Here is a 142,182-nt window from a genome sequence, read left to right as displayed (position 1 = left end):
ATAGTAGTCTATGTGCCACAAATAATTTGGTCAAGAGTTGCCATATATATGACGACGTAAACAATGCCTCCGTCATTAAATATATGAAACTCTGAGGTAATGACACAACAAAATGTGAAAAAAGTTCAAGGGGGGGTAGACTTTCTATAGGCACTGTACCTATCCTTTTTAACTAAATTTTATTCATAATAAAATTGTTAGTATTCTTATCTGTTTCACCTGACTAGTAGCCATAAACAAAAAATATCTTTATTAGATCTTTCATATAAGGAGACAACTGTGACAAAACAACAAGAACTAAACATGTTGTTGGTAGTTTGGTCTTCTGGGCCTGATGCAGATGGTGATGCCAAAGGTTTATTTCATACCATAATAATTTTAAGATATCACAAAATAGTTTCCTGTTCATTTAGAGATATCTCTAAATCATTTTAAGATATCTCAAAATAACTTCCTGTGATATCTCTAATGACGAGGCAATTCTTCTTTCAAGGTATATTCAAATGATTTAAGAGATATCTTTAACATATTTTAATATTAAGATATCTCTAATACAAGTTTGGCATACCATCTGCAAAATCACGTGGTTTCCATAGTATTTAACCACTAGCACCGCAAAGTTGCTTTTTAAGCTTTTTTGCAATTTTTATAGATATCTCCCGCGTATGTGACAAGCTTGTGCATGTCCCAAATATTGGAATTAGAATTTTGTCACAAGATGAGCGGAGTTTTCGTCAGACCAGAAAACACTATAAACAAAGAAGAATGTAGTTTTAGCAATTTTTGAGCAGCATTTTTAAATAACAGCAACAGAAAAAACTGTGGTAACAAACAAACATGGGACACAGCACATTCGCCAAAATAAATAGACAAACAACACGGACTAAACAAAACACGTGAGCTTCTTTTACTTTACGTTATTATTAATGCTATTCTCTTTATCTCCGTCTCCAATCCCGTTCTCCACTAACCGAACACACCACCACCCGCGAATGTGAAAACTTATGCATGCGTTTATGCAGCTTATCGGACCCCACTTGGTAACTAAATTTACCAATTTTTTTTTTCGTTCACATAAAGTCGGAAAAAAAACAACATATGAATCCAAATTAACAGGTGAATAACATGTTTTTATACTAAAGTAATACAAAAATGACTACAAAAGATTTAGAAGTGAGTAGTTTTTCGAGATTTACAATTATACTGTAAATCACTTTCACGAGTCAGCCCCCAAATGTAGTCTCCCATCATATTCTCGTTATACTGTCTTTGGTAGCGACGTTCAAAGTCCAGTATATCCTGGTGGAAGCACTCGCCTTGCTCCTCCGAGTATGCTCCCATGTTCTCCTTGAATTTATCAAGATGAGCATCAAGGATATGGACTTTGAGGGACATCCTACAGCCCATTGTGCCGTAGTTCTTCACCAGAGTCTCAACCAGCTCCACATAGTTTTCGGCCTTGTGATTGCCCAGGAAGCACCGAACCACTGCAACAAAGCTGTTCCAAGCTGCTTTCTCCTTACTATTGAGCTTCTTGGGGAATTCATTGCACTCCAGGACATTCTTTATCTGTGGTCTGACGAAGACACTGGCTTTGACCTTTTCCTCAGACAGCTTAGGGAAGAAGTCTTGAAGGTACTTGAAGGCTGCCGACTCCTTATCTAGAGCTCTGACAAATTGTTTCATAAGGCCCAATTTGATGTGCAGTGGTGGCATCAGCACCTTCCGGGGGTCATTACTTATAAATGGCTTATTATTTCCCCACAAACTTGCTCTTTTCGTGACCAGACAGTGTATTATTTTAAAATGACCTATTTTCCAGTTCCAGATAGATTCCCAGATAGATTCAGTGGCTCCCACTTGACGTTGTTCCTCCCCACAGAGAACTCGGTCCGCTGTGGCCAGTCCCGCCTGTGGTAGTGCACCTTGGTGTCCCTGCTGTCCCAAAGGCAAAGATAGCAGGGAAACTTGGTAAAACCGTCTTGGAGACCCATCAGGAATGCCACCATTTTGAAGTCTCCTATGACCTCCCAGCCGTACCATCAAACTTCAAGGCGTCCAGCAAGGTCTTGATGCTGTTGTAATCCTCTTTGAGGTGCACCGAGTGAGCCAGGGGAAGAGACTGGTACTTGTTACCATTATGGAGCAGCACGGCTTTGAGGCTCCTGGATGAGCTGTCAATGAAGAGGCGCCACTCATTCTGGTTACAGGCGATTCCGATTGCCTCAAACAGACTGGTCACGTTGTGGCAGAAGCAGAGCCCATCTTGATGGGTGAAGAAGCTGGAAAAGGTTGGTGACGCTTCCTCTGATCTGTGACTTGCACACTTTCAACCAACAAGTTCCACTGCTTGAGCCTAGAAGTCAAAAGCTCGGCATTGGACTTGGTAAGACCAAGATCTCTAATCAAGTCGTTGAGGTCTTTTTGGTTGGGGTAGTATGGGTTTCTCTCCTCAGCTCCACCTCTGAAATTGTCATCTGGATCTACAATGTCTTCCTCACTCTCTGACTTGCTACTCTCTTCTAAAGACGGCTGCTCTCTCTCCGGAGGAGTGGGTACGGGGAACTCATGGCAGCGTGGCACCGGGGCGATGGATGAAGGAAGGTCCGGATACGTGATAGCAGGTGCATTCTTGCCAGTCTGACGTTTGGAAAGGTCCACCATGCAGAAGTAGCAGTTGCTTGAGTGGTCAGTGGGTTCCCGCCAAATTCTTGGAATAGCGAACTTCATGGCTCTCTTTTCCCCTCTGTACCATCCTACAAAAATACATTTATTTCACCCATGACTAATGTGTAAAAGATTCTCGCAACATTTTTCATATATGATATATTTTTTCAATAACATTGAAAATTGTAAAACATTTTAAAATTAAAAACTTTTACAATTTAAAAAATTTTAACGAATTTTATAACATAAAATTCCGAGCAACAATTGTTCATCTTACCTTCCAGAATTTTTTTGCAGTGCTCGCAGGTGAAATGAGGTGCCCAGGCTTTGTCTTGATCCCCGACAGGCGTGCCAAAATATGCCTTGTAGGCCTCACACATCTTAGCAGATGCTTCCATAGAGTACTTTTTTGCTCTTGTCTTGATAAATTGGCCGCAGACATAGCAAAATGCATCTGCCGCATGCTTGCAGCCTCTTGATGCCATCTCAGAAAAATGCAGATATGTATCCACTTAGGCAGCTGGAACTAAACTGAACTGGTGGGCTTAAGGCCCCTGTATTTATACTACTATTTATATTACTGGAAAGTTCTAGAACGTTCTAGAAGTTACTCCAAGTTTACTCCGCACTGAATCTATATGGAATGTTCTGGAAAATAGGTACATTTCAAAATATCACTGTCCTGGTCACAAAAGCAAAGTTTGTGGGGAATAATAGCCATTAGACCCCCGGAAGGTGCTGATGCCACCACTGCACATCAAATTGGGCCTTATGAAACAATTTGTCAGCGCTCTAGGTAAGGAGTCGGCAGCCTTCAAGTAACTTCAAGACTTCTTCCCTAAGCTGTCTGAGGAAAAGGTCAAAGCCAGTGTCTTCGTCAGACCACAGATAAAGAATGTCCTGGAGTGCAACGAATTGCCCAAGAAGCTCACTAGTAAGGAGAAAGCGGCTTGGAACAGCTTTGTCGCAGTTGTTCAGGGCTTCCTGGGCAATCACAAGGCCGAAAACTATGTGGAGCTGGTTGAGACTCTGGTGAAGAACTACGGCACAATGGGCTGTAGGATGTCCCTCAAAGTCCATATCCTTGATGCTCATCTTGATAAATTCAAAGAGAACATGGGAGCATACTCGGAGGAGCAAGGCGAGCGCTTCCACCAGGATATACTGGACTTTGAACGTCGCTACCAAGGACAGTATAACGATAACATGATGGGAGACTACACTTGGGGGCTGACTCGTGAAAGTGATTTACAGTATAATCGTAAATCTCGAAAAACTACTCACTTCTAAATCTTTTGTAGTCATTTTTGTATTACTTTAGTATAAAAACATGTTAATTTGGATTCATATGTTGTTTTTTTCCGACTTTATGTGAACGAAAAGACACAACTGTGGCAGAGCAAAGCTCTGCCCTTTAAATTGGCAGGGATGGGGTTAACTTCCCCTGCCTGCCTGGGTTTATTATGTTCAGGTGGCTGGGGTTGATTAGTTGATTAGGTTGATTAACGATCAATCAGCGCCCAGCCACCTGATATAAGAGGAGGCCTCTGCTTCTCATTTGGGGAGAGGGAGCTGAGGAAGCAGGTTGGTTTTTTTTTTGGTTGTTTGGAAAACTTGAATCCAGTGAAGGCATTGCCCAGCCTGGAAACTGTTATTTTGTAAATTTTGCTTTTTGTCTTTCTTTGTGTTTAAATTGTTTTGTTTTGGCCCTTGTGCCTTTTCATTTTGTGTTTATTTATAATAAAATAGTTATTTTTTTTGAACTGCAGTCTGTCTCTGGGCCTCTATCCACTCGCCAGCCTGCCACATTTGGTGTCAGAAGAGGGATAGCGCCACCTAGAGGCTCAGAGCAGTATTTTTGTTTTGTTTTGTGGAATTTTTGGGATAATTTTTTTTTTTTTTTTTTTTTTTTTTTAAAATGGGAAAGAGCAGACAGCGACAAAAGCAGGAAAAGCAGCAGCAGCTGAAGAAATGTAAGCTGCTGCAGCCACCGATGGAGGACCCGGCCAGCCTCTTCCCTTGGTGTTCCTGGTGCGGGAAGGAGGACCATCTTGGCGGTCCTGCCCAGATGTGCCACCGGCAAACTGGTGTGGCCGGTGTGAGGAGGACGGCCACAACTGGGCAGGATGCCCATACAACCAGGCCCAGGAAGAGGTGCAGTATTCACCCCGGGCATCAGGGGCCACCCCACTACCTCCAGCACGACCACCTTCACCACCGTCCCAGGAGATCTGGGACTGGTTGATGCACCCTGAGGCAGACCTCGTCCACGATCTCCCCATAGTTATCAACACGCTGTGGCGTCGGGATGGGGAGAGGTGGGAACAGTGGGAGGAACAACACCACCCAATGTCCTTCCCAGAGGTTGCTCTCATGGTGGTTAATTACCTGGCGGTAGACATGGGAGATGCCCTGGTCACTCCAATAGAGAGGGGTGAGGCGGTAGACATGGGAGATGCTCCCTGTTCCCGCTCCCAGAGCCAGAGAGGGAGGAGGAGCTGCCGTCGTCCCCAGAGCCAGAGAGGGGTGAGGAGCCGCCGTCGCTCCCAGAGCCAGAGAGGGAGTGAGGAGCTGCCGTCGCTCCCAGAGCCAGAGAGGGGTGAGGAGCTGCCGTCGCCCCCAGAGCCAGAGAGGGGTGAGCCGTTTTCCCGAGAGCCAGAGAGGGGTGAGACGCTTTCCCGAGAGCCAGAGAGGGGTGAGGAGCTGCCGTCGCTCCCAGAGCCAGAGAGGGGTGAGGAGCTGCCGTCGCTCCCAGAGCCAGAGAGGGGTGTTGTGAGACTGCACGTCGTCCCCAGAGCCTGGGTGAGTACTGCGTCGTCCCCAGAGCGTAGCAGAGAGGGGTTGAGGGCTGCCGTGCCCCTCATCCCGAGAGGGAGAGCCAAGGCAGTAGGTCGCTCTCAGAGCCCAGAGAGGGGTGAGGACCGCCGGCCGCTCTCAGAGCCATAGAGAGGGAGGTTCTGCCGCCTCCGCTACCCTGAGCCAGAGAGCCGGGAGCCGCCGTAGGCTCCGCCGCTCTCCGCCACCAGAGGAGCCGGGCCGCCGGCCGATGCTACATCTCCTCCGCCACGAGGGGCCGGCGCCGCCGCGGCGAAGGCGCAGCCGTCGCCGTCACCGCCTCCGCCACCAGAGCGCAGAGCAGGGCCGCTGTCGCCGCCTCCGCCACCAGAGGGAGCCGGGCCGCCGCCGTCGCCGCCTCCGCCACCAGAGTTGCTCGCCTGGCCACAGAGGGAGCCGGCCTGCCACCGAGGGAGGTCTCTCCCTCGCTCCGCCACCAGAGGGAGCCGGATCGCCGCTCCTCCGCCCTAGAGCGGAGCCGGCCGGACTGCCGTCTTCCGCCACCAGAGGGAATCCTGATCTGGCCGTCCGCCTCCGCCACCAGAGGGAGCGGGCCGCCGGGCCGCCGCCTCCGCCACCAGAGGGAGCCGGGCCGCCGCCTCCGCCACCAGAGGGAGCCCGGCCGCCGCCTTCCCCGCCACCAGAGGGAGCCGGGCCGCCGCCGCCTCCGCCACCAGAGGGAGCCGGGCCGCCGCCTCCGCCACCAGAGGGAGCCGGGCCGCCGCCGCCTCCGCCACCAGAGGGAGCCGGGCCGCCGCCGCCTCCGCCACCAGAGGGAGCCGGGCCGCCGCCTCCGCCTCCGCCAGAGGGAGCCGGGCCGCCGTCCTCCGCCAGCCAGAGGGAGCCGGGCCGCCGCCGTCGCCACCAGAGAGGGAGCCGGGCCGCCGCGCTCCCTTGAGTCGCCGCCGCAACCAGAGGGAGCAGGCCGCCGGCCGCCCCGCCGCCACCAGAGGGAGCCGGCCGCCGCCTGCCCCGGCCAGCCCCCACCAGAGGGAGCCGGCGTCCGCCCGCCGCCTACCACAGAGGGCCGGGCGGTCCGCCGCCGCCTCCCCTCCACCAGAGGCGAGCCCGGGCTCCCGCCTCCGGCCTGCCGCCCACCAGATGAGCCGGGCGGCCGCCGCCGCCTCCGCGCCACCAGAGGGAGGCCGGCGGCCGCCCCGCCCCGCCCTCCGCCAAACCAGAGGGAGCCGTTGGCTCGGCCTGCCGCGCCGGCGGACGCCGGCCGCCTCCGCCACCAGAGGGAGCCGGGCCCCCGTCCCCTCCTCGCCACCAGAGGGAGCCGGGCTGCCGCCTCCGCCTGTCGCCACCAGAGGGAGCCGGGCGAGCCGCCGCCGCCTCCGCCACCAGAGGGAGCCGGGCCGCCGCCGCCGCCTCCGCCACCAGAGGGAGCCGGGCCGCCGCCGCCCCGGCGGCCTCCGCCACCAGAGTGAGCCGGGCGCCCCGCCGCCCGGCCTCCCGCCACCAGAGGGGCTGGGCGGCCGCCTCCCGCCCGCGCCCGGAGCCCGTCCGCCACCAGAGGGAGCCGGGGCGGCCCGTCGTGCCGCCGCGCGCAGCCGCCTCCCCACCAGAGGGAGGCGCCGCCGTCCCGCCTGCCGCTGCGCCGGTCCGCCACCCGGGCCAGGCCTCCGCCACCAGAGGGAGCCGGCCGCCGCCAGCCGCCCGGCCGCCTCCGCCACACGCCCGCCGCCCGCCCGCCCTTCCGCCACCATAGAGGACCGGCCGCCCCGAAATGCGCCCCGCCGACTCCGCCCCTCCGGCACCAGAGGGGGCCGGGCCGCCGCCGCCTCCGCCACCAGAGTGAGCCAGGGGCCGGGGCCGCCGCCTCCGCCACCAGAGGGAGCCGGGCCGCCGTCGCCGCCTCCGCCACCAGAGGGAGCCGGGCCGCCGTCGCCGCCTCCGCCACCAGAGGGAGCCGGGCCGCCGCCCGTCCGCCGCCTCCGCCACCAGAGGGAGCCGGGCCGCCCGCCTCCGCCACCAGAGGGAGCCGGGCCGCCGTCGCCGTGCTACCTTGGAGATTCGGGGCCCCCTCAACCAAAGAAGGCTTGGGGGCTCCGACATCAACCCCGCCCACCACCACCCACCATAACAGCCCACCCAAGGGACATAATTGGACTCTTGGGGGGAGGGGGGTGGGGAGTTGGGGGAAGGGGGGAGTTGGCCGATTGCGGCCGGTGTACGTTGTACATGGGGGGAGGTGTGTGGCAGAGCAAAGCTCTGCCCTTTTAAATTGGCAGGGATGGGGTTAACTTCCCCTACCTGCCTGGGTTTATTATGTTCAGGTGGCTGGGGTTGATTAGTTGATTAGGCTGATTAACGATCATATCAGCGCCCAGCCACCTGATATAAAGGAGGCCTCTGCTTCTCATTTGGGAGAGAGGGAGCTGAGGAAGCAGGTTGGTTTTTTTTGGTTTTTTTGAAAGTTTTGAATCCAGTGAAGGCATTGCCCAGCTTGGAAATTGTTATTTTTGTAAGTTTTGCTTTTTGTCTTTCTTTGTGTTTAAATTGTTTTGTTTTGGCCCTTGTGCCCTTTCATTTTTGTGTTTATTTATAATAAAAGTATTATTTTTTTTGAAATGCAGTCTGTCTCTGGGCCTCTATCCACTCCCCAGCCTGCCACGGTCCTCCATTACCACGCGCCAGCCTCCAGCCTGCCACATGGACATTTGTGATTTATTGGAAATAGTGATATTTTGAAATATCACTGTCCTGGTCACAAAAGCAAAGTTTGTGGGGAATAATAGCCATTTTCTATACTTTTGAGGCATAAGAAATTAGGAAATAACATTTACTACGCAGGAACCCAAAAAAAAAATTGTTACACGGTGTAACTTCGTTAAAAATACCCATACAGTGTTTCAGCTGCAGAACTGTAAAAATTAATATGTTATAAGCACTTTGCTTTTGCAACTGCCAGACCTGCAGTTTATGCGGCATATTGAAACCAATACAATAAGCTGACAATTTAGTCTGGGCTTTGTAATAAAATCAAAGTCATTGTGAAAGAATGTATTATATACTCCTGTTGAGTGCTGAAACACTAATGATAGTCATTCTACACATCATATATTATTATTATTATTATTATTATTATTATTAGCAGTTGTCACAAAATATACATATTGCATCACAATACAGTGTGATATAGCTACGCTACTTTTTTCTCATCTGCTTGTCCTCTGAATAGAGTTACCACCAAAAGTTCAAGCCGTGTTAGCCCCCCTGCACTCCACTACACTCCTCAGGCAGAACGACTGTGCCACCCTGAGTGTGTACAGATGTTAAAAAAATAAAAATAAAGAGTGCTTATTCTAAGCTTTCTGCACAGATCAGTGACCATCGTGTCTGATGCTAAATGAAAGCTAGAGACTGTTGCATTTTACAACGCAACACAGTACGGTGTGGATATACTGGATCAAATGGCACGGCTGTATTCTGTCAAAGGTGGTACTTGCTGGTGGCATGTGGCTGTTTTTTATAATGTTTTGGAATTGGCAGCCATCAACGCTTTGGTTTTGTACAAGGAGTGCACCTGTAACACAATCCATGAGGGACCTTTTTGCAGCTAGCCCTGGAGCTACGGCAAAAAAATTTGATAAAAGACACGAAAGCCGTCTGGCAAATGCCCCTCAACATCCGCCAGCACTGCGGACACTGGCACATGGAATAAAAGACAATGCCAGGTTACTAAATGCAATAAAAACAGAACTTTTGATGTCTGCGACTGTTGTGAAAAGGCAGTCTGTGGCAAATGCACTGGTACAGTTGAAAAGTGTGTTTTCTGTGTAGATTGTACTGAGAAAGCTGTAATAGAACTCTGAACAGACAGGCAGAGCCTTTGAACTCTGTTTCACTCAAAGCACTTTCATGTTGCATAAGTTATCTATATTTTTGTTTTATGCTATTTTTATAACTAGTTATTTATGTTATATAATGTTATATGTGCATACACCTGTTTACACAGACGTTTATTTCATAAAGTCTATTTTATTACAGTTAAGGATTTTTGTCATTACCTTGCGTCAGTCAGTACAGAAGGACAAACAACAAGCAACATGGCAGGCTGCGAGTGTGATGAGGGAAGAGTACAGCCTTGGGACCCTCAGGATGTGCAGGCTCCAGTTTCTGTGTGGACAGATAGAAGTGTTCAGGAATATCTGCAGTCATGCGTCAGAAATGAAAACGTTTATGCCTCAGTGTCTGATGATTTGAAGCAAATGGACATAAACCACAGGAATGGTATACTCAACTCACACACTCAGAAACACAAAATTCTACCAAATTTCTCATCCTTGCCCTTTATTATATTAATACTCTTTATAAAGAAAAAAAAATGTGCAAAATAAAACAATCCTAAACTTACTTAGAAAAATATAGTAAAAAAAAATGCAACTGAACCATACATACGACTCCGGCTCTCATTGCTCTCAAGCAACCTCTTTTTTTCAGCACCAAAAAAAGAAAAAAAAAAGAACAACAACTATCTGGGATATCTTAGGCAAATCATATTTTTAAAACCTTTTTTTCCCCCCTTTCAACAGAACTTTATTAAGTTGGTATAAATCAGTTTGTAGATTATTCCTAAATATATTTACAAAACATAGTGACACAAGATACAACTGTACCGTTGGTCTATTAATTTTTGAACACCATTTGTTTGCCCATCTTTTGGCAAACTGAGTTAATTAATAACAACTGTCTTTTGTGCGTCAGTAGCACGGCTCGGCTCTGCAGTGGAAAAACAACCCAGGCTCCCCTTAACTGCACTGTGAGGGCCCGGTACAGCCCTGGCATGGCTTGGTTGTACAGTGGAAAAGAGGCAATAGATAATGCCAACGCAGCAAGATATCAGGCAGAGCAGGTGATTTCTATGCAGACTCAAAAGAGACTAACAGGGGAAGACAGGAAACCAACGCTCAGACAGAGTCTCCAGCCCCAAGTCTTAACCACTGTACAAAAGAGCCAAACTCTTACAAGAGTTTTTACTGACCTTGTATATTTTGCTTTGCATGAATTACCTTATTTAGACCACAGGGGACAGTCTTGCATGAAACCCTAGGTATTACATTATATTAAAGAGTTAAGACAGAAACCAAGGGTTTAAGTTTCAAAGTCTGGGAGATATTAGAAAATAGAATTCATTTTGTTGTTGACATTCTCAAAACCAACTTGTTCTTAATTGAAGCTTTTTAAAGTATACAGTCTAACTAGTAACATACAAATAGTGTCATCAGCATATACATGAGCTGAACAGAAATGAAGTTATTAACAAGCAAAAAGAGCAGACCTAATCCTGAAACTTCTTTTTTAAGCTCCATAAAGTCAGAGTGAATGCATTGGTGGGTATGTGTGTTAATAATATTCGTTTAAATGACTGGTTGTACACCACTGTTTTTGAATCCACATCTATTTTGTACCTCATTGTCTGTGCTGCAGTTGCACAATGTTTTATTTTTTTTATTTTTATGACAGTCATACATATTCTTAAATAACACTGCATAGAAGGTTAAAGAGATTAACCAACTCATAAAATAGACTGTTTTCATGGATACGTTATTCAAAAAGACCTATGAAACACAGCTGCGTCCCCTTAAACTGCAGAAAGACATTCAAGTTAAACAGTATATTAGCCATAAAAAGTGAGCTCACTACTGTAGCTCATGAACTGAAAGGTCTAGTCTGTGAATTAGGTGAAATAAATGGCCTGTCTGCAATCTTGGACTATTGGAAATAAACCCAGACAGAGCTAAAACATTTTCATCATATGCTCCATTTGCACTTTTTGTGAAGATTTTTTTTTTTTTTGTAAACATCTCTTTTTAAAACATTAAAACTACTGGACAATACAAGATGGAGGAAGTTACCATGTAACAAACAAAAGTCCTTTAAATAATTCATTGTAAGAAAAACAGAATTTATAAAAAGTGGTGGAAATAACCGTGTTGGTCATTCTTCACCATTTGTGGTACAACACCGATACAACACAAAATTCCAGGCAGTAACCTCTCTTGTTCTATGGAATATGTTTAAACTGAATGTGTTTTATACTGTCTTTCACCAGCAGATGGTGGTCAAGGTTGTATTCCAAGGATGCTGGTTTTGCTATGGCCACCCGAAACTACACTATTGTGCAGGAAAGTTCTGGAAATGACACGTTGACATGTTCTCATTCAAGTTTTTGACATTTAACTGATGCTGTTACACTTTGTATAACTATAGATTCAAATGCAGTTAAATACAGTACTTACCTAATATTTGTTTCAACCAGCACCAACCAGAATAAAGTTGATCCTTAAATAAAATAATCAAGTCATATATTATCTACAATACTTTGGTTAATGCAGCCAATTACCAGTTTAAAGTATTTGCTTTGAATTTATGCTACACACTCTGTAGAAAGACCCATGTTTTGAATAGTTTCTTTATGCTTAACATACAGCCAGAACAGGATTACCAATAACTCACAAGTTGAACTATAACAAACTGAATTAATATTTGAAACCCCAGTTTTATGGTTTTGGTTGAATTATGTTGTGCTGTTGTATACTCATAAAGTATAAATTCAGAATATCCTTTACAGTATTTTTCTATTCTCCACTAAAAACAAATTCTCAATTGCATGATTTCAATAAAATATATCTGGCCATGTAAAGTGGCATTTTAGTTTTAGTTACAGTATTACACAACTGTACTCAAAGATCCAAATCAAATATATTATCATCACTAACCCCTCCCTTTGTGATCATACTATGGATCTCATGAATTAGTCTGATCTAGTACGTTAATCAGTTTTTCCCCAGTGGCCCCCTGTGGTTGCCTGATCCACCCCTAATGTGTAAAAGATTGATTGGGACCATACCAAAAAGGCTGGCTTAGACACCGAATTTCTTGACATGACTCCAAACCCATCTGTATCTACTATTGAATTAAAAAATATCTAAATTTGTATAGATACCATAACCGTTATTACGTTCTTTAAAGATCACAATGATGATTATTTTTTTTATAGACTACACAAAATCATGTCTTTGCCATGGCCATATCTAAAATAGAATTCATATATTGCGATAACATGTATTGTTCCTATATTTGAACGACTGATATTGTACAGCTTTCTTAAACTGAGTTTTTACAAACCTGATAGATTGTGTAGCCTGCCTTATTTGGCCACCAAAAAAAAAAGTACAAAAAAACACAGGAACAAAAACTAAAAATCAGATATAGCGTTACACAAATAATAAAAACCTTTCCATGAGAAAGGGTTTGTACTGTCATTGCATTATCTTATATATATACAAGTTTTCCTACAAAACCACAGCTTCAGCAAATCTGATCCTTATAGTCTATGAACAGAGCTAAAATTCCAGTTATTTAGATTAATGATATAAAAAGTATCCAGTCAAAATGCTTAGTACAGTACATTTTTCAAATATTGGTAATAAATCTACAATAGGCTATCCTACTCACCTACACTTCCCACTACGTATTATTCTTAATAATAATAATAATAATAAAGATTCCACAGTGACAGTGCAAGGCTCTCGCCAGTAGAATGTGAGTAGTCTGTGAGTGTTCAATGGGTTTAAGGTTAATTCTTGATACAAAATAACAGTTATTATTATCCAATGTAAATACACAGAATGAGGCAAAATGACAATATTAACAATACACAGCTTTCCAAGAAATTAACTTAAAGTGAACTAAAACAATCGGCTATTCAGAGAAAAAAAGAGAAGGAAAGGCATATTACCAAAATGTGTTTAAATGAAATTGTTTTAAGTCCTTAAAACAATCCAAAATTCTGATGGCCCTACTATTTTTACATGTTAAAGAGTTAAGATAAATTTTACAATCATTAAGGAAATGAGAAAATTCAGGCTTTGAATTAGACCACTTACATTTATGTATAAAATATTTCCCTAGTAAAATAACAACATTAACTAAAAAGACAATAGAATGGTCAATTTCAAAATATTATATATTTTAAAGAGAAGCAAATTAATATTTTATAAAAATCAGAGCCAATGTGTAATTGTTTTCCCAAATGAAATAGAGGTTTCACAGTTAAAAAAAAATGCAAGGGGCCACCTGAGTGGTGCATCCACTAAAGGTGCTCTGTGCAGATGTGCCCTATAGCCTGGAGATCACAAGTTCAAATCCAGGCTACACTACCAACTGTGACCAGGAGTTCCTAGGGGGTGGCACACAATTGGTCTAGCGCTGCCCAGGGAGAGGGAGGGCAGGCTAGGTCAGCAAGGGTGTCCTCAGCTCACACTGCACCAGTGACCCCTGTGGTCTGGCTGGGCACTTGCAAGCTTACCTATAAGCTGCCCAGAGCTGCACTGTCCTCCGTCACTGTAAATCTGGGTGTCTGCATGGTGAGTCTGCAGTGTGTAAAGATGCTGGCACCTGATGGCACATGCATTGAAGGGCAGCGTGGGTTCATCTTCACCCCTTTCAAGTCAGCACAGGGGTGGTAGCGGTGAGCTGAGCCTAAAAATAATTGGACACAACTAAATTGGGGAGAAAAAAATAAAAATAAAAAATGGTGAAGACTAAATTTATATATAAAAAAAAGAAAAATATTTTCAGGGAGAGAGCTACAAAAGGTGCATGTCATGTCCAAATCAGGATACATTTTATTTAAATAATACTTAACTGGTAGGCAGACCACCTTATGAGTTACAGTGAAGTGGGTTTCTTTCATTTTTGGCAAAAGAACATAATCATTAGTTACAGACCATACTTTTTTCCAATTGATACTACATTTTAGAATTGAATTCCAGAATAAACAAGCTCCAGATTTGTAAAATGTTTTCTTAAACAAATGTTTGTACACCTTAAATCCAGATCAGTGTTAGTAATGTGTAAATTATGAAGAGATGGTTTTAGATGCAAAGAGGATTTGTATAAATTAAAGATGAAGTGGAATTGCCTCATAGACTATGGCATCTTGTAGTGCAACTGGAAGAGCACATTTTTGCAAAAAATTGAAATAATTAAGAGGATCACCCTTACTATCAAAAAGGATGCAAATACATCTAATATCATTATCAATCCATGTATAAAGACTTCCTTTTATAGAGAATACATCTATTGTTCCAAAGGTATTCTGTTAGAGGAGAAATTATGACAAAAGGCCAGTTTTGCAGCTCTCAGCACCTCTACGTAGAATCCTGTAAGCTTGCCAGGTAATTTCCATTAATCAAAATCACATTTCAATAAGAATTTAAAGCCCCTATATTTATGAAAGATTATTTTAGGGATGTGAAACCACATAGAGTTCTCAGGTGATTTATTTATTTATTTATTTATTTATTTTTTAAATCCTTTTCACATGAAATAACATTAAGCAGATTTGTAAAGTTAATAGCTTTTAAACCTCCATTACAGTAGCTATGAAACAAAATGTTTTTGTTTTTTTTTGTTTGTGAACAACATTTTAGACATGCACTTTCTATAACGTGTGGAATGTGTGTAGTATGTGCTGCTCCATCACATAAATCTTGATGGTGAAGAGGAAGTATGAACTTTCTAAGGTACATGAAAACCCGGCCAGTGACTGTTAAAAAGTCATTTGTTATTCAATGACTATCTACTCATAGTTTTTATTTTATTTATTTATTTTTTTATTATTTTTTCTGGTATCAAGGATATTCCCAAAATAGTTTACAGCAAGACTAGGGGTGGAGATTGTATCGCCCATCTTTCCTCTTACTTACCAAATACCCTGGTAACCCTGAACAGATAATCATCTTCTCTTTAAAAAAATGCTAAATATTTTAATGAGGAAGGCAATAAAGATTTCCCTATGCTCCATCGTATATAATCATTCAATGCAAAAAAAGGTCAAATAAAATTAGATCAGTTTTTCTGTATGTGTAAGTTTTAATGTTTGTAATGCTGGATTCACAGTAGATGACCTAATACAAATGAAAAATAGCAAACTTGACAACCGTTAAGACAATGTGGAAAAAAGAAAGAAAGAACTGGGTCTCCTCCTACTCTGACCATTCCTCAGCCTTCTATAACAATGCACAGGGGGTCTGCCCACGGTTTCCCCGCTATTACTAAGTTTCTTTTTGTTTCTGTCTTTTAGGTTTCAGTCCCTGTTTCTCTGTCCCGGCTGTTCTCGGCTCTCGACCCGAGCTTCTGTACTTCCTGGTACGTCCTAAAACGGCAGACCTGAGGAAACAGTACAGTGTTATTTTATAAGAACATAAGAACATAAGAACATAAGAAAGTTTACAAACGAGAGGAGGCCATTCGGCCCATCTTGCTCGTTTGGTTGTTAGTAGCTTATTGATCCCAAAATCTCATCAAGCAGCTTCTTGAAGGATCCCAGGGTGTCAGCTTCAACAACATTACTGGGGAGTTGATTCCAGACCCTCACAATTCTCTGTGTAAAAAAGTGTCTCCTATTTTCTGTTCTGAATGCCCCTTTTTCTAAACTCCATTTGTGACCCCTGGTCCTTGTTTCTTTTTTCAGGCTGAAAAAGTCCCTTGCGTCCACACTGTCAATACCTTTTAGAATTTTGAATGCTTGAATTAGGTCGCCACGTAGTCTTCTTTGTTCAAGACTGAACAGATTCAATTCTTTTAGCCTGTCTGCATATGACATGCCTTTTAAGCCCGGAATAATTCTGGTCGCTCTTCTTTGCACTCTTTCTAGAGCAGCAATATCTTTTTTATAGCGAGGTGACCAGAACTGCACACAATATTCAAGATGAGGTCTTACAAGTGCATTGTACAGTTTTAACATTACTTCCCTTGATTTAAATTCAACACTTTTCACAATGTATCCGAGTATCTTGTTAGCCTTTTTTATAGCTTCCCCACATTGCCTAGATGAAGACATTTCTGAGTCAACAAAAACTCCTAGGTCTTTTTCATAGATTCCTTCTCCAATTTCAATATCTCCCATATGATATTTATAATGTACATTTTTATTTCCTGCGTGCAGTACCTTACACTTTTCTCTATTAAATGTCATTTGCCATGTATCTGCCCAGTTCTGAATCTTGTCTAGATCATTTTGAATGACCTTTGCTGCTGCAACAGTGTTTGCCACTCCTCCTACTTTTGTGTCGTCTGCAAATTTAACAAGTTTGCTTACTATACCAGAATCTAAATCATTAATGTAGATTAGGAATAGCAGAGGACCTAATACTGATCCCTGTGGTACACCGCTGGTTACCACACTCCATTCTGAGGTTTTTCCTCTAATCAGTACTTTCTGTTTTCTACATGTTAACCACTCCCTAATCCATGTACATGTGTTTCCTTGAATCCCAACTGCGTTCAGTTTGAGAATTAATCTTTTGTGCGGGACTTTGTCAAAAGCTTTCTGGAAATCTAAATAAACCATGTCATATGCTTTGCAATTATCCATTATCGATGTTGCATCCTCAAAAAAATCAAGCAAGTTAGTTAGGCACGATCTCCCTTTCCTAAAACCATGTTGACTGTCTCCCAGGACCCTGTTACCATATAGGTAATTTTCCATTTTGGATCTTATTATAGTTTCCATAAGTTTGCATATAATAGAAGTCAGGCTTACTGGTCTGTAGTTACCTGGTTCAGTTTTGTTTCCCTTTTTGTGGATCGGTATTACGTTTGCAATTTTCTAGTCTGTCGGTACAACCCCTGTGTCTAGAGACTGCTGCATGATCTTGGTTAGCGGTTTGTAAATTACTTCTTTCATTTCTTTGAGTACTACTGGGAGGATCTCATCCGGCCCAGGGGATTTGTTTATTTTAAGAGCTCCTAGTCCCTTTAACACTTCTGCCTCAGTTATGCTAAAGTTATTTAAAACTGGATAGGAACTGGATGACATGTGGGGCATGTTGTCAGTATCTTCCTTTGTAAAAACTTGTGAAAAGTAATCATTTAACATATTTGCTATTTTTTTTTCTTCCTCTACGATTTTGCCATTTGTATCTCTTAAACATTTAATCTCCTCTTTGAATGTTCTGTTGCTGTTGTAATATTGGAAAAACATTTTGGAATTGGTTTTAGCTCCCTTAGCAATGTTCATTTCTATTTCTCTCTTGGCCTTTCTAACTTCCTTTTTGACTTGCATTTGCAGTTCTGTGTACTCTTTCTGTGTACTTTCTTTTTGGTCCTTTTTTAATGCTCTGTAAAGTGCCTTTTTTCGCTGAATATTTTTTTTAATTGATCTATTAAACCATTTTGGCAATTTAGTTTTACATTTAGATTTGTCTACTTTAGGGATATAATTGTTTTGCGCCTCTAGTACTACATTTTTGAAGAACAACCATCCTTCTTCTGTGGGTGTTTTCTCTATTTTACTCCAATCTACTTCTGTTAGTCTCTGTTTCATGCCTTCATAGTTTGCTTTTCTAAAATTGTAAACCTTAGCTTTAGTCTTTACTTTTGGGGATTTAAAAAACACTTCAAATGAGACCATGTTGTGGTCTGAGTTTGCCAGTGGTTCTCTGACCTCTGTTTTAGTTATTCTATCTTCGTTATTTGAAAAGACTAAATCAAGGCATGCCTCCCCTCTAGTGGGTGCCTTCACAAATTGTGTTAGGAAGCAGTCATTTGTCATTTCCACCATTTCTATTTCGTCCTTCGCGCTACCCACCGGGTTTTCCCATTTTATTTGGGGGAAGTTGAAATCCCCCATTAGTATGGCTTCTCCTTTGCTACACACATTTCTAATGTCATTGTATAACAGATTATTTTGCTCACCGTCTGAATCTGGCGGTCTATAGCATGCTCCTATTATTATGCCCTTTGAATTTTTGTCTGTTATTCTGACCCATATTGATTCGGTTTTATTTTCTTTGTCCAGGTTTAACACCTGGGCTTCAAGACTGTTTCTTATGTATAGCGCTACCCCTCCTCCTCTTCTGTCCTGCCTGTCTTTCCTATACAGTGTATACCCACAAATATTATATTCGTCCCCATCACTCTCAGATAACCACGTTTCTGTAACACCTATCACATCATAGTTACCTGTTAGTGCAGTAGCTTCAAGTTCTAGAATTTTGTTTCTGATACTTCTAGCATTTAGATAAATACATTTAATGGTTGTCTTACCTGAGTTGTTGTTCTTGTTTTGATGCGGTCTCCCTTCTGTTTTTTTGTTGATTTCTCCCCCCTTCCTTTCTAGTTTAAATGCTTCCGAACCTGCTCGAGGATCTTTTCTCCAAGTAGACTAGTTCCCTTGTTATTTAAATGCAGTCCATCCCGTCTATACAGATAGTCCTCGTTGTAGAAAGTGGTCCAATGATCAAGATAGGTGAAGCCTTCCCGTGTGCACCACGTCTTCAACCATTGGTTTTGATTAATTATTTCCAGCTGTCCATATGGTCCTTTGCAAGGTGCGGGTAGTATACCAGAAAATACCACAGTTTTGGTTTTCTCTTTTAATTTCCTTCCTAGCTCTCTGAATTTGTTTTGCAGGGATTTTGGTCTGTCTCTTCCAATGTTGTTTGTACCGATGTGGACGACTACTACCGGGTCGTCTCCTGTTCGTTCTAGGAGCCTGTCCACGTTTTCAGTGATGTGCTTGACCGAGGCTCCCGGAAGGCAGCACACTGTTGTAGTAAGGGGGTCCAAACTGCGAACTGAACTTGCTGTGTTTCTCAATATGGAGTCCCCAACAATCATGACCTCCCTTCTTTTTGCTGTCTGGTCACCACTGTCAATGGGGTCCTGGATGTTGTTCCTTTCATTCTCTTGTTGTTGGTTCTGCTCATCACAATTCTGAAGTGACTCAAATCTGTTGGTTGTTTTGATTTCTGGTGGTTGTGTTTGACGAAGTTTCTTTTTTTCCCTGCTTCTGCCTACCTGAACCCAGCTGTTCTGACCTTCTATCTCCCTGGTGGCTTTCAGTCTGTTAGGGGTGATGCAGACTTCCATGAATTGTGGGTGTGCCAGTTCCTCAAGATCTTGTTGCTGTCTCACTTCTTCCAGCTCCATTTCTAGCATGCTTACTAGTTTATGCAAATCCTGGATCGCGCGGCACTTTACGCACACTTGGTTTAGCTCCGCTGGGTTTTCTCGGATTTCCCACATCAAGCAGGTGTCACAGATTACTGGCTTGAAGACCATGTTGAGGGGTTTTTTTTTTTTTTTGAAGTTTAGTTTCTTCTGCAGCCATCAACCTGCTTTCAAACTGCTTCGAAACTGCTCTGTACTTTTCCACGCTGTACTTCTCCCACTTGCTGTCGCTTCCACTCCTAGGGCTAGCAATCTCCCCAAGACCCACCTCTCAGCCACTCAGAGAGCGATAAAGCCACACACCCCCTTTCCTACCTCTCCGTGTCACTGCCATGACCCAAAGGTAGGTATTGGACAACTGCTGCCCTCTTCCTGCAGCACTATGAACACGCCAGCAGAGTCAGCACAGATCTCCCCCGTTACAGTATGACTGGATTTTATCTAGCTATTTTTTGCAGCTATGTGATTCTTTCTTTGTCAGGGTAATTAGTATATACTGTATATTTAGGAAAATTCAGGCAAGCACAGCTCCTTTAAACACACGCACAGCAATTTTTATTTAAATTCCATAAATGGTTCTAGTGTTAATGTGGGTGTGATAGTGTCTCCAATGAGGTTCACGGAGACCACTACATTCACCATTTACTTCCTCGGTTATGTTTTTGCTTGATGCAAGTTACTCACAATCCTGCAGTTTACAAAATAAACCAGTTCATTAGAGGAGGGGGTAAGAAAAAAAGAGCACACATTTAATTTTACTTTTGCATAGACTGACTTTAGATTTTTGATCTCATATTATAGTGAAAAATACTCAAACCAGCACGTGCATGGGAGGTTTAAAAACACTGCACTGGAGGTTGTTGTATTTGACTTGGTAAACATATTGAAAAGTTCAAATCAAGAGTTAAAAATATAAGAAATAAAAAGAAACATCTCAGTGTCCCCACAAGTTTTGTAAAATGCTTTTGGCTAGTTGTCCCATTTTTGTGCTATTTTTCATGAATATCTGTGTTTGACCATAGCTCACCCTGATGGACTGAGGTGAATCTAAAGCTACCAACAGGCTCCAGAACAGGTTTTTAAAGTTGCCCCTAAACTGAAAGAAATGAATTCATAAATTATGAATTAAGTGTTAAACCTTCATTAAATTGATATTGTTGGGTAATTACCACAAGGCAATGTGACACAATAGTCTTTTACGAAATCCCAAAAAGTAAAATGCATCTTGAATATTTTTATTTTCATTGTGTATTTTAAATCAGCACTCAGATATAAAATAAAATGCACAACAACGACTAGCGAATAAATATTAGTTCACTTCAGCACACAGCACAGCTCCAGCACAACGATTTAAAAAAAAATCTTTACAACTTCCGTTCCCCCGCTTTCTGTTTTCTGGCAGTGGCTCTATAGACAAGCTCCGTACACAAAATTATTAAACTGAGGTTAGGAAGAGTTTTCATTTAAAAAACACTAGATAATCTGTGTTTCCAAATTATGACCTTTCCCAGAGTTAGGCTTCGGAAACGGTAAACTCTCATCGAGTAATAGACTAAGGCAATCACAGTGGCACCACGTCTGTCACGTGACACCACTAACTGATGGATTTCAAGACAGCCACAGCATGCACTGTCTGCATAGATCAGGGGGATGTTTTAATTTCATTAAAAAAATTACTTTGATTTTTTCAAAGATTTTTCCAGTCAATGCCAAGATTTTTCACCTCTGGAGTCCATTGCCTCGGTGGGGCCACCTTCAACAACCGCGCCCCCCGCAAGGGCATGGTCCATGGAAGCCTTTAGCCTTCCCAATCTATTATTCTCAATTCAACATGCCTTGAAATAAACAGTGAAGTTTATTCTTAAATAATATCTAAACATACATTTTTAAATCACATAAAGAAAAAAATAAATCTTAACGTGACCACCCTGTGTGTATTAATTCAACTGTTTAGACTGGACTTCCTTAAAGGTATGCTGGACCTGTACTAGACTTCCATAGCTTTGACCCCCTATGAGGTTTGGTCCTTTCAATCCCTACTGATGTACTAAGATCCCATTCACGCTTGCTATTTAAGGCAGCCTAGGGTTATGTGAACGCTCCAAAAAAGAAAAGGTAGCCCAAGACTGGCCTACATTTAGGCCACTGTTTCGATATGGCCCAAGGTCTGCAATTGCAGGAGCTGGGCCAGCCTTTGCATATATATGAACGGAAAGCAGACTTAGGGCCGCCTTTCCGCATCAAATGACCAATTTTGTATGTAGCTCAGTAGACACTTCCATACTCCCACGCGTGTGAAAGGTAAATAGAGCCATCCCCATATTTGTGTGCAAAAATATAACAAGTGCATTCATAATTACCTTTTCTTAATGTTATTTAGTAACTAAGCGATTAATATCAAAACTGCAGGATTAAGGATCACAATAATGATCAATAATGCTGACGCCTTGGCACATTTAGCCACCATTGTTTATTTTGCACGCAAAGATATGCATAGCTACAGAAGAGTGAGTCTTTATATTAAAATGCCAGTCATTTCTTTTAGCTGCTTGCTTTTACACACACATAAAATACTGTTGTTCTCATCCACAAATATATATATATATATATATATATATATATATATATTATATATATATATATATATATATATATATAACATCACCACCACAAAATTGCTATTGTGCTCCACCATTGGAAAAAAAATATGAATAAGAAACATTTGCTTCAAATCAAGTATTTATTATTATGTATCCCAGAAGCTCTTCCATTCTGAGTGTAGGTTATTGTTCTGTAAAAGTATATATTTGTATATCTTTGTCACATTATTTCTGTATATTAATTTTATCTGACAAATAGTAATAAATAATAAACATACAAATAATTTATCATTTAGCAAGCCAAATCGACGTAGTAACAAGCATTCAACCACGTTTGGCTTTTATGTTTAGGGTATTACTTATATATTATATATATATATATATATATATATATATATATATATATATATATATATATATATATATATATATCCTTCCCAACAAGCAATTAGGCCTGCTTTTCATGTCAAATATGTGAACATGCAAAGGCGCCTTGAAACGCAAATGTAAACTTGGCTGCAGACCTAAATATGCAGTGGCCCTGGGACTGCCCAGTAGTGTAAACTGGGTCTTACCTATTCCCACTAAAATGTAAGATTTTAAGTCAAAAGGCATTTTGCTGAAAATAAGTGAACATTTTTTGTGGCTTTTGAGGAGTCACACCTTATGGAACAAAAGTCCCTTGGACAGTACCATAAAAATATACTTATTGAATTTTGATTACATGACAGAAGGGAAACTTGCACAAGTCTTAATACTGTGTGTGTTTTTAGATGAGGAACCATTTTGTTAAGGTTTTTTTTAGAAACCAGTGGCTGTTTACTTAACCCTTTTTTGTCAAACAAAGAAGCTGTATAACTTTAGTATTTTGTAAAAAGATTCAGACAGGAAAAAAGTTTTAATGAAATGTTTTAATGTGGGTAAAAAGTATGAGTTAAATAAATGGCTGGTGAAATCAGATTTCCAAGTGAATTTTATAAAAGCGCTAAATCGTTTTTTTATTTTTTACTTTAGATAAATATTCAAACAAAAACAAATCATAAACACAATAATAACACTTAAGGTCTGGCTGGGCAGTAGCCTTCACGGATTCTTTAAGTTTCAGTTCTGTTTTCGTTTTCGTTTTCAGTTTTCAGTTTGCAGTTTTCTCCTCTCGCTTTCCTGTTCACCCACCCCGAACATGGCGAGCTGCAGACTTTTTATACAGGTGACTATCTCCCAATTAGCAACAAATTAATCACTTAATTCGAGAGATGGCCACCTTCTTCACGAGTTTTAATTGTAAAACATATACAAAACAGTAAGAAAACAAAACGCACATCTATCCCGTCATATTTAAATATATAAAAACTTAAACAAAACACACAGTGGTTCGCCGTCATTTATGTATATATAAACAAATAAATAAATCATAATACAAACACAAAATAAGACAGGGGCGGAAGGGGAAAACCCATTCTAAAATAAACAAATACCTTAGCAGGGCTTTCCTACTGCCCTCCTACAGCATCTAATTCATATAAAGAAGGATGTTGTTGGTGAACACTGTGGTGCAACTAAATTGAACAACAGAATATTTTGGTGGGAACATGTTAGACAGCAGTTTATTGTTGGCCAGCCATGTTGGCAAAGTAGACCCTTGTGCCCTACTTTTCTGATGTATCAGCGGACATTTTTCACTTTATCAGTTGCTATGATAGAAATGTTTCCTTTGTTAATTGCATCACTTCTCGCATTCTTATGGCGACATTAAAATATATTAAAAAATAGTTGTTTAATTAAATATTGTTGTTCAAACTACACTACAGTGCATTATATACATGTTTTATATAAGAGGTAGAGGAACCTGAAAATTGCCCCTTCATTTAATGCACATCCAATATAAAAATGTAAGTAATTGAGAGGATAATGAAAATGAGAAGCAGGTGCAATTACAGAAAGTGAGATTATTATATGTTTTGGGCTTCTATTAGCTAAATCATTCTGTTTGGTTTGGTGTGGATGTGAGTTAACAGCTTTGCTCCCAACAAATTTCACCAATAGTGTTATCATCAAGGTCAGGTCGAATGAGTTCAGTGTGAACTTGGCTTAAAGCACCACATCAATCAAATATTGCCCCACTAACACTTTCAGAAACTGCTAGTGAATCCCTTTGAAGGTTTGCAGGTTTACAGCAATAGTACAAACAGTTCACTTTTGAAGTTTACAATAAAGGAATTTCAAAGGACCATATTTTTTTTTGGAAAAGCTTCACCAGCTCCTCTCCAGATTCAACATGATCAAGTGAAAACTAGCAAACCACCAGCTCCCTCTCCCAGAGGAGGAGGTGCTGCACAGCCTTCACTGTCCCTGAAACAAAGTCCAACTAGCTTGTGTAGAGTATTTCTGTACTACCATGTGCATGGATTGTATTGGCATTCCTATGCTTCGCAAACCTGTTTCAGCCCCATGGGCTGTTGACTTGGCATACTACAAATAGTATACTCAGCCAGTTGCTTACTTTTGCCAACGTATTTACAGCTTTGTCTCATGTTATAATCCAACCACCTGCAGTTTAGCTAAAAACATTGGCCTCTTAACCTTGTTTCCTTGGAAACAGTTACAACGAAAAAATATGTTCCCCTTTAGAAGCTACAGTTGGCTACATTTAGATGAGAACAATAAGTTGTTGTTAACCATCTTCGTGAGCTGTTTAGTAAAACCTACAACAACCCCCCCCCCCTGTATTAATTAATACAAGCTGAACAATTTGATTAGCTGGTCATATTAAGCATTGCTAAAGCAACAGTGAATGTTCATAGGAATCACATAGCATTTCTTTGGACATGATCTGCTTATAATTAAAATTACAATAACTACAGTATTAAGGAGCTTATTGGCCAAACTAACATTTTAACATTGGCCAAGCTTTGCTCACTAAACACCTTTATTGCATTTTATTTAAGACAAGATGAAAACACACTCTTTAAGGTGAATTGATGGTACTGAAGTTGTGATTCATAAAAACAAAAACACTTACAAACTAATTTAAATGTCCAGCCACAAAAGACATATAAACAATAATAATAATAATAATAAATAATAATAATAATAATTTCTAACTAAAAACATTAACACAGTCCCAGTATTATAGATAGCTGATGATTGTTTAATTCTGGAAGGTATTGCTTATCTCATTTTCAAATGCAAATCTTATATTGACTGGACTGTTCACAATAACGGTGTCACCGAAAATTGGTAGATAGTGAAAAAAGTAGATATGGCTTTTACTGTGCCTGCATGAATTTCTGAAATTAGAGGAAAGTTCACGCCAGTCTGCATTTTCTATCTGTGAACTTTATTTTTTAAACAGCTATAGCACCAATAGGACTGGTTACCTTAAAATTGTAAAACATAGCAACCTGTTTTAAACTTTTGCAACGTTGTCAGAATCTTTATTAAAGCTACATTTTAAGCTAATGTACACTACAGACATAAATCATATTTTTTAATAACACTTTTTAATATGATATACAGTTACATTGATTAATATAATAGACCCTATTTATAAAGGGTGAGAAGGTAAAGTTACATTTCTAAATGCAACTAATCCTGCATTTACCATGTGATTTTTGTTTTTAATGTGCAATTATATTTATTTTAAAATGTGTTATATTTTTATAAAAATTGAACAGGAATTTGTATGACCCCTACTCAATACAGTCAAGTTGAAACTATCTATATTAATTTTTTTAAAGTTGCAATATAGTCTATTAATAGTTTCCATTAATATATGTATTACATGTATTTTATGGCAATCAAATTAGCTTGCTATTGTGGATTTAAAACAAACATGTATGCAAAATAAATAAAATCATGTTTTATTTGCAGTGCGGCCCAGCCCTGCTGAATAATTAACTAAATCCTAATCATAGTAACAGTGAGTATAGCTATTATATTAATGTAGAAAAATGCATTGCAAACTTCATTGTGCATGTTGAAGCTGTGAGGTATGATACAGTGTATTAAACATGCTAAATGCACAGGATAACTACTGCAAATTTACTGTGGTAACTTTTATTTTAAGGGAGCCTACATAAACACATGTACTTGCTTACAGTATGATGAGAAATCAATTTCTGAAGCAAAACAGAGAAATATAAATTTTAACAAAAAGGTTATATAAAACACCCTCCTCCTTTTTTAATTTAAAAAATAAATAAATAAAAAGATAATATAAACACACACTGTCAACATCCCAGTGTAGTATCAAATTCAGTTCCCCATGAAATTCAGCACCCCTGTTGTACGCGTGTACTAAAAGATTTTTTTTGCTTGTTACAAAATGTGCCCTGCTCATTTAATCAAAGCGGTTTCCTGGCGATTTTGAATGCTTCGCTAATATGTGCAGAACTTGAAAGTCATGCTAAGCTTCTGCGAACTCCATACAATTTTAATGATTCACAAAAATAAACAACAAAAAAAAAATGCTCAAAGTTCAAATGTAATATCTATGTTTTCTAAATAAACAGCACCAACTGAACACTGCATTGCTCATTATGTGACTCTTATATTAAGAAAACAAGGGAAACTGTATTTGGTCTGTACGCACGGGATGCGTGCTACCTCTCCAGTGAAGTCAACTTTTTTGTCTTAATAAAAACTGTGTGCTGTGTAACTATGCCTCTGAAATGAAAAACATTTAATGTTGCAACAAAGCTGGAAACTATATTGATCATTTGAAAAAATGAGTAATGCAGGCATATCTCTGTCATGAATATAGGTTGTCAAAAAGCACTCAGTTTGGGATTCTTGCATGTTGGATTAAAAGTTGGTGCACTTTGAATGATTCAGATTGATTTTGAGTAAAGGTCTAGCTTCAGTTCAGGATTTTTGCTTGAAAAGGCAGAATACTGCATACATGAGACGAAGTACATGGATAAAGGTTATATTTGCATCCTCAGCCATTCGAAAAAAAAAGTGATAATACCACAGTAGTGACATCAAAAAGTGATAATTCCTCTAGAGGAACATATACTTGAACTTTGACCCATTCGACTCTTCGAGACCATCACCTTCAATTCCAACACAAAATGTCTTGTTTTCAATCACTCGACAACACCCAAGTATGAAATGTTTTCAATCACTCGACAACACCCACCGTACAGAAAATGTCATTAATGATGAAAAAATGGAGAATACTTAAAAAAAAAATTAAAAAAATTAAAAACATTTAAAGCTGGTACATTCGTATATCAGATACAGTAAACGGATAACGACACAGAATGCCTGTACAGCACTGAAAAACACTATTTAAAAAAATAAATAATACAAAAAAAAAAAAAACCTGGAACCTCATCTTCTCTAATATTAACATCACAAGGGTATCCATGTACTATAGAAAAATAATAGATGGGCCTCTTCAGCAAGTTACAGGAAAACAGTTCCATCACGGGTTTCTGTGACAGTATATCAATGACTCAACCTTTGGGCTCGTTATTTATGACGTCACAGAAACCTTGGATGAAATTATTTTCCTGTAACTCACTGAAGCCCATCTATCTATCTATCTATCTATCTATCTATCTATCTATCTATCTATCTATCTATCTATCTATCTATCTATCTATCTATCTATCTATTTTCTATCTTCCTTGCAAAAAAAAAAACACATTTTGTTAAATATTCAAATACAGCCATTTGTTAAAGAACGGGAAAATAAAATGAGCGGTGCGATCGATCTTCTGAAGATAAAAATAAATGAAACATGAATTTACTTTACGCCTAGATACACATTTTTTTCATGTTCTACCTAATTTCCTGTGACACCGGAGCCTTTGAAGGGAACAGACATCTGACTTCATGACAAACAAATGATTAAAGCCTCGTCATTCTCGGCTTAAAATACAACCTTAAAGCCTATCAGTCATGAAACAGGTGGAACCTTCCACACAAAGGCTGTTAGTATAATCATAATGAGAGAATGCCAGACCAAAATTAGACTAAGGCCAAGCAGCAGTTGCCAAGTCCCCACTCATAAAATGTGAAATTTCTGTCTCACTTCTGGGAAAGGCATAACCCATGATGATGTTAGAAAGAAATGAATGACATCCTAATAGCTAGTTTTCTGGGGACAATCCCAGAAGTAAACAGCTAACTTGCAAGATATACATTTTTACGAAACTTGTGGTTTCCGCACTGCTCACATCCTCGGCACACATGGAACTTAAGCTATGCCAATGTTTCACTACTGTATGCAATTGTCCAAAAATTCTACATGAAAAACTGTCTGTAGTAATTGTATTGCTGTGGCTTATTGGGTCCAACAGTGAAGTTTTATGTTGCATGTTCCACAATCTCAGTTTTGTCTGGTAAGGTTGTGCTTATATCTAAAATAACTTATTAACTACGGTCACTCATACATGACACTGATCTAAAGATGGTGTTCCTTAAAGAACTGTTTGTCCCTGATAAAGTTAACAAGAGTATTGTTGTTACTTCAGTCTTCTTTCCCCCTCCAGAGCTAAGTACTTCCACTTTCTCTTGTTTCAGAACAGCCCACATGCTTCTGACTGGAACAGCACCAGCTGCCCTTGTCCATCTCAACAGCCTAGTCTGAAAATTCCGGAAAGTATACGAAGAGCCAAAAGAGCGGCCTGCTGCACAGATGGTTAGCTGTATGAGAACTCCGTAGCAAAACAGGGTTTTAAAATGAAACAGACGGATGCTGTTGAACAGTTTGTTTGAAGTGCAGCCTTTAATGGAATAACTATGAAGCTTGCAGAACACATTCCAGTACTACAAATCCTCTTCTTGGCACATTTAAGCGTTAATGAAGCACTACAAAAAGGTTTGTGTAATGGGAATATATTGAATTTGCTGCCTTTTCTGGACCAGTATGAGCAAGATGTGATATAATGTCCATTGACTGGACTGGGATGTAGCTGTTCAATTCAAAAGCCATACTTGTATTACTGCTTCAATAATATGAGTCAGTGAGGATTAGACAAAATGAGTTTCATTTAGCTAAATTCTATGTTAAGATTTAAATTTATTTGATGTATTAAGCTCAAGGAAAATTGCATTTCCATCTTACTATATTTTCCGTAGTCAAGAAAAGTGTACCTTAGACAAGGCATGGCTGATATATACTAAATTGCTAAACAAAAAATAGCCTTAGCACCTTTCCCTTATTTTACCCTAATTTATGATAATAAAGCAACCTGTAATGGTAACGAAAAAAATGTTTTTATTATATCAGGGATTGGCACAATGTATAATACTATTTGTAGAGTTTAGGGCTGTTTTCAAGTTGGTTAAATTGTTCTGAAGTAAAGTTTTAATATTTCAGTTACCCTGGATTTCTGAAAATATAATTATTGTATTATGCTCAACTTTGTCTAAAGAGGTCAACCAAACAACTTCAAGATCAGATAATCCCCAATATGCACATTTGCTGCTTCAATTTCATTAAGGAAGTTCTCCAGAATGGTCCATAAGTCAGTCGCTTTTGAGACTTCCTTATAAAGCATCAGTCTTTAGTCTTGGATATGGAAACACCAGTCAACTTAAAGTTTACTATCAGCCTTTATCAAAACCTGTCTTTTTCTTTCCCATTTTAACTGATACAGGGAAATGCAACTTTTAAATATAACAGGAAGTCAGGGTTTCCATTTCTGGAATTATTCAGATATTTGAGCAACAGCTCATTTGTACAAAAGTGTGTGCTATATGAACCCTCTCAAATAACAAGCCATGACATGACATTAACACACAATAAATGAACAAAAAAATGAACATTTGCACAACAATAAGTTAATGAAATTACAAAAATTAATAGGTCAACCGTGGTTACAAAATAGAACAGGTCTAGAAATGTTTTTAATTTCAAATCAAAACAAATCCGAGAATAGGGAAAAAACTGCTGAAAAACTTTCAATTAGATTGTTTGAGCAATGTGAGTGTAATAGTTATGAATAGTTTAAATATAATTAATTAGATGTTTAGGTGTGGTTTTACATGGTTCACAAAATGATCATTGAACAATTACACATAATGTATTATAACTAATGGAAATTAATATAAGACTGTATGAAATGTACATTGACTCAGTGACCCATATTGAAAAAATGAAATTAAGTGACGGGAGTATAGAGTCTTGGACTACAGAGGCAGAAGTTCTGGCAACTGCAGACCTACTAAATAAGCCCATACATGTATACACAGACTTAAAGAATAAGGATTGTTTTAAATACGAAGGCACAATAGAAACTATTAAAAATAAGAACAGTCCAATTAATCTTTTATATAACAATAACCATTTCTCAGTTACTTTATTTAAAGACAATGAAACCGGAAGAAAATCCAAATACTGTGGCATAATTAAGAAAGATAACACCGTGTAGCAATTTTTTTTTTTTTTTTTTTTGTTCCTGGGTAGTAAGTGTTATTTCCTAATTGCTTATGCCTCAAAAGTATAGAAAATGGCTATTATTCCCCACAAACTTTGCTTTTGTGACCAGGACAGTGATATTTAATATTTTAATATAATGGGAAAACGGGCATATGTGTGTTTCCGTTCACATAAAGTCAGAACAAGTTAAACAAGAAATAATAATAGGACTAAAGAAAAAATGTAAACTTAATTTAACCAATATTGAAGAACAAGCTATGACTGATGATGATGTTATAAGTATAAGACCTGCAGATAAAGGTTCAGGAATAGTAATATAACAGATTTCATATAGTAACACAGATTACTATATGAAATCTGTAGAATATGATTTAAATAACATGGATACATATGAAGTTAAAAGCAATATGATCAATACACTGGTAGAGGTAAAGAAAATTGCAGAGAGACTATACAATAAAAGCATTATATCAAAAGAATAATAAAAAAAAATAAATACATGCAGCCACATCATTAGGGCTTCTAGTTTTAGGGTTTTACTTTTGATCACGTGATGCTCCTTTATACATATTTTTAGCCAATTTGCTTTCTTAATCAAACACTAATTACCAAAGGAAGTTGTGTCTTTTTACTCTCATATCATGATTGACTTAACAAACGACATGCATTGATCTCACCTGATTCTATTTGAACCTGCATTTAGTTCTAGTCACCGCATTCAGCTTATTAATTTCCACTGCGTTAGTTTCTAGTAGTGTGTCACTAATTTAAACAGTCATGTATTCAGTTAAGGATTAACAACTTTTCATTAAGGTTTAAAGGGAGGGAGAGAGAAAGAAAATAAAAACAAAAAACTAGACAACCTACACATAATGAAAGAACAGGCCTAGCAAACGGAAATCCTAAAATGCACAAAGAAAATCACCCTATGTGAATGCTAGTCAGCACGATTGATAATTCAACACACATAATAGCTTATATAGTGGAAAAACAACTTAGGTCACGCATTGAGAAATTACCAAGCTAGGTAAAACACAATTTTTAAGAAGATGTAAAATCATGCATGGATGTAAAATCCTTGTACCCAAGTATCCCTTGTAAAGAAACTTCAGAAGCTTGTCAAAAGGCATCAGATGATAGACTACATAAATCAATACCAACAGCAGAATTGCTGACCATGATCAACATAGTTTTAGAAAACAGTTATTTTACATTTGTTGATAAGAATAACAAACACAACGACGGTACAGCAATAGGATTTAAATGCATTTTGCCGGTACATACACGGGGAAATGGGAAGAGCAATTACTTAGAAAATCTGAAAGAGAAACACACAGTAATATTAAGATGGACCTTCGATGGACAAGAAAAGACATATAATTTTTAGATACCATGGTAAAAGTTGAAGAAGGTTCAATTGAAACTGACCTTTTCTGTAAACATATTGACATGCACCAGTATTTACACATGTCCTCTACACATCCAATACAAACTAAAAGAGCAATCCCAAAGGGTCTAGTAATAAGAATATGAAGAATATGCTCAAAAGAAAGTGACTATGTAAAACAAAGAAATATATTAAAAACAATCTTAAAAAAGAGGATACAAAGAAAGAATTATAGAGACAGTTAAGAAAAGTGAATAATTTGGAAACACTTTTTAAGGCCCCAGTTGAAGCTAATTGAGGTGATATTTTAGTTCACAGTAAACATAAAAGAATAATTGACAGAATAGGTTTTACAAATACTTGCACTAGTACATGCAGAGTGTGTAAATAAATAGACAAAAGTAAAATTATAATTAAACATAACAACAACACATATCCACTAAAAACATACATACAATACATTTAGTCTGTGGAAAATGTGATTAAATAAAATATGTTAGAGAGACTGGAACAGCTTTATATAAAATAATTCAGAACCACCTTTCATTAATTAGAAATAAGAAAAATAATGATCCAAGATTACACACTTCACCAGTCAAGGTCATGACATAAATGATGTAAATTTGTAGTATTAGAACAACTAAAATTAGACAATGCGACATACAGAAGAATAAAAGAAAGTAAATGGATAAATAGACTGAACATCATTATGCCAGCGGGATTCAACAGAAAAGAATGAAGTAATTAACTCCAATAAATATATAACATTTAAATAAATAAATAAACAAAATTCATTCAAAAGTTAGCATGCTGACTTGCTGAGGAGGCTGATCCTCAGAGCAAGCATTGAATGATAATATAAATATAAGTTTATATAAACTAATGTTAATTAAAAAACAATTGGGTGTGAACAGCCAATCAGCTAGCAGGCTTCTATTTTGCATAGATGCCTGCTGGAACGTTGAAGTGCTTAACTGCAAATTCAATTTTAAATCAATCCATCCATAAATACCGGCTTTTTTCCATAACATTAGAATCTAGATCTAATATGATAACATAAAAAGCTACTTAAACATACTTTCTGATGCTGGTCTAGAGACAATTGAAATCATGTCTCTGACAGGACATCGTAATGAAAGCTCAATTCGCAGCTACTGGACAGCAAATCAAAAGGAAAGACATGATTGCTCCACAATTCTGTCATCAGCTGGATCCAAACAACACCCTCCCTCAAAACCAACCAGTCAAACTGCCAACCCTGTTTCAATTCTTTCCGCACCAGTCAATCCACACCCTGTCAGCTTGAATGACGCCACGCCTCCAACTAGTTTCGACTCTGATTCAATACTACACAGACTATTCAACAATTGTACATGTCCAGATAAATTATACTACGAAAGAGTAAGACTCCAATAAATACATATTTTATAATAATAATAATAATAATAATAATAATAATAATAATAATAATAATAATAATAATGTTTTCTCTACGTGTATGTCATTTTTATATTCTAATTATGTTAGGGCCTATTTTCCTCAGCAGAAGGTTACCCAGCAAAATATCTGAAGTTCAAGGTAAAATATAGGGATGCATAACTCCAGTCGTGGTCATCTACCACAGGGTAGAGCCCATATCGACGGGCTCTATCGCTTAATTAATTTGAATGAATACCATTTTAAAGATAAAAGTAAAAATTATGTCACAATATATAGAACACCATTACATCCTGTAAGAATAAATCATGGATTTGAATATAAACAAATATAAACAGTAACTTAAAGTTGTTGTCATGACGTCAAAAAAACTATAAATACCTCCAATGTTTTGATTCAAAACATGCTCCCTTGAGAAAGATATGTACAATATATTGTAATGTTGGGCAGCCGTCTGGCCTTAGGGCTAATATTATATATATATATATATATATATATATATATATATATATATATATATATATATATATATATATATATATATCAAATAGATGGGCTTCAGTGAGTTACAGGAAAATAATTTCATCAAGGGTTTCTGTGGCGTCATAAAATACGATACTGAAATGTATTAAGTTAATATTAAACATCATTAAGGCCCTGCCAAAAAATAAGACATACAACAAACAGCTTTTCATTGTCTTATTTAATAAAAATACAGATTTGAAATGACAGCTATTATATGTCCTGTAAAGCCAGATTGTGTTAATGCGACAGTATGATTTATTTTGTACAATTCTAAGTAGACTAAGAAAAAAGAAAATATGCTGAGAATTTAGTTTCAATTAAAAATAATATTTTATTATCTACGCGTTTTATTTATGTGTACTGTATTATATGAAGGCTAGACTAAAAAAAAAGCGTAAATAATAACTAAATAACTAAATTATTTCAGCATATATTCTTTTATTCTCTCTCTCTCTCTCTCTCTCTCTCTCTCTCTCTCTCTCTCTCTCTCTCTCTCTCTCTCTCTCTCTCATATTTTTTTATCCCTGCCGCCACCAGTAAGTAAGGTCTGTCTTGTATTTTCGTGTCACTTGGTTCTTTGTTTACATTAAATAAATTCTGCATGCCTGAGGGGCGTTGTCAACATTACCTCTGTCTCTCTTTCCGTCTGCGGATACCCCACACCCCCAATGACAGCATGTTCACTTTACTTTCGTGTTACGTGGACAGTTTATTTTGGTACATTTTGTATTGTTCTCTAAATAAGGAATCACTTTGAGCAAAGTAGACCATTTCTGAATGTGAGTTATACATTTGCATTCAGTCCCGTTCCTTTTTTAACCTAGGACCGCAGAGGTGAAGAGCTTTTTTAAGGCAGCATATTTCTGTTGCCCTCAGCTAGAGCCTGCAATGAACTTTTCACTCCCAAGTAAAGAATTTAACTGCTGGTCAAGACAAGGACTTGTCATGCACCAACTGAAGGAAATCCTGCTGTTTGAGTATTCTTAAATGTTAGTTAGAGGTGTCTGAAAAACATTTACAGATAACCTGTACTTATGATCAATCACAAGACTCAAAAAACACCTCCAAACTATAAAAACAACAAATATAGCTTCAAAGCATTTTGGCCTCTTTGAAAAAAAAAAAAAAATATTAATATCTTCAAAGCTCTTTGAGAAGTTATTTAAGTTATTTAAATCTTTGCAGATGAAGCCAAGTTGTCGTTTGCCTCTGAAAAACATTTAAAGATAGCATAAAGAAGAATCAATTGTATGACTGAATGTCATGACTTTAAAGATATCTTGAAATAATTCTTGAAATGTATTTACAAGGATTACAAATAAATACCTTGTCATGGGCAGCTAGCATCTCACGGAATAGAACTCAGATTATTTAAATTCTTTATTTCAATTACTGCAGCCATCACTCCATGTACATGTTATCTAAAAGTAAGAGAATAGATACTGTATGTATAGAACTGAACTTCAAATGTAAAAGCATCTGTGACAGACTGTATGATGGAAGAAAACATTTTCATTTATATTGTACTATTGTACAGGGTTTCAGTTTTATGTTTTATGTTTTTACTGGTTAATTTCTAGTTTAGCCAAGACTTTGCCTTTTCCCTGTAGTTGTGTGTGAGGCAGGCCTGAATATGCACCTGGAAAATCAGATCATTGCGTATGTTACGGTAAAAGTTAGAATCTAATAAATCTTAAGTTTTTCTGTTAACTGTCAGCATTTACAAATTAAGGAGGTGAATATCTGGTAAATATATTGCTTTTACCAGTTAATCTTATGATTTACCGAAGCTTGTTAGTAAATGTCCAGAATTATGAAGAATATACTGCTTTCTTGGATATTTATTGAAGCTTAGTCGATAAAGACACTTGGTTATTCTTGTCCAAATAAATGTCTGAAGTAAAGCATTATCGGGTTTATTTCATACATTTACTGTTTTACTTGGTAACATACATATCAATTGATAGCAACCTACATCTGATGGTCAATGACTTTGACATACCTGCCACAGAAATAAAAATGGGTCTTACTCTTGGCAAAAGACAGTGATACAAGCGACAGATATACTGTACAGTGCTTGCCTGGTATTAGAAAATACTTTGTAAACTATAGGAATGAGGCAGCCTGTGCTCTGATGTTCAGAGCAGACCCCAACTGTGTTAATTATTAGAAGTTTGATCTGTTTGCCTGAAGACAACCTTTTGTAGCAATAGAAATAAAAAGCACATTCAGTGTTTAAATCTTTGACTCATGAAATTCATATCCCAAATCTCCTGCCCACTGACTTATCAAACCTCCGAGCAGAATATATGATTTCAGAACAGGAACCTGTTAAGAGACCATTACACACTTTAAGCATGTGTTGTCTTCTGTTGTGTTGATTTTTATATTATTGGTTTTTAACATGGTTTACATGTGAAGTAACTGAATTGTTGATGATTCTCCATATACCGGTACAAGTTTGCTGTTTTGGCTGTTAGTTATTTGTGATTTGTTTGTAATGTTGCCATTTTTAGATATGACCTACTGTAACTGGTTTTCAAGTGATCTTCTGTGCTTCCTGTAATTATTTGTAACCTAAAGATGTTCTAGCAATCTGAACTATGCCTACTCAGCACCCCGTCTACTTATAATTAGGGCTTGAAGTTTTCGGTTGGAACAGATAATACTGAAATAACACCCCCCCAAAAACCAGTTTAGAAAATTCAGTTTATTTATTTTAATCTGATAAACCTGGGTTTTAGTAATATATTTTAAATAATGTCAGCCATTCACTTCTCTCTTTCTAAATAAAGAAAAACAGCTTTCAGAAGATGGGCAGTGTGCAAAGACATTGCAACTGACCAATCATCAATTTTTGTGGACCTAAAACATGTCCGTGATGAAAGCACGAATTGGTCCTTGGCACCGCATTATTCAAGCTCCATATTGCACAGTCTTTGATGAATGCATAAAGATTTAAGCAGGCAGAACATTCATAAAAATATTTGCAGAGTCAATATTACATTAAGCAAAGTTAAAATAAAGCAAGACATTAGACAACAATGTATCAATGACACAACAATAATAATTGGTTAAAGCAACTTCTATAGATTTTGTTGCAAGAGATTTTCTTATTGCTTAGTGTAACAGGGAGAGATCTGTGCTGACTCTGCTGGCGTGTTCACGGGCTGCAGGAAGAGGGCGGCAGTCGCCCAACAACCGCCTGTGAGTCATGGCAGTGACACGGGGAGGTGGGAAAGTGTGTGTGTGGACTTTCCCCCTCTCTAAATGGCCGAGAGGCGGGTCTTGGGTGATTGTCAGTCCTATAAAATAACGCTCTGTTGTTTCCTCGGGTCTGCCCACTTAGACACGCTAAGAGTGCGGAAGCTTTGATTCGGGACCGGGAATCAGCCGGGAGAAAAATAAAGAATTACAGCGAGACAGAGAGAGAGAGAGAGTGGGGAATCCTTGGGCAGACCCCGGCATATTGTGAAAGAGCAGGCTAGATAGCCGATAGAGTAGGACGGTGATCCGGGTCGTGCGGGTAGCGGCGACTGGGATAACGCTGCCGAGTGCAGCACCTTTTATTTGTAGTTTTGTTACTGTTTTGTTTTCCCTTGTTCTTTTCGCCTTCTGTTTTCATTATTATTTCTTGGAGCACCTGCGAGTGCATTTGCTGTTTGTGTACCAGCTGTGGTATATCGTTGATAGGCAGCCCACGGTCAACAGTGCCCTCTACTGGAGAAAAACAAGAACTGATCTAAAATAAAACTGGGCACCTGTGTGGTGTTTTCAAGTACACCTGTCTGTCTCCTAGTCAGTGAATTACCCACACCCCTTCCACACGTGGTGTTTGAAGTGGGATTCACTGGCACTGCCCCAAGCAGTGCAGCTATAGAAGGAGCAGACGAGCCATGGATGCCACGCAGTTTGCTGCGATGATGGACCTCCTGCGCCAGACGCTCACCGCAGCAGTGCAGGGGGCGGCAAGACCCGCAGCTCCAGACCCCCAGTTGCAACGCCCCACAAAAATGACGGCCGAGGATCGACCTGACGCCTATTTAGAGGTGTTTGAGGCCATGGCGACCTCAGCCGGGTGGGATCCAGCCCAGTGGGCTAGTTACCTGCTTCCTCAGCTCACGGGGGAGGCGCAAGCAGCAGCGAGAACGCTGTCCCCGGATTGGATGATGGATTACCCCACGCTGAAAACCGTCATCCTTAATCGCGTGGGGGCCACACCGGAGGGGTATTGGAAGAAATTCCGAGAGGAGCAGTTTGCGGTAGGGGAGCACCCACGAGCCATCGTCCACCGTCTGAAGGATTACGCACTGGGTTGGTTGAACCCGGAGCTGAACACCAAAGCCAGGGTGGTGGAGATGATCGTGGTGGAGTGCTTCCTGGAATGTCTAGCCCCGGAACCTCGGCTGTGGGTCCAGCGGCAGGCACCAGGCACGCTGGACCGGGCGGTCGAGCTTGCCGAGCGGTACCAGGCAGCAGAGCCAACGCCCGCGAAACTGCCCGGGAGGAGTGCGGCTACTGGATCGTCCCCTCAACTGGCCCCGGAAAGGGCGAAGGGACTGGGGGGAAGGGGTAGTCCAGGATTTGGTCGGGGGGTGTCGGCGGGAGCTCCCGGCCCGGGTACTGGGGCAGGGTGGGGATACCCACGGGCTGCTGCAGTGTCGGACCGGGGTCTCACGCGGACACCTTATCGGCGAGCCCCTTTTATGGCTCCTGTGTTTCCCCCTCTTTTCAAAACTTCGGGGAGAGAAACCAGCCCACCGAGGTGTTGGACATGCAGGGAGGTGGGCCACCTTACCCGGGACTGCCCTGTGATGGAGTGTGACCTCAGCCGACCAGGTAGACGCGTTCAATTACCTCAGTCACTTCAGCACATGGGTTTTGTTATTCCTGTGACAGTGGATGGTACAAAAACCCAGGCTCTCCTGGACTCAGGGTGTAGTCAGTCTCTAGTACAGGAGAGCCTAATCTCACCGGGGCATAAACGTATATTGGGACGGGTGCATATTAAATGTATTCATGGGGATGTCCGCTCCTATCCCAAGATAAATGTGTGTATGACTATTGGCCAGCAGGTGACGCAGGTGCAGGTAGGTTTATGTCCTCGATTGCCGGTACCAGTAGTTCTGGGATGGGACTGTGAGCAGTTTAAGGATTGGTTGGCTGCTCTGACAGCCCCGTCTTCTTTATTGGCTAAGAAAGAGGAAGTAATTGGAGAGATTTTTCCCTTTCGCGATCCAGAATGGTTTTACCATAGATTTAAACCCCGTAAAACTAAACGGGAGCGTCGGATCGCTAAGAATGAGGGCTGGCAATGGAGGGAGTCAGGGAAGTTCCAGGTGGGGGCGGTTGGTGAAGAGTCCGGGGGGGAGGTCGCGGAGCCAGTGCAGGAAGACATGGGAGCTGATTTCTTAGCTCGCTCCCGTGACTTCCGACTCGAGCAAGGGCATGACGACGTGCTGGGCAGGCTCTTTGACCAAGCAGCGGTGGTTAATGGTCGGGTGGTCGAGCCCAGACGCGCCGCCACGTACCCCCACTTTGAAATTGATCGAGACCTACTGTATCGTGTTGATAAATTACCCCAGACCGGTGAAGTGCATCATCAGTTGTTCATTCCTCAGCCCTTTAAGGAGGATTTGTTGCAGCTGGCTCACGCTATTCCCCTGTCTGGTCATTTGGGAAGGGATAAAACTAAAGCAAGGCTTGTGTCACGGTTCTTCTGGCTGGGGCTGGATGGCGATGTTAAGCAGTTTTGTGAGCGTTGTGGGGAATGTCAGAAGGCCAGCCCTAGAGCCGTTCCACGAGCCCCTCTGGTGCCTTTGCCCCTAGTGGAAGCTCCGTTTGAGCGTATTGGGATGGACATAGTTGGGCCACTAGAAAGGAGTGCGGCAGGATACACCCACCTACTTGTCATTCTGGATTACGCTACGCGTTATCCAGAGGCAATTCCCCTCCGATCTATGTCCGCTAAATCTGTTGCCAACGAGCTTGTGAAGGTTTTCTCCCGGGTGGGGATTCCCAAAGAGATACTAACCGATCAAGGCACCAATTTTATGTCCCGGCTAATCCGCGGAACATGTAAGCTTTTGGGAATTAAGACCATTAGGACCTCGGTGTTTCATCCTCAGACCGACGGTTTGGTGGAACGCTTTAATAAGACCCTTAAGAACATGTTGCGCAGATTTATTCGTAGTGATGTGCGTTACTGGGACCAGCTGATTCCTCCCCTTCTCTTTGCGATCAGAGAGGTTCCCCAGGCTTCTACGGGGTTTTCACCATTCGAGCTGCTGTATGGGCGGAGACCCCGGGGCGTGCTCGACCTGGTCAGAGAGATGTGGGAGGAGCAGCAGGACAATTCGACCAATACCGTCCGGTATGTGTTGGACCTGCGCAAACGTCTTGAGTCTGTTGGAAAATGGGCGCATGACAATTTGCAGCAGGAGCAGCACAGACAGGAGACACAATATAACCGAGGAGCCCAGTTGCGCACATTTCAGCTGGGGGATAAGGTACTTCTTTTATTACCCAGTTCTGAGTCGAAACTCTTGGCTAAGTGGCAAGGACCCTTTGAGGTTACACGCCAGGTTGGGAAGGTGGACTATGAGATCTGCCAGCCGGAGCGATGGACAGAGAAACACATTTACCATATCAATCTCTTAAAGCCTTGGTTACAACCAGAGGCGTTGTTAGTGGCGCATGCAGATGACGTCACGGACCTGGGACCTGATCTTTCTGTGTTGGCAAGAAAAGGATCGGTACAGATTGCTGAGAATCTGACACCAACGCAGAAATGTCAGGCTCACGGTCTGGTGGCGGAGTTTCCTGACGTGTTCTCTTCAGTCCCGGGGCAGACTTGAATAGCCCATCATCACATTGATATTGAGCAGGGGGCGCTAGTTCGCCAGAGGCCGTACCGTATACCTGAGTGTAAAAGACAGGTAATAAAAGTGGAAATTGACAAAATGCTGAGACTGGGGGTAATAGAAGAGTCCCAAAGTGACTGGAACAGTCCAATCGTTTTAGTCGATAAGCCAGATGGGTCAACTCGATTTTGCATTGATTTCAGACGAATCAATGAGAAATCGAAATTTGACGCTTATCCAATGCCCCGAGTAGATGAGTTGCTGGAGCATCTAGGCACGGCTCATTTTATGACGACACTGGATTTAACGAAGGGGTACTGGCAGATACCCCTGACTCCGGAATTCAGGACCATGCCCTTTGGGTTGCACGGAGCCCCCGCCACTTTCCAGCGGATGATGGATCGCATCTTGCGGCCCCATCAGCAGTACGCCGCTGCTTACATAGATGACGTGGTTATCCACAGTGAGGATTGGCCGAGTCATCTGTGTAAGGTAGCGGCGGTGCTGCAATCCTTGCGGGAGGCGGGGCTCACTGCTAACCCAAAGAAGTGTGCCATTGGGAAGAGTGAGTCGGAGTATTTGGGGTATCGAGTAGGGGGCGGCCAGATCAGACCGCTAGTTGCTAAGGTGAAAGCCTTGGCTGACTGGTCGGTTCCTACAACCAAAACCCAGGTGCGCTCTTTCTTGGGACTAGCGGGTTATTATAGAAAGTTCATCTCGAGCTTCGCTACGCTCGCTGCTCCCTTGACAGACCTCACCCGGAAGGCTGCCCCAAATACGGTTCAGTGGACGGAGTCGTGCCAGAGGGCCTTTCTCGCCTTGAAGCGGAGGCTGTGTAGTAAGCCAGTACTATGCAGCCCGGATTTTGGTAAGAGGTTCACCCTGCAGACGGATGCGTCAGAGACAGATCTCGGGGCAGTGTTGTCGCAGGAGGTTCGGGGAAGCGAGCACCCAGTCCTGTATATCAGCAGGAAGCTCCTTCCCCGCGATAAAAATTATAGCACCATCGAGAAGGAGTGTCTCGCGGTAAAATGGGCAGTCGAGTCACTCCGGTACTACCTCCTGGGGCGACACTTCACCCTGGTTACAGATCATGCCCCCTTAGCATGGCTTCACCGGATGAAAGATAGCAACGCCAGAATCACACGGTGGTACTTCGCCTTGCAGCCCTATGCCTTCAGGGTAGTCCACCGAGCAGGAAAGCTGCATCAAAACGCAGACTTTTTCTCTCGGGAAGGCATGGGGGTGTAAGATTTTTGAATGAACCGGTGGTGTCATTCTGAGGGGAAGGATATGTAACAGGGAGAGATCTGTGCTGACTCTGCTGGCGTGTTCACGGGCTGCAGGAAGAGGGCGGCAGTCGCCCAACAACCACCTGTGAGTCATGGCAGTGACACGGGGAGGTGGGAAAGTGTGTGTGTGGACTTTCCCCCTCTCTGAATGGCCGAGAGGCAGGTCTTGGGTGATTGTCGGTCCTATAAAATAACGCTCTGTTGTTTCCTCAGGTCTGCCCACTTAGACACGTTAAGAGTGCGGAAGCTTTGATTCGGGACCGGGAATCAGCCGGGAGAAAAATAAAGAATTACAGCGAGACAGAGAGAGAGAGAGAGTGGGGAATCCTTGGGCAGACCCCGGCGTATTGTGAAAGAGCAGGCTAGATAGCCGATAGAGTAGGACGGTGATCCGGGTTGTGCGGGTAGCGGCGACTGGGATAACACTGCCGAGTGCAGCACCTTTTATTTGTAGTTTTGTTACTGTTTTGTTTTCCCTTGTTCTTTTCGCCTTCTGTTTTCATTATTATTTCTTGGAGCACCTGCGAGTGCATTTGCTGTTTGTGTACCAGCTGTGGTATTTCCATGGTGCTGTCTATCATTGTTGATAGGCAGCCCACGGTCAACAGTGCCCCCTACCGGAGAAAAAGAACTGATCTAAAATAAAACTGGGCACCTGTGTGGTGTTTTCAAGTACACCTGTCGGTCTCCTAGTCAATGAATTACCCACACCCCTTCCACACTTAGCTTGAAAACTGTAAGTTGCATGCAATTACTATCATCAACTTTCCATACACAAAACAAGATATAAACATTTAAGGTTGTGGTTCTTTAATTGCAGTACTCCATTAGTGAAATAGCTGATTCCGTATCATAAGATATTCTCTACAGCATGCAACATAGTATTACTTACATGAGACATTCTCTAAAATGGCTTCACAATGAATAGCACAAGTTACCACAATTACAATGTTAACCTTTTTATTTATACGGTAAGATACCACATATAACCATAGATTTTTACTTTACATAAAGTTATTCAAATTCTGAGATCATGTGAAGTGTAAGGGAAAAATGCAGACGAAAACAACACTTGAACATTAAAACTTCATTAACTCTTGTCAGCCCTTTTTGGGCAAAAATTATAAACAACATTGTCACGAGTTATTCAGAGCAGTCACCACTAATTGTTTTTTAAACTACTTTATTAGCAGAGGCGTTATGACATTGCAGCCAACACCCTCATTTGATAGACACTTTGAGATCCAGCATTTTTAAAGACTCACTCCATACTGTTAAGCTATTCTCTTCACTATGATTCTGATGCTGCTCGATTCAATACGCTAGTACATCATCAGAGTCATTGTGATTTATTCACTTGGTCGAAACACTTCTCTTCAATGTGATCTCAACATAATAGTTTAAAATGTTGAGATCTTGAGATAGTTTACCTAGTGATCTCAACATAACACATCTCTTAAGAGCCTATGCTATCAATTGATCACAGAGCCTACTCTATCTTTGTATGTTCTACTTGTGTGGTTTATAGTGACCAATATGTAGTACTAATGTAAATGCCAGTATAACATAGCTTGCAGGAAATCTACTAAGATTTGGTGTGCTAAGATGGCTGAACAGAACTATCAAATTCCAATGGTCAGGCAGTCAGTAGGGAGTTCATATTGAAACTCGGTTCTTGGGTAAACCTGATAAGCATTAGCTTCATACTTGTGTGTTTACACCAGTCATATAGTTCTGTTCAGATAAAGCAGTGCATCTTAAGGCAGAGAGACCAGGATCCATGGTACACCTATTCAACAGCTTTGCAGCCATTTTGAACTGTTTAAAGTAGAGGGGTCAATCACTATCTCTTGTGTCAGCCAGACTTTGAGTAAGACCCCGTTCACACTACTGCACTGGGCCAGGGCTGCTTTAGGGGCTGCCTCAGGGCCGCCAGATATTTAGGTCTGCAAACCTGTTCACATTTGCGGGTTAAGGCGCCTTTGCACATTCACATATGTGACTGTAAAGCAGGCCTAAAATGCAGCGAGTTGCTTGTTTATGGAATGATAGCCTGCACTCAGAATGGAAGAGCTACCGGGATATACAGTAATCCTTCATTTGTAGCAGATGTTTCTTATTGATATATGTTTTCAATGCAGCACAGTGGCAATTTTATGGTATATATAAAAAACAAACAACAAAAAAAACATGTATTATTGACTATTCTGACTTAATATTATGGTGTGTAACGTGATGACGGTACGAGATTACCCCCACCCACAAAACCATTATTCTCTCAAGAACAAGGAGCTATTTAGAGCTTAATTCTTCAATAACCGTTTACACTCGGAATAAATTTATACAAAAGTAAACTCTATTTAACATTCATTCCATTTACAATAAACATTCAGTTTTACATTACACGTGTTTCAACTATTCTGTTGTTTACTTGTTATTATTATCAATGTCATTATTCTCTTGGCCCTAACTATTACCAGTAAAGACTGAACATTAGCATTACCCATTCTCTTGGAAGATTACCAAACATATCACGATAACAAAACCCTTGTCCCACATGTGTAGCTTTGGCAACTTCATTAAAGGAAGCTATCTAATCTAAATACAGCAACACACCGTCATATCTGTCCCAGATGACCTTGACACCTCAAAGCCTCAGTGCTTTACGCCCATGGTACTTAGACACTCCCTGCATCAGTGCCCTTGGTGCCCTTGTTTGACGTGGTGCCCTTGACGTCTCAGAGCCTCAGTGCTTGACGCACGTGGTACTTAGACGCTCCCTGCATAGGTGCCCTTGTTGCCCGTGGTGCCCTCGATGCCTCAGAGACTTGGTACTTGACCATCCTGCATTGTTGCCCTTGGTGCCTTCGAGGCCCACAATGCCTCAGAGCCTCGGTGCCCTTGATGCTCCTTGCATCTGTGCCCTTGATGCCCCCTGTCTGTAGGCAGTGCTCCACTCCGTTGCAAGCGACACACTGACCTGGTTATGTGACTTTATGCGATCCAGACTAGGCACCCTTGCCCAGTACCCTCTATGCCTCTATGCTCTCTGCCTGTAGATGGTGCTCCACTATGCTGTAGTCTACGCGCTTCCCCGGTTGTGTGACTGCACGCAGTCCAGGTTAGACAACCTTGTCTAAACTCTCTCAAGTTTTCTGGAGTTCCCCCTACAATTTTTATTGCTTGAAGTCGGCTGGCCACTTCCCTGGAATTACAAACTCTGTTTCTGTCAACTGAGCTATAAAGTGTGGTGACTGTTCTTCCCCCATAGCTAAACTGCTGTGTGTGTGGGCCTATATTTTTCCTTATTGCCTTTGCAGTTAAAAAACAAACAAAAAAATGAACACTTTTTCTTCCTGTCTAACACGCTGCAGCTCCTTGAGCCTGTGTTCCACTCCGGTGTACGCTATGCGCTGCCCTATTGTGTGACTGCACGCGGTCCAGAACCAGGCTGTGACCAAACTGCACCCTGGTACAGCGATGTACACTACTCTTAACTGCCACATGAGCCTGTACATTCCCCCGGTGTATGCTATGCGTTACCCCTCAGAGCCTCTGTGCCTCGGTGCTTCAGTGCCTTTTGTGCTTAGATGCTCCATGCCTCAGTGCTTTAGCGCCCCAGCACTTTGGTGCACCAGTATTGTATTCTACCTCACTCAGCCCCAAATTTATAAAGGTGAAAAACCAACCGCAAAAAGCCACGTAATGTGCGTGTTCAGTACGGCTGCACTAGGCGTCAAAATAACAACCTATTTTATAAGACTAATTAGCTGAAGCAGGCGATTCTTCAAACAATTTAAATACCCCTTACCGCAATTAGCGGTGGAGAATTACACACCTCTCACAATAAATAATGGGTTTGGGTCAACCCTGCATGTGTAGGTTACACATTCCAAAAGAACATGAATGGCACACAAAGACCTCAGCCTGGTACTAGCCATGGTCATGAGGTTGCTCGGAAGCGAAAACTGAAATTTACCAATATGGAATTGGAGATTTTGTTACAAGCAGTACTTCATGACAAATGAATAAAATATGGAATGTGTGGTGGCTTCTTAATAAACAAATGTACCACTTCAGAGTTTGTAGTCTCTAGGTTGCTTATACATTACGATGCATATTCCAGTTACTGTGCTTCACATATTAGTTCAACTTCTTATTTCGTATAGAATAATTCCAGGCTTATAGACTTTTCAAACTTCAGAAATACTAAGTTCCCTTTCAATTGAATGACAACCATTAACTAATGGGAAAGAGCCTCTCTGACCATCAGTGATTGAACATATATAAAAAAGCTGCCCTATCAGGGCCCTGCTGTAAGGATGAAGTCCCTCCCACCTCCTGTTGAAGAGGGATGTCCTCACAGTAGCACATCGCCATTTTCACTCTCACTTCACTGAGACAGGTCACAGATTGCTTTGTGCTTTCTTGTCCGAATTTGGCTGATTTGTTAGTTTTACCTACAAATTTATTTACATCCAAGGTAAAATCATTCATTCAAGCGTTATTGAGAGTGCTCTTGCCTGATTCTCCCATCAGTTTACTGACTAGAGCTCTAACCCATCTTGCGAGATTGGCGAGCGGGCTCGCAGCGTCGTCCTCTACGGCAATTTAATCAGCCACAGTTACCACAAAAAAAAAGCTCAGGCCTAGAGCCCCTCTCAAGCCTCAGGCTCTCCTAGCACGGCTGCGTTTGCCCTCGGCAACCACGCCGACTGAATTGACTGCATACCCCAGCATCGACCATGGTTTTCCCGCCAAACTGGAGACAGAGAAAAACAGTGGTTACCGGTCCCGATTGACTCGGCACCAGTGTAACCATTTTCGGCACCACCTACAGCCCGGCACTGACTGTGCCTACCATTGGCACCGACCTTGGAAAAGGTAGACTCGGCACCAACTATTTGGCACCGACAGTGCTCTCCTCAATGTCGATCCTGGCACCGATTAAGTCAGCACCTGTTAACTAGCTTCGCAGCCGTCTACAGCCCAGCACCGACCGTGCTACATATCAGCACCGACCTCGGCGCCGATTGACTTGGCACCGACCACTCGGCATCAACAGTGCTCTCCTTGGTGTCGTTTCCGGCACCAACTGATTCGGCGCCGGTGAATAGGTTCGGGGTCGTCTACAGCCCTGCACCAACCGCGCTACACATCGGCACCGACCTTGCTCGCCTCGGCACCAATCCCGGCACTGACTGATTCACCACCAGTGAATCATTTAAGAGCCATCTACAGCCACTATCGGCACCGAGCGAAGCAGCTTTGCCTATGACGCCATGTTGGTAGAATTGACTGGATCCTCTGCTGGGTTCCACCTGTGCGATCAGTGTGCTCCAAAGCTGCCCAGGCAGGACGAGCACCGGTCCTGTGCCAGATGCTTAGGGCCAGAACATGTGGCCAAAGCACTGGCAGGTGAGCTGGACTGTTCTCTGTGTAGGATGTTCTCGATAAGAACTAAGCGCTGGAGAGCAGCCCTATCCCCAACCAAGTCTCTCCCCGAGTCAAGGGAGAATGAGGTCAGTGGTCCAAGGCCCTCCACAGAGGTCCTCTATTACCTCCCCTGCTACAGTGACCAGAGAGCTCTCCCCTTCCCCACCACCGGTACAGAGGCACAGACACCTCTCAGGGGAGGCGAGATGGTCACCGACAAGGTGGTACTGCTTGAGGGAACGCTTAACAGAAAACAGGCATTCGCCGCGCAGACACCACTCCCCTACCCCACGCAGGCGCAGATGATCCCCGTCAGAGTCGCCTTGGATATGCCCAAGCTTGGCTGAGCGGCACTTTGTGGAGCTGGCAGAGACTGTAAGGGCTCAGCAGACCATGCTAGAGACCCTACTAAAATCACAGGGCAGACTGCCCCCTACCACCGGGTAACCCCAGCCCCCACAGTTTCGTTCCTCATCCCCACTACCTAGACCTCCTAGCCCAAGCCAGTAGTTAGTGCACAAACATGTGCACAGAAACTTACATTCCATCAGGGCAGTTCACTTCTCAGTGTGGACAACAAGACAGCAGACCTCCTGTCCAGAAGAGCTGCAGACAGCTCGGAATGGAGACTGCATCCTCAAGTGGTGAAACAGACTTGGGAGAGGTTTCACTGGCACGAGTCAACCTTTTTGCCACAGCAGAGTCTACTCATTGCCCCTTATGGTTCTCCATGGAGAGAGATGGGAGACCCCTGGGAGTAGACGCGCTGGCTCACCCCTGGCCACAGGGGCTCTTGTATGCATTCCCTCTGCTACCATTATTACCCATTACACTAGAGAGAATCAAGGTGGAGAGAGCAAAGGTTTTGCTAGTTACACCCAGATGGCTGAGACACCCCTGGTTTGCTCTCCTCTCCGACACGTTGTCAGGTCAGCCGTGGCAGCTTCCGCTGCACAAGGACCTCCTGAGCCAAGCAGAAGGGTTATTATGGCACCCGAACCCAGTCCAGCTCCAATTCTAGGTCTGGACGTTGAACGGAGCCGTCTATTCAGACAAGGTTTTCCAGATGAACTAGTAGAAACAGTACTGTCTGCTAGGGCGCCGAGCACTAGAGCCCAGTACTCATATAAATGTTAAGTTTTCCAAGACTGGTGCCTTGCCTAAGGTCACAATCCTGTGACCTGCCCAATTGAGACGATATTAACCTTCTTACAACACTTGCTTGACGCAGGAAAATCAGCGTCCACTTTGAAGGTATACCTAGCAGGAATATCAGTGTGCCATGACAAGATTGACTTGTTGTCCCCTGGAGCACATTTCCTGTCAGTGCAATTTCTTAAAGGAGCTCGGAGGCTTCGTCCTCCCATGAAAAGTATGGTTCCCAAGTAGGATCTACAACTGGTACAGCAGACCCTTATGGGTCCCCCATTCGAGCCCATGGCGTCAGCAGAACTTCACCCTGTTCATTGAAGGTGACATTTTTAATAGTCATTACGTCTGCCAGACGAGTAAGTGAGCTTCATGCGCTGTCCATTGATGACACATGCATGGCTTTTATGGGAAATGACTCGCGGATAACATTAAGAACAAATCCATCCTTTTTGTCAAAGGTGGTATCCTCATTCCATATTAACCAATCAGTGGTTTTGAAAACTTTCAGACCTTCCCCGCACGAGTCAGAGGAGGACCATAGACAGCACATGCTATGCCCAGTTCGGGCTCTGCACTGTTATCTGGATAGGATGGCCTCCTGGAAGCAGTCAAACCAGCTGTTTGCCTGCTGTGGGTCCCGCTCTAGAGGTCAAGCCCTATTGAAGCAACATCTAGTGCACTGAATGGCAGATGCAATACGCTTGGTATATGAACAGATGGACTCCCTGTTACCAGGGGACATTACGGCCCATTCTACCAGGGGCCAGGCAACTTCGTGGGCTTTCTTTCATGGCGCCTCCTTAGATGAGTTATGCAATGCTCCTACATGGACAGGTAGTCTGACATTTGTGCGATTTTACCACCTTGATGTTGCAAACCGAGCAAGACCATCTCTGGCCTCTAGGGTGTTGCAGGCGGCATGCCCTTAGGCCTCATGTAAGCTCTGAGGCTATCGCCGTGGGGCTGTACTGTCGGTAATCTGGAGCCACTACAGCTTTGGTACAGCTTTCCCATTCGGTAATGGTTGTCATTCAATTGAAAGGGAACATTAGATTATTACTATAACCCTGGTTCCCTGAAAGAGAATGACCTTGATAGGGAAGCTTTTTTATATATGCTCATTGATTGACGGTCATCGAGGCTCTTTCCCATTCGGTAATGGTTGTCATTCTCTTTCAAGGAACCAGGGTTATGGTAATAACCTCATGTTTTATTTACTTACATCCATGGCAGTCAAACGGCTGGAAAATACTTCCATTGTACAGCAGTATGTTCAACAGCAATAACTCCATACAGCATCATACGAACAGTCTTCAGTTTAACTATGACTTATATCTTCTTAAATTCTTATACAGTTACAACTGCACCAGGGCCGAAGCATGGCAAGCCTTGTGGTATTTCGCAGGTCCCTGATGAGGACAAGTCAGCGTTGCTTGATGCATCAATATCCCCTGACCATACCTTTGGACCAGCGGTAGAGGACTTGCTGCAGCACTCTCACTGAGAACACAAGGCATCTCGGCAGGTAGTAGAAATGCTCCCTTCCTGTATTGTGGTACAGGAGAGAACGAGACACTGTTTTCCACCCGTGACTCACACAGTGACTCGGACGGTTCCGATCCCCACTGCCTCACGTGATGACCTGAGGCTCCGCCTTCAGGCTTCCGCAGCAGCTAACAGCCGGGCCTACCTGAAACAATGGGAGGACGTGCAATTCCAACACAGCAGCGATCTCGGAGGTAGTTCCAACACCACCCCAGGCAGCCCCTACAGCTGGCTCTGCATCAGTCTCTGCAGGATCCCTGAAGGCTTGTGGCTCAGGTGCACTTGCACCTCAGATGCTTGGGTGCTCGCCACCATACACACCGGTTATGTACACCATCGCATTCTCCAGTGTGTCCGGCTGGATGACTGGTTTACTACTGTGGATTTAAAGTACACGTTTTTTACCTATTCATTCCATGCACAGGAAATATCTTTGTGTGGAAGGGTGGTGGGTAATTCACTTGACACACTCACAGGTGTCCGATTTTATTTTCTTTTTGCAACAATTTATTTTAACCCGCAGAGGGCATTGCTGTCCATGGCCTGAATACTGCCAACAGTAAACAGGACCACGCATTTACCAATTCAGGTACAGAGTCCAGTGCACATGCAAGTGCTCAAAATAATAATGAGAACTAAAGGCAAAACAAAAAGGGAAAATACAACACAGTAACAAAACTACAAAATAAAGGTGCTACACTCTGCAGCGTTACCCCGAGCGTCGCTAACCGCACGGCCCGGGTCTCCAGCCTACACGGCTGTGTTCCCTCCACCTATACACACTCAGGGTCTATCCAGGGATTCCCTGATCACTAAAATCCTTCTCTTCTCTTTCGGTTATTTTTTTTCCTTCCTCTTTTTAATTAATGATCTGTTTTGTTTTATTTCTTTTATCCGACTGTACTCGGTCCGGCTGAAAAGCTTCCTCCAGCTCGCCCACTCAGTTCGTTTCCGAGGGGGCAGACCCGAGGGAACCCCAGAGCGTCATTATGTTAGTGCAGCAACCCCCCAAAGCCCGCCCCTCAGAAACTCAGAGAGGGGGAAAACCCATATACCCTCTTTCCCACCTCTCCGTGTCAATGTTGTGACTGACAGGCGGATATTGTAGGGCTGCTGCCCTCTTCCCGCAGCACTATGAATGCACCCAGAGAGTCAGTGCAGGTCTCCCTTGTTACACTCTGCTTCACTTTTTAAGGAAGTGTGTTTGAGTTTTCCGTGCTGCCATTCGGCCTCTCCTTAGCCCCCCGCACATTTTCAAAGTACGTGGATGCCATCCTAGCCCCTTGCGGCTGCAGGGCATCAGGGTATTGAATTACCTAGGCAACGGGTTGCATGTCCCCAGTCGCAGGAAGGGACAGTGGTCCATTATGGCAATAGTGACAGAGCATCTATCGAGGCTGGGTCTCACCATCAATGATGTCAAAAGCCATTTAATTCTGGTGCAATGTACAGTTTACCTGGGCCTCCGGCTGGCCTCCATTACAATGCGAGTCTATCTGTCAGATGACAGAGTGGCTGCGATTCAAAATTTCCTACCCCTGTTTCAACAGGGGGTGATAGTACTTTTGGTGTTGTGTCAGAAGTTGCTGGGTCTGATGGCCACAGCTTCACCAGCCCTCCAGCTGGAGTTATTTCATATGCGCCGGCTTCAGGTATGGCTCAAGGCTTTCCAGCTACATCCCAAATGTGACAGACACCGTCAGTGAATTGCGTATGCTGGGAAGCTCTATGCTCTGGAGGTGAGCCTCTCACATGCGTGAAGTGTAAGGATGGGGGTAATTCACAGCTGTCAGGTGGTGACGACAAACTCATCCAAATCAGTCTGGGCCGGCAGAGGAATCCGCGGGTCCTGGTCAGGCCATTGGACATCCCTGCACATAAATGCGCTGGAGTTGTGAGTGGTTCATCACTCTTGTATGTAATCCTACTAATACTGTTGCTCCCGGATTTCCTACAGAAAGTACAGAGAGAAGAGGTGACAGTTCTCCTGGATGCCCCCAGGTGGCCCAGGATAATCAGGTTTTTAAACCTTTGCCAGCTGCTGCAAGGCCAGCCCTGGGAGATTCGGCTGCACCTGGATCTCAGTCAGGCGAGAGGCATCCTCTGGCACTCAGAACTGGGCATACTCCAACTGTGGGTCTAGCACCTGAACAGGACCGTCTGTCCACCTTAAGGCTCTCAGAAGCAGTTGTCAGTACACTGCAGAATGCTAGGGCCTCCTCCATAAGGTAGTTATATGCCTACAAGTGGAGGTATTTTCAAAATTGGTGTAGGACCAGAGGTCATGACCCCATCTATTGACCTATAGCAATTATTTACAGTTTCTGCAAGATCTGCTAGAGGTTGGTAGGTATGCTGAAAGTGTATCTAGCAACTATATCTGCAGGCTGTGTCCCCACTGACTGATATACTTTCCCAAAAGTATTGATATACTTTCCCAAAAGTATTGTTGTTGGTCGTCTTCGAATTGAAAGGGATCGTTAGCTTATGGATGTAACCCTGGTTCCCTGAAAGACAAGACAACCAACAAACTTGCGAGGTCACATCGGTCGCTTTCGTTGGTTTGATGCAAAAGAGGATGTGAGCTCTGCGGAGAGACTTCTTATTCCCTCAGCAGGCGGGACTGAGGATGTCACTTCCCGGAGGGGCCTATCGGCAGCTCTGACATAAAATGCTCAGTAAATACCTGACCTGTGGCAGGCATATCCCAAAAGTATTGTTGTTGGTTGTCTTCTCTTTCAGGAAACCGTTTTTATATTTATCGCTTAGTTACTAAATAACAGGAAGAAAAGGGAAATACAACAAATGAAGCTTAATTATGACTGCACTGCAGCTCATATTATGTGAAAGAAACAACCTAGGGCCCATTTCACAAAAGTCATGCGAGATGCTTGCAATGAGGTTGCGAGGACGCAGGGGTGTTTCATAAAGCACTTCGCAAGTGCCGTCACTTGCACTCACTCTTTTGCGACCTACGATGAGTGAAATTACTATCTCGGTAATCAATTTTAAGGGTCAGTGACCGATTAGGTAAATACACAATGGCAAGGTTGCAAAGGAAAGCAATTTTTTTAAAAGAAAAAAAATGATACAATTATTGAAATGGCTGCTCAACACAAATCCATTCTAGTTGGCAAGTTTTTAGTCATAAAGAAAAAAAGTTGCAGATTACTGATGCAGTAAACACTGTTGGGGAGGAGCAAAGAACAGTAGCCGAAATAAAAAATTGATAGATCTAGCGAGCAGAATGAAATTAAAAGAAGGGAAAAGAAGGGAGATTAAATAGTTTTCAAGTTGATTGAGGAAAAACAAAATACCTCACTGTTAACAGAGACGTGGAGCTGTGTAGAACTGACTGGCTGTGGTTCTATAAATACATACATATATACATAAGGAAAGTCCTTCTTCAGCTGTGTAGAAAAAGTCAACACAGTGCAGCAAATGTTTTTAAAGAAAAAAAGTGTACTAATCTGTGTTTACCTGTATTTTTCTTTCTACACAGCTGAAAAAGGGCTTTTGGTCGAAACTTATACCGCCATCTAAGCACACTGACTACCTTGAGAATTTTAATAGTCTTTATTAGGGGGCATGCCTGATATTCAAGCTGTGTTTTGCCTAATTATTTAAATGTGTGAAGTAATAACATGGAGGTGGCTGTTGCAACAAAGCTTTGTTATTGTTGTGTTGAACTGTAGCCGAGATGGACGGAAGAAAGTGCTTTTTGTTTTCCGTGACTTGGGGATCTAGCGGGTTTCTTTTAGTTTTTATCTAGTGAGAAGGGAGGCGCTTGCCATTATTTCCCTTACTTGAGTTTGGTCCATTTTATTTATTTGTATCAAGTTTACATATTATTTAACTTATTTATTGTATACATATAATTTTGTTTGTATTATTATTATTATTATTATTTATTATTATTATTATTATTATTATTATTATTATTATTATTATTATTATTATATAAATATTATTAATTGCATAATAATTGCTGAATGGCATTGTCACCAGTTTAAAGCAAGGCAATCTGCACATTAATGCTATCATCATACTGAATAAATCAGTACTTTTTGTATATGATTGTATTTAATAAATAAATGTTTTTACAACTTAACCTTGCCTCAGTTACTGTTATTTGTCACCCACATAACTTTGGGTTAAATATCATTAAATACTGTGATAAGTGAGAGCGGTGTAGTCAGTGTCCAAACAGTTACGTTTCCCATAAATACCGTGTCTTTAGTTAAATAAACAAAAAGATCTACCCCTCTACCAGCAATGGTACTGGGGGGGAACACGGCTTGTTTGCATACCAAAACAAAAGCAACACTGCACAATAATCCCCACTCCAACTGTCCCGTGCACGAAAGTGTGGTTTTAATCCGCAGGGTGGTGCTGGTGTCGTGTGGTGAGGGTAGTACTCTGGTAATGCGGGCTGGCTCTGTACTCCTCCTCTGCAACAACAAAAAAAACAAAAAAAACAACACGTAACAAAAGAAAACGCAAAACTTCGGCTGGTGGTTACGTTCTCAGCGCAAGGCAGTGTACCGACGTAGCTGCTTCCCCTTTGTACCCATACACTCCTCCCTGCAAACAACCCGTTGCCATAGTTTGTCTAATAGAGGGCCGTCCCGCAACTGTTTGTAATGGAGTTGTTCCTGGTACTTGCAACTACGCGCCCTTCCTAATATGGCCACCTTCCGGTTTCCACCTACCATCAAGGCGGTCCATCTAGGAGGCAGCGTACCATCGTCCTTACACGGCGTCCTTTCTCGTTGGGAGGGAGATTTACAACATTGATTCTTTCCTATATATATATATATATATATATGGGGGGGGTTTATAAAATACAGACAAGTTCATATTGTCATTCGAATTTTGGAATCAGCAATGTCTCAGCCCTGCGAAAGTTTTATGAAACACAATTTTCTATTATGAGGTGCTCACGATTGAAAATTGTCACAAATCATTTTCGTGAAATGGGCCCCTGAATGTCAATCCTCTAGATTTTTTTTTTTATTTTTATTTAATTTGATTTTAGAATGAACGTTGTATGTTGTAGAAGTAATTACCATTCAATACTGATTAACTGTCGTCTTGGCTAGCAGAGCATTCAGCTTTCTAGTCACTTTTCGCGCGCATGGGAGTCTACTGAGCTACATAATCAAATTGGATACGAAAAGGCCAGCTTAAATCAGAAGTGTCTACGTTACCTTGATTAATTGGTGATAACCCATGTCTCTGCATTTGCATACTGGGTAAATTATCTTGATTAACTGATGATAGCCAGTGTCTATGCATTCACAGACATCCCCTCTGCCTGTAATATGACCTAAATATCCTCATGTTGTATACAATATGTATTAGTGAAACGTACATGCAGTTTATGATACAAACTGGAAATGTATGCATTTGAGTGGTTATTTATTATTTATTTATTTATGTTGTAATAACCGAAAATAACAGATTTCGCCAAACAATAATAAAAACTGACCCCCCCCCCCCCAAACTATAGAAAACAAATAAAACCAAAAATGTGTTTATACATGCAGTTCCCATAAATTATAATGAATTTGAATTGTATATTAAAAAATGAAATTGACTTGATTCACCAGCAGAAGAAAGGAATCCTCTGTTCTAACAAGACCTCTGTGTCCGATTCCGTTATATTTAAAACACATTTTAAAAGCACTGTATGTTATCTGTTAAGGCTGAACTAATCAAATACATAAACAGTTTTAAGTTTATCCTTCTATGCACTCAACTCAACCAGTTTTCAACAACTGAGTTGGTTTATTTCCCTAAAAGTATAATCAGCTGCTGGAACACAAACTTTCTCCCTTACTGAAGCTTTCTTTAGCTATTTATGCTCCTTCTACAGTACTACCTGCAGTAGCAAGACAACAATGTAAACAAAGGGAAAAACATGTATATTAGTGTGGCAAACTGGTTTGCAGTGCACAGGTGTAGGGGTGATGCAGTGCTCAAGACAATGACAAACAACAAAGTACTGGTGAAATGGTGGTTTATTTATAATCCAAAGTCTGATGACAACAGTAAAGAAATGGAGGGCTCAGTTCAATAAGCACAGGGTTCAGTCCCAAAATAATAAACACGGTATTAAACACACACACAAAACATAGACACGGTCATAAATCCAGACTGAGTGCTGTAGTGCTCATGGTGAAATACAGTTTACTCGTGCATAGTGTTGAAGCATTGTCTGGTCTTGGGCTGGCCTGTAGCGACAGCTCCTGATCATGTCTAATAAATAACAGTTACAATAGTACAATTAGACAATACAAACAAAGAAAACACCCACAGTTATTTTTCACTCCTTCTTCAATGGTTCTCTCTTAATCATTACAAAGGAACAGATCACCTAGCCACGTCCCCTTTTGTAGCATCAGGTACGCCCCCTTCATTAGCGAGTGCAACTGTTTCTCCTCCAATCCACGGTCGCTACATTGTTTTTCCTCTGGAGCGATGACTTGGTGTACCATAGCTCTGCCCACCTAACCCTCAGAATGATTTGTCTGACTATCCAGTCCGGGGCACTCTGAGGGAGATTTATAACCAAGATTCATTTTTTCTCTGTCACAATAAGGCAATCCCCTTAAATATGTAAAAACTACTTTTTAGGATTGAGTTCAAGGTTATGTTGTTTTGTATTAAGATTCAAAGTACGTATGGGCAAAACTTGTACGCAAATGAAAATAAGTGTTTTAACTTGCTTTAACATTGGCTATTTTTACAATAAAAACAATTAAAATATTTAAAAATAAAAATAATTATTAGAAGTGAAGTACATTTGTTTTAAAATAGTTTCCATTTCCATAGTTTAAGTCTTTTCTCTCTTAAGGAACACAATCTAAGGCTTTATTGATTGAGCTACACGGAGAGTTCGATTTGCTGCTGAGATGTCTGTGGTTTTTATCAGCAACAGTTTGGAGTTATATATGTCTCGACTTTTTACTATATTTACAATTTATATTTCTAAATGTTTTGATATTCTTCTATGTAAAATTCTTGCATTGTCTGAAGTTACAAGCAATAGGAGTTTAAGTCTGACTTGTGTTAGTTTTCAACCTATTGTTTTAAGTTGGCCTCATTAGGATCTAATTCATTAATAAGTGTTGTTTATTTACCCTACTGTCATTAAAAATATTTATACTTATATTAAAATATTATTACTCACAGTACAACAAAATTACAGCAATCCCAATCCCAAAACAACAAACATTCCTAATTTAAACAATAATCTGATTTATGTGTGCAGTAATTAGAAATAGTATTACATTTTCTTGGTGAAAAAAAATATAACAGTAGATACATTACATTGGTTGTACCAGATAAGTGTTATTTGTTTAATAAAGGCTATAGGTTATAGGTCGTTGAATTCTACAATTCAATGACCTATAACAGGAGTCATAAGTTTCAATACTTCAAGCTATTCAAGTTAAGAGTTCATGTGAAGTGTTAGGGTAAAAATGCAGACAAAAACAGCACTTGAACATTAAAACTCTTTTAAGCTCTTCTGGAGCAAAAAATATAAACAACATTGTCATGAGTTATACAGAGCAGTCACCACTAATTGTTTTTTATATGACTTTATTTGTTATGACATTGCTGCCAACACCCTCATTTGATAGACACTTTGAGATCCAGCATTCTTGAAGACGCATTCCATACTGTTAAGCTATTCTCTTCACCATGACATTGTCGCTGCTGGATTCAATAGGCTAGTACATCGTTATGTGATTTATTCAATGAGTCCAAACACTTCTCTTCAATGTGATCTCAGCATAATGGTTTAAAATGTCAAGATCCTGAGATAATTTACCTAGTGATCACAACATAACACATATCTTAAGTTGACTTGATCACAGAGCCTACTCTATCTTTGTATGTTCTACTTGTGTGGTTTACAGTAACCAATATGTAGTATTAATGTAAATGCCGTCATAAAATAGTGTGCAAGAAACCTACTGAGATTTGGGGTGATAAGATGGCTGAACAGAATTACAATGGTCAGGCAGTCAGTAGGTTCATATTGAAACTTGGACAATGTTATGGTAACGGGATACCAGAATTCATGAATATGTTCTCTCATTTTTATTCTCTTAGTAAATTATGCCTTTCTTTTCATTTACTATTTGAATTACAATAGGAGAATATTATCTTTCTTGCAATACAGTGTCAACAAAATTGATTCAGTCATATATATATATATATATATATATATATATATATATATATATATATATATATATATATATAAAAGCTCAAAGAGCCAGCTGCCCAACGTTTCGATATGTTGTACCTATCTTTATCAAGGAAATATTTATATATATATAACATGGATAAAGGCTATATTTGCATCCTGAGCCATTCAAACAAAAGGCATAACAGCACAGTAGTGACGTCAAAAAGTAATAATTCTTCTAGAGGAAAATATACTTGAACTTTGACTTCTTCAACTCCATTAATGATCAACAAGATGAGAATATGTTAACAAAAAAAAAATATGTAAGGCTGGTACATTCGTATCTCAGAGAAACTGGAGAGGAACAGGAAATTAAAACAAGGTAAAGACAATCATCCAAATAAAGCTGAACCACTAACGGATAACCACACAGAATGTCTGTACAGCACTGAAACACTATGTTTAAAAAAAACCCAACTGTACTGCTGAACCTCGATTTCTTGCTGAACCTCGCCTTCTTTAATATTCACATCACAAGGTTATCCATGTATTATAAAAAATAATAGATGGGCCTCTTCAGTGAATTACAAGAAAACAATTCCATCTCGGGTTTCTGTGACAGTTTATAAATATATATTATATATATATATATATATATATATATATATATATAGATATATATATATATATATATATTACTATATATGACTTACCTATACGTAATTGATAAACGATATTGCATTACATATGTGTTCAATAACTAGATAGTTATTTACCATGCATACTATTCCAACAACATGGGTCTTCAAAAATGACCTCTAGAGGTGTGCAGTTGTCACCCTATGTATAAAATGACTTCCATTTACTAACTCAGTTGCAGGGTGGGCGTAAAGAACAGTTGGATCCACCCAGTATTCATTTTTAAAACCTTCACTTCAAATTAAATATTCCAAACTGGTAGATGCTTTGAATTGTTCATGTAATATACATTCCATCTTAAGCTTTATTTCAGTCTCTTTATAACTTTCAATAGTTATTGCAATCATAATGTATTAAACCATGTGGTGGTAAAGTGAAGAATTTTCGAGTAAAGGTGATTGTTAAATGGATGTTTGTTTCCCCTCAGCACCTCGCATTGCCACCCCCCTTGAGACAGTTGATGTTCTGGTGGAGCAGAACGCCACTTTTATATGTGAAGTGAAGTCATACCCTCAGGCAGATATTATCTGGAATCGCAATAACTTTCCAATTCGGTAAGATTTATCTTGAAATGTTTTCTTTTTTTAACAGCATTGTGACCTTTATACTATCTTATGTAGTTAAAGGACTTGAACCAAATACATTTTAAAAAATTTAGCAACATTATCATAAGTCCTCCATTTTCTGTTGAAGATACTTTTTGTATATGCACATATTTTAAAGACAACGCTATATCATTTTTTACAAAACTGCTGCTGCTTCTTGATACTTACTGTTTTGTAGGTGTTTCATGCAAACGGTCACTTTCTAGTAAGGGTTTTCTGTAGATTATTTACAACTTGATTATTATTATAAGGAAATCTAGGTTTTTATATTATTATTGATGTATTTAAATGCATTTCTAATCTTAATAATGGTTTATTATGTAGCATGGGTTTAATGCTTAAGTTTATTGTATTCGAAAAATATTAAATATAGAACCCTATAAAGGAATGTTTAGTTTTTTTAAGCACATTTTATAATTAAACAGTTTTCAGTTCATGAAACTGTTTTAGAATTTCTCAAAAAAACATTCCTTAAAACGATACTTAAAGTTTTGTAAATGGTCCTATAGAGAAATGAAAAAGGAGCAGAGCAGATTGCGATTTTACAATAAGATGTGATGATAAAAAACTAACAAGTTACGTTTAAAACATAGCAGTAAAATTAAGAACAGAAACTAAGAAAATAATTGAAAAGGCTGAGTTTTATAATTATATTGCTATTCCCCACCACTGCTACATATTCAATTCAGCCAAGCCTCCAAGAGACACATAGTCGTTATACTCAGCTTTTTTTAAAAGCTGAAGGTTAAATAGTTGCGACTTAACCAGGAAGCCAGGTGGTAGATCCTCTGAGGCAAACCATTTCCTGCTGCGGGTGCTACCTTTTCTGTGACAGACACAGCCACGTCATTAGTGTGCAGTAAGATCCAGGGTCATGGGAGTCCAACAAAGAAAGCAGACATAAAAAGGTATATCAGAATGTTGTCATGGGAGACCTATGCATACTGTTTCGAGAGGAGACATTCTATATGTATTGGCTCTTATTAATTTAGAGAGCATTGTCTTCAATTTCCATCTGTATGAAAACCACACCTTAACTGTAACAGCCCTAAAGGAATTTTTCACAGGTTTTTTTCAGTTATATTTTTTGTTTGACAAAAAAATTGCAAATTGCTAAAACATCATGCAGTTTTTACAAGAAGCAAATTATTTCATATTTTCTGCACCCTGTGTTGTTTGTGAACATCAGCTGAAAATCTCAACTTTTACCCGGGAGTGTTCATTGGGAGAAATTTCTCTAATGAGCATAATAGAGTATCCAAAAAATGCCCCCCGTTAAACAATGTTCTTACTCTGATTGAAATGAATGGCTATTGTTGGAAAAAAAAAAAAAAAAAAAAAAGCAGTGTTGCAGGTCGGAGCATAATCTGGATACACTATGCTGCTAAGAGAAATTCTGTTCTAAAAATATTAGAACTTTATTTTCAGCCGATTGAATAACCCTGCATGTATGAATAAAAATATCATCACAATACAATTTATTTCTTGTAGACACTGCAGGGTGATCTGTAACCTTTTCATGCTCGTCCGCATTTTAAGTGTAAGTAAGTGCTGCTTTGCAGCATTTACCAAGCTTTTCAGTGCATTATCATTCTTTCATTGCACTTTATTTTGTATGCAGTCAGGGATACCCCGGCTAACTCTAGAGATCTGTGTAAGTTATGTACCAAGAAATACAGTAACAACTGCAGCAAAAGTGAATAAACAATTTTGCTTCCTTTCCATATAGATCTTTTGATACTCGATATAGTATCAAAGAAAATGGTCAAATGTTAATAATTACAAATGTGAAAGATACCGACAATGGGGAGTACTGCTGTGTCGCCAGCAACATTGGAGGGTCTGCAGAAAGCTGTGGGGCTTTACAGGTGAAAATGAGTAAGTTAATTAACGTCTTGAATACTTTGACAAGGTTTTAACACCAATGAAGCGTTACAGTCCTTCCTTGCGTTTGCTTTTGGGGGCTTTTTTGTGGTGTGGTCTAAAGAACCTATAGCCACATGTTAAATCTGACCCCAAACAATACATTACAGTTGGGTATTTCTAAACCATTTGTAAATGTTGACACTGTTTAACCTTACCAATACATTTTTACATAACCCATATTGTGTTTACATACAGTTCCTTGTGCTGGCGTGGGGGATTTTTTTTTTTTTTTTGTGGCATCGTGGAACTATCCAGTGGATTAATAAGCACTGGTATTGTTTTATTTTTTGCTATGGGTTCACTGCAACAATTTGAACCATAAATAATGACTTAAAGACATATTTGTACAAAACTATCATTATTTATATGATACCGACATTAGAAAAACAAATTCAAGGCTATTATCATAAAAGTAAAATATTGCAGTGTCATGTGTAAAATGAAACCAGGCTCCACACAGGCAGTAATTCTGGGCTCGAATTCAGCAGTTTATTAGCACAGGACAAATAAAAAACAAAGGACCACTGTCTGCCGTGGACCACGCCAAAGTAAACCCAAATAATAAAACCCTATCTCCCTGTGCTATATTCCAGTCTATCTCTCGCTCTCACTCAGACAGCCTCCGGCTCTGTCTCTCGTTGTGTCACTCACTGTTCGGTTTCGTCTTCTCCTCGCACAACTCACTCTCTAACTTGCGCACACTCAGGCATGCACTCATATTTACCTCTTTACATTAAACAGCACCCTCCATCCGCCTTCACCAAACCCAGACAGGACATTCAGACCATACACATTTAAGACTTGAACGAAGCGAGTGACATGAAAAAAAAAAACAAATTACATAACTGTGTATTTCAATATGAGTGTCCATATTGCTGGGAAGAGATAGCATCTGTAGCAAGGCGACTTTACCACTGCTCTCCACAGTGACTTTTTCGCCCTTATCCATTGTCGCTGCACAGTAGCCAATCATAATAAAGCAGCAAATGTGGAGAGAGAAAAACTTATGTCTATCACAATCGCGTTGGAGAGAATGATGGCGTGGAAAAGCTGATAGTTACAGAACAAAACTATATAATTTTGCCCCTACCTTTTTACAACATAAATAAGTTCAAGCAGTAAAACAGTTTGTGTAACCATTGAGACGGGTTGTAAACTATAACTTTTATCAGAGCTTCATTTTGTGTTTCTTACGATCTCAAACCAGACCCCCTCATCAATTTTACTCACAAAGTGGTATAATGATTGCTTCGTAATACGTCAGTTTACCTAATTAAATAGTGAAACTTTCATTTGAGTTAATGCTAGTAGCTCTGTCACTGTTGACCAATCAATACGGTACTTTTTGGCAGTAGGTGCAGAGGAAACGTTGGGTACAAAAGTCTTTTCAAATTAGAAAAAAAACACGAAAAGCATTCACATGTTTCCATAGTTTGTTTTGCCCTGACACATTTTGGACCCAAATCCCACCTATGACCAAAGCATTATAACCATGAAATGCTTGGTACACAAAAGCACGTTGTCTCATTGAAGTGTGTAGCATAATGTACGAAGTCGCCACATCATTTTATCTAAGCATCATCAAAGAAATATGGTTTATATCAGGTTGCATAAATAGTCTTAAGATTTGCTAATATGAGCTTTAATGCCAATCACAAAAATTAGCAATATCCTGCTTTCCTAATGTAACATATAGTCATATAGATTATGTCGGCATAAGCAGTCTGTCTTCAGTGCGAAGCGTTTCCTTTGCCTATACAAGAGGCAAGTCACAACCTGATGTATTTATAATGGAACAATTTTAATAGCAGCCCCATCATGGGAGCCAAATGTGAGCCCATTTTTTTCTTTGAACTGATCAAAACAAATGTATTTTTTGACAATTCAAAATTAAGTGTTATAATCCGAGTTTAGCTCTTGAAGTTTAGGAAAGATTCACTAGAATAAAGAATGTTATTTTCATTGGAATTTAATCCACTTTGATAAAGTGATTCTTATTTATATCTCGGATCATACAAGCAGTTTCAGTATGTTATTTTCTACTGTAAATATTGAATGCCTAGTAGAGCTAAGTGGCTTTGGTTGAAACATAATGTACTCTACAGTATGAGGAAGACAAAATGTACTAAAAATAAAACTTTCCTAGTGAGGTGTATGAAGTGCCAGTGCTAGGATTTACTGGGCCCTGGTGCAAGACTGTGCAACACTACCTTGCTACGGTTTATTTTTCTAATCCCAGTAGATTTCTTGGCGCATATTATGTTTAGTCATTAAAGTGGGCTCAGAGGAAAAAAAAGAAATTGACCCAGAGCTGGGGGCTGGCTGTTGCATCCCTTGCACTCCCCCTGACGCCAGCTATGTATGAACCTTAAACCATTGTTTACTCTTTTTATAACATAAAAAAAACAACATTGTAGATGCTATTTTCTGTGTGCAGAAAACATTCAGTTATATTTTTATATACAAAAATTAATAACAGATGTATAGTAAATAGCAGGTGCAGATACAGTGTATGTGTAAAGTGGTGTATGTCTAAATCTGCCTTTAGACTGCCATAATCTAATAATTGGTTTTAATTTTGTCTTATATATACACCACTGAAGTTTTAAAGGAGAAATGTGTGATTGTAAGACTGCCGAGTAGACCATATACAATGGAATGATATGGAAGTATGTAATAGAACCATGTAAATAGAGTAGGAGTTTCACACAGAACCAGACAGGCAGAATTGTATTTTTCTGCTAACAAAATATACTTTTATTCCAGAGCCTCAAATCAAACGCCATCCTACAAACGTCACATTATTAATTGGCTCAAAAGCTGTGCTGCCATGTGTCTCCGTGGGTAACCCCAAACCAGATATCTCCTGGATTAAAAATGAAGTTGTTGTTAAGGTAATGTTGAGAAATTACTGTATTTTTAATATAATATAAATATTTAAAAGGATTTGAAATGGAACTGAGTTCATACCCCACAACGGTGAATCTTGAGTAGAATTCCCAAAGTATGTGAGTTTTTATTTATAATATAGTTAAAATAAACAGCTAGGGAATTTCAATAAGTTGAAACTGCAAACTGGATTTAAAAAACTTGATTATAATAATGTAGAAACAGTCAGCATTGGTGCATGTGAGAATCTAGGACACAAAACTTAATTTGAAGACCATGGTTGCATTCTAAGGAAATGTGTTAGCAACACACTATATTCCCTGCTTGGTCCCTGACTGCAAATGGAATACCTGGTATTCTTCCTAGTCTGATATTGGTTTCCTGGTGCTGGAAACATGGCATCCATCAGAGATGAAGTACTTTGCTAAAATAAATACATACCCAGATAAAAATAGCAGCATGATTGTAGTCATCAATGAATTGGTCACTGCTAATTTTAGACTGCAACATCAAACTATTTCAAAAGGTGCCATCAAGGATACAAAGGGAGGGGGTGAGTGGGCGTTATACTGTTGTGTGATATTTGTTAAACACTTTTTATAACAACATAAGAAAAGTTATAAGGTGAATCAGTTCAGGAGTAGCATTTAACTAATCTGTTCAAGTGTGCAGTCATAAGTAAGAAAGCACAATAAGACCACAGAAAGTTAAAAACGGTCATTCAGGGTGTTTTAAATGTGTTTTCTTTAGCATAGCACAAACCAGTTCTAGAACATTATTAAGCAGTTGTTTGTATAGAAAGCACAGTAAATTCTTATGATAAACAGTTACCACACTTAAAATAATTATACATATAGTATATGGGTGTCCTACCTCTGCAATCTAAAAACTGAACCATGTGCTACTTAAATTAAAATATTGTGCTTGGGTATGAAAACATGTCCGTACATGCTCCACCTTGTATGCACATTACCATTCAGCGTAGAAGGTGTACTGTATATGATGCACTTTTAAAAGAAAAAAAAAAATCTATAAAAATGTGGTCATATAAATAAAGTTGTGTCTCACAATCTTATTTATATACAAAATAAATTTGTAGGTGGTGTTCTTCCAGAGTTTCCCTGCAGTGCACTTACTGTAATTAGAAAAGCAGACCTTGTTGGTTTTCCATTTTATTCATATTCACTGGTTTCAACTTGTCATCCTGGCACTCTGTAATCTCAGTGTGAAATGTTCCTTCTACTACTGCATTTGGAGAATGTCACCTGGGAAGCTAAACAAACATGTAAACAAAGGAATATATATATATATATATATATATATATATATATATATATATATATATATATATATATATGAACGATATATATATAGATATACATGTTTTACAAGCTTCCGAAGGGTCCACTCTCCAAATGTCATCATCTTCAGTTCAAGTAGTATATATATATTATATATATATAATATAGATAATCTTATATATATAATATATTTAGAACATATATGCCTGAACTACGGACTTAACTTTAAAGTCAAATGTTGTCTTTTACGCTGAACTTTCCTCTTTGTTCAGGAGGACACAGTTTCAAAATGTGGTCGAATGTTCAATGGCCCACATAGCCCACTAGACAGTTAGACATACTACATTGAATAATTACAGCAGCTGCTGTCACATTTCCTCTCAAAATGTTATCATAGTAAAAGCACAGTAAAGTGTATAGCACAGTGAAAACATTGTACAGCATAGGTACGCATTGTAAAACCCAAAGAGGTATGGTAAAGCAACTTTTAAAATAAGGCTGTGGTCAACCATAGTAAATACATAGTATAAGAATGGGAAAGGCATGGGAAAACTACTAAATTACTGTGCAAATTTACTGTGATAAACTTTTAAAAGGGTCAGCTCATCAAATTGATCAGAACATGTAATTACATGCACAGTTTTGTTAAACAATTACAAAATTTAGCAAAGTAAAATTCCTTTTCCAATGACTAAGCCATTGCATCTACTTGCAGGTCAATGATCGTATCTCCATTCTTGATTATGGCACTTTAAAAATCCATGATATTGAAAAAGCAGATGCTGGGCAGTACCGCTGTGTAGCAAAAAACAGCTTTGGCTTGGCGTACTCAAAACCTGTAACTGTGGAAGTACAAGGTAGGTAAAATGTACCTGAATTAAGTTTAAAAATTCATTATTCCCTTTTTTGAATAAACAAACTTTATCAGGTGCCCAGCTGAACTTCTTACAATGTCCTCCCATACTGTATGTGTCAGCAAAATCACAAAATTGAGTTGTGACAGGATGAAAATGGTACTTGTTTTCATTCAAACTCAAATTGAATAGTTAATAGATGTGCATAATCATGTGTCATGTGACTAGGAGGGTGTGTATAAAAGCAGTTAGTGTCTGCTTGCAAAAGAGAGAGGAGGCAGTGGACGGTGGATAGGAGCACACAACTACAAACAAGCTAGCTGTGTGCTCCTTTATTGTTAGTTTGATAGCGGTTTTTTTTTCCTGTGATTAAAAAGGGACTTTTATTTTCTGTTTACCTGTGTTCAAAAGGAGAAATAATGGGACCAGTTCCCACAAAATCCAATAATGCCTTGTTATTTCTGAAGAACTCTGCCTGTCCTGGTGCCAAGGTCATGTGTATTTACATCTGCATTTAGAGAATATTTAATTTTGTAGCTGTTAATATCCTATTTACCAGTATGTATGTTTTGCATAATTCTCTGTTGTTTTTTGCTAAATTCCCTATGTACCAAACTTTAACTAATATCTGTTCTCAAAAACATGGTCTCTTCTGAAAAGCTCAATTTCTGAAAGAGTTTGTTTCAGAAATCACTGAAATTTCTGACCCCTCTGCAACTGTGGCACTGTTAGTAAAAGGAAAATATCTACATTATTTTTAACAAATGTTTGTAAATTATAGTTTCAGAGGGGACAGAAATAAAGCTGCACACAAATAATTATGAATTTTCATGCATAGGGGCTGTAATATTAGAATAGTTAATAAGCATGGTAAAACAAAAAAACAACCAAGCAGAAAAGGATTGATTGACAAAAAAAATTGACTGACAAAAAGAGAATGATTGACCAAAAAAAAATGGATATTAAACAGGTAAGAAAGACAATAATAAGAACATGTGGATGATATAGATACAAAGTGCCTAAAGAAACAGGCAATATCTTATACTTTATATTAAAACCATTACATTTAGTTTTATGTCTGTGTCTGTGCTCCACTTATCACTTGTAACAGTGCTTAGTTACTGTGACCATTTAGACAGGGTTACTGTAATTATCTTATAATCTTGTTTACGTGAATGTTAACTGTTGTTTAAGTTTTAATGTTTTGCTTTAAACAGTTCCTGCCAGAATATTAAAGGTTCCTGAGACAAAGAAAGTAGCTTTTGGTTCGGAAATTACCATGCAGTGCAATGCTACTGGTGATCCAATTCCCACTATAACATGGCTGGAAAATGGAAACAGTGTAAGTATAAATATAAGCAGGATACATGGTGGTCGATTGTAGCAGTCGTACTTAATTAATCTTTTTTTTCAAACTGCCAAAACGATTTCCAGGTCTAGTCAAGGGCCCATTTTCAAGTCTCTCTTCATTCACAAAAATCTAGTTTGTTACTTATATCCATTCACACATCAAATGACAATCATTATGGTTTATAAATAGGGCTTCTGATTTTCTGTATTTTACCCCAACCTTTTCTACTCTCTTTTAAAAATTAAATTGATACCTGTTGTTAAGCCATTCGTGTGTCTCAATCACAACTAAAAAAAAAAAAAACATTAATAGTTCAATTGATTTCATTTAAGCTTTTTTAAAATCATGTCTTACTTTTTCATTTAAAAGCAGAAGAGACTCATCCTTATTTATTGAACACAGTCATCTATAATGATTGTAATAAAATGTGTCCAGCATAAAATACTTTATTTTTCATTATAGCTTTAATAAAGATTAGTAACTTACAGTGGCTCTCAAAAGTATTCACCCCCCTTGGACTTTTCCACATTTTATTGTTTTACAACATGGAATCAAAATGAAGTTAATTAGGAGTTTTTGCCACTGATCAACACAAAAAAGTCCATAATGTCAAAGTGAAAAATAAAATCTACAAATAGTTCTAAATTAATTACAAATATAAAACAGAAAATAATTGATTGCATAAGTATTCACCCCCTTTGCTATGACACACCTAAATAAGCTCTGGTGCAACCAATTGTCCTTAGAAGTCACATAATTAGTTGAATGGAGTCCACCTGTGTGCAATTAAGCTGTTTCACATGTTTTCAGGTTAAATACACCTGACCCTGGGAGGTCCCACAGTTGGTTAATACATTTCCTAACAAAAACTACATCATGAAGACAAAGGAACATTCAAAGCAAATCTGGAATAAGGTTCTTCAAAAGCACCAATCAGGGGTAGGATATAAGAACATTTCCAAGGGATTGAATATCCCCTGCAGCACAGTAAAATCCATTATTAAGACATGGAGAGAATATACTGTGCATCTGTCTAGAACAGGCCATCTTCAGAAACTAAGTATCTGGGCGAGAAGGGGGACCACCAAGAGGCCTATGGCAACTCTAAAGGAGTTACAGTCTTCCACAGCTGAGCTGGGAGACACTGTTTATACGGCAACAATAGCCCGGATGCTTCACAAAACAGGCCTTTATGGGAGAGTGGTAAAAAGAAAGCCATTGTTGAAAAAAACTCACATCAAATCTCGGCTAGAGATTGCCAGAAAGCATCTGGGAGACTCTGAGACCAAGTGGAAGAAGATTCTATGGTCTGATAAGGCCAAAATAGAGCTTTTTGGCCACAACACTAAGCGATATGTTTGACGCAAGCCTAACACCGCACATCATCCTGAGAACACCATCCCTATCATGAAGGATGGTGGTGGCAGAATCATGCTATGGGGATCCTTCTCTGCATCAGGGCCTGGAAAGCTTGTGAAGATAGAGGGCAAAATGGATGCAGCAAAGTACAGAGAAATCTTGGAGGAAAACCTGCTGAAGTCTGCAAGAGACTTGAGACTTGGGAGAAGATTCATCTTCCAGCAGGACAATGACCCCAAAAATACAGCCAAAGCCACACTGGAGTGGCTTAAAAACAAAAAGGTCAATGTCCTGGAGTGGCCCAGTCAAAGCCCAGACCTCAATCCAATTGAGAATATGTGGAAAGAGTTGAACATTTTTGTTCACCAAAGGTCCCCATCCACCTTGACGGAGCTTGAGCAATTTTGCAAAGAAGAATGGGCAAAAATTGCAGTGTCAAGATGTACAAAGCTGGTAGAGACTTATCCAAATAGACTCATGGCTGTAATTGCTGCCAAAGGTGCCTCTACCAAATATTGACTCAAGGGGGTGAATACTTATGCAATCAATTATTTTCTGTTTTGTATTTGTAATTAATTTAGAGCAATTTGTAGATTTTATCTTTCACTTTGACATTATGGACTTTTTTTGTGTTGATCAGTGGCAAAAACTCCTTATTAAATCCATTTTGATTCCATGTTGTGACACAATAAAATGTGGAAAAATCCAAGGGGAGTGAATACTTTTGAGAGCCACTGTATAAAAAATTTGTAATCTAATTTGTACGTTCTGCTTGCAAATGAAAAATTAAGGCTTGGTCAATTTAAAAGCCCATTTAGTTGTTTCACAGGAAAAAAAAAAAAAACATAAATGAAATACATTTTCCTACTTTTCTCATTTGTGATTGCAATACACGAATGGCTTCACAAGTATCAATTGGATTCTTAGAGGACAGTAAAATAGTCAGATCCTTCTGTTTTTTTTTTTTTTTTTTTTTTTTTTTTTAAACACCAGATATCCATTATTCCAGTTGTTGAGGTGAAAATATCTGTTTAACTCAAGACTGAGCTACAGTTGTGCACCATCTACCAATGTCATAAACAGCATTCTAACAATTCAAGTTCATAACCCTATGTACTCGTATATAGATCATGCATTGAAACATTGTATCCATCACTCAATAAGACTTAACATTACATTTCTGTTTTACTTATCTATTTCCAGGGTAAGCTAAGCAGTGTACATTAACACACAGCGTGCACCTGTGCTACAGGGCTTAAACAGAGCCCTCAAAAATGCATTATGTCATAATGAAGCCATATGTTGATTTAGTAACTTAGAAATTATTTCCCTAGGATCTGTAAGAGGTCCATAATGTACTCATTGTTAAAAATTCTACCTTTTGTTCGAAAAGTGTCCATTTCTATAAAATATAAACTTTCCCACAGTACCAAGTTTACAAATCTCTACAACATGAAGGGTGATCCGAATTTGCAAGCAAATACAAATTTACCATGTAGTAGCAATGATCTTTTCAACTTAGACTTCCCTAAATCTTAAATATATATTATTATTATTATTATTATTATTATTATTATTATTATTATTATTATGCTTCCAAGCTGGCTTGGGAAGCCTATTGTTATTGTAAATATATGCAAAGAAAATTGCACTCCTGCATCAACCTGAGGATGAAAATGGTGCTCTTTTGTAAAACAAGATGAACGAGAGACCTACATTTTCTTCTTAAATTTAAAACTGATTCAGCTGAAAAATTGTTTACTTGATTAACTCCAAAGTTGACAAACATCATCCCTGTATCAATACAATTGACTTTTTCAAAATTGGTGTTTGTGCGTAAACCAATACGGCCACGTGATGCATTTCTTTAAAACCCTTTCAAAATCTTCAGTCAAAAGTAAAAGTGGCTTATAGCTCCTTACAAAGTGCAGATAGGTTAATGGTTACTATGGAACACATATAGGAAACCATATGCTTTTATTCAAAAATTACCTTGATCGTGACCTTTAACCCCTCCTTAAGCTTAAATGTAAAATGAGCTTATAACTCCTTACAGTGTGTAGATAGGGTCATGGTTACTATGGTGTTTAAAGTTATGCTACAGCTTGCCAAAATTTCCAACTGGTGGTGGAAGCCGTAAAACTGCCTGGAAGTTCTAGTTATTATTGTTATTATTAATAATAATAATAATAATAATAATAATAATAATAATAATAATAATAATAATAATAATAATAACAATATATAGTTAAGAACATAAGAAAGTTTACAAACGAGAGGAGGCCATTCGGCCCATCTTGCTCGTATGGTTGTTAGTAGCTTATTGATCCCAGAATCTCATCAAGCAGCTTCTTGAAGGATCCCAGGGTGTCAGCTTCAACAACATTACTGGGGAGTTGATTCCAGACCCTCACAATTCTCTGTGTAAAAAAGTGCCTCCTATTTTCTGTTCTGAATGCCCCTTTGTCTAATCTCCATTTGTGACCCCTGGTCCTTGTTTCTTTTTTCAGGTCAAAAAAGTCCCTTGGGTCGACATTGTCAATACCTTTTAGAATTTTGAATGCTTGAATTAGGTCGCCGCGTAGTCTTCTTTGTTCAAGACTGAACAGATTCAATTCTTTTAGCCTGTCTGCATATGACATGCCTTTTAAGCCTGGAATAATTCTGGTCGCTCTTCTTTGCACTCTTTCTAGAGCAGCAATATCTTTTTTATAGTGAGGTGACCAGAACTGAACACAATATTCAAGATGAGGTCTTACTAGTGCATTGTACAGTTTTAACATTACTTCCCTTGATTTAAATTCAACACTTTTCACAATGTATCTGAGCATCTTGTTAGCCTTTTTTATAGCTTCCCCACATTGTCTAGATGAAGACATTTCTGAGTCAACAAAAACTCCTAGGTCTTTTTCATAGATTCCTTCTCCAATTTCAGTATCTCCCATATGATATTTATAATGTACATTTTTATTTCCTGGGTGCAGTACCTTACACTTTTCTCTATTAAATGTCATTTGCCATGTGTCTGCCCAGTTTTGAATCTTGTCTAGATCATTTTGAATGACCTTTGCTGTTGCAACAGTGTTTGCCACTCCTCCTACTTTTGTGTCGTCTGCAAATTTAACAAGTTTGCTTACTATACCATAATCTAAATCATTAATGTAGATTAGGAATAGCAGAGGACCTAATACTGATCCCTGTGGTACACCACTGGTTATCACACTCCATTCTGAGGTTTTTCCTCTAATCAGTACTTTCTGTTTTCTACATGTTAACCACTCCCTAATCTATGTACATGCGTTTCCTTGAATTCCAACTGCGTTCAGTTTGAGAATTAATCTTTTGTGCGGGACTTTGTCAAAAGCTTTTTGGAAATCTAAATAAACCATGGCATATGCTTTGCAATTATCCATTACTGATGTTGCATCCTCAAAAAAATCAAACAAGTTAGTTAGACACGATCTCCCTTTCCTAAAACCATGTTGACGGTCTCCCAGGACCCTATTACCATATAGGTAATTTTCCATTTTAGAAATATTTGTAAATAACTTCTTTCATTTCTTTGAGTACTATTGGGAGGATTTCTTCCGGCCCAGGGGATTTGTTTATTTTAAGAGCTCCTAGTCCCTTTAACACGTCTTCCTCGGTTATGCTAAAATTATTTAAAACTGGATAGGAACTGGATGACATGTGGGGCATGTTGTCCGTATCTTCCTTTGTAAAAACTTGTGAAAAGTAATCATTTACCATATTTGCTATTTTTTTTTCTTCATCTACGATTTTGCCATTTGTATCTCTTAAACATTTAATCTCCTCTTTGAATGTTCTTTTGCTGTTGTAATATTGGAAAAACATTTTGGAATTGGTTTTAGCCCCCTTAGCAATGTTCATTTCTATTTCTCTCTTGGCCTTTCTAACTTCTTTTTGACTTGCGTTTGCAGTTCCGTGTACTCTTTCTGTGTACTTTCTTTTTGGTCCTTTTTTAATGTTCTGTAAAGTGCCTTTTTTCGCTGAATATTTTTTTTAATTGATCTATTAAAACATTTTGGCCATTTAGTTTTACATTTAGATTTGTCTACTTTAGGGATGTAATTGTTTTGCGCCTCTAGTACTACATTTTTGAAGAACAACCATCCTTTTTCTGTGGGTGTTTTCTCTATTTTACTCCAATCTACTTCTGTTAGTCTCTGTTTCATACCTTCATAGTTTGCTTTTCTAAAATTGTAAACCTTAGCTTTAGTCTTTACTTTTGGGGTTTTAAAAAACACTTCAAATGAGACCATGTTGTGGTCTGAGTTTGCCAGTGGTTCTCTGACCTCTGTTTTAGTTATTCTGTCATTAGTTATTTGAAAAGACTAAATCAAGGCATGCCTCCCCTCTAGTCGGTGCCTTGACAAATTGTGTTAGGAAGCGGTCATTTGTCATTTCCACCATTTCTATTTCATCCTTCGTGCTACCCATCGGGTTTTCCCATTTTATATGGGGGAAGTTGAAATCCCCCATTGTATGGCTTCTCCTTTGCTACACGCATTTCTAATGTCATTGTATAACAGATTATTTTGCTCATCGTCTGAATCTGGCGGTCTATAGCACGCTCCTATTATTCTGACCCATATTGATTCGGCTTTGTTTTCTTTGTCCAGGTTTAACACCTGGGCTTCAAGACTGTTTCTTATGTATAGCGCTACCCCTCCTCCTCTTCTGTCCTGCCTGTCTTTCCTATACAGTGTATACCCACAAATGTTATATTTGTCCCCATCACTCTCAGACAACCAAGTTTCAGTAACACCTATCACATCATAGTTACTTGTTAGTGCAGTAGCTTCAAGTTCTAGAATTTTGTTTCTGATACTTCTAGCATTTAGATACATTTACATTACATTTAATGGTTGTCTTACCTGAGTTGTTGTCCTTGTCTTGATGTGGTCTCCCTTCTGTTTTTTTGTTGATTTCTCCCCCCCCTTCCTTTCTAGTTTAAATGCTTCTGAGTAGTGTATGTATAGTGTGCACTTACCACAAGGTGTATTTAATCTCTGTACATTTAAAATTTCAGTTTAGTTTAATGAGACTATAGTTTAATGTCAAAAATGTGCAATCGGAAAAGAAAAAAACAAAGCTAATAATACAGACCGGGTGATGTGTGACCCAGGATTAAAGAATATGGTTCCACTTTTTTCATAAAAGGACAACAGGAAATGGTTTATGCTGGGGATACAGCCAGCGCAAGATGTTTGCAAACACCACTAGGAACATGTTCCTGTTTTAGCAGCATCTCATGTTATTTTAAACCTTGATTGCACAATATATCTCTTATAAAAACAACATACCACAATATAGCTCTTATAAAAACAACATGCATTTAGCTGCTTTTGTGTTTACTTGTGTGTGTAAATGTAGATGCTTCTGTTCTACTTCAGTGCAGTATTTTCATTCTTTTAATATCTCTGTCCCTTGTGGTCAGCATAAGTTGTGACTGATGAACTAAGTGTTAATTGATCCCAGCTGTTGCAGTTGATGTGATGTTGGATCCATTTCGGAAGTAGCAAGCTGAAGTGACCAGAATATATTACACAAATTCCATCCCAGCAAGTCACTCAACCCCCTTGTACTCTGTGCTTCGGATGAGACGTAAAACCGAGTTGTGATGAATAGTTCACACCCAAGTCTGTAGTCGCTTTGGATAAAAGCATCTGCTAAATAACTAAATAATAATAATAAGACCTATTTAAGAAAGCATCTTTTTTAATCTATATCCTTTTAAATACTTTATGTTATACTGATTAAAGGTCGACCTACGAAGCAAGTATGTTGTGTTTAATTATATTTAAAAAAATACAGCCAGTAATTGAAAATATAGCATTGAAATACAATGACCTATGGATTCATGCAAGAATTATTACTAATACTGTACTCATATTACGCATACATGTAGTGTATGGAAAACATTGCAGGATTTATACGCTTTGATTATTTGAAATAATAGTCTACCTTTACTTTTAGATTCTAAATACATATTTCACAATAACATGAGTCACCTATTTCAGAACACATATATCAATAAAAAGTACATTTCATTTACAATACACGAAAGTTGACATTCAAACCATGGCGTTGAATACATTAATAGCGTATATAATCACATAGACAAAATTCCTTGAAATGCTAACACATGTGCAAATCTCAAAATAAGGCAAAATTCGGCATGACAACGCCACTAAAATTTGAATAATATCGAAATATACAGGCTTCCTGAAAAATATGCAAGAGATGCTGGTAGTGGTACACTAATCAATGAGACCATATAACAATTTCTGCAACCAATGACATAGAATAAACAAATTCTGTTTTATTTTTACTAATACCCTCTTTATAATTGATGTCCTGTGCATTAGTAGTAACACCATGAAGATATACTGTGGTTTGCAGTATTTAAGGTTTATATATACTCCATTAAAATGCATCAACTAAAATATATTTCATGGTATAGAATTTGTATACAGTGGTAAGTAAGCTGTAAATAAAATGCATAATGTAACAAAACAAGGAAGACTTGTATAAAATATTGCATGTTATAAAAATATACTTGCATTGCAATGGTCGGTAAGTATTTAGAAGTGAAACATATTCTCCATTTCTCCAAATTTAAGCCCTTTGCTTAGCTCATTGATGATCTTTACAAGCAGATGCTGTTTCCTAGGCAATCTGACAAAAAGTGTGTTGAATGCATCGGAGCGCAGCTATATTGGAAAATTATGGTATAATAGTTTTGTTTTCCATTTGACACATGAACCTAGCCTGGGTTCTTCTATTAAATTTATGGTGCAGATTTATTTTGTTGTGAAATATAGTACATGGACCTCCCATAAGTTTGGCAAACATCTGCAGAGCCAGACTCATTTTTTGGCAGCAAACGTTGTGGCTCCTTATGTACGTTGGTTGACTGCTTAATAATTTGTGTCTTACCCTCTGCCAGATCTATGCAGAAGTCTGTTTCACCAATTCAACATTTTGAGCCACCATGTGCTAGAAAGTATGGGTCTCTTATAAAACCTAAAGAACATTTGTTTATTCATTTATTTGTAAAAACAGTTATGCTAATCAAAAAAAAAAAAGTGTATCGACTAATTTGGAGTGTTGTTCAAAAGGCTCAACAGTAAAATGGATTTTGTGACATATTCCTGTGTGTTTATTATAGGTTTCGGACGCATCAGTAGAGGAGATTATAGTTGAAGAGGTTATTAACTCTACACTGAGAGTTGTTGTTAACAAACCTGGCCTGTATACGTGCATAGCAACAAACAGACACAGTGGAGGGGCCAGTACAGTGAAAGCCACTGCAAAAGTTACTATCTCAGGTAGGTCTAAAATGTATTTTACAGTTATTTGAATATGAAGTATCATTTGCATGGCCAATAATAATTCAAGCAAAGGCCAGTGGTTGTCAGGAGACTTAGGTTTGAATAACATTTTGGCTATTACATGTGTAAAATTGGAAAGCAAAGGTTAATGGGGGAAGTAAATGTAGGAGGATCCATTGAAACAAAAATATTTGTGAATGATATAACCTAACTTGCTAATGTAATTACTTCTAGAAAACATTACTGTAATATCATTACAATACCACAGTGGTCATAATACAGTAGAATACTGGTACTGATATGGTACCGTGGTACTGTGTGGAAATTGATTACCACAGTGTGCATTGGTTTCTTCTATTGTGATACCACTGCTAAGAGAAAATCTGAAAAATGTTACCACTTTGGTACCTATCAATTAATGGATCTCACCGTGGCTGCCCTTTGTGCTACCAAATACATTGTCATTGTAGTGTCACTGCATTACTGTTAAAAGTTATTTAGAAAAGGTTTCCATATTCAGTTGTGCAAACATTGGGGATGTCCAAATACTGTAAAAATATAAATGGGTCATTGCTCTTAGAAACAAAAGTAACATAATCTATTGTTTACCAAAACCACATAAACATGATTGACTAAAACATATGAGGTAAATTACTTTGTTTGTTCAATTTTATTCAGTATAACCATCTACATTTCAAAATCACTCATATTGCAACTGCACTAAAATTAAGCTGTTTTCTAGAGGTACAGTGTCATTTAATGTTGACCACAGAAGAAAGTCGGTAACTGTTTAATCATAATAAGGATGTGTCTTTCCTCATCTAAAGACTCACTGTGCTTAAGTAATGTAAGCCATTTCTTTGTCTGCGATGCCATAATGAAACATACACTGAGAAACATGACAAATACTGAAAATCAATGCTGAAAAGTTTTAATTTAAAGTAAAAATTTGGAACAAACAAGTTAACCACTACATGCAAGTTCTTTTTAGTATCCCCTTTGATCTATGTGTGAGTGTGCTGTTGACCTCACAGCAGGAACTCCCTCTATGAGTTAGCAGCTGTCGAGGGCAGTGATAAGGGACTTCACAAATGGTGGTTAGTCATTTCAGTGCTGACTCTATATTCAGAGTTCTTCTATGTACAACTTCTATGTTCAGAGAAATTAAATAACCCTTTTGAATCACTAAAATTCTATGCAAAGAAAAAAGCTGGGTTTAAAAAAAATATATAACAGGATGAGTGGCTACATAATAAAAAATGACAATAACAAAGACAAAATAAATAAATACATTATAAGAATACAATTTAAAATTGTAACAGTAACTACTAATATAGGGAAAGAATAATTGTTCTGTTGAAAGATATAAATTAGAGATTCAGCTTTATAATAAAACCACAAATAATTACATAACATGCATACAATGAAAAATAACATGCAAAAACGAATTTCATATTTTGACAAAAGTATCTGGGCTCCCTGACATTAGTATTTTGTGTGCCCACCATTTGCTTCCTTTATAGCTTGCAGTTTTTTTTGTATTTGAAACCAGTTCCTGGCATCTTTCCAGAGATATTTGTGTCCATTCTTCAACACATACAGCTCCGAGTTCTGGAATTGACTTTTTTGCAAGAGCAGCCTTCAAGTCAGTCCACAACATGTCGATGGGATTCAGGTCTGGGGACTGAGATGGCCAATCCATAACTGTAATCTTCCTTTTTTCAGAAATTCCTTTGTAGACGACACAGAATGCTTGGGGTCATTGTCCTGCTGGAATACAAACTTAAATCCAATAAGCCTTCTAGCAATGGGTAACAAATGAGAGTGCAAAATGTCTTGATATTTTGCATCATTCATTTATTCCCTGCAATACAAAAGTCGCCATTGCCTGAGGAAGAAAAACAAGCCTATACCATCACACAACCTCCACCATGTTTAACACTGGATGTGATTAACTTTTTTTTTAAATTCTTCTCCTCTCTTCCTCCAAACATGTTGCTTACTTGGTGAAAAAAGTTATTCTGGATTTGTCTGACCATAAAATCTGGTTGAAGAAATCAACACACTTCTTAAAGTACAGTAATCTGTCACATATTCGACTTCAATGGGACCAGAGTAAGGGTGGATATGTAAAAAGGTGGATAAGTTAAACATGTTTTAAATACTACTATACACAGCTGTAACAATTAATATATTCACACAATTATTGTTTTGAGATTCGTTTTTTGTTAGGTAGCTCCCCTAAATGCCTTGTTTGGAAAGATACAGAGTATAAATGCTTATGTAGCCATCAGCCATGTGGGTGCGTGCATTCGCTGCTGAGTGAGGGAGGAGGTCGAGATGGAGATTGTTGTTGATATGTCCCACAGGCAACAGGATTTATTTACATATCAGCACATTGAGCTGCTCACGTTACACTACCAGTAATGGTTGCGCACAGAGCATATACAACATAGTGTAAGAAAACTGGTAAGATCTACAATCTCTGAACTAATCTTCTCTGTTAAATAACATAACTGAAGCGATTGATTATGGTGGATAAAGTGTGACTGGAGGATATGCGTTGGGTTACTGTATTCAATTGAAAACTCCAATCGCTTTCTTTTGTGTACTGTATCTTGTTTTTCGCCCATGGACATTCATCTTGTTGAGGTGTTGTTGAATTGTTCGTGAATTCCTTGACCATCTTCTCTCAATTCTTGTGTCAAGACTTTTACATTAATCTGAGGATTTTGCCGGGCTGCTCAAACAATAATTCTTCCAGATTTTACAGAAATCTTTCTTGGTCTTCCACATCTGGTGCTAGTTACAGTAGTTCCTGTTCTCCTCTGTTTGTCAATAATAGCCCACACAGTGCTTTTTGGTAAACCGAGTCTTTCTGCTATTTTTCTGGTAGTTTCTCCTTTTTCGTTTAGTTGTATCACTGCCATTTTTAGATCTTTGCTGTACTCTTGTTTTATCCAATTTTTTTTTTTTTAAATCACAAATTTCTAATTTTTTTTTCAGCACTTGATGATTATATATTTATTTATTCTATAATTATCATCAGGTATTCGTTTTCAATCATGATACTTGTCAATAATTATCAATGAATGGGTTTCATACAAAATATGTAAAATTGCCCAGATACTTTTGTCAATGTGTGACATTTGTTTTTGCATGTTATTTTTCCATTGTATACATGTTATGTAATAATTTCTTGTTTTATTATAAAACTGAATCTCTTAAGAAACTTATATCTTTCAATAGAACAATTAGAAATTACAGAATTCATTTGTGGTTTTATTAATTAACTTCCCAAATAATTTTGTCTGTGACTGTGTGTGTGAGTGTCTATATATATATATATATATATATATATATATATATATATATAAAATGTGTTTATAGTTCTTGTGAAATAAGGCAAACACAATGCATGTTTTTTAGTTTTCCTTATTTTTTTTCAATTTCAAAGATCAGAAACAAATAGAATGTACAATTATATTAGTGTAACAGAGAAAGAGATATGCTTCCCAATGCTTGTCCTATCGTGGTTTGAGCAGCTGGGTTTTTAGAACTGTTTTCTTTGCTCAGAGGTTTCTATGAAGGAAGTGTTACCAACTTTTTGTTTTCTCAGACTGTAACAATCCAGCCCCCTCCCCCCATAGTGTCTCCAGGGCCTATATGCCTGTTAAAATTCACACCTGTTCCTAGACACATTCCCAGGCTGATTCCATCATATCAGCGTGGTTTGCAGCTTCTCCACGTACACACCAACCTTTCTCATTAATGGGTGGAAACTATGTAACCTTCTTTTTCTTCTTTTCTCCAATTATTCTCCTTGTTTATACTGGATCCTGCCGCTTCCCTATAGAATGGAGGTAAGCAATTAAACATTTACAATCAAGTATTTTAAAGTATAATAAAAATATGGTACCTTAGAGGTCATCAGCCAGTCTGCTACTTCTTCCTGATGCTGATACCAAGTAGCAGAAGTCAATCAAATTTGTGACTTGTAAAGGAATCACAATGAACATTTAAAGCATCTTAATGTTAAAACCTTTGTATTCATATATTTATTGGTGCTGTATGTATAAGGGTATACTTTTAGTTTTCGTAACTTGCACACAGATTACATTTTATATTTGAAGTTTGTTAATTGCAATGGATGGCCAATAGGCTTTTATGCTCATGAAACAGTGGCCAGTGATTCATGTAGTCACAGTAAGGTAGACAGTTTTCCTTAAACTGAACAGACCATAATTTTATATACAGTACATGTGTGGCAGGGCGAGAGCCCTGTCTGTGTGTGTACTGGAAATTCAGAGTGTGTGTGTGATTATTTTGTAGTGCACGGGAGAGGTGTCATAGCCATAGGCCTAAAAGACTACATGTCCCAGAAGCCTCTAGGGCTGAATGGGAATCACCTGGGTGCACTTGGGGATAATTTAATGTATTTATTGTTTGAGTGTTTGTACTTTACTGTGTGAAACTTGTATACTCTGTAACAAGTGGTTTTGTTGAAACGAATAAACCTCTTAGCGGTCCCGTGCTAGTAGCAGTGCGGGTAAAAGCTGGTTAGCTAGTGCTCCAAGTGGGAGCTAGGCTTTTGTTTTGTGTTCTGTTTGTTTTGTTTATCTGTGTGAATAAAAGTGCACCAAAGTGTGAAACGTGCAGTTCTGGTATCTGGGACTGCTGCGTGAAAGGTGCAAACCAGCGTTAGCAGAGCCACTCTGTAACTTATGGTCCATGCACTAACTATAAAATGATCACACACACACCATGAATACATCTGAAATGACTGGTTAATGAAAATTTGTAGCAGTGTCCCATGATTTGGTATGGACCACTGCATAAACTTGTGTATTATTCCTTTTGCTAAAGGAACTGATAACACAAGTTAATAAAAGGGTTTATTTTAAATCATTTTTAAAGTGTTTTAGTTGGGGATAAAGCAAAGCAGATGGAATAGTGTTTGAATCAGTGTAAATTTATGAGATGCAGTTCCCAGGTCAAATGTTGCCTCCAAGTAGGTTTGTGTGATTTATGTGAGGTGTAAGAATTCATTCCATGCAACAACAAAAAAAGAAATGGGTTAATAGCTTCATTGTCTTTGGTAATTAACAAATAGAAAATAAATACATTGTTAAAGGGGTAGATAAGTAAATAATACACAATATATACATTTCTATTAATACAAACATCCATAGTTACATATAAATAGACTTTGTATTAAAAAAAAAAATTAAGGAGATAAATACTCACTTGGTTCCTGATTTCAACCAAACAAATGTATGCGCTTTAGATTCAATACCAAATTACAGGAAGTTGGCATTTTGTTTGATTGACATTAAATACTCAATCATTTTTCATTTGGATTACTCTGGCTCTTAAAATGTATTCTTAAATGTTTAGAAAATAATACAGAACCAGCAAAAGTACAGCTAGAGGGGATTGTTTTTTATGTTTTATGATTGTTTTTTATTTCGGTTTAAAAAGGTCTTTCTGTGAAAGAAATAATGTTCTTGTTGAGAGGAAGTTCTAGAAGTGGGAGTCATATTTTGTTGAAATCGATGGATCCATAGTTATCCAATCCAGTATATTGGATTTATTTCATGGATCAACTATGGTTCCTGTGTATGCAATCAGCTCCATTGCAAGATGTGCTTGTCCCGCAATGGATGACAAATATGTATTATTTATGTTTTCAAACTAAATAAATATTAACAATGAAGCACAGTATAATATGTATTATACATAGCCAGTGACAGGATAGTACTGAGTCCCAAGATGTTACCGACTGGAATTACGACAGTTATAAACTTTAATATAGTTGTGTGGCCAAATACACTATGCATTTTGGGTGGATTATAAGCAATAGTCACACATTACATTAACCTACATACTGCAAGGGGGTGATATCAGTTCAGATTCAACAGGCATTAGCTACACAATGTACTGTAGGTAGGCACTGTTAAATATAGTTTCAGAATATTCACTTAATGTATCCTTTCAGGAATACAAAACTATTGCAAACATTTGACTGGGCATGTTGGTGCTGAAGGAACTCAAAAGCAGCAGCATTCTGTCTTGAATCACACTTCTAAAACCAGTTTGATGTGCCACACAATTGTACTTGTGTTAATACCTGTTGTTTTTATGCACCAGGTTATACAAAGGTAGTTCAGGCTACTGCAGCACCTACCGGGGCAGCGTGTGCAAAAGCTCCTTGCAGAAAGAATCTCTCATTTTCTTCAACTCCTCATATGCTGATCCTGAGGAGACCCAGGAGTTCCTTGTCCAGAGTGCCTGGGCAGAGTTGGATGCAGTCAGTTCCTTCTGTCGTCCGGCTGCCGAATCCTTGCTTTGCCATTACATATTCCAGGACTGCAACCCATCTGGACTGGGACCAGCTCCCAAACCAATCTGCAGGTATAGTGCAGAATATTTGTTGGATATTGCTTTATAAAAGTAAACTGAACCAAGCAAGCGCTTCATGAAAACAAGTATGCCAGCAGCATACATCCCCTACCACATCTGTAAATTCTAAATTAGAACTGTGAGTATGATGAAAAAGTTAATGACCATGACATGTATCAGCAGTATGTACATAATACTATAGAGTAGGTATTAGCAATCTAGATATATGTGAAAAATGTGTAATTGTATCATACAGATAGGTATGGTTGAATGGACTGACAGACTATATAATGTATATACAGTATATTCAATTACTTTTGCTAAATAATATTAATACCAAGTTTCCAGAAGTATAAAATAATCTGAAATGTACGTACGACTGCCTCCGCTGTATCCCCTTCACAGGGCATTTCATCCCCAATGGGAGATAATAAGAAAGGGAAGTATTTAGAAGGAAGGGCCTGACACCTGGATAAGGTGAGGGAATTAAGATTATTCAGAGAATTTAACCTGGGCACATGTCGACATGTTATTGGGTTTTTTTGAATACACAAAGTCAGTTGGCCCACTTATTTTATTACCCATGTAATAGGCAGCTACCCCTTTTGGCCTCTCTTACACAACATTTTGCGTATTCAAGAATTCTAGTTTTCTTGGTCTTCCAACTTCTATAGATTATATAAAGTAGTATTATTAATTAATAATTGTGCTTCTGGAGTTCTACGAATCCTGTGGAAATTGATGAAAGTGGCATGGGACATACAGCTTGTCCCAAGATCATGGCACCGAGCAGGTGGAGTCTTTATACCAAAAGAAAAGGATTCTACAAGCATCGGTCAGTTTCATCCTATTTCCCTATTAAAAATAGAAGGCAATATTTTCTTCAGCATTATTGCTCCGAGATTGGCAACCTACCTATTAAAGAACTGCTTCATTGACACGTCAGTACAAAAAGCAGACATTCAAGTTTTCCCAGGAGGCTTAGAACACATCGACGTATTCTGGCAACAAATTCAATCAGCAAAAAAGGAGAGGAAGGAGCTCCATGTGACATTCCTGGATTTGGTTAATGCATATGGTTCAGTGCCACACAAACTTCTTTGGGCAGCATTTGATCTTTTCAGTGTACCAATGACATTAACAAATTTAGTGAAAGCCTACTTTGGAGATTTGCAATTTAGTTTTTCAACTTCAGAATTCAGCACTACATGACAATGACTAAAAGTTGGAATAATGGCAAAGTGTACCATTTCTCCACTGGCTTTTACCATGTCAATGGAAGTAATTAAAAGGGCATCAAAATGGGTAGTGGGAGGACAGCGCTTGGCTTTCTTAATGCGACTACTACCAATTCAAGCATACATGGATGACATGACAACAATGACTACAACAGTAGCCTGCACTAATCGGTTATTGAGCAAATTAACCAATAACATTAAAAGGGGCACGAATGCAATTCAAGCCCACTAAATCAAAGAGCATCTCTGTATAATTAAAGGTAAAGTTGTAGATAAAATGTTCGACATTAATGGTGAGGCAATACCAAGAGTGTCCGAGAAGTCAGTGAAAAGTCTAGGGAGTTGGCACGACGGAGATCTAAAGGACACAGTTCATGTGGGAGAAGGCAACAAGCAGTGGAAGGGCTAAAGAGCATAGACAGCAGCGCTTTACCAGGCAAACTGAAACTGGTGCTTTCAATTTGGTCTACTGCCAAGACTGCTGTGGCCACTGACTGTGTATGAGGTTTCCTTGACAACAGTTGAGAAGCTGGAAGCTTTAATCAGTTCATATGTCAGGAAATGGTTGGGAGTTCCACACTGCCTCAGCAGAGTGGGACTTTATGGTAAAGGAATACCTCAGCTACCAATCTCTGCTCTAACCGAGGAGTTTAAGTGCGCCAAAGTCCGACTGGAAATTACATTAGTAGATTCATGTGACAAATGCGGAAGGGAGGCAGCACCAGTGTTAAAAACTGGAAGAAAATGGATGGCAAAGAAAGCTGTGGAAGATGCTAAGGCTGCCCTTCGATTCGGAGATATTATGGGGCAAGTTCAGCATGGAAAAGGAGGTTTTGGTCTCAGTTCAGCTCCTCCTACATGGCACAAGGTAACCCAGGCTCAACAGAGGACGCTGGTAGTCAATGAGGTGCAAAAGCAGGAGGAGAGGATCAGGTGTGTAAAGGCTGTTTCCCAGGCCAAGCAGGGAGAATGTATGAGATGGGAGACTGTGGAACAACGCAAGATCAGCTGGCAATAACTGTGGACAAAGGAAAAAAACACGGTCAGTTTTCTCGTCAGATCAGCATATGATGTTCTCCCATCACCACAGAACCTAAACCTCTGGGTGGGTGAGGATCCCTCATGTCCTTTGTATTCATCACCTGCAACATTAAGACACATTTTGACAGGATGTAATGTGGGTCTTAGCCAAAGACAGTATACTTGGCGCCATGACCAGGTGCTGTGATGTTTGGCCTTAGCATTGGAAGATAAGCGTAACCTGACCAATAAGTTGCCACCAGTTCCATCAAAGCATTACACACAAAATACAATATTCCTCCGTCCAGGAGAGCAACCACCAAGAAAAGGTGTTAAAACCAAGCCTCGCTCAGGACCACTGGAAGCTGCTAGAGACTGGAAGATGCTGGCAGATGTTGGTCAACGGCTTATATTTTCACCTGAGATTGCCACCACTAACCTTAGACCAGACATTGTCTTGTGGTCTGGATCAGCATGCCTTGTTCATCTGGTAGAGTTAACAGTGCCATGGGAAGATGCTGTGGAAGAGGCAAATGAGAGGAAGAAACTTCGGTATGCTGAAATAGCTGCTGAAGCGGAACAGCGAGGATGGAGAGTCCGAGTTTACCCAGTGGAGGTGGGTTGTCGAAGATTTGTGGCACACTCTACAACCCGGTTTCTCAGAGACGTCGGGTTCAGTGGCCAAGAGTTGCATCGCACAGTGAAGAACTTATCTGAAGCAGTAGAAGGGAGCAGCAACTGGCTGTGGTTGAGACGGAAAGATTCTGGATGGGGATCTCAAGCACAATAGAAAGAAAGCAACACTGATGTACAGGTAAGTAAGCTGGGCTGAGCTGAGTGGGGGGATGGAGGGGAGTGATGCTGGGATGCCAGAATCACTGTTGAGCCCTCTTGAGGTGTTGTGGGCTAGTCAACGAAACACAAAGTATGGAAGGTGCCCTCTTGAAAACCCCAGAGATGTACCCTACTTAGCTCAATCCAGACAGTTGTCATGATGATGCGCTGGGGAGACCACATTGGGTTGATCCCTGGAGCCAGCATCGCAGCCGTTGTGTGTGCTGATGCGCTGGGGAGGTAAAATGAGCTGATTCCTGGAGCCAGCGTTACACTTCAGCAATCAGCACCAGGCAGAAGCATATCTACATGATCAGATGGAAAACAATGCACATGGATGGGGATGCAGATGGATCACATTAGTTTACTGCAAAGCTACATCTTAGTTGATGCTTATCTTGGTGAGAGCCGAGTTCAAATCAGCATGAAGTTCAACATCTACTCTTATGTAATGGAAATCATTAAACATTCCCAAATGTTAAAAGTAAAAGTATCTTATTTTTTTTAAATTTCACTGTTAATAATTTATGATTTACTTTTGATTTCTTGTAATATGTTTAGTTTTTAATAGAGAAACACTGAAGAGTATGTCTATGGTATCCCAATGCAAGACTAAAATGTTTTCCTCGTGGACATCATAAAACCCACTGAGACAACAATATCTTAAATGTAATGAAGATTTTAAAAAATAGATATCGGTCAAAATGGTTTCTGGCCTTTGTTTTACAAATTAATCTGAATCTATGTAAAAAGAAATAAGATTATGGTCGCATATCAACAATGGAATGTGAACCAGCAACGGAAAGTAAAGTTATCGATCATTTTGCTGAACCTAAAACAGATGAAGACCAAAATGTAATTGCCAGAGATCGGTTTTCAAGAAGTACTCAAATGTCCTTTTAAATTCCTGTAATACGTATTCACAGGGATGTAAGGATTAAATATATGTCAGACGCCACCTGCAGCGTTCTGTTTATTAATCTGCTACTATGTATTTTGTAGTAATGGGATGCGCAATTAAAATGGTTAATGTAATGGGATGATTGTTTAATGATTACGTGGCTTACTGTGGAGGCTGTATCGACATTGTGTGGCCAGAGGACTAAATTACAGGTTAAAAAACAAGCTGTGAAAAACACAGGGCCCTACTAATGTATGCTAAACCCCTTGGTCATGTACAAAAATAAGGCCCATAGTGTTTAAATTGGAGATTAAATTACTCAAAAACCTTGTCAATTGGTTCTTTCTGGTGTTGCCCAATAGTGCTCTTCTGGAGTTTTGATGTGGGGCATCCTGAGAGTTTTTTTTTTTTTTGGTCTATTTGTTTCAGAGAACACTGTCTGGCTGTGAAAGACCTCTACTGTTACAAAGAATGGCTTTCAATGGAGGATAACTCCCGTAAAGGGATTTACACCTCCGGACTGAGGCTAAGCCTGCCTGACTGCAATCACCTGCCAAGCATGCAGAAGAACCTCTCTGCCTGCACTGGAGTGCCATTCATTGGTATTCAAGAAACCTCATTGATAATCACAATCATAGCATTAGCATTGACAAAAACAGACTTATTTAAAATAAAAAAAATAAAAAAGTTTTTGTATTTGATGTACCACTGGAAGGCTATGATGACTTAAGTATGTAAATAGATACTGTACACAGGATATATTACATTGACAACATTATTTAGTTAACTTTGTAAACAGAATTTGAAATATAGTTTATAAATCACACCGTTGTTAATATTGTTCACCCGTAATGATAAATGTATGATCTACTAAATGTACAAGGTACAATATTAATGTTTAAAAGCAGTAAGCAGCTGAATGTTTCTCTGTGCTCATACATTTTTTCATAATCTACCCCTAGTAATTCATATATTCTCCCTTTTTTATTTCTTGTAGATATCAAGAACGATCAAGTCACCAGTAAGTACATATTTTGATTAAAGTACACGGTCCTACCAAAATATTTTTTTCAAGTAAATCATACCTAATATATATTGCTATAATTTCTTAGATCTCGGATTTTCCTATATGTAGAGCGCACAGATTATGGTTCAGCACGGACGGAAGCTCCAATGTTAAATCAGCGGAGTTGACCATCTTGTCTATATACAAGATTTTTGGTACAACAGTTTCGCCAACTCAGGTTGTCCAGCAGTGTTGCCAAGACTCCTGTGAAAAAGCGGCACTGCCTTTCAAAACAAGCCCAACCCTTGAGTAGTTCTAGTTTTTTTTTTTTTTTTTTTTTTTTTTTTTTTTTTTTTTTTTAATTTAGTAGTTTTTGTTTTTCTTAGTTGAACTTGTGGGGATAGGATGATTCTAAAATTCTAATGATGTGCCTACACATTGATAATGTATATAATATTTTTTTTTCCACTTTAAGGAGCCTCCACTGTGATAGTGACTAATTAGTCAGAGGTTTCTGATTCAACAAACAATTATCAAGCTGAGTAATTACACGTTGGTTATTTCCAACATAATATAGTACATCTAAGGTTAAAGAAACCCTGTCCAAATGTTTAAGATTTTTGGCAGATGAGTTGATATGCATATAATTGAAAATTGATATGCATGCATGTTTAGGTAAAGCTACCAAACATCCTGGTTTGTCTGGAACAGTCCCAGTTTCACGTTCAGAAAGAGGCATGTCCCAAGAGGCAATAAATTAATTTTGATGGCACTATTTTCCTGGTGGAGGAATATTGTTTTCGCTGTTCTGGACTGCCTTGCGCATACCACTTGCTTCTACCAGCCTAAACATATTTCGATGGTTATCACCAGCTGACTGGTACAGGACCAGGCATGTAGGCTACACGTGGAAATAGCAATAAAAACAGTGATGTCAAAAAGCAAGTGTGTGCTTTGTGAAACAAAACAGCTAGTCACAGACGAAGCGTCAACGTGCACCGATAAAAAGTAGAGCAGGAACCACACAATAGTAATAATTTCTTGAGAATGTGTACCATTCACATTGCACTGATTATATAAGAAATTACCTTTCCTGGAAATTACAGTAGTCCCTCTCTAATATTGAAAAAAAAAAAACTGTTATAGTGCTGACACCAAAGAGGATGAGAATTAACGGAAGAACAGACACATGTAGAGAGTTAAATCGCTAAAAATAAGTGCATGGTTAAAAAGGTTATATAAACTCATACAAAATTCTGTAAAGTGTGTGCAATATATGTAAGGTACTGTATAGTATCATAACGTGTCAATGCGGCACCATTTTCGCATTATAAAATGGAGCATGTTTTGTTTTGTGTTACCGATAGCATGTTAGCTAAAGTAAATAGAAACTGCACTAGGTATTAATTTGCTTTTACTATTGTACTGAGGCCTACTATACAGATTTACATTTGTACATAATATAATGTGTACAGAGAACACACTAATGTTATTTCAATGCAGTGATTTATACATTTAAATTAAATTAAGCACTATAAATATATGTCTGTGATTTATTTATGTATTTTTTTTTTTTTTTAAACTGGACACCTCGTCATTTCAGACAACCTGTCTGTCTCCTGACGGTTCAGCATTGGACTACTGTACACACATTGAACAAAGGAAAAATAATTTTCTAGAAACTATTTAACCTTTAAAATTCACAGTAAAAAACTATTGATAAAATATAATTGCTTAGCATATGCAGAAGGTTTTTTTTTTTATTTATTTCTGAAGGTTGTAATTTGATGTAATAAGAGTCTAAACTACTAGTTAATGAAATCTAAAACTACCAGCACTGAGAGTTTAAATCTTTTACAGTATATACAAACTCTATGCACAAATACAGAAGGACACGTAGATGGAAATCTAGACAATATTGTTTAAGGTTTTTACATTAAAGTGTCCTGTGCTTTCAAAGTCTAAAGCTCCTCCCTCTGATCTGCATTGCTTTCTTTTATTTTACAGAAACTTGTTACAAGGAGAGAGGAAGATTTTACCAAGGGATTGTCAATGTCACAGTTGCTGGTATTCCTTGTCAAAAATGGAATAAAACAGTGAGTTGTCAAAGTTGTTTTATCAAGTCCTCAATAAATTTAATAAATACAAATGGCTAGTTTCCAATTGTACGGTTATCCACCAGAAATAAGTGTTCTCTGTATATTTTAAAAGCCACCAACTGTAGTGCCTACAGTTTTATATGTGAATTATGTTCACCATTTTAATTATGTTTTTATGCAGAAATTTGTTTAAACACCAAAATCCAAGCAGAACAGGACAAAGCTCAGAAGAATAGTAAAATACATTATTTTCTCAAATGACTGTTAATCCCTACAGTATAACAGTGCAGTGCAGCATAACTGAATACTGTGTTAATTAAATTAGTGAAGTGCTCCCCCATTTCTCCTGCTTTCTTTCACAGCAATATGTAAGAATCTAAAACACGCTGTTAAAAACCTGGCAAAACATCAACAGCTGCCATCTTTCAAGATATCAAGATGTCTTGCTGGATATTGTAATCATCCGGTTCACAGACTATATAAATGAACTGAGTGCACTTGCAAAAACTGTGTTGTCAACAGGACCAAAAAAAAATATTTAGCTTGCATCCAAACAAACTCGTAGATAAGTGTGAACAGCACGCACATTGATATATTGTTTCAAATGAAACTAACTGTTTGAAACAGACCTAGTGTGAATACAGCCAAAGAAATACTTTCTTATGCAGTGGATTGTGGGATACTGGTGGTTCTTTATTTTATGTGGTGTGTTTAGTTACACATTCTTAGGACTGTCTCCCAAAATAAAGCTGGGTGTAACTACAGAATTTTGACCCTAGCCGTCTCCAGTCTTTTGTAGTTACATTGGCTTTTATATTACAAATTATAATACTGACGGCAAGGTTCTGTTAAATTATTTTTTAAATGGATAATAATTTAGACTATGTCATTGTTAATGGTATTCTTTCAACCTTCTTTGCTCCTTTATTATACTCAAGTAGTTCCATTTCTATTGAGTTTGTCAACTCTTTTGAATCATTCTCAATAACCTGTTTATAGCTTCTTTTTTAAGATTTATTTTTATACCTAGTCCTTTAGGAATAGCTGTTTTCCATATATTACTATGCCTTTTTACCAAAAGTGTTGTGGGACCATATTTTAATTTAAGATACACATCTTTTATAATCTGCCCATGGCTTGACTTCACATACATTATTTAATAGGAACATTTCTTTAAAAATAAGGTCTTGTTACTGCAGGGCCTTTGTAGACCACCCAGTGCGTGGCCTAAATTGTCCTGGCATCCCTCCATTTTGACATCTGTGCTAATAGTCCATAAATCAGTTATTGATACTACATTAAACCAAGCTGCTGACAAATGTCAACAACTGTAGTAGATCACATATTAATTGTATTTTATCATGGAAATGTACATTTACCAACCTATTAGGTGTTATATTTATTATGACAGTAACTTGTCCAAAATGATTGAATCCCTTTAAACTGCAATGGCCTTAACCATAAAAATATTAGTGCCTGTAAATATTCAGAAGACTGTAATATTCAGGGGAAGTTGTCAAAATATTGCTCTGCATTTTTACATTTATTATATAGATTTTTATAATATACTCAATAAATTGAGCTAAAGAAGGTTCTTAGCAAGTTTCATTCAATTAGACAAACGACCCTATGTAAAAATGTAAGTGTGACTTATAGACAGCCTCCATACACGCCCTAATTACGAAACTCTGACTAAACAACATTCTACACAAGTTTCATAAAAATTGGAGAAGCAGTTCTCTAGATATATGTTAAAATGTAAGTGTGATATGCAGACTGACAGTGTATCCTAAGGAGATAACAATCATGGTGTACACTATACAGTAGTTATTACAATACATAAGTTTGGGCTCGTAAGAAATCCTAAAGGCAGGATTTGTCATTTCAATGCATAGCATAGCACAGACCTTCTCATGAGTGCTTTGTATCCTGCCCTCGTCTGCCGTTATTTACAAAAACTGTTTTTGAGCTGGACCCTGCCTAGCCTGTGGGTTCCTGGATTCGGACCAGCCGAAGGATGGCCTGTTACACCCTTATCTGGAAGCAATTAGTCTTTATAGTGAGAAAGAAGTGATTCTTTGTAGTTTATACTTCCTCATAAATAAACAACCTCCACAATTTCTTGTGTGCCTTAACTCAATTAAAATGGCTTATTATAAATAGGGCATGTTTCAGATCAAGCGCTACAGTTCAAAAAACGAGTTGAAGCACACTAGCTGTATTGTTCGTCGCACAGCCTCCTAAGTTAAGTTAGTACTGTATGTGATTTTGTTTTTCTCAGAAGCTACCACCGTTTTGTAATTGTTGTTGCTGGTAAGGGAAAGAAAATATGGTGAAGGGTTTCTGCATTAGAAGGTAGAAGAAATGTAATAAAGCAATCAGATTGGTTTTACATCTCATTACTGTTTTAGCCAAATGTATTTGGCTATGCACTGCAATTTTATGTAAACTAGAATATTTGCCCCTAATAGGCCAGTTTTAGGCACCCAATTAGCTCTTGGGCCTCTATATGTTAACGTAGGCAAGTTATTCCAAGATTAGAGCTAATCAGGGTCTGTGAAACTAGCTGTTAATGTTGTAAAATTAAGTTACAAAAAAAGTTACAAGAAATAAATGTCTACAATTATTTATTTCAGCAATTTTTTTGAAAAGCTCCAAAAATACTAATTCAAAACTATTCATTATGCTATGATAGTATTGTCTACAAGGTGCTAGACATTTCAATATGATAATAAAGAACCTAATTCTAGAAAAGTCTAGGAAATCCTGGATTGCAGGAGAAAATTCTTAGAGAGTATAAAAGGGTTCGGCATAGGATGATTGCTGTCATTAGGCAGAAGACCGAAGGCAGAAAATTATCTATTGTCATAAAGCTGTCATATAGAATGTGAATCAGTGATCGGAAATCCTGGCCTGTGAACACCTCATCATAGGAGGAAAATAAATTGAACTATTTCCCTAATATCCTTACACCACCGGACATTAGTCTCGGTCTGTCATGTGACTGGTTCATATAACTGTCAGTACCGCCCCTTTTCAAAGGAACGCCTTTCTCCCCTGCACTATTCACAAGAGAAAATGGCTGAACACCGATTCTGTGAGTTAACAAAAAATGAATTATGAAACATACTACAAAAGTACCACTTTACCACTAAAAATGGTGAATAAAACGTCACTCACAGTTTTCTGACATTCTGAAATTCACACAAATTCAACCCAACGATGCAAACAAATATGATGGGCGGGATATAAACTGGATTATACAGCAGTTGGCAAACCACATGGATAAATGCTTTGCTAATTATACAGTATCAACTTCAAAACCATTTTCTGTTGTTTATTTCTGTTATTTATTTACTTATGCTGTATGAGCTACATTTAACCAAAATATATGTTAATATTTATTTACGTATGCTGTATCAGCTATATTTAAACAAACTATATAGTCGTATTTACTATCCAACCTTGCCTCACTTATTTTTTTGACTGATTCATACTGTACTGTATATTAAATATGTACTGCAGACTCAGCCATAGTGGAAAATTAAATGCCCCTCAGGAAGACTATTGTTACTTACAGTGTGCAATGCCCTCAGCCTGTGGTTTCAGGCATTATAGACCTTAGTCTTCTCTCGGGTCAATAATTTTCTACTGTCTCCCTCCTCTCCAGGCCATATTTACTATATAGATAGAGATAGTTTAGTTTAAAAAATTACCTTTATTATTCAATTATAATCAACAATCATATACAGTAATACATTTTACAGTTCTTTTTTTTTTTTTAATTAACAAAAGATTTTAAGAACAATTAAACATACAATATCTAAATATTTACCATCCCATTATTATACCCCACCACCACCACCACCACTGAACACACCCCTCCCCCAATTCCCCACACCTGCTGAAACACTTCAATCTGGTGAGTGAGTTTATAGAAGGTAAACTCCAGCTTCAGTCTGGATGCCACAAGTATAGAGCAATCACTTCACCTGTCAGGTCGCCAGTCACTGTATTTGTTTTGCTTTTAATTCTGGCTAATTCAGCTTGCCCCAATAAAAACTTTGCCAGTTGACATCTATTTTTTCTCCTTTTAAAATATCTCACCCCAAAGATTAACACAATTGTTGAGCATTCCACCTCCAGTCCCATAAATAGATCTAATAGGATCCTGAACAGTGGATGTAGTGTGGGGTGGTACATAAAATAATGAAACACTTTCTTTCTCTGTAAACAATAAGGGCACTTCTACTCCTGGGTGAATGATTGCCAGAAAAGATTTTGTGGTCACGATTTTGTGTAAAATTCTCCATTGTAAATACCCAACTCTTTTCTAAAGTGGTGGTTTATACAGACTCCTCCAAGCTGGCTCTACACTTAGCCTCTCTCTCCAACGTATATCTGACAACTCTCAGTGATTTATAGTGAGCTACTTCCGCACAAAGCCTAGGATACAGATAATAATTGGGCACAACAAATTGGGGAGAAAACCGGGGTAAAAAATTGGAGACGACTAAATTTATTAAAAAAATAAATAAAAAAAAAATAATAAAAAAAAGTCAGTGTTGTATTACTATCACCTCCATCACTGTAATCCCCTGAACTGGCACAGTGCTGTGTGTCACCGAGAGAACAGCTGAGTCCTCTCTCACAGACACACCACACTTCACTTCACTTCCTCAGCACTCTCTCCAAAAACATCCCACAAATCCTCTCCCAAGAAAGGCCAGAAAGCTTTATAAAATTCCACTGGTAGACCATCGAGTCAATTTACTTTGCCATTAATCAGCCCTTGGAGGGCATCAGACAATTCTCCCAAAGTCAGAGGGCTACCTAACCCTCTAGCATCCTCTTCAGGCGGCTGGGGGAGATTTGGCAGGAAACACTGTGGCGCCCTAGTTTCCTCCACAATATCTGCTGAAAACAATTCTTTACAAAAGTCCACAGCCACTCTCTTAATCTCCACAGGCTCCCTCAACTCTTGCTCATCTGCTGTTTTCAGGCAATGAATCATTTTACCCTGGGCACTTTTCTTTTCTAGCCCCCCAAAAAATATTCTTCCACCATATTCTTAAAGTGGGATCTGACTACTGCCCCCTACACTTTTGGTCCCAACAGATCTGACAACTCCTGATTTTTATATTTTAGTCCCTCAATCAGACTGTCATCTGGCTGGGAATCCAAAGCTTGCTGAAGCACTAGAATATCTTGTTTAAACTCTTAGTGACATTTCTATTAAACCGTTGACAAAAAGTTCACCATCTCTCCCAAAAGAAAGTAAAACATGCCCATCACAGGCTAAAAGATTATTAAAACTCCAGTATACACTATGAATTCTCAAATTTGGAAGCAATCCACAGCATTGAACTAAATGATGATCTGATAAGCCAGTAGGAATAATAACACAGGATTTAAAAAGATTCAGGTTATGTTTAAACCTATAAAAACTATCCAATCATGCTAGGGAAATATCATGACCACGTTTTAACCCACATGTACTGTCAGACTTTACCATTCAAATTCCTCCATATATTAATCAGTTCTGAATGTTTTAGAATTCTTAAAAACTCGCTAGCAGACTGTGGATGTGGCTCAATGTGATTTCTACCTAATCCATTATTTACTGTACAATTAAAATCAACACCTAAAATAAGAACTTATTCTGATCCAGTCTGCTTAAATACGGTGCATAAACATTTATAAAAAACCCTGGCTTCAATAACAGCCTTAACTTTTAGCAGCTGACCTTTCACTATTTCATCAACAATAACTGAACTGGGATTTAAATTTTCTAAAAACAGAATGGCTACCTTAGCACTTAAATTTGTCCCATTACTAAAAAATAAATTCCGTCTCCAATCTTTAACCCAATCAATATGATTTTCAGAGTCAATATGAGTTTCTTTTAAAAGTGACAGTCATTTTTTTTTTTGTTTGTTTTTTTTGTTTAATATATTCTAACAGTGCAGTTCTCTTATCAATATTTCTACAGCCATTAATGATAAGACTCCCCATATGTATGTATCCGAGTCATTGCAGAGATGGAAAGAAAAGAACACTGATGAGAAAGAAAAACATATATACAAGACGACTCCAGAGTTTACATCTTAACTGTTTTCTTTTAAACAAGCACAACATTTACTAATAATCTTCTTTAAACATATATGAAGTGATGAAAAATGTGATATACGCCATTCTCACCAAAACTCAGCTAAAAGCAGGATCATTCATCTCACAGTGCCTACTTTCTGATCTTCAATGTTCTTTGTCCTCAAAACACTATATACACCACGTTAAATATAACTCAAATGATCGCTTCTTTCCATAACGAGCTATAAACCAGGCTTCTAATTTAGCAAAATCTGAAATATCCATTGAGCGAATTGGCTTGCAGTATCGCAGTCATGTGACCCTATTATGTCAGCGCCCAGGAAGAGTGTATAGTAGCGTATTTAATCTTGTAAATTGTGATTTTATGATTAAATGATGAAGAAATTAACTGTCTCCTTCCGAGTTAATATTAAATATTATAATCCTCTGCTGTGAAATTGGTGTATATTGTTAATTTTCAGGAATTCCACGTAATTTCTTTTGGTATCCTGTAATTGTCGTCAATTCATTCCTCGGTGTGGTATCCTTGCTCGTCAGAGTTGATATATACTTTAAACTGCTCAATTGGCCACATTATCAGATTTCAAGCACCAGTGGGGGAAAATAAGTTCCCGCACAGTGCAAATAAATCACTTGTTCTGTCAAATTATATTGGGGATGCTTCACAAGCAGAGCTTTCATTGCAGCATTTAAAAATATAAAATCAATTTCTGCAGTCTCCCAGCCTTCTTGAAAAGATCTGCGTTTCCTTTGTTTTTCTTTTGTATTTGTTTCGCTTTCATTAGAACCCAAACCTAGTAGATACCTGTCAGATTCTAGTGTACTTGCTGAAGCGGTTTTCTCCTACTGTTATTTAAAAAAAAAAAAAATCAATAAATAGCCACCTATCTAACAATTTCATCCCGAGGACTACAGTGAAACATACTGTATTTAAATTGAGACTTTAGTGAAGGCCACATGTGTACATGAGTACATTAATTATTTTAGATATTAATTCATAGTCAGACAGCTTTTTGTAAACAACAAACAAGCTTCATGGTCGGAAAGGCATGCTTTCCAACATTTATAAACTGTTCAGTGGGACGCTCGTTTCCGGGGTGGTGGCGCATTATACAAAAGGGAGGAGTCACACACAAAAAAATCATATAATAGATGTACCCCCCCCCCCCCCCCCCCCCCCCCCCAACTCAACACAACACAACCATCATGACAGTAAAAATAGACATAAATAATTAAAACACAAAAAAAGCTTTCTTACCATCTTGTATAGGTTTATAAAGTTGACGTGCTTCTCAGAGTGTGGTCTCACTAACCCAAGAGTGTGGCACACAATGATAACCCTACTTCACCTATATATATATATATATATATATATATATATATATATATATATATATATATATATAGCTATATATTCCTATGGGTAAATATCGGGACTTTCTTCCTATGCATCCATTTGCTAGGAAATCGGGACTGTCCCGACCTTAGAGGGACTGTTGAGATGTATGACAACGTTACACAGCAGAGAGAATTTCTGTCAACCCGTCTGGTGTTGTTAGTGTCAGTTTCTCGGCACACAGGACAGTAGTTGCTAAGTAACGAGGAACGAACAGGTGATGATCGATCTGTATGAGCGTTTACAAAGATGCTTTGTTTAAAAAAAAAAAAAAAATGTTAATCTACATTTATAACAGTGTTCTTTTTTTTTTTTTTTTTTTTTTAGCAAAAAATCTAAGCCTTTTAAGGGACCCTGACTGTTGTTGATTCCAACTTAGGCACTTCACATAAGGACTAGCAGGTTTTAAAAGGCACAGTATTGTTGGTTTCTAATCCTGATATTATTGTATTTTGATTCATTTTAAGCAATTTATTTGATGAACCCTCATCAGTGTGCCAATGTAATAATGAAATCACTGACTTTTCTTTCAAGAGTTTGTTCATGTCGGTATCAATATGACAGTTAATATACCATGTAAAAGCAGAAAACGAAGTCATTTTGTCTCCAGAATTATATTATTTGATGTCAAATTTGTGAATGTTTGCTAATTCCTTGTGACTGATTAATCAGTGTGCTTAACTGAGTGTGATGTGAATATGTATTCTTTTGCAAGAAAATGTCCCATGGATATAAAGCCTAGTACTTTTACAGAACTCACAACTACTTACACTCTGTTTTTTGCATTAATACTGTCCTTTGGATTTCTTTGCCTTTTTCTACAGGGTAACTTAAATCCATCACTGTTCTCCCTCTCCCACATTTTCTGATACACTGTTCTCTGCACCCATGCTTTTATTTTCTACCTCCTCTGCTTTCCCAACTACTACAGCCTCACTTTTAAACTCTCTCAGCCTGCCCAGTTCAGCACTTTAATCAGCTGGTTGTAATTTGGTCTGATACAATGCTACCATCTGTTACCTATCCCTGTATCTCGATCTTCTTCTTACCGGAAGACTCTACATTCAATCCACTTTCATTATCAGTTTGTCTGTTGGTAGTGGAAGGACCTGCCTGTTGACCACTATAACCCCCTTGCTTCTTCCCCTTGTTATCAGTTTGTCTGTCAGCATTAGAAGGACCTGGCTGATCATTGCCTTCCCGACTTCTCCTCTCCTCTTTCTCAGGACAAGTTCTAATATGTCCCTGTGACAAGGTACTTGTGTCACGTGTATGGGGAACCGCTGATATGAGAGATATGGGAGTTGGAGTTGAAACGCCGCTCAGGATTTATTCACGCACAAAAAGTAAACAAACGGGTCATGTGATGCAACCGACGATGGTAGCGCACAGATGACACATACAGGACACTGTACAAAAGGCAAAATAAAACACAAAAATCTACAACTAAAACGTGCCACACAGGGCAAGCGCTAGCCTTATAAATGAGGTGTCCCGCTCCAGGAACCTGCAACACTATGTAACCCTCGCTGTACATTATTTGGGTCAGCATCCCCTAAACTAACCTACTTATGACCCGGAATTGTTACAGCGACGCCTGCTTCTTCATATGACCTTGGCTGGGCATTGCCTTCACAAGTACCATGTTGCAGTTTAAGGGTTGCGCCTCTTTGTGCAGCATGGCGGTGAGGTCACCCAGAACGATTCCCACCGGATGTTTTTATGCTGATGGACATTCAGTCGAGACCCGCCCACCTGCTGATTGAGGACCGGCACAGCCAATCACTCGCTGCCTTTCCTCAATTTAGTTCGCCACACCCCCTTTTATACCGTCAGTCATGCTCCCTTGGTGGCAGGTGCAATCGCCCTTACTTCAATCCGCGTTTGCCACCGCGCAAAGCGCGCAGGCAATGGCTTGCGGTATTGTGATTCCTCCCTTTTATGGATTGCCAACTTCCAACTTTCCCTGAAATGAATTGGCAGCCCATCCAGTCCAAGTTACACTGTTCCCTTTACACAGCGCCCTCACAGGTTTATGACCCGGATTCATTCTCTCTACCACAAGCTATTATAAAGCAAAATACATCCTCCCTTATTGCACCAAAAACACCACCAGCTCTTTCCTTGAAAATCTGAGTGCTTGGTTTTCATGACTGCTCTATGTTTATCGAATACTTTTGAGAGCATTGTGGAGGACACATGAACTGTATTTTGAAAGGGATTATAATACCTGCTCATGACGAGACATAAGATATGCAAATAGTATGAAATTAAGACCTGCAATACAACATTTAAACATACATCTAGCACCTAGCGCCCACTCCAAAAAGATTAATTAATCTAATTGGTCATGGGCAATATTCCATGCCATAACAAAACTTGCTTGCATTGTTACATCAGCTTCTTTACTGAATGCAGAAAGGAGCATCTGCTGACTGCTGTCATGCCTTTAAGGAGTCTGATTTGTTTCTCCTCAAGTCTGGTCCAGAAGGATATTCAGATGAAAATGTGTTGTGATTTGTTTCATAGAAGTTTGAGGTTGCTCACCTAGTGTGTAAGCAATTTGTTGCAGATGAGACACAGATGTTTACCACTGTTTTCAGTGAAAGCAAACTCTTTCTCCCACTTTGGCTTAAAGCCTCATACTTTGTCGTTTATTACTCATGGAGGGTTTACTCAATGTCATTGTCTCCACAAAACGAATGAGTACTTCATTCAAAATGATCAAACTGACTTTCAACCACACGTCCTGCTTTCACTCGAGGTGATTGAAATGTGCATGTGCAAGCACACTGTGGAAAGTCATCAAGTGACGAAATGTCCTTGCAGTGAACATGCAGGCTGAAGTAAACAGAAGAGAGCAGAAAGAATAGTGAACACAAATGAATACAGAGAAAACAAATAGTAAACTTGTATTTTTAGTTTTTCTGTCTTATTTTCACTTTTGTTTATTATTATTTCTTCAGTTCATTCGAGTCGCAAAGTGTGCGTCACGTAACAATTCAGTGGGAGTCGCACTTGAACTGCTCGCGAGCTGTGGTTTGGTCACCTCTGCGATAGATAGATAGATATAGAGATAGATAGATAGATTTAACTTCATTCCTTGAATTTGTTCTCCACAGGCCCCTCATTTCCATAGACTGTCACCTGAGGTTATCCCAGAGCTTAAGAACTCAGAAAACTACTGTCGCAACCCAGGCGGAGAGAGTGAGAGACCGTGGTGTTACACAACAGATCGGACTGTAAGATGGGAGTATTGCAATGTACCTCATTGTGGGGATGGTAGGTACAAAACAATACATTGTAGACAGTATAAAGTGTTTCTGTACGGCTAGACCAAGGAAACATTTTCAATGCAATGCAATTCTGGGAAAATTTTGCCAAAGAAAACTCATTAAATAATTTTACTGTTATCTATTTCAGTGTGGAGTCCCTTATGGGCATGCTAAGATTAAATATAATTTACAACAGAGTTTATGAGGATTTATTGATTTTCAAATGAAAGTTTCAAATGAAAAATAAGTTATTTATGTCACAATTCCTGGAACTCTACAGTAATCATTAATTCATGGTTAATATAATAACTTATATTTTATTAAATTATTTTTTAGGTTTTATAATCATATGAGTGAACTAGTTCAGTTTTAGAAATGCATACACAGGGTCCCCAGTGGCTCACCTAGAAAAGGCATTGCCTCTTGGAGTGCAAAGTGAGTTGTGCAGTCAGGAGCTTGTTGGTTCCAATCATGGCTGCTCCAAGTTGTCAATATTTACTGTGGCTCACAGGGAAAGCTGCATTAGCAATAGTTCTCTCACTGACTAAAAATGGAAAATCATCTGGGGTTGTTTTTTTCACCACATAACAGCAACCCCTACTGGCCAGGCAGGGAGTTAGAGTTCAGTAACTTGGCGACATCCTCTGCTTGATTTGTTGGATGAAAATAGGCAATACAAATACAATAAAGTACTGTTTTCCCCATAAATGATGATGCACATTAAACATGATTGCATTGTACTTTTAAAATGGGCTAATGTGGTTTTCTTTGTTTTAAATTTTTTGTTTTATTGCAGCTTCAATGCCAGTGGCTGCACACCCCAAACATGCTACTTCAAACTTGCCTCCATCAGTTTCTCCAGCCTACTCCATGACAGTCATTATATCCATAATCTCTGGGTTTGCTGCAGCAGTGTTTCTCATTATTTTTGCTCTCATGTGTCGACGTAGACAGAAATTGTGGAAGAACAGGAAGAGGTTTGTATGAAACAATAATTCTACTCTACATGTAAGAATTACTATAAATGTAAGTATCAACTCATGGAAACCTATAATGTAATGAATTTATCAAACTCCTCTCTTGCCTGTGTATTGCCAGGGAGATGGAAACTCCAACTCTGACCACCCTTCCTTCAGAACTGTTGTTGGACCGGCTTCACCCCAATCCCATGTACCAGCGCATACCCCTACTCATCAGCACCAAGCTACTCAGCCTGGAGTATCCCAGAAATAACATAGAGTATGTGAGAGACATCGGAGAAGGGGCCTTCGGAAGGGTTTTCCAGGCAAGGTAAGCTCAACTGGAGTTATACAATACCTAAACATTTAGGTCGAAGTGCCTGTCTTTCTTAAAAGCTGGAAATAGTTACCCTCTATTTTAATAGACCTAACAACATTGGTGCAATTAAAAACAAGGGGAGCTTGGAAATGTAGCTGATTTACCACCAGAACTCATTGTCTTTCTGTCACATCCTCCTATTGGCCATTAAATAGGACTTGCCTACTGGTAATACAACTACAACTGTACAGTTACTACTACTAATAATAATGACAATAAAACTGTTGGATATGTAGGGGTGTTAAATAACTCTGATCTATAGATTTTAATCCAACCGTTATTTTACAACGGAGTTGCCAGAGGTCAGGGTAGTAACCTTTTATCAAAACAAGACCTGTTTTGTATTGGGACAGCCCACCTCTAGTATGTCCAATAGGAATGCATGGGCGGGGTCATGTATTTATTTCCAGTCTTTTGGATCGTTTCCAAGTCGTGTCTGGTGTGGACTGACACTTGGCGACATCGCTCGCATCACTCTTTCCAGTGTGGATGCAGCCTTACAACAGTTCAAATTGCACTTCCTGTTGGTCAATACTGTTTTTTAGGCATAACTTTTCTCATTGTAATATAGGCGAAAGTATAACAATTGTAATATTGTATAATGGGAACTTATTGCTAAAGAATATGTACAATAGAATTTAGTTTTTCTCTTGATACGAGTATAATCCCCTGGGTCCATGCATCTGATTTCTAGTTGTTTTGAACAGTTGCTACAGGTAACGCTAAAATTCAATATAGCTATTGTTTTAAAAGTATTAGCGTGTGTGTGTGTGTGTGTGTGTGTGTGTGTGTGTGTGTGTGTGTGTGTGTGTGTGTGTGTGTGTGTGTGTGTGTGTGTGTGTGTGTGTGTGTGTGTGTGTGTGTGTGTGTGTTGGGGAGGTAATATGTCAGAGGTCATTTGTGTTGGCCCTTCCCTGTCTTCCAGGTTTCTGAGTTTGTAAATACTGGTAGCTTGGACGTGCAGCTCAAGAGTCTATGGCATCAGCATTCCATTTGTTTTTGTTTCAAAACAAAGTTTTATGAATATTTTGTTGCTACATAATCTAAGGATACTACACTGTCAAGTTCATGAGGCAGTGCAGGCACTGGGAAGCTTGAGATGTACCTTTCTTTTGCTACATGCTTTATGCATTTACTAAATCACTGCTGTACAATGGAGTCTAAAATTTGTGTATTGCATTAAATTACTAAACAAAAATACCCACTGTAGTTTGCCTTGATACTTAAAAGAGTGATAACCAAAGCTTGTAAAAATACATTTGAAATATAATCACTGCCACCTCCTATTTTGCTGAAGATTTTTAGGTGCTTTACATACTTTTTCATGATATTTCCAAGAGATCTTAAGCACAAGGGCTTGGTAATAATATTGGTAATCATGCAAATAAGAAAACAGATTTGAACATATATATTTTCAGACACCTACCACCCATCCAATATCAATATAGTTTTTGCCCCTTCTACCCCCTAAACCTTGCATCCTTGCAACACCCCTTGCTCTGGATATGGATACTCCTGGGAATACAACTAGGAGCTATATATATTGCATGCAGTCTTCCTAAAATAGAGGCATTAATACTTCAATTAGCCAGTTGCACATTAGTTTCAGTCTAAAATGTCCCTGTAGACAAGTCTGTTAACAGTGGCTGGCAAGGAATCTATAGATAACTTAGCTGTAGTGTTTACTTCGTTTAAGACCAAAAAGGGATCACATAGACTTCCAGAACAGGAGGTGGCTGGCCAATATGACTTGCTAAATTATTTCTGAATGGCAGCCATCTTTATTCAGCTGTGAGTCTACTTCAACAGAGGCAGACAGAAGTATAATTTCATTAATGACCTCATTATTTTCTTTAATACAAATATTGACTTAAAGTTCATGCCATTTTTTTTTATTTTTTTAATTTAGAACTGTTGTGTCCAAGTTGTCAACATTTAACTAAGATCAGCTGGAAATTTTGTTCTGGGGTAGATCAGCATATACCAGGAATACTTGGAACTCAACTGGCAACAGACTTGCTTTCTCTTTCTCTCGTTTCTACATTTATTACCGCAAGAGTTTATTTTCCCCCTGAACCATTTTTGCTGTGGAGCAGATCCTTAGTTGTACTTCATTTGTTAAACTTAGCACCTCAGCACCCTTGTCACCCAAAGTTGTTTTCACTGGAGAAAGCTGACCATTCATGTCAACCTTGACAGAGTTCAGAAGTCCTAAAATAAGTTGCTATTATGTATGTTTATTAGTGTTCGTGGCTACCTCTAATCAAATTGAGAGTGTGTTTCAACTTGATTAGAGGAAGCCACCGAACACATAAACATATTATAATTTATTATAACATATTTAATCTGTTTATATAAAACCTGTTCTTTAAACATTCAGAAGTATTTGTCAAATGTAAAAACTAAACTTACTATCCATTTAAAGTGGTAATAACCGAGGCTTTTACATGTTTTGTACTCAATTACTTAAACTCCCTTATCCTTTATACTGCCACAACACTGTTCACATCTAGTCCAGCTTTTAACAGGGAAGATCGGAAGAGAATTCAAGGTGACATCAATTGTCCTGTCTTCTGACCATTCCTTTAGCAAGCCACTTGAAGAAGTGGTAGAGCTTTGCCAGTAGAGGTAAAGTAATACAGTCTTTGTGAAGAATGAGAACTTCAACCTGGATAACAATTCTATTAAGGGACCAAAAGTTTGGTCAAAATGTTACAATTTCAAATTAAATTAGAATTTTTTTATTGCAAAATGATCATGCACAGATCTGTCTCCTCATTAATGTTTTTGTGTATGTCTCCCACAGAGCCCCTGGATTACTTCCTCATGAACCTTTCACGATGGTGGCTGTGAAGATGCTGAAGGAAGAGGCCTCGGCAGACATGCAGGCAGACTTCCAGAGGGAAGCAGCTCTAATGGCAGAGTTTGATCACCCCAACATCGTCAAACTTTTAGGTAACAAATTATTAATACAATTATGATATTTTATGCAGGGTTTCTTTAATTTGGTAATGGCGATGTTTTATTACATATGGTTGTGGGTTGGCTATAAGTAGGTGGTTAGAGCTTGTCCAAACTTTGTGGTTACCACACACAAACTAACACGCCAGTCCTCTAGAGGGCCTTGCAGCTTAGTGAAATGGTAATATAGCTAGTGGGTATCCATATCTCACCAGTTAAAGGCTTACTTGTGATCTGAAAATGATCTGAGTTTACAGGGCTAATACTTATAGACTGTAGATCTAGATTGCAGAGTCAATTTATAAAGACTAGTGTAAACTTATATAAGTTTAAACTGGAACATTTGCATAGTAATATTTCAGTTTACCACTTGTACACACTTATAATATACATTAGCCACACTGTACTATGCCTTCCCAATTGACTGTGCTTCCCTAGCTTGTTAATTTTGATACTCTGTTTTATACTACATTTATAATGAAATGGTTATATGGTTTTGTAAAAAGAAGCAGACGTTGTTCTCAAGCTGATCTTGGCTTATTATGTTGCAATTAAAAAGAGCTGGCAAGATAAATAGTTTGAACAATAAATGGTTTAAAAAAGTTGAACAGATTGTCCAGCTTTTATAGTATTTTGAATGACCTGAAGATTAACCGAGCAAGAAATGTGTCAATTTGCCTGCCAGATTTTGATTTAATAGCCTGTCATGAATACCATACAATTTCAAAATACATGGATTGTGTTCATCCTCTGCATTCTTTTGCTAAACACTTCTGCTAAGTTATAAGGACTTCTTGTTATGGTGCAATATACTAAGTAGACAGAAATTTAAAAGTGAACATTGATAATGTTTTTATGGTGTTTCCTGTTTTTTATATAATAATTCACTGTTCCAATATATATATACATTTTATAGCTATATGTTTGACATGAGAGACCATGAGAGATTCTTCATTTTTAACATCACACAGCTGAATGTGCGCATCTCTGGGCTAATCCATTCAAGCATAGAGACTTAATTGCATTAGTTTGATTTTGTTAGTTTAGTTGCAGATTTTTAGTTGCAGATTTTTATTTTACTTTGCAAGTCTGCAAAGGGCAGCAACCTGAAATTCTACCACAGGCACAATTTAAAGTACAAATAATAATAATTAAAAATGCTAACTTTTCTTAGCAATAGACCTACTCCCTTTCTGTGGGCATACTAGCCATGCTTTTGCACATTTACTTTGACTTTAGATTTACTTCACTGTGGAAAACAAAACATTTAAGCTGAAATACAAAAGCAAAGCAAATTTAAACTTTTACATTATAAAAGTGAATACATTTACTCAAAATCAATTTTCCAAGTTTGGATAATCAAGCATTGGAGTATGTTTTTAAATGAGCTGGTTGAAGAAACAAATGTAATAAATAAAAGTTATGCACAGTCACAGTCTGCTGGAGATTTCATCATTTCTTTATTTAGAAAACAAGATTTTTGAACAAATTTTCTCAATCACGTAATCAGAATGTGTGTTTTATTAATATTATTTTTTAGTTTGGGGAAACTAGCATACCTGGTAATTTAGCCTTAATGGATTATATACAGCTATTAAATAACTTAAAACACACAATAGTGGTAATTTTTTTGTTTTTTATTCTTAAAACTGATTGACTTTATTAAAATCAATTTGAAAATTTGAAATCGAGAGATTGGAAGCCGTGGAAAGCAATGTTAAATATAAACAGACATCATCAAAACAGGGCAGGGAACAACAACCTTGCATACCGCAAGCAAGTGTCTTAATCATTATGTAAAAGAGCCGAGCTTGTCTGCATTCGTGGTTATAGTTTATAACCTCATCAGGAAGAGAGTCTGTAATGGCAGTGCATCTCCCAACATTGCATATTCCACCTAAATATACAGAACAAGCTAAAGGTAGTTTAATTGCTAATAAACTTTTGGTACATTGAACAGTTCACACACTTTCTTGCACAGAAGTACCCTCTTTCAGTACACGTCATTGATTTTACAGGCAAATACCTAGTGTGGGGGTCCATGGGGGTTCACCTCATGTCCGTTGCTTTGGTCCTCAGACAAAGCCAGTTTATGTGTAGTGTTTCAGGTCTTTTACAATTGTGTTGTAGTCTCTGAGACTTCCCTGAGACTATGTGCTGTATTAAAAATTCTCTATTTTAAGGTTGAATGATACCTGCTTTCAAGATTAACGTTGGTACAGTAATATATATTGAACTTGAGTTTATACCCTTGAGCCCAGTTGCTAACAAATTGCTATGAATTCCAGCATAATGCATGAAAATTGGATCATTATTATACAGGAAGGGAATGTACAACACATTTAAACTTGAATAGGATTATGATGAATGGGCTAACAGTATGAAAGTCCAAATGTAACACAAGTTCTATGCTATAATCAAAAACTGGAATTCCAAATGCATTACAGAGAGGGCTACACTGTAGCTCAATTATTATACTGTTTCTGAATAGCTCCATTATAGGATCAGGAGTACAAATGCATTATTTTTTATAAATAAAATCTGGTAAATGCAGCATAGCAAACAATTTTATCTTGATTGTACTCAAGCCAGTTGTATTTAATGTAGTTAGCCATCTCTTATTTTTCCTGTGTAATGGTTTTTTTTGTTTTATGCGATCTGAGGTAAAAAAAAAACTGTTAACACTTCTATTCCTTGGGATATCCACTCTTGTTTTATCTACTCACAGTGGTATGCAGAGGACATATTTTATAAATGTCTATATATAAAAAAATACCTCTGATTTCTAGTGTAAGAGTGCAAGTAGTAAACATATTGTAGAGGAGGATAACTGCATTTTGCTTGGCGATTAACATGAATATAGTCTGCATCAACCCTTATTAAAGGAATACTTGTATGCTTATGTAGCTGTGCAACTGTAATTTATGCAACTGTGACAACTTTGGGTTAAAGGGAATACTTCTATACATCTTATTTTTTTACAGAAGCTTAGGTTTTTAATTTTGTTCAGACCCTGTGTTTTGAAATTATTTTTTTTTTAGCTGGAGTGCTTAGAAAACAGTAAATAATGATCTAAATGAAGCAAGAGAATGGGAGAAAATACACATGCATGATATATATATAAGAAATTAATTATGACAAAAATGTCGATCTAAAATAAATGTATATAAAAAGACAGTCTTTGTTCTAAAACTTGTATATTGGGTGACACTGTGAATTCTAACCTCCTGTTGGCCCTTTTGCTCTCACAGGAGTGTGTGCAGTGGGGAAGCCTATGTGCCTGCTATTTGAGTACATGGCGCACGGGGACCTGAATGAGTATCTGCGCAGGTGTTCTCCAAACCAGATGCGCAGCTTCAGCCAGACCAGCTTGTCAAGAAGAAGCTTTTCGACCGAGTCAGAGTTAGGTTCTCTCAGCTGTGTGGATCAGCTCTCCATCTCCAAACAGGTGGCAGCAGGCATGGCTTATCTCTCTGAGCGCAAGTTTGTACACAGGGACCTGGCCACTCGAAACTGCTTAGTTGGGGAGAGCATGGTTGTGAAGATTGCTGATTTCGGGCTGTCGAGGAACATATATTCTGCAGACTATTACAAAGCCAATGAAAACGATGCCATCCCCATCAGATGGATGCCTCCAGAGTCCATATTCTACAACCGCTACACTACCGAGTCAGATGTTTGGGCTTACGGTGTGGTGCTGTGGGAAATCTTTTCAAATGGCATGCAGCCTTACTATGGAATGGCCCATGAAGAAGTAATTTACTATGTGAGAGATGGCAATATCCTTTCACAACCAGAGAATTGCTCACTGGAACTGTACAATCTGATGCGTCTCTGCTGGAGCACCCACCCAACGGACAGGCCCAGCTTTGCCAGCATCCATCGCATTCTGGAACGGATGCACGAACAGACTGTACGTGCCAGTGTAGCATGAAGCAGAGTGGTTGGCCTCTTTCAACAGTTAGATTTATCTATCTCCCACCTGCTGCATATGATCTATTGTCAATGCTTAGACTTGATGCAGAGATAATCATTCCTGATGTTATGCAGGACTATTTATGACATGTGCAATGAGGCTAAACATCAAAGGAATTTCTAAAAGAAACATATATCAAGTACACTAAAAGCTTTGACGGGAGCATATTCTGGATGATACAGAGCATTTGATACCGTTATGGGAAAAAAATAAAGCATGTTTATCTCTTAGACGCTTGTAAAACATTTAACTGCCCAAAATCCCATGGTTATTTTTAGTCGCTTATTCATAAAGCATGTTTATCTCTGCATGCGCTTAAGTCTGTTCAGAATTGTAGACACAGCTAACCAAAATACAATAGAATGTGTTAAACAAGGGTAGAGCTTGTTTAAGTCTTGTTTTAAGCTCTCTGTCACATTTATGCAGAGCTAAAAACAAATACTCAAATAATTTTTTTCAAACTTTACATTACTACTAATTTAAATCAAATTTACCATTATAAAAAATTACATCACTTTTTCTTTTGCAATTTTTACTACATTAATCTATGTCAGCAGCAATGAGGTGCAAACACACCCATCCCAAAACCCTTTGAAATCCCTGGGATCACCTCACTGTATTTGATAACTGAATTCTTTAGACCATCCTTCTTATTATCTGCTACAGTACAATGTTAAAAAAATATGATTGTATTATTTATTCTGGCTTTCATGAATTACAAAAAAGACATGTCTCAAATGCTGTAGGCAACTGCTATAGCGCAGTTTCTGTATGACTGCAGAATAGATTGCTGAAAGGTGCAGGGGAGCAGGGAGACATGTTGAAAACGTTATTGCTTCTAAAAGTATTGCTTTATTCCTACATATTCATGTTTAGCCCTCTGAAGTCAATTTCCAACTTCAGAATCATACAAACGTGAAACTGTGCGACAATATGTGTGTATTAAAGGGGTGCAAGTTGGTTATGTTTGGTTCGGTTTTTTGTCAACTCTTTCAGCTGTTTTTGACAGCCAATCAGTTTTCATTAAAACTGAAATGAAAGTTACAAAACCGAAAACCGAACAGCATATGAGCAGCCAAAGATACAGAACATTCCATTATTACACTTTCTTTTTTTTTTTTTTAAACTGATAAATAAGCATAACACAATGTTATTGCATCACTCATACCAATTTATTATATAATTAGGCACAATGTTGAAAGAATCAAATACTGTATTAAGAGACATTAAACTTTTGTAGGTATATTTTCCTGGTACCTCCATTGTCGCCGCAGAGGACTGTAAATCAACATGCTGGCTTCAAAGTAACTGAGATATATAGGAGCATTTCAAAGTAGTTTCTGATAAGAAAATGTAACCTAGAAAATGCCATCAAAAAACTAAAGTTAGAACTCGGGATAACCCCCATAAAAACATATGCAAAGTGTGCACGTAATATGCTGGTTTGTTATGGCTCGTTACAATAATGCATGCCAGAATGCAACAGCAAATTAATCAGACAATCAAAATTAATTTCAATACATGCACATAATGGTGCTACCTTAATAAAAATAAACTGATCTGCACAAGGCTTTCAGGTATTTGTCCATAGTATCCCTTTCACTTGTTTTGTAGCTTCACCCAAAGTACTACTTATTCCAGTTTCACAATGGTTCTGGACCTCATCTAACATTTTATTGTCTTTTAATACTTTTTTCATTTGTCTGTTTGTCAGTTTGTCATCATTATTTAGTTGTGACTAGGTCTACATTGAGTAATTAAACAGACAGGACAGATTCAACAACTTCCAGTTTCAGCTTTTCATTTCTATTATAACAAACGTTTAAATTAGGGTACTCAGGCTGAATGTTTGTGTATGTCTGTTAGTACTAGCATCACTATATTTCATAAACAAACCTAAGAAGAAAATCGCCTCAGACATCTGAACACCCAGTCTAAGTAGGAAGATGCCGTTATCCCTACTGAGGGCAATCAGATAAGTTCTGTTACCATTTTATATTTATAATACCATATTAAAATTAAGAAGGGCTGTTAATATGTCTTCATACAATAAAGTGCGCGATGAGCTCCCGAAAATGCCGCTGGCATAGTGCTGAGACTACCAACAATTTTTCATTGTACAAAAAAAATTGGTTCAGTTTTATCTTTTTTGTTTGTATTGTTCATTCAGGAATTTTATGCAAATGTTAATTTCGGTTTGGGAAAATCATAACTTTTCCATACCTAGAGTATAATACTGTAGTGTACCAGCTTTTCAGGAACAGTGAAAGGGTTAGAAGAGATCAGACAGGAGACTAGTTTCGACCCAGAACGGCAATTCTTTATTTAGGTTACACTGCACACAACGCTCACAGCAAGCTTCCCCACACTCTGCCCCAAAGAGCTCACAGGCTCCCCTTAAATAACCAAATACAATGTATCACCTTTTCCTTCCCCAGGCCCTCTGTCCCTTCTTTTCATCCAGGTGCATCCCAGGAATCCCTTAATCCCTTGAATTGCCCTGACAAGGGGTCACCGTTGGTGCAGAAATGCGCCAACTTTAGCCTATAGGGCCTGTTCGCGGCAGCCCCTGCAAACTCTTTCTGTTGCGCACAGCCAGGAGCATCTGTAAGCAGCCTCCCAATATCGCCTCATTAATGCATTTCCTATTTATTTTGTTATGTTTTCTTATCTATGTTTTCTTATCATGTATTACATTTACTATGCTTTTGCTGTCTTCAGAAGGTTAGGGTTAGGATTTCACCATAACAGCATATAACAAAATGCTGCCTATGCTCCACCCACAGCTGTTTAAAAAATTCTGATTGGTGGTTGCTTTATAATCAGAAAAAGAAGGGACACTGTTGGAATTTTTGCTCATAACACTTTTTTTTTTCTTTTCTCAAACCTGAAATACTGTAGTATGCACATTAAAGTGTAAGTAGCGGTGTTCTGAAAAAATACAGAGTTACACGTCCCCTTGTGTTGCTACAACTGTTCAAATAACATGCCTGTATTTTTTTTCTTTTTATTGTTAACATCCTGACAATTTTTTACACTTATAACTTTAAAATCTGTTTCAAAGCTCTTTTCAAACGGCCACTCTAGTGCACTGATACTACAAGGATTATTGCCCACAATGTTAAACAGGTAACACAGCAATAATGATAAATGATGTGGTATGGAACAGAATAGTCAGAGCACTTGGTGTTGTATTTGTTTTTTTTATTGCTCTTACTGCAGTGATTTAGAGGACAGATCTCAAACCCCAGTGCACTAGAGCGGACATTTTGAATAGCGCTTTGAAACAGACTTTAAAGTTAAAAGTATAAAAAGTTATCAGGATGTTAACAATGAAAAGAAAAAATACAGACACATTATTTGAACAGTTGTAGCAACACATGGGGACGCGTAACGCTGTATTATAATTATGGATGATTTCTCTAGTTTTGTTAATTTTCTGTAAAACCTATACAATCCTTTCTGGTTGCATTCAGGTTTTCTCCTTGCTGCGTTTACTGCAGCTATATTTTCAGGATGCCTAAAATGTTTTTTTCTTGTGATTTTACATTTTTCACAGCTCTGTGTGTCGATTTATGCAAACATTCAGCTTTTTTGATAAGCGCAAATTTTAGCTCATTTTGTGGCCATTTAAACATGTATTTGCTGTGTATTAACTATACAATTCAAAATGGCACCAGCGAGACATGTGAGTATATACACAACATCTTTATTTTTTTTTTTTTTAATACTAGTTTTAAACTTAGAAAAGGAAAACCACATGACCGGGTGCTGGATTGCAGTTAGAGTTATATTTATTTTTGGCAGAAGAAAAAATCCTGCCAGGTTCCTGATTGTAGACGGTATCACACCATTTATTTCAGTAGGGATTTTGTCAGGGCCCATAATTATACAGATGTAGAGGAGTTGGATTCAACCTGTTTCACTGTAATTTGAAAAAAAAAATGATGAATAAGGTGTATTATAGTTAATACATCTGTCTGTCCTCCGAATAGGACAATGGAAATTAATAGATACTGTAATGTATGTTTCAAAACAATCATAATGTTTTAAAACACAACAGGAGGTTGGCATCGTTTTAAGGCTGTGCACAGGAACCTGGCCAAAAAAAAATATCTTAACATGTCACTTCCTTGATGATATAGAACATGACTGTTTTAAAATGTCTGGTATAAAAGCAGTTTAAATGACATGTAACTCACTATAACAAATTATTTTGTATATAGCATTTACTGTAAGCAACAAATCACTTTACTAGTCTTCAACTACATCTAGTATAAAACACTGAATATATTAATATAGATATATATGTATTATACTATATATATATATATAGATATATATATATATATATATATATAATAATCTTGTGTTAGTTACCTATTTGACTGTAATGTATTTCTGTGTTTTTTTATATTTTACATTTTTCATTCCTTTTTTCATATGTATATAATACACACCCACCCCTCGTTATATCGCCCCTCGCTATACTGCGGATTCTGATAAATCGCGGTCCTGGAGTTGGCTCCCCATTTTTACAGTCTAACTGCGCATGCCTTAACTGCACTAGGTATAGACAACTTCACTTAGAATTTTGTTAGTTTTATTTCGTGCTGCACATCACAAACTAAAATATACAAAACAATTAAAAACAATGCATTAATATTGTACTTTTATCATACACACACACAAAGCAAATTAATTTTTTTTTAAGCAAAGTTTTTTTTTTTAAAATCACAGGGCAGTGACGTCGGCTCTCTAGCAACAACCCTCATATGTTGTGAATGGATTCTTTCAATGCAGTGGGTTGTGCATTTGAGAAAGGAGAGGAAGACTCATGAAATTAATTGGAGATTTAAGTTGATGAGAAGCAGTTACCCTCCGCAATATGAATTAAAATCGTGTGCTGTTTTTTATACGAAAAATGAGTGAAAGCGGATTGTGTAGAAGGTATATATTGGACCCTGACACCCATGATAAAACGAGGGAGTGGTACAGTATTTGTTCTAAGCCTATTTGTTTGTTTTTCTGTGGGTCGCTCACTTTTTTGAGGCCCTCGATACATAGTGGATTTGTGGGTGTGTGTGTGTGTGTGTGTGTGTGTGTGTGTGTGTGTGTGTGTGTGTGTGTAGATATATATATATATATATATATATATATATATATATATATATATATATATATAGTTTATTTATTTATATTTCACCAGCCCACAATTGTGAAATTCACCCTGTCAATGTAGCTTCAATAACAACACCTTACCTTCACATTGATCTAACAGCGACCATGCTGTACAACAACGCTTACAAATGTCTATACAAATCCATTCTGCAAAGCATTCTGTTCCTTAACATCCTCCAGTTGATGTAAGAAATACCACTCAGAACAAATGTGGCATTTGTTATTTTCAATAGGGGCAGAGTGTTGCAGGGGGCAGGTGAATGGTTTAAATTTGTATCAAATGTACTTAAAAGATCAGATATATTTGTGAGAGCTATACTGAGGCCACAGTGATGCTTTAAACTCAATAACTTTTTAGACCGTAATGACCTAAAAATATATGGATTCAGAGAGTGAATCTAAACAACAAACAGATGCAAGGATATGGACTTCATCCATTGAGTGTTTATGGTAATTGTGGGCCTTATAACAGTTGAATAAATGGTACTTGTTTAAAAATGAAACTTGGTTTATTATTGCAATGTATAAGGTAAATGCAATATGTATAAAATAAATGTAACCCAGTTATGGTAACCAGATCTTGTGTATTATTATTATTATTATTATTATGAATAATATTATTATAATAATATAATTTAATATAACAGTCTCGTCCTGCAATTTAAACAGTCCTCATGGACACCCGGGAAGGCAATGGCTATTTTTTTTTTTTTTTTTTTTAATAATTACACAAACTTTTTTAAGGTAAAAATCAAGAAATATATTATGTATTCTTCCACTGAGAAAAAATATTCCCTGAAGACTTTGATTGTAACATATATTTTGTACTGTTTTTATTTGCCATAAACATTACATTGAAAATTGCCATTTATTGTAACATTTTTTAGATTAAATAAAATGGCATTTGTATGGTTGAGTGGCAAGAAGGAAGCTATTACTCAGGAAAGCCCACCTTGAATCCCATTTGAAGTACGCATAAAAACACTCAGGAGATTCTGTAGCCATGTGGCAAAAAGTTTTGTGGTCTGACAAAACTAAAATGGAACTTTTGGCTTAAATGCAAAGCATTATGTTTGGCGCAAACCCAACACAGTGCATCACCCAAAGAACACCATCCCTACTGTGAAGCATGGTGGTGGCAGCATCATGTTATGGGGATGTTTCTCATCAGCAGGGACTTGGGGGTTCACATAGGCTGCTGAGGGAAGCACGGGGAAGAACCGCGTGGCCGAGAAGAGGGCCAACACCCGCATCCCAACTTGTCCTGACTCCCTGCCTCGCTTCGCCCAAGGGTACCTGCCTTGCTTCGCCCAAGTATGCCTGCCTCGCTTTGCCCAAAGATGCCTGCCTCGCTTTACCCAAGGATGCCTGCCTTGCTTCACCCAAAGATGCCTGCCGCTCCTCATCGCCTAGGGTTGCCTATTGCTCCGCATCACCTGGGATTGCTCCGCATCACCTGGGGTCTCTGGAACTGCTTCGTCACGGGTCGCAGTCAGCTCTGCTTGGCTGCAGGGGTCAGTGTGGCTGGAGCTCCACCAGAGGGACCTGCCGGCTATGAAAAAGGGGGGAGAGGCCAGGAGACCACCTTTCCCCGCAGCAATTTCGCTGCAGGAGTTCTGGGGCCTGGAGCCCCCCCAGAAGGAGTTGCCAGCTATGAAGGGAGGAGAGGTCAGGGGACCACCTTCCCTCGCAGCAGTTTTGCTGTCGGAGATCTTGGGGGAGGTCTGGAGACCACCAACCCCAGCAGCTTTTCCGTTAACTTTATTATCTTAATGGGTTTTAATGTAACTTTAAAATTGCTGCTTTTGTATTATTATGTGTATACTATTGTTTAAATCTATCATTTGTATAAAAAGCACTATATAAATGCAATAAACAAATAAAGAAATAAACTCATTGAGCTTCCTCTGAAAATTCAAAGGGTTTAAATACTAAGGTAGGGTGTCTTGTTTCGAGATGCCGGTTTAGCTTGCAGGGCTGCATACTGTGGTTTGCCATTATTTCGCCATATAAAACACATTGAAGCTCGGTGCACCACTGGACCCGCTCCTTGTAAAGCCCAGTTTTAAATGTGCTTCATCATATTTTCGGCTTCTGAGTTTTGCTGGACCCATCGCTGCTGCCCTCACTTCGACTTGTACGTTTTTCTCCTTTTGTCACAAAACAAACCCATTTCTCATTAAAGCTGTTTCTGACTGCAAGCACGCTGCTGATACTGTTTGTAAGTTTACTTGGGGTGGGGAGGGTGGGAACCACGCAATGTACGCGTTATGTTTAACAGTTGCTAAGGAACATTAGCATGTTAAACAAACTTTTTGTGTTATTTTATTTTAGTTATAATATAATGCATTTAGAATATATACAAATTCCTTGTTTTTTTTCAAATCATCCAACCTCCAAAAACAAAAGGACACATAGCTTGCACCTCCCTTGACACCTTGCCACACCTCCCTTGGGAGGCGCACCTCATAGCTTGTGAACCGCTGACCTAGACAATGTGGGGAAGCTACGCCAACAAGATGCTCGGAAATATTGTGAAAAGTGTTGAATTTAAATCAAAGGAAGTAATGTTAAAACTTTGCAATGCATTAGTAAGACCTCATCTAGAATATTATGTTCCGTTCTGGTCACCTCACTACAAAAAGGATATTGCTGCTGTAGAAAGAGTGCAAAGAAGAGAGACCAGAATTATTCCGGGTTTAAAAGGCATGTCATATGCAGACAAGCTAAAAGAACTGAATCTGTTTAGTCTTGAAGAAAGAAGACTACATGGCGATCTGATACAAGCATTCAAAATTCTAAAAGGTATTGGCAGTGTCGACCCAAAGGACTTTTTTGACCTGAAAAAAGAAACAAGGATCAGGTCACAAATGATTAGATAAAGGGGCATTCAGAACAGAAAATATGAGGCACTTTTTCACACAGAGAATCGTGACGGTCTGGAACTAACTCCCCAGTAATGTTGTTGAAGCTGACACCCTGGGACCCTTCAAGAAGCTGCTTGATGAGATTCTGGGATCAATAAGCTACTAACAACCAAACGAGCAAGATGGGCCGAATGGCCTCCTCTCGTTTGTAAACTTAATTATGTTCTTATGTTCTTATGCACGTTTAAATGCGTCTAAATGCACCTCCATAATGAATGTACAAACTCCATGGCCGAACGTGTATTTAAGAACAATAAAACCGAAACCGTGCTCACTTCTTCTCAGTGCTGTAAACGAGCATTTGGGAAATGTCTGCTCCACTCCCCCACTCCATATACAATTGGCTCGCTCCACTCCGTTCAAACTCTCTGCATGAAACAAATATTAATAGTGCATAGTACATAAAAAAGTGTACATCAATGCAAATTAGTAGTAAGGGAAACTACTTCTAATTTTAGGGACTGGTTTAGTGTTGCTAGTCTGTTTTCTGTAGAAAGTCTTATCACCCATCTTGCACTGAAATCAATTGAAATATATAACTTTTACAGTATTCAACAACTAAGAGAACAGTCTTATAGCCAAAGTGATCTCTATGACAGAGTTAGGCACCAGACACAATATAAATCAATACATCAATAAATATGTATCACTTGACATGACGCACGTGCATCAACATATGAAATTAACTGAATAAGTAAAAGAAAATAGGCAAGTGTCTGTTAATAAACTACAATAACAAAGTAACATACAACTTAAGTTAATAAACTAACTAAACTAAATTAACACAACCCTACACATATTAAAAAATGCACCTTATTTAACACAATCGTGAAGCAACTCACCAGAACAGGAAACACCAAATTGTTCGGCGACTAGTGTCTGATCCAGGTTTTTTTTAAGCGCTCAAATAATTTCCAACTTTTTGTAGCAAGAGAACCAGCTGTGTATTTCGCCTTTTGCTTTCATATCATTTTGTAAAGATGAGGTTGAAATTTGAATACAAAATGAGACAATGATATGACAGCGGTTCTGGAAAATTTGTAATAAACCAATCAGTGTGCCTCAAGACACTTTCACAATAACAAGTCACTTTTGAAAAGACTGAACCATACTGATTTATGTTGATGAGTTATCAGGTATCCATTGTGAATGAATCGCTAGCGGTGCCAAGAAGTCAGTTTCACCACAAGGGTGTTCCCTTAGGCGAAATGTTCTATTAGGAGGTGTTCCTATACACAAAGACTACTGTATTGACAAAAAAGCTGTACAAAACTAAATTTAGTAGATCTTACTTATTGTTTAGATTTCAGGTTTGACATAATAAAAACTAGCCAATGACTTCATACAGCACGGATATATAGCTATTGTCTGTAATTTCCTTGACCAAATTTGTCTTATTTCCCTAGAATGATGCATAGTGTGAGCTAAAGCACATTAATAGTTAAAGTCGTCTTCACTTTACCAATGCTAGAAGAAACCCAGAAGTTACATTTAAATTTAGTTTTGTTAAATTCTCACAGGCAGCAAAGCGCTATACCCATGCATCACAATGTTGAATGACAAGGCTGGTGATTGCAAACTGCTGACATAAACCAACTATGTACAGCTTAATTTTAAGAGTTCATTAACCCAGCGTTGATTTAGAGCTTACATTAAACAGAAAAATCACACAATGTTTACAGATAGTTTCAATGATTTCTTTACCTTTTAAAGGGGCAACATAAGTAAGGGTTTGTATAATGGAAAGGAACAAAGGCTGATGAAACAATAAGAGCTTGTGAAAAACCTGGAAAAACCTAGTGTTCCATTTGTATAATGTGTTATCAGGCATTCTGTGACACTTTACCTAAAGTTAACACATAACAAAAGTAAGTGGTTTTAGAACCAGTTTTGATTGGTTGATTTATGGTTTGTACATTGGCTCAAAACAGCTTTCTAAGGAGAAACAACATATGCGAAAACAAAACTGCCATCCTCACAGCTGCACTCTGAGTCATAAAATCCAGTCAATCCAATACAGGTGTATTTCAAAACATGTGCCAAGCTACAGAGCTACAACGTCAAAGCAATACATAGGCAAGAGTTTCAAAGCCTTGCAAGTTGAATTATATTTTATAAATATAACATAATGATGACTATTTTTTTCTTTTTTCTTTTTTACCAATGCTGCATAATGTTATTTATACATGACATACTGACTTCATTAGTTCATTTATATTAATTTACTTCAGATTGTAATACAGTCAAGACAGTCTTGCATTAAATAACCACCTTTATTGGAATACAAAATCTTACAGATTTCCAAAAACATTGAAACCAAATCATGGTGCCACCTGCAGAAAAACAAACAATAAAATAATAAATCAATGTGATGTGTTCATTCCTGTGAACAAGAAATATTAGGCAGAGGAGCATTGTTTTGTGGAAAATCCCCATTTGCTTAGAATTGGTGCTCTGTGTTCATCCCGGTGAACAAAAAACAAAACAAAAACAAAAAAACAAAAAGTGAAAAAAAAAAAAATATATGTAAATACATATAATTATGGCCACCTACACTCCCAAAGGAAAAACATAGAGATTACATAATGTCATATTAATTTTGTATGACTGAAGGCAACGGAGGGAAGAAAAAAAAAATCTTAAAAGAAAAAAAAAACTCTGGGGGCCCTAGACCTTCAGCCGCCTCCCCCCCCCGGCCTTAAAAAATATCATAATTGTACATAATAGGTGACATCATATAGCAAAATGCAGTTTGTTTTGTTTATCTTTCAATATAACAAAGGCTATGTTGAGTTGGATTGAGGTCTGAAGCATCCGGAGTGAAGAATGCTGACAGAATTCCAGGACTCCTTTGTGCTGGTTGTTTGGAAGAGTAGATCTTTAGATGTCCTGCAGCGACATCTGTATCCTGAATGTTGGAGCAGATCCTTGAATGTCCCTGTGATGGGGTGCCCACCCCTTGTGTATATTTATTTTATCTATGATTATGTTATCATTTGTATTTTATTATTATATTGTATTTGTGTGCTGACGGACGAATGGTGTCCAACATTATTAATTATTAACTGAGACCAGCAAACATTTCTTGGTTAACTATGAATTTGGTCTTGTCATGTGTTTAGGTTTTTGTAATCACTCGTTTGACCGATGAGTATAGACCCCTAACTTGTAAAACACTATGTACAGCTAAAAAGAGAACAAAAATAAAATAAAAATAATTTAAATTAAAAATCAAATTAATCAAATGACTAAATTAAAGAATAATACTAAATTAAAATACATTATTTAAATATTGAAATGTCAAATGAAAGAAATGATCAATTAATCTATAATCTTCTAACAAAAAAGAAATAATCAAATAAAATAATAAAATAATGTAAAATTAAAATATTAGGATAAAATATCAAACATAAAATAAATGCCAATTTAAACTAATACATGAAATATAAAAGAAACAGGATATTAAACTCATGTAAGATATCAAAACAAACTAAAACTACAATAAAACAAGTTCAAATACAATATCAATTAAACAAGAATAAAAGTGAAAAGGATATTTTAATACATTTAAGGATAAGTTTAATAAAATATCAAACCTGATTATTCATAAAACCCCTTCGTTATCCTTAATCAAACATAAAATCTAACAACTTAAAATCAAAACAGACTCAATGCCATTAATTTCAAACTGTTTATAAAATGATCCAATCAACCAATTACTATGCAAAATCTAAAACGTCACTCTTAAAAGCTATAAGTAATTCAAAACAATCTTATCACTCAAACTGAATATGAACTATTTAATAACCAATAAATGTATATCATAAGAACAAATCAAAATACAATCGCTATAAAACAATAATATTACCAGAGTTCAAAATATATATATGGCAACTTGTCATTTACTAGACCATTACAACTGAATACAAATAACCAATAATCCCAGTACTCTTAACCAATACGAATAAGTTAAACACTATTAAGTACCTTAAGCCCCGCCCCCTCCAATAGCTAGTTCAATCATGTCTCCTCCAATTCATGACTGAAACTTTGCTCACCGTACTAGGGAGAGGACTCCTGGTACCGTGACACCGCCCCCTTCCTGAATGGCCAGCTTCAGCTTCTGACTGCTCCCGGAATGAACTGCCCAACCATTCAGTACGAGGCACACAGTTCCTGTTGTACAGTGCTCTACCTTAGTTTCTGAGGGCTTCGAATAAACCATATCTACCAGCGTTTAATACTGATAACATTTTAATGAACTTGAAGTTTTAAGTCTAGTGTTTTGCATCACTAACCAATGCCAGACAGCACTGCTACACATCCTTGCATGTCATATTCTTGCTATCAGTCCAAAGCATGGAATAATTCTGAGTTTTGCAACATTTGCTGATATGAAGTTCACTGTTTCATTTAATACATCAATAAATAACAACAAAAAATGTAAAAGAATGCTGGCTCCAGCTGCTGTGCTTAAATCACTTGGCTCTTTCAACAGAGCTAGACTGTGGGCCGATTGTCTTAATGAATTGCATTCACTACATGTTTCACATACCGAGCATAATGCTGTCACTTCCAAGACACTGAACACATTTCCATATGGCATTCAGGGCAAGCAGGAAATGTAGAGCAGGTTGTCATCACAAGGCTCCATTGGGTCCTACTGTTATCGTTCTTTGAAATGTTGGGTTAATAAATGGGTCATAAAGGGTGTGACACATCCATTTCTTTCTGCAGCTGGTGGGTTTCTGGATCGAGGTCTTTCCTTTGCATTTGATTTGTTTTGTCCCTTAATCTCTTTTCTGACATATGACAGGAAGTGAGTGAGAAACCCATTCCTCCATTAATAGTGAAATTGTTTTGCAGGAGCAGCCAGTATTTTATTCTAATCTGTTAATAACAATGTATAAATGGTAATGTAAATAGGGTAAATAGGGTTTCCGTTTTGGAGCTAATAGCAGTAAACTATTATCTGACAGTTTTGAGATTGTGATTTAATGCTCCTGCATGGAAGTTCAATCACTTTCATTGTGAATGAGCAACCTACAGCTGAACACAAGGTCATGGAACACAATGGGGGGACTTTTTCTGGCAACTATTGAAGCAACTACACTGCTCCCAACTATTAAGGCATATTCAGTCAATTCTCATTAAGACAAACTCAGATTAAAAGCATTTCCTGATGCTACTAAATTTCTACATGCTCCAGGTCAAATTTAGCAGTTTTTTATTGTAAATTTCTTTATTATAATGGCGCGATAGCTGGCAGAGCCTTGTTTAAATTCAATTTTGAGGGGTTTGTTTTCTCTGCCATTTCAAAACAGAATCGGGAAGCATTTCATATGCCGTTTGTCCATTAGTTAGTTTTGACAAATTTTTTTCCCCCCGCTAAAATAACAAAAAACAAATCTAACAATGTCCGTGATTTAACTAAGAATTACTTTTTTGAACTTCAAGATTTGTTTGATAAAAATGGTTTGATTTTAAAAACAAAACAAATATCATCAAGACAACAGCTTAGGAACGTTCTGATGAATTTGAACCACAACAGTGTAGTATCCACAACTCCAAGATTTATTAACTTATTAAAAAGTATTTTATAATTAAATAAAACAAAGGCCTTAGAGAAGTCAATAAAAATAGCACCAGTTATTTTATTTTCCTGTATAGCCCAGTATATGCCACTTGTTAATTTCAGCAAAGCTGTCATTGTTGAATGAGCTTTTCTAAAACCAGATTGATAATTAGTTATTAAATTATTTGTTGTTAAATAATCAGTCAGTTGAATTTGGACAATTCTTCCAATGATCTTTGCTAGAACTGGTAAAACAGATATTGGTCTGTAATTACCAGGGACAGTAACATCCCCACTTTTTAAGATCAATCAATCAATCAATCTTTATTTTATATTGCGCCTTTCATAGTGGACCACCATCACGAAGCGCTTCACAAGATGCAGTAACAACAAGAAAATCCATAATACTTCAAATACAGAGAAATGCATAATACATGATATACAGTAAAAAACAATGCATAATACATTAAACACAGTGAAAAATGCATAATACATGATATACAGTAAAAAACAATGCATAAAACATTAAACACAGTGAAAAATGCATAATACATGATAATAGCAGAATACATTAAATAGTAGCAACAACACAGCAGCTAATAGCAGATCTCAGGCTTAAAGAGCATGGAAAGCAAAAGAGAACAGGCGGGTCTTGAGAGCTGATTTAAAATGAGCGACGGTAGGAGCATCACGCACCAAAGCTAGGGGTGATGTGATCATGTTTTTTACATCTGGTAAGGATCCTGGCAGCAGCATTCTGGACTAGCTGCAGTCAGTTTATGGTGCATGCCCGGAGACCACCATATAGAGAGTTGCAGTAGTTGAGTCGAGAGGTGACAAATGCATGACAAAGTATCTCTGCATCCGGGATGGAAAGGTAGGGATGGACTTTGGGGATGTGGAGATGGGAGACACTATTGCTTTCTACAACTGATGAGGCATTTCACCAGACATCAGCGACATATTACTAACATAGTATGTAGACTTTTCAGAGCGTAAGCTGCAAACTTAAGGAGTTTTGTTTCTATCCCATCTGCACCTGCTGTTTTAGTACAATCAATTTGCTTTAAATGGTTATATACTTCGCCCTTGCTTACTGGTTTAAATTTAAAACATAACTCTTTGTCACGGTCAATAGAAGTTACAACAGAATTTACCTTTATATTCACTCAAATTAGTAAAATAATGGTTGAAAGCATTTGCAATTTGCGCTGGTTCACTAACTATTTGACCTTGTATATTTAAGTGCGAGGTAGAAACCCTTTTCCCTCTGTTGAAGAGTTTATTAATATCCTGCCAAAAAGTACAAGGGTTCACATTTCGGTCAATGTAATTTAAAAAATATTCAGCTTTCGCTTTTATTATTAAGGCTGTACTTTTATTTCTCAATTGTTTATATAATATTTTATCAGAATGGTCTCCAGTTAACCTAAACCTCTGACAAGCATAATCTCTAGTACGAAACAACTCTGGTGTTACCCACGGTAAGTGATTTGATTTAACTGACATTTTCTTAAATGGGGCATGTTTATTACATACAGCTGTAAATTCTGAATAAAAAAAGGACCAGGCAGATTTTAAATCAGGAATTAGTTTAATCATATTTTATATTGATTATATCATTAACAAAGTCATTTAAATCAAGCTCACAAACAATTATGGATTTGCAGCATTTGACTGATCATTTATGTTCAGACCCCTTCTTCCATGTGAACTGTGACACACAATATGTACAGTTGTGAATACACTGGGGTAGCTGCATTCGAACAAAAAAAAAAAAAAGTAAAGGCAGTGCTTAAAAGTGTTTCTCTATTTTTTTGGATGTGATTTACTGTAGCATTTTGTTTACATGTTGAAATCCCTAGTTAACGTTGTTTCCTGGGAGATCTTGTTGTTCATGCTTATTAGGCTATTATCCTGTTTATATTAAGCGATGAAATGGTTGAATTGATTGTATGGAAATGTGCCGTTCTCCTCCTAATGACACCATTTGAATCAATGTACATTTTTAAACAAGGTATAAATATAAATACATTTATGAATATATTCATCAGCTGGCTAGCCTAATATAAACATAATTAAAGTATCATAGCATCTGGTCAAATGATAATGAGGACTGGGGCTTTGTGTGTTCTGTGTTGAACTTGTGGGGGAATGGGATTATCATTTCTGTAGGCAGGTCTGTTATTTTTACTGTTGAAATGCTGTTATTTTATTGTTGTGTATGGATGATCTGTTGCTGCCTGTTATTTTTTGTGAATGACTCTGCCGCCTTTTTTATGTGTGCACCGCCCCCTGAATGGTGGGGGGATTATATCAATTAGTTACTGTAACCTCAGCCAATGAGCGTCAGCCATGAGCCGATATAAGCGAAGCTTGTGTGCTGCAAGGGGTTGTTGTTGCTGGAGAGTGCAAAGTAGCTAAATCCATTTTCCGAAAGAGCAAATATTAAACAGCACTTCTAAGAGCCAAAAAACGTCTTCCTTACCGCCGCTGAGAACCTACTACACATTGCTGCCGCCACACAGCAGGATATGGAGACATCGGATTCAAACACCTTAAGTAGGAAACAGAGAAGAGACCGCAGCCTGGCTGAAGACAAACCCAGTGGAGAGAACAGTCTGGAAGCAGACCGATAATTCACCCCCCACCCCCCACGCCTATCGGTATACTGAGAAGGCGTTCACCCCACTGCGGGAAATGCCACTGTCGGAACCCTGCTTCACGCTGCTTCCCCAGAAGCTCAATGTGGAACTTTCTGTGGCTGCAGAGCTGGAATAGACCCCTACTGTTGTAACAGCCTCCAGACCCTTGAAAATATTGCTGTCCTGCACCGAGTTAGTGGGTACCGCCACAAACATGAGACTCTCACCCCCGGCTCTCCAAGCTCACCTGGAGACCCTGCTGAAGCAGTTTGAGCAGCTGATAATCGAAACACAGCAAGAGCCCGCTGCCTATTACTGCCGCCCCATCACCAGACCCAACAGCCACCACTCTGCCATCCCCTGCTACTACCTCGCCACTTTTGGAACACGTACCATCGAGTCTCAAACCGAAGCACCCCCGCTTCTCCGGATAGACATCGCTAGAAGCCTTCCTGGCCCAGTTTGATGTCACAGCCACTGAACTCGGCTGAAGTGTGGTCATCAAGGGGTCCTACCTGACCCAGTCTCTTGAAGGAGCTGTGCTGAAGATACTACTGGATTTGAAACCTGAGGAAAGAGCTGAATATCAAGTTATTTTAAGGGCTCTGAAGAGGCTATTTGGAGAAAAGAAGTCTTACCTCCTACTACAAAGCCAGTTGCATAACCACAGACGAACCTTGGAGAACATATGGGAGAGCACTGAGAGCCGACATAACTCGCCTAACAAGGAGGGTGTACAGCAGTCAGCACAGCAGCTTCATCTGCCTCTGCTTTCCTAGACAGCATTGAACCCCCAGAGCTGCGTTATCAAGTCCAGCTTGGAACACCAACATCCCTGGATGAGGCATTCGACTGTGCTACCGCCATTGAAGCAGTGTTCCTTGACCAGCCTGCAACATGCCACCCTACCAGCCAGCCAATTTCCTGGACCCGACCACTGAACCACAAGACAGCGTGGGACACGGAGAGAATATGCTGCCGCTGTGGGACCCCAGGGCATGTTATGGCTGAGTGTCACTAGCTGGAATCCAAGACCGCTGCCTGCCAGCCTCCAGGAAATGAGAGCATGTTTGCATAGAGGGGAAGATGCAGACACCACTTTGACACCCACACCTGTCACCATGGTGCGCACAGGAGGGGGAACCTACTTATACGCCCCCGTCAAGATTGAAGACATACCGTGAACCGTTGTTATTGATACGGGCTCTTCAATAACTATTGTCCACCCAGATGTCATCCACCAAACCCACACCGACTGGAAAGCATGAGTGACCAACACCCCTGTCCAACTACGCACCGTGACTGGTGAGCTAGCTCCCATAGAAGCACAAGGCTGGCTGAGAATTGAACAGGGAGGCCGTCAATGCCACCACAAAGTCCGGATAGCCTCCATCCAAGACCCCTGCATCCTTGGCCTAGACTTTCTACTGTGTACAGGCTCGCTCCTGGACCGGAACCATTGCCACGTTGGACAGCACACCCCACCACCTGGCGACCCCTTTCCGACACAAGCTACAGTGGCTCTCAAAAGTATTCACCCCCTTAGGAATTTTCCACATTTTATTGTGTTACAACATGGATTTGGTTAGGAGTTTTAGCCAATGATTAACACAAAAAAGTCCATAATATCAAAGTGAAAAATAAAATCTACAAAATGTTCTAAATTAATTACAAATACAAAACAGAAAATAATTGATTGCATAAGTATTCACCCCCTTTGCTATGACACACTTAAATAGCTCTGGTGCCAAAAAAGTGGAAATCCCATTGAAAACAGTGGGGAATGAAAATATAAATAACTTTTAAACTAATTTATATTTTATACTCCATCACCCTTGCATGTTCTATCACAAAAAAAAAAAAAAAAAAAAAAAAATCAGTTTAAAATTCCCAACTGTCTTGGCACAGGGCTAGGGACAAAAATTGCAAAAAGTAGTGATTTTTTGCATTTTTCCTCACTATATGTATCTCAAAAACCTCACAAGTAACAGGAACACATCAAGAGATCTACCCCAGGGGACAGTGCATACTGAATTTCTGGCAAATTTGTCAAACAGCTCAAAAGTTATTAAAGGGCAAACAGTTGAGTTTAACATAGAATCCACAGTGGAATCCTAACTATAGTGTATGTGTGTGTATATATATATATATATATATATATATATATATATATATATATATATATATATATATATATATATATATATATAGATAGATAGATAGATAGATAGATAGATAGATAGATAGATAGATAGATAGATAGATAGATAGACACACACACAAGATTTTGCAGAGTCAGTGCCCAGGGGATGTAAAGTTGTCGTTAAGGCAAAAGTGGAGGGGGAGCATTGACTCAGGTAGGGGTTAAAATTACAAGTGTAGGCCAGTAAAGTTTATGTATACTCTACAGGGGAGCCGGACGGTTCATGAAGTGCATAAAAAATATCAAAATGAGATTGCTCTGTTGGATAGTCTTTATTTCCTTGGCATAAGTTATAGGTTGCTTTTGGTTACAACATTACAATACAAAGCTCAAAGACACTTGCTCAAAGTACTCTGTGGTAATGATCTCTCTCCCTAGTTCCAAGACCTAACGCCCAACAGTTCAGCAGCCACATCACAGTGCATAAGGTCTTCCAGTTAAAGCTACAGTAGCATTAGCTGCACAGTACAAAACTGAGTATCAACGCGGGTGCGAACTAGGGCAGTGAAAGCAATTGAGAAGCTTGATAATAAGTTTGAGGTGCTTGTGCAATTTAAGATTGAAAAGAGCAGCTCATGATCAAGCTGTTTTGAGGTTTTGTGCTTGAGAAGTATGGATAGAAAAGGGGTTACTCGACCATTGGGACCCTGACTATTGATGATTAGGGCTCAGCTTCAGGCCGGTTGCTTGACAACCTCGGTGACCCGAAAACACACGATAGGCGCCGTCGGGTGAGGAAGATGGTTCTAGGTGCGATTAAGAATCTGAAAAAAAAGGATAGAATGGACTCCCTGACAGGTCTTGTGGTGCCCTCTGATGAACTGCCACACGTGGTGTTACAGTGGGATATGGATCGCAATGCACTAGCGGAGCTACTGGAGGCGCTGGATAGCAGACAGGACACAGAGGAGAGAAGGAGAGAGGAGCGCTACACTGCATTCATTGAAAAGGTAGGGCTAACATTTTCTACAGCGCCAGCCCCTACCACTACACCAGTAATGTCGGCACTGAAGGCTCAGGCGATGAAGATGACGGCGGAGGATGACCCAGAAGCATACCTGGTGGCGTTTGAGAGGATGCAAGCCAGCTGGGACCCTGCCTGATCGAGGAGGCTCAGGCTGCCAGCTACAACCTGGTCAAACTGGCTGTTCTCCACCGCCTCAAGTTCACAACAGGGAGTTTAGGGAGTACCAAAGCTCCCCGGAGACACGCCCCAGGTGGTTGAGGAGCAGTTGTGGGACCACATGGTACATTGTCTGACCCCCGAGAGAAAAACCATCCCGCAACTGGAGTAAGCCGTGGTCGTGGAACAATTCTGCCATGTGGTTGGTGCCGATCAAGTCTGAATACGGCGCCACAACCCGACTCTCTGGAAACCGCAATAAAACTGGCGGAGGATTATGAGGACTCCCTGGTCGACTCCCGTCCTTCAGAGCGATCCCTATCTCCCTCTCCTCCAACACCACCTGCACCACCAGCCCCGGGACCCAGGCCTCCGAGACCACCGACCCCAATGGGACCCCTTGCCTCCTCTTCATGGCGACCAAGGTTGTCCCCCAGCTGGAGTAGAGGTGGTGCCCCTGCCCTGTTGCTATACCCGCAACAAGACAAATACCTAACCACTGTTCCCTCTGTCTCCCCAAAGTGTTTTAGGTGCAACCAACTGGGACATCGGGCCAGGTCATGCCCCGCTGCCATGGAGTGTGACGTGGCCGCATGTAATTGGGCACCTGAGATAGGTAAGCTTGGGGAAAATGGTCTGGAGGGGCCTTGTTTTAGGCAATGGTAAAACCCACACATTAGTGGACACAGAATGTGAGCAAACCTTAATTAGGACAGCTCTCTTGGGCGGTGTGTCGTTCGGCCACAAGGTCAGGTCGCCATCTCCTGTATCCATGGCGACATGGCAGCATACCCCACATTAAAAGTATATTTATCGGTAGGACCCATAAAACATCACCTGGTAGTAGAGGTGGTGGAAAGGATGCCACATCCAGTTATTCTAGGCAGAGACTGGCCAAAATATAAAGAATTAATGCAAATAATGGCAGTCTCAGCTACACAGGTAAATGTGGCAGAAAAAAAAAAGAAAAAAGGAACGAATTGGTGATTTCCTTTTCAAGCCGAAATGTTTTCTCCTATTTTCTGTCCTAGACAAACAAATAGAGAAGGGCTACGAAATGGGAGGGAGCATCACTTAGTCAAGGCTGGGGTCTGGTTAACAAACGCCAGTCAAAAGGAGTCGGAATGCAGTGTGACTGAGAGGGTGAGGTTACTAGGCCATCTAGGGCAGATGCTACTCCGGCCCCTGTCAATATACCAGACCGGTGGTTCTCAAGCGCAGACATAGTATGGGGCCAACAGAATGACCCGTCACTGGTGCATGCTTGGGGGCAGGTCCGGTCCATTGAAGGTAAGGATGTTGATGGTGCTGGGGCGCTAGTATATTCACATTTCAGTATCAAGGGGCAATTACTGTATAGGGTAAACCTAGCCATGGGCACAGGACAGCCTGTAACACAATTGTTGGTTCCCCCGTCTTGTTGGACCGAGGTCATGAGGCTGGCGCATGATATCCCTTTTGCCGGGCACCTCGGAGTCGAGAAGACGAGGGAACGGTTATTGGCTCAATTCTATTGGCTTGGTCTTCATACTGATGTGTCAAGATATGTAGCCACATGCTCAGACTGCCAGCGAGTAGCGCTGGGTCGAGTCTGCCCCGTCCCTTTGGTCCCACTGCCCATTATTTCCATTACTTTCGAGCGCATTGCAATGGACATAATGGGCCCTTTGCTATCTTGTGACTCTGGGTATATGCATATATTAGTAGTGGTAGATTATGCAACGCAATACCCAGAGGCAGTTCCATTGAGATCCACTAGTGCCGCTGCAATAGCCACAAGTTAGTGCAGATTATGGCTGGAGTAGGGATCCCCAAGGAGATCTTGACTGATCACGGAACCAACTTTTTGTCTAAAACGTTACAGCAACGATATATAAAATATAAAAAATACGTCCCATCAGGACATCTGTTTATAATCCATAGAAGGACTGTTTGGTGGAACGTTTTAATCAGACCTTGAAGTTGATGCTGAGGCGATTTGTAATGCAAAAGCAAAAACATTGGACATCGCTTCTTCCCTGCATCCTTTTTGCATTGAGAGAGGTGCCGCAGAGTTCAACAAGGTTCTCACCCTTGGAGCTCTTGTACCCCCGACAGCCTCGCGGCATCCTTGATCTGCTGAGAGAGGGGTAGAAGGAGCATAAAGGCTTGTCCATAAATGCAGTGAATCATGTGCTCCTACTCAGAGATCGCCTAGATTTGGTTGTCGTTTGGCCCAGGACAACCTCAGATTGGCTCAGCACCAACAGCAGCAGCATTACATCACAAATGCACAAATCCGAACTTTTCGACCAGGAGACAAGGTAATGCTGCTACTTCCCTCATTAGAAAAATTATGTGCTAAATGGCAGGGACCATATAAAGTGATTCGGGCTAAAGGGAAGGTTAATTATGAAGTTAGACAGCCTGATCGCAGTAATGAACGTGAACTTTATCATGTAAATTTATTAAAGCCCTGGCAGGCAAGGGAGGTCTTATTTATAGCCCCAGGCAATATAAAGGATGATTTAGGCCCCGGTCCAAAGACTCCTAGGACAAGAATTATTTCAATGGGGGAACAATTTGTTCCAGATTAGCAACGGGAGCTGCATAAGCTTATTGAGGAGTTCAGCGATGTTTTTTGTAACCTGCCCAGCAGAACTAATTTGGTTGAATATGACATTATCTCTACACCAAGTGTCACTGTACAAGAGAGACTGTACCAGATCCCAGAAAGTCAACGAAGTGGTGTTCGCAAAGAGGTATGGGACATGCTCGAGCTTGGGGTGACTGAGCCTTCTAGGAGCGAGTGGTGCAGTCCTATTGTCATAGTGGCCAAGAAAGATGACACCAACCACTTCTGCATAGATTTCAGGAAGGTAAATACTATTGCCAAGTACGATGCGTACCCTATGCTTCGGGTCAACGAACTTCTAGATAGATTGGGAAAAACAAGGTTTATCACTCTGGACCTGATGAAGGGATACTGGCAGATCCCCTTAACCCACAGCTCTAGAGAGAAAACTGCATTTTCTACACTAAAAGGCTGTTTCAATTTAAAACCATGCCGTTTGGGCTACATGGTGCGCCCGCTGCCTTTCAAAGACTGATGGACCAGGTTTTACACCCACAACATGAATATGCAGCAGCATATATTGATGACGTGTTTTTTTACAGGTCCACTAGGCAAGAGCATTTGGCTAGGATTGCAGCCATCGTTCAGTCCCTAAGGGCAACCCAGCTGACAGCTAACTTGAGGAAATTTGCTTTTGCCAAAATAGAAACTCAATATTTGGGATTTTTAATGGGGAATGGAAGGGTGAGACCTGTAGTCACCAAAATCCAGGCTTTGGTTGATACAGTGATCCCCAAAACCAAGACTCAGATGAGGTCACTACTGGGATTAGCCGATTATTACCACCGCCTTATCCCTGAGTGTGCCACAGTGGTTAACCTGTTAGTTGACCTCACCAAAAAGAGTACTTCAAATTTAATTAAGTGGTCAGCTGAGTGTCAGGGGGCATTTGATACTATTAAGCATAGACTTTGCCAGGCCCCCATTCTTATCACACCAGATTTCACTAAGAGATTCATCCTCCACACCGACGCATCAGATGTAGGTTTGGGTGCTGTCTTGTCTCAAAAGGTAGCTGAAGTAGAACACTTGATACTGTACATCAGCAAAAAAGATGCTAGGGAACGCAACTACTTTGTAGTCGAAAAGGAGTGTTTGGCCATTAAATGGGCTACTCACTCTTTACGATACTACCTGCTGGGGCACTCAATTGATCTTGTCACAGACCACACCTCACTCAAGTGGTTAAGCACAATGAAGGACAGCCCTTCATGTACCATATGGTACACCATGTGGGAAAGGACCATTAAAATACAGATTATTTTTCCAGGGAGGGGGGAGTAATGGGAAAGGTAGATTCAGCCGAGTGTTCCTTCGGCTCCACTCTGAGCGCTGTGATATGTGACAGAAATACAATGAGTTCTGGTTATAAATCTCCTTCTCGACCTGTGAGGGTGCTACATAGCAAAAGGAGAAGCCTGGCCTGACAGTTCTTTCCAAGGTCAGGAAGTGGATCAGCCTGGATGGAAACAAGACTATGTTGCAGGAACATGTTGCACTTCAGTCACGATTAACATTGTTATCACTGTCATTCACCAATAAAGCACATATTATATTGTACTGCACCACAAGCACTGAGAGCACTCACTTTGGACTGGTGATGGTGTGTGTGTCTAATTGTGTGTGTATGTACTGTGTGTATTATTTACGAGACTGCAACCCTTTTTCAATACTGTGCAGTACACATTGGTTGTGTATTGCAAGCTTGTTATTATTTACTGTCTGGTCATCAGACCATTGGATTATAAACAAATAATAAACAAACCTTTACACCTGTACTTTGTTGTCTGTTGGTTTCTTTGGATTATTGCACCAGCACCTCACCTGTTATACACCTGTTCACTATCAGCAGCCAGTTTGTCACAGGTAGTCATAAAGCATTGTGCCTCCATATCTGACCGATAACTCCACGATATAGAATAAATATTGATTGAGCTTCTGACGGTGATGAGGATAAGTAGAGTATAGAATGTCTTGGTAGACTGAAAATGCAAGCACAAATTCCCCAAGGGTGAGGGTCTTTAGAAGGCGATCATCTCTGAATTTGAGGGTTACTGAAACATTCCCAGTCGACATGATAATCTAAAAACTCTGATGTTGCCATTAGAATAGAAACTAAATTGAAACCTTTAATTGTGCAGATTGAGAACGGGATTGATTCCTGGCAGGGACAGAGAAATGTTTAGAATGGGGAAAGAGGGCCTGCTCGGAGCGATGCTCTGAGCTGTCCTAAGCAGGCTAGGTGGAAAGACTGGCTCTGCTGCCTCGGACTGGCAAAGGATGTTAAAAAAAGCCAAGCGATCGCGTTCAGCTGGGATGTTTATGCCTTTGTCGAAAAGGGCTTTAAGCAGCTTGGAGGTCGGCTGGTCTTTGTAGAATAGATATAGCTAGACTTGAGCACGCTGAGGAGGTTGTTTGGAGCGACATGGTTGTTGCATGGCAGCTACCGAAGGGCAGGCTGCTGGAAGAGTAGAAGGACCGGCAGCTTGATCGGTACAGGTAGGAAAGTAAATAAATTTGCCATCAGAGTCGGATGACAAAGTAAGTTCAGCCATAGCTAAAAAGAGATGTATGTGTGCTTACAGTCAAAGAAAACTGAGAACACTAGGGCGGAATTAAGGATGAAATGGTGCTTTAAATTGGAAGTAGATGTTAATTAACTGGAGAGAAAGAAAGGCAGAGCTCGCTCCCAGAGAATCCTGCCTCAAGGCTAACATTTAATCACCTTAAAATCCCTGTTTACATCATCATTTCTGTTAAATAGTTATACACATTAATCTGGAAAAAGCTCTTTGAGACGTGCGCACATAAATCTTAATGCATGCTTGTGGAATAGCAAAGCTCTGCCCTTTTTAAATTGGCAGGGATGGGGTTAACTTCCCCTACCTGCCTTGGTTCATTGTGTTCAGGTGGCTGGGGTTGATTAGATGATTAGTTTAATTAACGATCAATCAGCGCCCAGCCACCTGACATAAAAGGAGGCCTCTGCTTCTCATTTGGAGAGAGGGAGCTGAGGAAGCAGGTTGGGTTTTTTTTTGGTTGTTTGGAAAGTTTGAATCCAGTGACGGCATTGCCCAGCCTGGAAATTGTTATTTTTGTAAGTTTTGCTTTTTGTCTTTCTTTGTGTTTAAATTGCTTTGTTTTGGCCCTTGTGCCCTTTCATTTTTGTGTTTATTTATAATAAAATAGTTATTTTTTTGAACTGCAGTCTGTCTCTGGGCCTCTTTCCACTCGCAGCCTGCCACAATGCTCCTGTCATCTAGCTAACACCAGTAGTATTATCTTATTTTGCTCATTCTTATGAATGGTTCAGTTAAATAATGCATGACAGTTAAATATTGAAAATAAACTACACATGTTTATGTTACATAACATTATGTTAACTACTGCTAGGCTAAACAGAAATTACTACAACGTAAATATTGCACAATGTAGGCATCCGTAGATTGCAGAAGTCACCATTTTGCAAAGTCACATGACCGATGAACTCATGCTCACAAAGTCTCTCATGATTGGCCAAAGGTAAAATGTTTCTTCTATATATATATATATATATATATATATATATATATATATATATATATATATATATATATATATATATATATATACATATACATATACATACACACACTGTGGTTTGCAGAAATATTCAACCCCTACTAATAATCTCACATTTTCTTGAATTACAAATAATGTATGCAGTTTTTCAAACAAACTTTTATTCAAAGCTGTAGTAGTTAAACTGAACACTGTTATATGAAGAGGAGGTTAAAGGTAAGCAAAACTTCCAAAGAAAATGTACAAAATGAAATTTTTTGGTTGCATTAGTATTCAGCCCCTTAAGTCAGTACTTAGTAGAAGCAACTTTTGAAGAAATTACTGCTATAAGTCTTTAATATTGGTCAGCTGGGAGGCTGTGGCTGTAAGGAATATACACTCCATCTGCCTAAAGGTTGGATGGTTAGGTTCAAAGGAAACTAAAATAATGTGAAGACAACATAAACAAACTGGTCAGTAAACAAACTGGGAAATAAGGTCATGGGTTTTAAGACCATGGGGAACAGGCTGTTGTCAAGAGTAATTATCAATTGGTCTTAATTGGGTAATTACGTGATTGCCTACGGGATAAAGCTGAGAGAGAGGAGAGACCAAGAGAGAGACGAAACGGTGAGAGATTGGAGATCTTTAAAATTGAAAAGGAGACTTTTGTTTGGAGGGTAAGCAGAATTAGCCTGCCCCTGTTAGTTTAAAGGGAAAAACAGTAAGTGTTTAGTTTAGGACCCGAGGACGGGATAGGTTTTTTTTTGTATTCTGTTTGTTTGTTATCAAATAAAACCACGCTCCGGCGTGTTTCATTTCAAGTACAGCTTTTATTTGGTTTTGTTCAACTATTTTACACAACAAAACGTCTTTAACCTGGTGAATGACAGAGAATTCTTTACTATATTTTTATATATATATATATATATATATATATATACTGATGCACAAGAGAAACGCAACACTCAAGTCTAGTGGATTTAATCAGATATTTGAAACACAGATATCATCCAAGAAATGTACAGATCAAATAACCATGATAAGTTTTTAGAATAACAAAGTTAGTATTCGGTATGACTTCCCTGAGCATTAATACAATCCTGCCAGTGTTGATGCATAGACCTGATCAGCCTGCTGTGGCATGTTCCACCACTCTTCCTGTGCAGCTGCAACCAGCTGGTGAAGTTTATGAAATCACATGACTTGAGCTCAGTATTTTGTTATCCCAAGGGACAATACTACTCAAACAATCAACAAACCTATCTGCTCACTATTTAAAATTTAAATAACATTATGTATGTGCTCAATGAGCTATTAATGTATAACTTGGACTGTTGCGTTTTTATTGCTCATGAGTATATATATATATATATATATATATACACACACACACACACACACACACACACACACACACACACACACTGTAGTCTTTACAGGAAGCGTAATCAATTAGACTGTCTGTATCATCTGATCCTTCATGAATGGCTTAGTTTACATTTCCGTCTAATGAAATAAACATGGACTTAGCACCTTTTTGCGTTTCCATGGGAAGCCTTTCTTTTTCCTGGGAACGCCCACTTTCACCTGAATGTTATGCAAATTAAGGGGGAAGGGGGAAGGGTTGATATTTAAATTAGTCATGACTTCCATTACGTGAGAATAGGTATTAAAACTTCATGCTCATATTGGACTCAGCTCTCGCCAAGATAAGCACCAACTAAGACATAGCTTCCTTTAATGTAAACTAATGTTATCCATTTGCGTTTCCTTCCATCTGATAATGTAGATCTCCTTCTGCTTGGTGTAGATGGCTGAAGTGTAATGCTGGCTCCAGGGATTAACCTGTTTCGTCTCCCTGGCGCATCAGCACACAAAATGGCTGCAATGTTGGCTCCAGGGATCAACCATAGTGCGGCCTCCCTAGCTCGTCAGCATGACAATTGTCTGGACTAAGCTGAGTAGGGTACTTCTCTGAGGTCTATAAGTGGGCACCTTCCATTCTTGGTGTTTCGTCAACTAGCCCATGACACCTTAAGAGAGCTCGACAGCGATTCTCATGCAATTTAGCAAGAAACTCTCACGAGTTTCATCAACGTGCTTGTCGTCCTCACCATGGTCTTGACCTGACTGCAGTTCGGCGCCGTAACGGACTTCAGTGGGCAAATGCTCACCTTCGATGACCACTGGCACGCTGGAGAAGTGTGCTCTTCAGGGATGAATCCCGGTTTCAACTGTACCAAGCAGATGGCAGACAGCATGTATAGCGTCGTGTGGGCGAGCAGTTTGCTGATGTCAACGTTGTGAACAGAGTGCCCTATGGTGGCGGTGGGGTTATGGTATGGGCAGGCATAAGCTACGGACAACTAACACAAATGCATTTTATTGATGGCAGTTTGAATGCACAGGGATACTGTGAAGAGATCCTGAGGCCCATTGTTGTGCCATTCATCCGCTGCCATCACCTCATGTTTTAGCATGATAATGCACGGCCCCATGTCTGAAGGATCTGTACACAATTCCTGGAAGCTGAAAATGTTCCAGTTCTTCCATGGCCTGCATACTCACCAGACATGTCACCCATAGAGCATGTTTGGGATGCTCTACATCGACATGCAAGACAGCGCGTTCCAGTTCCCGCCAATATCCAGTAACTTCGCACAGCCATTGAAGAGGAGTGAGACAACATTCCACAGGTCACAATCAACAGCCTGATCAACTCTATGCGGAAGAGAGGTGTTGCGCTGCATGAGGTAAATGGTGGTCACACCAGATACTGACTGGTTTTCTGATCCACGCCCCTACCTTTTTTTAAGGTATCTGTGATCAACAGATGCATATTTGCATTCCCAGTCATGTGAAATCCATAGAATAGGGCCTAATGAATTTTTTTCAATTGACTGATTTCCTTATATGAACTGTAACTCAGTAAAATCTTTTAAATTATTGCATGTTGCATTTATATTTTTGTTCTGTGTATATGTATATATACACACACACACACACACACACACACACTCTCTGTGTATGTCTCTAGAAGGCAGTGTTTAAGATAAGAACCTATGAAATAGTCAGTGTGTCCGCAAATAGCCACGTAAGATCAATTTATGCCCATGCCCAAATTACTTTGAGGACCACTGATGTAAATGGTTAATAAAGTTGTGATTTGCTGACATGCCTGCTTTTTCAAATACTTTGTTTTAATTGCTGAAAAAAATTGCTGAAATAAATAATTCAAAAGCAAAACCTTTTGCTACAAAAGATTTTTCCGAAAATTATTTGTTTTCGAGAAATTTCTAGAAATTATAAATATCCATTGGGGTGTGTAAACTTTTGTCTACAATTGTAGAAGACCAGGATGTCCACTTTTATCCCATGGGTGATGTTGCATACCCATGTCTTCCTTTGCCTCATGAAACACAGCTCACAGCTGCTAAAGAAGCTTTTAATAATAAACTGGGCCAAATCCGAGTTGTGCTTGAACAGGCGTTTGAGCTATTTTAAAGAAGGAGGCTTACACTACTGAAGCGTACTGAAGTCAAGCACAAGTTTGTTCCCCAAATTATTACTGCCTGCTGTAACCAGCACAATCTGTTCAAGGATTGTAAGGAGGTATTCAGGCATCAGTGGCTGCTGACGGTGAGCAAGGAGGAACAGATACCTCAGCTGCCAGCTAATTGCACAACAGCGATATGAAAAGGATCCTGGTATTAATCCTATTAAGGACCGCAATTGTGTAAACACAATAAAAATGCACTTCATTTTGATGACTTACAGGGCGACTGTACTTTACAGTACAGGCTTGAAACACTCATCATTGGATAAGGGAGAGACTGATGTTCACTTCCTGATAGTTTTTTTGGTGTGACCTCACTGAGAGGGGCATTTAGTGTCTAAGGGGCAGAAACAAAACATGGAACTTGGAAATCACAGAAACTTGTTTAGAGGTAATAAAAGGGAAACACTGTAAATCTAATGCATTTGACATAATTATCATAGAACATTATTTTGTCTCACGTGTTTTTATATATTATGAAGACCTTGAGAATAAACATATATTACTGTATGTCATTGAAATCACTCAGGTGAAACAATGTCTTGTAATTTGCCCAAACATTAATATTTTTCAACAAAACTTTTAGGAAGTATTGTAAGGTCCCTCAGGTCATAGAATAGCACATTTTTATACATGTATCTCTAAGCAGAATACATAATAAAAACACTTAACTTTTTATAGGAAGAGAGTCAATTACAGCCAAAAAATGCCTCATCCTGGTGGAGCATCCCACTGAAAAAGAGTTGGCCATGAAAGGGTTAAAGATGCACTGCTTCCTTTATTTTTGTAAACGGACGGTGTACTTCTATTCTGTATCACATTTTTGTTTCATTAATTTATTTTGTATTACTTTATACCACATTTATCACCCTTATTTTTGCTGTACTTGTAAGATTGCTTCTGCTAAACAAAGTTATAGAATATTGAGTAGTACTGTCGATTCCCAAAAAAGAAATTCCACACCACATTTTACTTTGAGAGTGGGTTAAACAATCTGTGCATTGTATGGTTAAAAACACACCAATGTAAAACAGCTGATGGAAAGAAAATGCAGAAAAACACCATAATAAAGTATATACAGTTATTTTAAGTTACTTATGAGGCATGGAGTCTCTCTTTTAGTGTTTGCTGTGCTGTGCAGTGCTGTGAGGTTGGTGGTTTGGGTGTAGTGCTGGCTCGCTGACTGCAGCTCCCTAATTCCTACTCCTCTGCAAAACACAAACAAAAACAAAACAGACGAACAGTGCTCCAGCTTGTTAGTTATTCAGCGTAAGGGGCTGTACTCATGTAGCTGTGTCCCCTATGTACTACCAAACTCCTCCCTGCGATCAGCCCGGTTCCGCGGTCTGTCCAATCACTGCCTGTCCCGCAGCTGACCACAATGGAGTTGATCAGTGAACTTGCAGCTACACACTTCCTCCAACATGGCCGACTTCCAGTTTCCACCTACCGTCAAGTCTGCCCATCCGTGGGAAAGCACAGCAACAACCTTACACCGCACCCTTTCTAGTTGGCAGGAAGAGTTGCAGCTCAGATTCCTTCTCACTCTATCACAGCACACAACAATATAAACAATTCCACTCTACAGAATTTAATTTCAAGACGACAAGACGATTAGATCATTGTTGGCAGACATTCTGTCATCTGATTCTGGTGAATCAGAATTTTCTGACAGCGATTCAGTTTATATAATATAGGTGTTCTCAGTATTATTATTTTTTAAAATAAAGGTTCAGTTTTAAACCATGTGTTGTGTTTGTTTTTTACACAAAATGCTCTAAATTCATAAAATCACTCATAAAAAAGAAAGGAGTGGTGTAAGGTCCTCGGGTAACAGAATAAATATTTTTGTACTTTGATCTCTTTGAAAACCAAATCTACTGAATAGTAATACTGTAATTTATTTTTGAAAATAATCAGATTCATTATTACTTATTGCAGTGAGAAATAAGTAAACTAACTTTTTATAATATTGTGTAATATCCCCTAGTGTCCTGAACTAAAAAAAAAAATACAATTCCAAGTCTCTCCTATTAAAAATAGATGTTTTGCTGACTTTCAAATGATAGATAGAAAGGCAGTCAGCTAAAAATATGCTTTAAAAAAACAAAACTTTCAAGTATTGCAAGATCCCTCAGGTAATAGAATAACATGTTTTTATACACATACAATGCCTATAGAAAGTATACACCCCCTTCAACTTTTTTCACATTTTGTTGTGTCAGTGCCTCAGAGTTTCATGCATTTAAATGAGGATTCCTTTCCACTTATCTACATACCATACTCCACACTGCTAAGGGGGAAAAAAAGTTTTTATTGAGAAAAAAATTATATATTAAAAATACAAAACTGAAAGATCATAATTGGATAAGTCTCCACCCCCCTGAGTTAATACTTGGTGGAAGCACCTTTGGCAGCAATTACAGCTGTGAGTCTCTTGGGATAGGTCTCTACCAACTTTGCACACCTAGATTTGGCAATATTTGAACATTTGTCACAAAACTTCAAGCTCTGTCAAGTTCTTTGGGGAGCATTGATGGACAGCAATCTTCAAGTCATGCCACAAATTTTCGATTGAATTTACGTTGGGGCTCTGACTGGGCCACTCAAGGACATTTACCTTTTTGTTCATTATCCACTCCAGTGTAGCTTTGGCTATGTGGTTTGGGTCGTTGCCATGCTGAAAGGTGAACTTCCGTCCCAGTTTCAGCTTTCTTGCAGAGGGCAGCAGGTTTTCCTCAAGGACTTCTCTGTACTTTGCTCCATTCATTTTCCCTTCTATCCTGACAAGTGCCCCAGTCCTTGCCGATGAGAAACATCCCCCATCTGCCACTACCATGCTTTACAGTAGGGGTGGTGTTCTTTGGGTGATGTGCTGTGTTAAGTTTGCGCCAAACATAACGTTGTGCATTTAGGCCAAAAAGTTCAATTTTAGTTTCGTCAGACCACAAAACTTTTTGCCACATGGCTACAGAGTTTTTATTTGCATAGTTCAACCGCGATTCAAGGTGGGATTTCTTGAGTAATGGCTTTCTTCTTGCCAACGTACCATATAGGCCAGATTTGTTGCGTGCTTGGGATTTTGTTGTCACATGCACACTTTGACCAGTCTTGGCCATAAAAGTCTGTAGCTCTTGCAAAGTTGCCATTGGCCTCTTGGTAGCCTCTCTGATCAGTCTCCTTCTTGCTCGGTCATCCAGTTTGGAGGGACTTGGTGGTCCCATAGACCTTCCACTTCTATATATTTTTTATACCCATACCCTGATTTGTGCCTTTCAACAACTTTGTCCCAGAGTTCTTTTGAAAGTGCTTTGGTGCTCATAGTTGAGTCTTTGCTTTGAAATGCACTACCCAGCAGAGGGAACCTACAGGAACTGCTGAATTTATCCTGAAATCATGTGAATCCCTACAATTTAACACAGGCAGAGATCACTTAACTTGGTGTGTGATTTTGAAGGAGATTGGTTACACTTGAGCTCATTTTTAATTAAATTTGCAAAAATTTCTAGAATATTTTTTTTTCACTTGGAAGTTGTGGGGTAGGATGTGTAGATAAATGAAAAAAAAAAATTATGCATTTTAAATCTAGGCTATAAGGCAAGAAAAGGTGAAAA

The 142,182-nt window shown here is 39.0% G+C and overlaps 1 protein-coding gene across 1 annotated transcript; it reads left to right on the top strand.

Annotated features, from left to right (window-relative positions):
* Positions 1-28,691: 28,691 nt before the first annotated feature.
* Positions 28,692-112,213, top strand: musk (muscle, skeletal, receptor tyrosine kinase). The gene is made up of 17 exons (XM_041225702.1): positions 28,692-28,899; positions 59,429-59,555; positions 61,336-61,484; positions 64,299-64,426; positions 66,438-66,579; positions 67,794-67,918; positions 76,482-76,641; positions 80,501-80,507; positions 82,795-83,058; positions 87,469-87,641; positions 88,037-88,060; positions 90,053-90,141; positions 100,774-100,933; positions 101,723-101,903; positions 102,025-102,216; positions 105,071-105,219; positions 108,477-112,213. The coding sequence occupies exons 1-17, from the start codon at positions 28,821-28,823 to the stop codon at positions 109,157-109,159; spliced, it is 2,832 nt and encodes a 943-aa protein (XP_041081636.1). The 5' UTR covers positions 28,692-28,820; the 3' UTR covers positions 109,160-112,213.
* Positions 112,214-142,182: the final 29,969 nt, after the last annotated feature.

Source organism: Polyodon spathula, chromosome 2, assembly GCF_017654505.1.
Source record: "Polyodon spathula isolate WHYD16114869_AA chromosome 2, ASM1765450v1, whole genome shotgun sequence".
Lineage (NCBI taxonomy): Eukaryota > Metazoa > Chordata > Actinopteri > Acipenseriformes > Polyodontidae > Polyodon > Polyodon spathula.
The sequence above is the reverse complement of the archived record's forward strand: the minus strand, read 5'-3'. Positions and strand labels throughout refer to the sequence as shown.

Bases quoted from the DNA above. Each gene is read 5' to 3' on its own strand.
- musk (XM_041225702.1), top strand. From the start codon at position 28,821: ATGAAGCTTGCAGAACACATTCCAGTACTACAAATCCTCTTCTTGGCA. The intron at 28,900-59,428 runs GTTTGTGTAATG...GTTTCCCCTCAG, and splicing joins TAATGAAGCACTACAAAAAG to CACCTCGCATTGCCACCCCC. The intron at 88,061-90,052 runs GTAAGTACATAT...TTTATTTTACAG, and splicing joins CAAGAACGATCAAGTCACCA to AAACTTGTTACAAGGAGAGA.